The sequence below is a fragment of the Hordeum vulgare genome, chromosome 6H, assembly GCF_904849725.1.
Source record: "Hordeum vulgare subsp. vulgare chromosome 6H, MorexV3_pseudomolecules_assembly, whole genome shotgun sequence".
Classification (NCBI taxonomy): domain Eukaryota; kingdom Viridiplantae; phylum Streptophyta; class Magnoliopsida; order Poales; family Poaceae; genus Hordeum; species Hordeum vulgare.
The window spans coordinates 224,629,201-224,773,379 of NC_058523.1; positions in this window are offsets into that span (position 1 = coordinate 224,629,201).

Below are 144,179 nucleotides of genomic sequence, written 5' to 3' on the forward strand. Positions count from 1 at the left end.
TTAAGCCCACTGAAGACATTGTCCCCACTGAGGAAATTGACGAAGAAACGATCCCCATCACTGATGAAAGCCAAGAAGATGCTCCTGAGGAAATTGCAACAACACCACTTCCTCAGCCCAGACAAAATCCTCAACCAGCTCATCCGAGGATTGCAAATGAAGTAGAACTTGACAAAATCCTCAACGACATCAACGCGCCAGGTCCTCTCACTCGCTCAAAAGCTTCACACTTAGTTAACTTTGTGGGCATTTTTCTTTTGTATCCATCACAGAACCCTCAAAAGTAGCTGAGGCTTTTCTGGAACCAGAGTGGATCCAAGCCATGCAAGACGAACTTCTTCAATTCAAGCTGAATGACATATGGGAGCTAGTCAAATGACCAGATCCTCGCAAGCATAACATCATCGGCACCAAGTGGATTTTCCGAAACAAGCAAGATGAGGACGGTCAAGTGGTGAGGAACAAGGCACGACTTGTAGCCGAAGGCTACACCCAGGTTGAAGGAATAGATTTCGATGAAACTTTTGCACCTGTTGCTAGACTTGAAGCTATTCGAATTCTACTTGCTTATGCTAATCATCATAACATCATCTTATATCAAATGGATGTGAAAAGTGCATTCCTCAATGGTAAGCTTGAGGAAGAAGTATATGTTGCTCAACCCCCAGGTTTTGAGGATCCAAAGAATCCAGACAAAGTCTTCAGACTCAAAAAGGCTCTGTATGGCCTCAAGCAAGCCCCTCGGGCATGGTATGATACATTGAAGGAATTCCTCATGAAGAAAGGCTTCAAACCTGGTTCACTCGATCCAACTCTTTTCACAAAATCTTATGATAATGAGCTATTTCTATGTCAAATATATGTTGATGACATCATATTTGGTTGTACTAACAAAAGATACAGTGATGAATTTGGCTATATGATGAGTGAAGAATATCATATGTCCATGATGGGGGAGCTGAAATTCTTCTTAGGTCTTCAAATTCGTCAACAAAACAATGGAATCTTCATATCACAGGAGAAATACCTCAAGGATGTTCTGAGGAAATTCGACATGCATGAATGCAAAGGTGCAAAGACTCCAATGCCTACCAACGGTCACCTCGGCACTGATGAAAATGGTAAAGATTTCGATCAGCAGGTATACCGTTCTATGATTGGCTCTTTATTGTATCTATGTGCATCTAGGCCAGATATAATGCTTAGTGTTTGCATGTGTGCACGTTTTCAAGCAAAACCGAAGGAATCACACCATAAGGCTGTGAAAAATATTCTTCGATACTTAGCTCACACACCAACACTAGGATTGTGGTATCCCAAGGGTTCCAATCTTCATCTCGTAGGGTATTCTGATTCAGACTATGCTGGTGACCGTGTGGATCGCAAGTCAACATATGGCACATGCCATTTCCTCGGAAGATCACTAGTTTGCTGGTCCTCAAAGAAGCAGGACTGCGTATCACTCTCCACTGCCAAAGCTGAGTACATTGCTGCTGGTTCTTGCCGTGCTCAATTGCTATGGATGAAGCAAACCCTCAAGGACTACGGCATCAACATGAAGAATGTGCCTCTCTACTGTGACAATGAGAGTGCTATCAAGATTGCCTACAACCCAGTGCAGCACTCGAAGACCAAGCACATCCAGATTCGTCATCATTTTCTTCGGGACCATGTCCTCAAGGGCAATATCCTCATCGACCATGTGAAGACTGATGATCAACTGGCTGATATCTTCACTAAGACCTTGGATGAGAAAAGGTTTTGCAAGTTGCGATGTGAGCTAAATATCTTAGAGTCTTCAAATGTTTTGTAAAAACATGCACACATCCTAACACTTATGCAAAGTTGATGACTTAGATGTGCAACACATGATGAAACGATTTTCTTCAACCAATGAAGAAAGTCACTCTGAATGTGAAGAAATTAACGAAGAAATTGATTCTCAGGGCCCTACGACAATTGTACGCGGCATCTGTAATCAACATTCTTATATGGTGGGTAACGCCACCGCCCAATGTGAAATTCCTCAAGTTGATTTTCTTCAAATGGTCAATTTCCTCACAATGCATTTTTCTTCAAAACAGCTGTTCTTCATTGTGATGATCTATTACAAAATCTTCAAAAATACTTGATGACTTTTATTTGCATAGGTAGACTGTGATTTCGAGTCCTCAACAGCATTCACTTATTGCTATTTCTTCAAGTTGATGTTTCTGCTAAGTGAATGTGATCGGACCCTACCTTCCCTCTATGCTATACTTATCGAGTCTATTCAATTCTTCATATGCGTTCTACTTGAAACTTTGTTCAAAATCCTCACTGCATCCTTGTCAGCTGATGATTTTGTAACGAAAATCCTCAAATCTTCAAAAATTGTTTTCTTTAAAAAGAACTGTAACTGAACTCCACTTCCCACGATCGGATAACCACGATCTCCACTATCTCCACCGCATTGTACGGGAGCTACACGTGTCCTGTGGAGACGTAGAGGCAAGGGCTATTCGGTCTGAAACTTTCGTGCCAAACAGTAACTTTCGGGCTATAAATAGATCCTTATCCCCCTCGGTATCTTCTTCTTCGCCTCATCGCTCTCCTGCCATCACACTCTCCATCGAACCCTAGCGCCACCGCTGGTTGTCTTGTCGCCTGCAAGGAAGAGTTTCACTGCCTCAACCTTTTCGCCGCCAGGATCACGCTGGAGTAGGAACATCTACGTCCGCCGCCCCCGTAGACGTCCTCTGCTGCCAAGTTAGGGTGCATTGGACACTTGACCGAAGAGCCTCTCCAACACCACCTTTTGTGTTCTTCGCTCGCACCTTCTTGGGTAAATATACTCCATTTTTACAGCAGCTCGGATCTGAAATTTTACCTCTCCCATGTGAAATCTGTTTTTCCTCAAGATACGATGCGCACATGATTCCTCAAACACTATCCATCACCACAATCATTGATGAACTAGCTAAGCATCTAAGATTTTCACGAGATTCCTCAATTGTGCGAATTTTCGGATCTATACAACTCTGGAACCCAAGAACAGTATGCTTAAGAAAATTCCTCAACCACTGGTTATATTCTTCAAACTGTCAAACTTTTTCATTTTCTTCAAATCTGAGAACGCATATGACCTCTCCAAATTCCCCGCAACTATACTCTGTTCACAGGTACACACATGTCAGCTGATGAATCTCTCGGTTCTCATCACATTAACTCATTTGCAGCGTTTCTGGAAGAAACTCTTCAAGGCTCATCAGAATCTTCAAGAGTTCAAAATCATCAGCAAATTCCTCGTCTGAAGAAAATGGAGGAAGAAAGGAAACAGAAGGGAGGAAAGAAACTAGAGCAGAACACAGCTGTTGATATTCCTGATGACATATACATGGACTATTGCACGCCTGATTAAGAACCTGAGACAATGGCTAAAAGAAAGATTAGGCTGCAGAAAATTGAACGCAGATGGGCAAAGGAGTGGAAGGAGTACAGGTTTGTGACCCCAAAGTATGCGAAGAAATTCGCTTTGAAGCCTCCTGGCAGAAGGGCTCCACTTGAGGATCATCAAGTAGCTCATCCCTCAAGTCTTATGACACTTGATGACTACCCAGATGAAAAAGAAAGGCATCTGGCCAAGCTCAAGAAGCAAGCCGAAACAGCAGTGAAGAAATTTAATGAATCCTCAGCTGCTGCCTCCGGTGCTGCTCATTCCTCAGCAGCAGAAACTTCAGGCTCAGAGATTCCTCAAAAGCAGTCTGCGCCATTAAAACCAAAGGCTCCAAAACCTCAAGAGAAGTCTGGACAAGCTTCTATCACAAAACCCTCAGCTCCAAAACCCTCAGCTCCAAAACCCTCGGTTCCAAAACCGTCAACACCAAAACCATCAGCGCCAAAACCCTCAGCACCCATCTCATCTACACCAAAGTCCTCAGCTCTACCTCCAAAACCAGTACAGAAGAAAGTCGTGAAGCCTACGACTGCCAGCTCCAGCTCCTCACTCCCAGCTGCAACTAGCTCGGAGACAAAGTCTTCAACACCCCTTGTGAAGACTTTGGCAACTACTGAACCTGCACCTCTGCCCAGCCCCAGCAAAATCATCGCAGTCCCGTCTGCATCAGAGGGAAGTGATGATTATGATGATGAATCCCTGGAAGCCATCATCAGGAACAAGCAAGAACGGGTAGCACAAGCATCAGGCAGTGCTATTCCTCTGGCCATGGACCCCAAGGTTCTCCTCGACTTTATCAATGTATGGTATGAAGACCCAAACACACCCATTGATGATTTGAAACTTCCTCCTGGCGTCAGCCACATGGTGGCCACCTTCATAAACGAAGCCAAGTGGAAGGAACAGAAGGCCAAGCAGGCAAAGATTGCAAAGCCCAAAAAGGAGAAATTCCTCAGGCAAAATCTCCTCAAGCTGACCCTGAAGCATTGGTGTCAACCCAGGCAGAACTGCAGGTCTTGACTGACAAGTGTGACAAACTGTCAGACCGCAAAAGCATCAAATGCAATTTCATCAAACTAGCCACTAGTGTTGTTGATGACTACAACAAGCGACACCCACAATCAGCACCAACTCCTCAGCCCCTGGTTGAGCAGCCAGAAGATGTATCTCCTGATGAGGAGGAAATTCCTCAAGCTGAGGAACAACACAAAGAGCGCCGTGCTGATGAGCCGGCCATTGAAGAAATCATCACCGAGACCGCCACTGATGAAATTGCAACCCCTGATGCAACTGCTCCTGATCCAGCTGCTTCACCAAAGCAGGCTGATGACTCTGTTCCAGCTAGTTCCTCACTACCAGCTGAAGAATTTGTAGAGAAAACACCTTCACCAAAAGCTTCAAAGGTGAAGAAGTTAATCCCATCTGCATCAGACGCGAAAAAGACAAGAGCTTCTGAGAAGGAAGTGAAGAAGAGAAAAGCTTCCTCAGCAGAAGAAAAGATTGAGGCAAAACGCCTCAAGGAAACTGAAGTATCTGCCCCTCTGGACCCGGTGCCTCTAAATGTTGCACCTTCATATGAAATGGTCGTCATTGGTGACCAAACTACAAGGGCAGATGAGGAAATGAAGGATGCTGCCTCTGAGGAGCATACTGATGAGGAAATCCAGATTGATGAAAGTCCTCAACCTCATGTTCCTCAGACAGAGACTACTCAAGCTTCAGCTGCAGCAGCTGATGAATCTGCTTCTGCCACAAAGTCAGCTGATGAAAACCAAGCTGAAGAAAATGTCCAGTCTGAGCAGGCTCCTCCCACTTAACAGGCTGACCAAACTCCTCAAGCTGAGAAGGAAGAAGAAATTCCTCAGCCTGAAGCTCAGCCAGAGCAAGAAATACCAGCTGATGAAATTCCTCAACCTAAGGAAACTGTTGAAGAAAATGTTCCCGCCCTTGACAATGACTTCATTGTGCTCAACCCCGAGACTGCCATGGTTGTTTCCCCTCCCATTCCTCAGCACAATATCAAGCCAGTTCAGCGCCAGCCATTCTCGAAACGGCCAAAGTTTCAGAAAGAAAATTTCTTTGAGGAACGCATGTATTTCATCGGAGAGAATCCCTATGACAAGCCTCAAATGAGGCATCTGAAGTTTTGGACAAGGACTCAGATGAACTACTATGCTTCTGTGCTCTGTGGACGCAACAAGATATTCCAGCACAGGCACATTCCTCATGATGAACTTGAAGAAATTCCCTGCATGGAACCAGTCCTCAGTGTACTCCATGAGGCAGGTTTGCTCCCTATGTGCTCAGACATATCAGATTGGAATAGTGAGCTTATTCTTCAGTTCTATGCAACTCTGCACATCTCGGGCAATGCTGATGACATCAACACTTGGGTGTTCGACTGGATGACCCAAAACACTCACTACAAGGCTCCAGCGTCTGAACTCCTCAGAGAACTGCCCGTACCAATTCCTTCAGACGGGGCAGTGAAGCTTTATGGTGAGCGTGAGCTGCCAAATGGAATGATGGAAGTCCTCATGAAGCCTTTGGCTGCAGGAAAACCCTCAAGAACCACATTCCTCGTCCATGAGCTCAAGTACACACCCCGGTCTGTCTACCGCATTCTCTGCAGTGTGCTCGCGCCAATCAAAGGCCATGACGATGAAGAAGATGTGGTCGGCCTCATGAAGAATATCCTCTTCAACATCATGCACCGTATCCCCATGAATATCCATGATTTCTTCTTGAGGACTTTGGCTGACAATGCAATGTGCCCCTATGATCACAAAATTTATGCACCATGGATCATGAGATTCCTCAGGACAAGGACAGGCATCAACTTCCATGCAGATTTCCAGAACCATGTTGGTTATATGCCTCCTATCCGGGTCAACAAGAAGACTTTCGAGCCCATTGAGGGAAAAGGAAAGTCTGTGATTGATGAAGGCAGCAGGCCTCTTGATGGCCAGTTTAAAGAGCCAGACGCATATTCTTCATGGGACGATATTGAGACTCGTCCACCCAGCCCTGTTCCTCCTCGCGTGCTAAACACCAGAGAGCTTCTTCTCAGTCTTCATCAGAAGGTAGATCACAACCACAAATGGGTCAAACGCCAGTTTGGTGCCATTGTGAAAACCCTCACTGAGACCCAGAACTCTGTGAAACTTAATCATCACTATCTGCATGAGGTTTTCAATCGCACCTGGGCTACTCTTGCACATCTGAAGACCCAGACTGAGCTTGAAGAAATGAACTTTGAGCAAGACTTTGAGTGGTCGTGGCCTCCCAAGAAGAAGTCCAGGCCCATTCCAGTGCCAGATCTTGAAGACAACTCCTTCTCGTCATTCCACACTGCCGAATCTGATGAGGAACAACTCGACACCGCAACAGGCCCAAGGAAGAAGACTACACCCAAGAAGCGCCAAGGATCTTCATCAACTGCAAAGAAATGAAGTCTTCACGGGCGTTAGTCCTTAGTTTGTCCCTTTTTGTCCCTTGATGACAAAGGGGGAGAAACTTGAGAGTTAGTCTTCAAACGGGATTTATTTTTGGGGCTTATGAACTATACTTAAGTTACAAACTCTTGGCTCTTCTGAAGTTTTTATGTAATGAGTTGTAACTTAAGCCCGATGGTACTCTGACGCTTTTTGAACGTTTTTATTCGCATGCTTATTCCTCAAGTTTTAATGCACGCATGCTGGAATTCGTCAGATACCATTTGCCATCATGCATCTTCATCTTCTTCAGATGATATGTTATATGTATGCATGATTTACAAGATTCAGGGGGAGATCTCCATTATATAAATCATCAATGTGCATATGCTATAAAAGCAAAATCCTCAAGGTATGCACATCTTCAGGGGGAGTCTCTGAGAATCTTGTCTTCAAATTCCTCAATTGAGTATTTACACTTCATATTTTTGATCCATGTTGAAGACTTAACCTAATTGTCATCAACCACCAAAAAGGGGGAGATTGTAAGTGCATCTAGTGCCCCTTAAGTGATTTTGGTGGTTTGAAGACTTATAGGTTAAGTATCTAATGTGTTTATAAGTGTACACAGGATCTATAAGTCATGGAGGAGTTTGAGATATTTGAAGAATATCGACCCCTAAAAATGTATGTCTTCAGTTGAAGAAATTGGTCTGAAGCTGAAGAAATGAATCGCGAGGAATCTGCGATGAAATTGATATTCCTCATGAAGATATTGATATTGAGAAGACCGGTGGTTCCTGAAGAAAATCATTCTGAAGAAATTGAAGCGTGAAGATTTTCGCTCTTTGTTTTACTTTCTTCGCATTTGATGAATAGGAACACCGTACTGTTAAAGGGGGTCAAAGTAACACTATGGAATGGATTTCCTCATGATGCTCAACCCAAGCCAAATCCTACCAAAAGCCTCAAGTGAGGAATATGAGTGACATGAGGACTCTCACAGTTGAGGGTCCCGACCGTTTCGATAGCCACGCAAGGTCACTGGTCTTATCCCCTCCAACGGTCATATTATTTAAGGGCATTAGTGTCAAATCATGTCGGGATGCTCCCAGGCTATAAATAGCCGCCCCCCACAACCACTAGCTAGTTGGCTGCTCTGTTAGAAACTGACACTTGTCATATGAGCAACCCAATTCCTCAGAGCCTTCGAGAGTAAATCATCAGTGAGGAAATACACCACCCACCGAAACCACAAACCAAACCTAGTGATTGAGCATCACTGAAGAAGTTGTTCCTGTGTGGGAGTGAAGCCTTTTACCTTTCAGGACTGTGCATCCTCCAGACGGTTAGGCGTCATGGTCTAGAGCAATCCAGTAGTCAATTGTGGATCGCCGGGTGACCGAGTTTGTGAGGGTTTGGAAGTCTGCCCTGAAGACTTACCACGAGTGTTGGGCGAGGACTGTGTGTCCTTAGCTCAAGGAGAATACGGTAGGGACTGTGTGTCCCGGGACTGGGTGTCCTTTGGTTTCAATACCAAGCCGCTCCAAACCAGATGTACAACTGTCACAGCAGTTGGAACTGGGTCATCAACAACAGTCTTCACCAAGAATCGGGTTCTAATTCCTCAACTCTTTACTTTCTCTGTATTATGTGTTGATGACTTTCACTGTGACTGTTTGAAGAATTTGCTGAAGACTTTCTCCGAATTTCTTCAACCCCAAATTTTTCACAATAGTTAATCATCATCTGTATTCTGCGTGCCTGCTTACTGTGCAATCTGTTTTCATAATCTTCACTCTGTAATACTGCTGCTGTGAACGATTGCACAACTGATCCTTAACTGTTTCCGCTGTAAGTTAGTCATCAGTGAGGAATTTCCTCAAAAGGAATTTCCTAAGTGAGGAAATTCTAAAAATCTCCTATTCACCCCCCTCTAGTCGATATAACGCACTTTCAGTAGGCAAAAGAGGATGCACTCACTTTGGTTCCGTTGGGCACCAGCTTCTGTAAAACCCGAAGCTTGTCGTTGATCTTCTCCCTTCTTCTCTGCATTGGACAAAACAAAAGTCTGAACCAGTCCACTGAAACGGTCACATTGAATTGACCTGCGGGGCTGCACATGCATTCAGCTCACCTTTGCATACAAGTTCTGGGGGTTGCTCGCCGGTCCGCGGCCGGCCCGAGCTTTCATGATGCAGACGACTCCGACGTTGGCCTCCTCGCCGCGGTTTCCTTGGGAGCAATCAGACTCCTTGTCCGAGCAGTATGTGTTGCTAGATCTCTGCATTTGACACCAACAGAGTAGTGGAAAATAAGCCTGCATTTGACTGAATGAATGACTGACAGACATTTCCTACCGACACATCACACACAGAAATACAATACGTACTGTAGTACTCAGCTAGCATTTCATTCATTCATTCATTCATTCATTCATCCAGCTCGATCTCGATTCATCCAAGACTGTTGGTGTTGTTGGAGCCACTAATGGGTTCAGAACTAAAGCTCTGACTCATATTAGAGCGTGACCTAGTGCGTAAGGTTGTCAGTAGAATACGGAATGCAATTCAGCACCAAATAACTCATATATTATCATAATAAGTGAGAAGTACCTACAACGAGGAGTTTACTGAGAGAGGCGACGAGCAGCGCGATGGTGGTGAAGACCAGCTTCCCGGCGTCATGCTTTGCTTGCAAAACATTTAGCAAAGTGAATACACCACTTGAGTTTCCCCTGAAATATAACATGATGCTCACCAATTTGATGACCCGGCAGAACCCGACGTTGGCTGCCTGATTAGACGAGGAGAAAAGGAAAGAGGAATTGATAGTTATTATGGTTGTAGTTGAAGCTCTGGTCCATGGAGAAACCGAACCAAACGAAACCATGGAGGCGCTACTGAAGGATAGAAGGGGGGGGGGTGAGTGAGCGAGTCGGTCAGGTGGCGATCCTGAACGTTGTTGCCCTCCTCGAGGTCGGAGAGGATCCTAGACGTCTCCTGCAAAGCCGCTGGCATGGGCACGGGGGGATCGGTTAGCCCCCCAAAATTCCAAACACAGACGGATAAACAGAGACACGGGAGTGAGAGCGCGTGCGTGCGTCCGTACCCCGTTGTTGAGGAGCGGGACGCGGTAGCCGCGGGGTGTGGTGTTGATGCGCAACTCCCTCACCACCGCCGCCCCTGGGCTAGGGGGTTCGTCGGGAGAAGGTGGAATCAGGAGGTGGATCTCCGGCCAGGGAGGAGAGGGATGTGGTGGTAGCAGCCGCCACCGGTGTTGGGGTCGCTCGCCAGCGGGGCTTGTTCCATCCATGAGAGGTGGGTGGAGTGGCGGCGGTGGGTGGGAGACGGAGGCGGGGTGGATCGGATGTGGAGAGACGAGACGAGGGGAGGGGTGGATCGGTCTTGGTGGGACGAGGGTAGGGTTTGCGGGGTTTTTTGCGTGCAGCGTTTGGATTCATTGAGAGATGTTCGATCTGTTGGCTTTAACGACTCAGATCAGCTAAAGTTGGGCTGACTACCCTGCCACGTCATCGATCCGGGGGAAGGAGGTTTTAGCCAATAGGGAATCGGCAAACAAAATTGTGTTTGTTTACCTATTACTTTTGATAAAATAAACACGTTAATATTTAGCAAATTTTCTCATATATTTTTTCAGACCTTCTAAAAATGATGAACCAATACCATGTCAAATTTCATATTCTTTAGACCATAGCAGATTCCACCTATAAGAATTAAGCTTATATAAACTTTTTGTTGTTTGTTTGTTTGTTTCTCTTATATTTTATCCTCTTATAGTTTGTTACAATGACCCAATATTGTCCACATGTGTGTATGTTGGTATGAAAAACAACGTTGTCAAAGAGATTTTACATTTTGTTTGCACAAAAAATCATTTTCTACTTTCGAAGTGCGAGAAAATAGGTTTTTTGTAAAGAACCTACCAAATCTTTCTTGTTAAAATGTAGCAACTCATTTAAAAAATATTAGACAATATATTATGTATAATATAAAATATGATGACATACCACAAACCAACCCATTAGCAAGCATGGAGGATAAAATACCAGCCCAATATAAAAGTAAGATGAAAAAATAGCCCAACAGAAAAGTGGTATGAAAAACATTTTAATACATGCATGAGGTGGGATATAATGGACCCACGAGTGACATGTCAACATAGTTAGAACATGTTACGACATTTTTATAATTGTCGTAGAAGTTATGACGATCTCATCTTATGTGGTTACGACGTGTTTGACTCACATCGTCGTAATTTATATGTAGATTTGATCCCCTCAAATGGCTTACGACAATCTCAGATGAAATCGTCATAGATTTATGACGAATTCATCAACGACATCTTAAAGAACGTCATGTATGAGCATATTTCTTGAAGTGATATATATTGATGATGGAGTATCAAATATACAGTTGATCTACCTCGAGATCGTATATCGTGGTCTAAACCCTATGAGTGATGAACTTGAAACTCATAATCCTCTATTGAGTAGCCTGGCCTCGGCTTATATATTACACGAGAGGCCTAGGATAACAAGAGTCCTAGTCGGCTACCTCGGTGTAGAGGAGTCATTATCTTGATTACCAAGTCTCATGGAATCTTCCTCGTATGTGTCATCGTCTATCCAAAGTGGCCTATGAGTCCGACCCGTAGAGATAGCCAGCGGCCCGATGACCCCTTAGTCCAGGACTCCCTTAACTTCCATGAAGGTACCACCTGCAGCAGAGTCTAGAAGATTTCTAGAAATAAAGTATAGCACAACATAGAAATTTTGAATAATCATCCATATTTTAAAACATGAGTAGGGCAATTTCTAATCATTTATTTCATCCTCTCCCAAGCTTGTGCAACATGTTCTTGGTCATGTTATTTAGAATTCATAATTTGATTTCTAAGGGAGATGATCTTAGTAGGAAGAAATTTATTGGTAGTAAATAGATCTTTACATTTATCCCATGTTCCAATACTATTACGTGGTAAATATGAGAACCAAGATTTAGCTTTATCTCGTAAAGAAATAGGAAATAACTTTAATTTCACAATATTATTATCCATGTCCTTTTTCCTTTGCATATCACATAGTTTAACAAAAGATCCATGAAGGTATCACTTGTAGCAGAGTCTAGAAAATTTCTAGAAATGAAGTTTAGCACAACATAGAAATTTTGAATAATCATCCATAAGTTTAAATAATGAGTAGGGAAATTTCTAGTCATTTATTTCATCCTCTCCCAAGCTTGTGTAACATGCTCTTGGTCATGTTGTTTAAAATTCATAATTTGATTTCTAAGGGAATTGATCTTTGCAGGAAGAAAGTTATTGGTAATAAAAGGATCTTTACATTTATCCCATGTTCCAATACTATTACGTGGTAAAGATGAGAACCGAGATTTAGCTTTATCTCACAAAGAAATAGGAAATAACGTTAATTTCACAATATTATTATTCATGTCCTTTTTATTTTGCATATCACATAGTTCAATAAAAGTATTAAGATGAGCAGCGGGATCCTCATTAGGACTTTCCGAAAATTGTTCTTTCATTACGAGATCCAGTAATGCATCATTTATATCATAAGACCCCGCACTAGTGGCGTGTAACGCCCCGGACACACCCGCCGGTGGTCGTTACTCCTGGCGGGATCTAGATTGTCCGCAAATATCAATACTAGTCTTTTCTGTGCACTTTGTCCTCACTCATGCGCACCCGGGATCAACTTCTGGTTCGGTCACCCATCCTAGAACTACTCCAAGCCAAGCACGCTTAACGTGGGAGTTTTGTTCGAATGGGCTCCCGGAAAAGAAGGAATTCCTTACAGATATGAGTAGTCTGTCATCCCTAATAAGCCAGGCTATCACATACACCACCACTCACAAGAATCGATGTCCTCGTCAGGCCACATGAGCGTTCCCTCTTGGCACAAACGTTTGTGCATCCAGTACAGTACATGTGCCATGTCGTGTGCCACCACGGGTCACAAACGTCATGAACAACATGACCGCACACATTTCCGCAAACAACTTGTAATGCCCTGGACACACCCGCCGACGGTCGTTACTCCTGGCGGGATCTAGACTGGCCCCACATATCAGTACTAGTCTTTTTTGTGGACTTTCTCCTCACTCATGCACACCCGAGATCAACTTTCCGGTCGGTCACCCGTCCTAGAACTACACCAAGACGAGCACACTTAACCTGGGACTTCTGTTCAAATGGGCTCCCAGATAAGAAGGAATTCCTTATTGATATGAGTAGTCTATCATCCCTAATAAGCCATACTATCACATGGCGGGTGATATAGGTGTACTAATAAAATCATTGTTATTAGTATTTCATAAGTCACACAACTTAGTATTATGTTGAGATATGGTGACTGAGCAAACAAAGTAACAAGCATGAGAAGTAAATTAGCGAGCAAAGAAGTAAACTAGTAACAAGCCAAAATAAATAGTTTTGTATTTTTGATTCTTTGTGTAAAGTTACTTGATAGTTGGTTGGTAAAACAACAAATAAAAAAAGAACAGGTGAATGATACCTTGTGTGAAGTTACTTGATAGTATCTTGGTGACACCCCCCGGCAAGATCGCCAGCAATCCTTCATGATGCTTGTGATCTGCGTTGGGTTTTCCGTGAAGAGGAACGGGTGATGCAGCACAATATAGGTAAGTATTTCCCTTAATAGAGAATCAAGGTTTATCAAATAATTAGGACTAACAACCAGCCCCCTTCTTGAGTGACTGCACACAAAAGAAACAAACACTTGCACCCAATGCGAGCAAGAGGGTTGTCAATCCCCTTGGACTCGTTATTTGCAAGCAACTAAAGTGTGTAGACATAAGTTACAAAGTGAAAAGTAAAAAAAGGTAAATTAAGGAAGCAAGGTATTGTAGCGTTTGTAAACTTATATGTGAATATACCTGGGGGGCATAGTTTTCCTTAATGGCATCTCTCATGTAGTAGGCATACGATGAATAAACAAATTACTATTGGGAAATTCATAGAAACACGCATAGTTATGTGATATTCACGTCAATAATAATATGTATATAGGCATCACGTCCATAAGCAAATAGGCTGACTCCTTCATGCACCTATTACTCTTACTCCACTTCAAGAGCGCTTCTATGCTTGCCTCCCTATGTATTAAGTTCATGACAAACACAGTAATGCTTGGAGAATGATGACATAATATAGACAAAGAGAACTCAAGCAATATGAATTAACCCAAGTGTTTTATCCTTAGTGGAAACAGTACAAAGACATATCTTGTCCCCTTCTGTCACCGGGATATAGAAACCCATCAAAATGAACCCGCTACAACGGTCCCCAAACATTGAAGAACTATCAATCTAGTTGGCCAAACTATTTCAATAGATCGAATAGATTTACAAAGATATGATAATCATGCAAATAAGAATTATAATTAAAATTCAGAGAAGACTCATGTATTTATCATGAATAATCTGAACATAAACCCACAATTCATCGTATCCCAACAAACGCACCGCACAATAGGATTACATCGGATCGATCAAAGCGAAGATGCGAGGATCATTGTATTGAAGATCAAGAGAGAGATAGAGAGATAGCCATCTAGGTACTAGCTATGGACCCATAGGACTGTGGTAAAGTACTCACACATCACCATGGGAGCAACAAGGTTGATGTAGAGGTCCTTCGTGATTGACCCCCCTCCGGCAGGGCACTCCAAAAGGGCTCGAAATGGCCTCACGGCGGAACAGAGACTTGCAGCGTTAGAAAAAGTGTTTTAGGCGGCTCCCTAATGTGGTTTGGGTATTTGAGAATTTATAGGACGAAGAGGTGTGCTAGGGGCCAGACATAGGGGCCAGCACACTGATATGTCTTCATCCTATCTACTTTTCCTAACACTTTTGCTCTTGTTTTGGACTCCAATTTCCATGATTTGAATGGAACTAACCCAGACTAACGATGTTTTCAGTAGAACTACCATGGTGTTGTTTTGTGCAGAAATAAAATATCTTGGAATGGAACGAATCTTTTTGGAGATTTTTATGGCATAAAAGATAATTTGTGGAACGGAGATCCACTAGAGGGGATGCCACAACAACCCACTAGACACGAGGGCACGCTAAACCCCCTAACAAAGACTAGTGTCTAGTGGAGCCTTCATACGTCTCAAACGTATCTATAATTTTTGATGGTTTCACGCTGTTATCTTGTAAACTTTGGATGTTTTGTTTACCTTTTATATCTTTTTGGGACTAACTTATTAACTCAGTGCCAAGTGTCAGTTCCTGTTTTTTCTGTGTTTTTGACTCTTTTCAGATCTGATTTTGGAACGGAGTCCAAACGGAATAAAATCCCCGAAATGAATTTTTGCAGAACAGAAGAAGATCGGGAGGCTTGAGGGCCAAGCAAGTGGGCCCACAGGGGGCCCACAATCCATGTTGCCGCGGCTAGGGGTGAGGCCGTGGGAACCAAGCTTGTGGCCCCCCTGGAGCTCCCTAGCCTTAGGTCTTTGGCCTATAAATTCTCTAAAAACCCAGAAAAAATCAAGGCATCCACGAAAACACTTCTCCGCCGCCGCAAGCTTCTGTTTCCACGAGATCTCATCTGGAGACCCTTCCCAGTGCCTTGCCGGAGGGGACTTCGGAGTTGGAGGGCTTCTTCATCAACATCATCGCCCCTCCAATGACTCGTGAGTAGTTCACTTCAGACCTACGGGTCCGTAGTTAGTAGCTAGATGGCTTCTTCTCTCTCTTGGATCTTCAATACAAAGTTCTCCAGGATCTTCATGGAGATATATCCGATGTAATCCTCTTTGGCGGTGTGTTTGTCAAGATCCGACGAATTGTGGATTTGTGATCATATTATCTATGATATATATTCGAGTCTTTGCTGATTTCTTATATGCATGATTTGATATCCTTGTAAGTCTCTCCGAGTCTTGGGTTTTGTTTGGCCAACTAGATCTATGATTCTTGCAATGGGAGAAGTGCTTGGTTTTGGGTTCATACCGTGTGGTGACCTTTCCGAGTGACAGAAAGGACAGCAAGGCACGCATCTTGTTATTTCCATCAAGGGTAACAAGATGGGATTTTATTGTAGATATGAGATTGTCCATCTACATCATGTCATCTTGCTTAAGGCGTTACTCTGTTCTCATGAACTTAATACACTAGATGCATGGTGGATAGCGGTCGACGTGTGGAGTAATAGTAGTAGATGCAGAAAGTATCGGTCTACTTGTTTTGGACGTGATGCCTATAGATATAATCATTGCCATAGATAACGTAACGACTTTGCGCGGTTCTATCAATTTCTTGACAGTAATTCGTTCACCCACTGTCTACTTGCTTTCATGAGAGAAGCCACTAGTGAACACTATAGCCTCGGGGTCTATTCACACCTATCGTTTCCACTTTCGCTTTTACTTTGCTTTGTTACTTTGTTGCTTTCAGTTCTCACTTGGCAAACAATCTATAAGGAATTGGCAACCCCTTCATAGCGTTGGGAGCAAGCTCTTTGTGTTTGTGCAGGTACTTGTGTGGTATTCCTTCACTGGATCGATACCTTGGTTCTCAAAACTGCAGGAAATACTTACCACCGCTGTGCTACATCACCCTTTCCGCTTAGAGGGAACACCAACGCAAGGCTCCAAGGCCACGGGGGAATCCTTTGCATATTTGCCTAGGAAGTCCCTAAAGGCGTAGCCATAGCAGAAGGATTCCTAGTGCCATTGCTGAGGAGTATCAAGACAAGAATATTCTCCCGTCAGCACGCTCGTTTCTGGCGCCGTTGGAAGGTCTTTTGTTGCAGTAGCAGAAGTAATTCTGGTGCCGTTGCCGGGGAAGGAGAGATCTATCCAAGTAGGTCTCACAAATTCATCTCTTGCATTTACTTTTTTTGCCAGTTGCCTCTTGTTTTCCTCTCCCCCACTTCACATTTCCCATTTTCATTTGCCTTTCTCTTTTGCCTTTCCCCTTTGCCTTTTTCTTTTGCCTTTTTGCCGTTTTCCTTTGCCGGTTTTCTTGCTTGCTTGTGTGCTATGTGCCTTCAATGCTTGCATCTTCGCTTGCTGAAAATCTAGTGATATGGATCCTCATCCACTTGCTAATCTCTTTAAGAGATCCAATTATGTTTATCCAATTGCTAGTGAGTTGAGTGATCTTGACTTTCTCTATGGAGTTTTGCTTGAGATGCGTGAATCTAAAAACTGTGAGGAAGAAATTTATGAAGAGATTCACGAGGGATCCTTGGATGAAAAGCATGATTGCAATGGTTTCACTATAAATTCTATTAGTGACAATCGTGCTAAGAATATGCAAAACCCTAAGCTTGGGGATGCTAGTTTTGCTATGACCACTACTTATTGCAATAATCATGATTGGTGATGATCTTTCTTATGATCTTGAAAATTTGTTTAAACCTCATGATGAATATGATATTTGCAATAATATTGAAAGTGGGTTTGGAGAAGTCATGACTTTAGTTGATGATAATCCCACTATTTTTGAAGAGCGTCAACTTTGCATGCATGTGGATCATGAAAAGAATATCCTATGTGATAGTTACATCGTTGAATTCGAATATGATCCCACATGTAATTGATATGAGAGAAGAAAATATTTTGGTAGAAACTTTCATGTTACCAAATTACCTCTCGTTATGTGGAGATTGCTATTGTCTCTATCTTCTTCCTTGCATATGGCAACTATTGGTTGTATTGACAATCTGTTTTCCTATAAAATGCCTATGCATAGGAAGTATGTTAGACTTAGATGTGATTTTCACATGCTTTATGATGCTCTCGTTGTGCTTCAATTCTTGTCTTCTGTGTGAGCATCATTGAATTATCAATGCCTAGCTAAGGGCGTTAAACAATAGCGCTTGTTGGGAGGCAACCCAATGAATCTATCCTTTTTCTTTCTGTTTTGTGTTTTCCACACTTTCATAATTCTGTTATGATTGTGTTTTTTGTGTTTCTTTTTGCGTTTGTGCCAAGCAAAACCGTTATGATTAGTCTTGGGGATGATCGTTTGGTCATGCCGGAAAAGACAAAAACTTTCTGCTCACGAAAAGAATTTTTTTCTTCTTCTCTAAGAGCTTTTGAGTTGATTCTTATTGCTGCTGATTGCTACGCAAAGTCTTGAGACTGTCGTAATTTGTCAGAATTTTTGAAGTACCAGAAGTATACAAAGTATACAGATTGCTACAGACTGGTCTGCTGTTAACAAATTCTGTTTTTGTTGAGTTGGTTGCTTATTTTGATGAAACTATGGATAGTATCGGGGGATACTAGCCATGGAAGATTGAAAATACAGTAACCCAACATCAACATAAGTAGAATTTAGGTTTGCTATAGTACCTAAGGAAGTGGTGGTTTGCTTTCTTATACTAATGTTATCACGAGTTTCTGTTTAAGTTTCGTGTTGTGAAGTTTTCAAGTTTTGGGTGAAGTTCTTATGGAAAAAGAGATAAAGAGTGGAAAGAGCTCAAGCTTGGGGATGCTCAAGGCACCCCAAGTTGATTCAAGGATGTTGTAAAAGCCTAAGCTTGGGGATGCCCCGGGAAGGCATCCGCTCTTTTTCGTCTTCAATCCATCGGTAACGTTACTTGGGGCTATATTTTTATTCACCACATGTTATGTGTTTTGCTTCGAGCGTCTTGTATATTAGGAGTCTTTTATTTTTGTTGTGTCACAATTATCCTTGCTGCACACCTACAGAGAGAGAGACATGCACTCACCGTGATTTTGTCGAGTTTCACTTATATCCTTTGGTTAGACAATTCAGCTCACATGGGCTTCACTTATATCTTTTGAGCTAGTTGCTTTTGCTCTATGTGCTTCACTTATATCTTTTAGAGCACGGCGGTGCGTGGCTTGGTAGTTGATCTATTCTATGAAAGTAGTCTCAGAAGGGGTAGTTATCCAAAGGGATATGAAAACTTCCACCTTCATGTGCATTGAATAGTTGGAGAAGTTTGATTCATCTCAACTAGTTTTGAGTTGTGGTTATGGTAATATTGAAGTTATCTTAGTAAGGTGTTGTGGATCTAGAAATACTTGTGTTGAAGTTAGTGATTCCCGTAGCATGCACGTATGGTGAACTGCTATGTGATGAAGTCTGAGCATGATTAGTCTTTTGATTGTCATCCTTTGTGTGGCGGTCTGGATCGCGGGATGGTTTATACCTACCAACCCTTCCCCTAGGATTATGCGATGAATGCTTTGTTTCGATTACTAATAAAACTTTTGCAACAAGTATATGAGTTCTTAATGACTAATGTTGAGTCCATGGTTTAGATGCACTTTCACCTTCCACCATCACTATCTTCTTTAGTGCCGTGCAACTTTTGCCGGTGCACAAAACCCACCATTAGCCTGCCTCAAAACAGCCACCATACCTACCTACTATGGCTTTTTCAAAGTCATTCTGAGATATATTGCCATGCAACTACCACCATGACATGAGCCACCACATCTACATTGCCATTGCATGATCGTAAGATAGCTAGCATGATGTTTCCATTAATGTCCATGCCATGCTAGATCATTGTCACGGTACACTACCGAAGGCATTCCATATAGAGTCATCGTTGCTCTAAGTTTTGAGTTGTAAGTGTGATGATCATCATTGATGGAGCATTGTCCCATGTGACGAGATAAAAGAGGCCAAAGATGCCCACCAAAATATATAAAAAAATAGAGGCCAAAGAGCCCATCCAAAAAAATGAGAGAAAAAGAGAGAAGGGACAATGCTACCACCTATCCACACTTGTGCATATTAAGCACCATTATCTTCATGATTGAGAGTCTCTCGTTTTGTCACCACCATATAGCTAGTGGGAAATTTTCGTTATATAACTTGGCTTGTATATTCCAATGATAGGCTTTCTCAAATTTGCCTTAGGTCTTTGTGAGCAAGCAAGTTGGATGCACACCCACTAGTTTTCTTTAAGAGCTTTCACATACTCTTAACTCTAGTGCATCATTTGTATGGCAATCCCTACTCACTCACATTGATATCTATTGATGAGCATCTCCACAGCTCATTGATATGTCTTGTTAATGTGACCATCTTCTCCTTGTTTTTCTTGCAACCTCCACCACACTCCACACCACTTATAGTGCTAAAACCATGGCTCACGCTCATGTATTGCGTGAGAGTTGAAAAAGTTTGAGAAATTTAAGGTGTGAGAACAATTACTTGGCCAATACCGGGGTTGTGCATGATTTAAATTCGTTGTGCAATGATAATAGAGCATAGCCAGACTATATGATTTTGTAGGGATAACTTTCTTTTGGCCTTGTTATTTCAAAAGTTCATGATTACCTTGCTAGTTTGCTTGAATTATTATTGTCTCCACGTCAATAGCAAACTATTGTTTTGAATTTAATGGATCTGAACATTCATGTCACATAAGAGGAGTTACAAAGGACATCTATGCTAGGTAGCATGAAAGCATCAAAAATTCATTCTTTATCACTTCCCTACTCGAGGACGAGCAGGAGTTAAGCTTGGGGATTCTATAATTTTTGATGGTTTCACGCTGTTATCTTGTCAACTTTGGATGTTTTGTTTACCTTTTATATCTTTTTGGGACAAACTTATTAACTCAGTGCCAAGTGCCAGTTCCTGTTTTTTCTGTGTTTTTGACTCTTTTCATATCTGATTTTGGAACGGAGTCCAAACGGAATAAAATCCCTGAAATGATTTTTTCCAGAATGGAAGAAGATCGGGAGGCTTGAGGGCCAAGCAAGTGGGCCCACAGGGGGCCCACAAGCCATGTTGTCGCGGCTAGGGGGGAGGCCGTGGCAACCAAGCTTGTGGCCCCCCTGGCGCTCCCCTGCCCTAGGTCTTTGGCCTATAAATTCCCTAAAAATCCAGAAAAAATCAGGGCATCCACGAAAACACTTTTCCGCCGCCGCAAGCTTCTGTTTCCGCGAGATCTCATCTGGAGACCCTTCCCGGTGCCCTGCCGGAGGGGACTTTGGAGTTGGAGGGCTTCTTCATCAACATCATCGCCCCTCCAATGACTCGTGAGTAGTTTACTTCAGACCTACGGGTCTGTAGTTAGTAGCTAGATGGCTTCTTCTCTCTCTTGGATCTTCAATACAAAGTTCTCCATGATCTTCATGGAGATCTATTCGATGTAATCCTCTTTGGCAGTGTGTTTGTCGAGATCCGATGAATTGTGTTTTTGTGATCAGATTATCTATGATATATATTTGAGTCTTTGCTGATTTCTTATATGCATGATTTGATATCCTTGTAAGTCTCTCCAAGTCTTGGGTTTTGTTTGGCCAACTAGATCTATGATTCTTGCAATGGGAGCAGTGCTTGGTTTTTGGTTCATACCGTGTGCTGACCTTTCCAAGTGATAGAAAGTGCAGCAAGGCACGCATCGTGTTGTTGCCATCAAGGGTAACAAGATGGGCTTTTATTGTAGATATGAGATTGTCCATCTACATCATGTCATCTTGCTTAAGGCGTTACTCTGTTCTCATGAACTTAATACACTAGATGCATGCTGGATAGCGGTCGACGTGTGGAGTAATAGTAGTAGATGCAGAAAGTATCGGTCTACTTGTTTTGGACGTGATGCCTATAGATATAATCATTGCCATAGATAACGTCATGACTTTGCGTGGTTCTATCAATTGCTCGACAGTAATTCGTTCACCCACCGTCTACTTGCTTCCATGAGAGAAGCCACTAGTGAACACTACGGCCCCCGGGTCTATTCACACCTATCGTTTCCACTTTCGCTTTTACTTTGTTTTGTTACTTTGTTGCTTTCAGTTCTCATTTGGCAAACAATCTATAAGGGATTGACAACCCCTTCATAGCGTTGGGAGCAAGCTCTTTGTGTTTGTGCATGTACTTGTGATATTCCTTCACTTGATCGATACCTTGGTTATCAAAACTTAGGGAAATACTTACCACCGCTGTGCTACATCACCCTTTCCGCTTCGAGGGAACACCAACGCAAGGCTCCAAGGCCACGAGGGAATCCTTTGCATATTTGCTAGGAAGTCCCTAAAGGCGTAGCCGTAGCAGAAGGATTCCTGGTGTCGTTGCTGAGGAGTATCAAGACAAGAATATTCTCCCGTCAGCACGCTCGTTTCTCCCGTCGTTGGAAGGTCTTTTGTTGCAGTAGCAAGCCCACGTGGCTCCATTGACCATAATTCTAGCGCTATAAAATCCTATTTTCCAAGAAATTTTTTGGAGAGGAAGTTTCATCGCTTTTCACGATATGGAGCCGCCGCCACCTCATCTTCTTCATCGACAAGCCTAGTGTGGAGTCCGTTTGGGGCTCCGGAGAGGGGAATCTTTGGTCTTCGTCATCATCAACCCTCCTCTATCGCCAATTCCATGATGCTCTCCACCGGCAGTGAGTAATCCGTTCGTAGGCTTTCTGGTCGGTGAAGATCTGGATGAGATTTATCATGTAGTCGAGTTAGTTTTGTTAGGGCTTGATCCCTAGTATCCACTATGTTCGAAGATACATGTTGGTATGACTTTCCTATGCTTAATGCTTGTCACTAGGGCCTGAGTGCCATGATTTAAGATCTGAACCATTTACATTTTCACCATTAGATCCATGTTCCCGATCTGATCTTGCAAGTTATATGCAGCTACTACGTGTTAGGATCCACATACCCCAAAGTGAAAATAATTGGCTTTCTTTCGAGTGATTACCGTAGTTCGAGGAGTTCTAGTTTTCACTATGTGTTAATGCTTTGCTCCGGTTCTCTATTAAAAATAGGCCCTAATATCCCTTAGTTTCCTTATGGCCCCCGCTACCACAGGAGTGTAGGACAAAATATGCCATGCAAGTTCTTTTCCATAAGAACGTATGACTATTTACGGAATACATGCCTACATTATATCGATGAACGGGAGCTAGTTCTTTGTCCCCTATGTTGTAACTGTTATATGATGAATATTGTCCAGCAATATCACCAATCCAGTGCCTACGAGTTTTCCATAGATTGTGCTTGCTAAGTTACTACTGTTGCAACTACTGTTACAACTACTACAAAACTGCTATCATTGTTACCGTTTCTGCTACTATTGTTACCACTGCTATCAAAACTATCATATTACCATGCTACTGATCAGTGAGGTGCAGATGCAAAATCTCAAAGTGTGGATGAATTGACAACTCAGCAGCTAATACCTGCAAATATTCTTTGGATCCCCTTGTGTCGATTCTATAAATTTGGGTTGAATACTCTACCCTCGGAAACTATCATGATCCCATATACCTGTGGGTTATCAAGAATGTTTTATGGCGTCGTTGCCGGGGAACATAGCTATATTTGCTGAGTCACTTGGGATATCTATTTGGTGATCACTATGAACAATTTGAAAGATCCAAGAACCAAGATTGTTCCCTCTAAGATGAGGGAAGGTAAGGAACTGCCGTATAGCACTACACTTGATTCACCCTCTGTTTTGAATAGACTTACAACACCACCACCACACGAAATTAATCCTCACATGTCGTAAGTAATTGATGATGCTACCTCTGCTATGTATGATTCTTATGTTGATGATACTGTGCCACAAGGTGAATTTCTTGATGAAAAACTTGCTAGAGCTAAAGTAATTGAGCATGCTAAAATTGATGATACTATTGAAACTGATGAAGTCCTTGCTACTGAAAATATTGAATCCCACTTCGCACTCACCTCCAAAAATTTCTATGTACCTCTCTCGCGTGTTCTTGCTCTCAAACCCGTGGATTTCGATCTCTTTGCTCGAAACTCCATTTGTGAAACTGTTTTGGGGGATTGCTCCTTGGTATGTAACTCCCCCACTCCTCCAATTAGTTTTTGCTCTAGTGGTTTGTCTTAGAAGTAATTATCTACTCTAGGTTCTGCTGTAGATGATCTTGAATGTTGAAATATTTAATTTCCAAGTAGTTTGATGCTTGTTTTAGGCTCTAGGCATCCCTATGTGTGGTGGCTATCATTTTTGTGAAGTTTCGTTAACTTCAGTTTGTGACCCAAAAAAATTCAAAAATTTACTTGGAAAAATGAACCTCTTCAAGTTCATCCAATAAGAATGCCTAGTGGGTTCTTAGTGAATTGCCTATTGATGGACTCACCACCCCGCGATTGAGGGAGGTCCGGTCATGCGAATGGCCACACACTCCTTTCATGGAACAAGTCAGATTTCACCATGAGTTTGCACAATTCATGGAAAATGTTGGGTTGACCAACTTCCATAGATGAGTGTGACCAATAGCATACCTTCACCAATTCCTTCGTTAAAAAGTTCTTTTTCCTAAATAAGAATGATCCACATTTAGTGGAGTTTAAACTTTATGCTGAGACCCGCCAAATACTACTTACTGAATTTTGTGAGATATGTTTATTTCCCTCTCACGGGGAGTTAAGAGAACCCAAACCAGTTGATTTGAGGATTTCCTTCTCACCTTAATAGTCGGTGAGATGAGAGGCGTGTCGAAAGCCACAATCCCGAGCCTGCAGTTTCCTTCAGTGCAGTACTTTGCTTTATTTATCATGAAATGTTTAACTGCTAGGGGAAGAGTAGTATCCTTAGCGCTCCTAGCCTTGGCATTTTACACCGAGCACTCCATAATGATCACACCTATTCTTGCTCGACGTATACATAATAACAGCTCCAAGGGTAAAATACACAGTGGTATTTATGCCACTCGGTTAGCGAAACACTTTAACATCCCTTTTTGTCATGATGACTATCTTTTACCACAAGATTATCTAGATCGCTAGTCTATGGTTGATCATCAATTTATTGACAATGCTAATTCCTGGGGTAACCTCCCATATAAATTATTCTTTAGTGAGGTTACCCGAGATATTATCCCGTTGCTTGCACCTACTTTGTTTGATTCTATTTCGAGGAACGGATATATGATCATGCATGAGGACATTATTGCCTACCGGAACACCGAGGCAGCGGCCGAGTAGGAGCCCCAGGAGTGGGACTCTTTAGTGCCGCCACCCAAACACTTCGAAATGAGGCCAAATGGCTATTACACATGGTGATTACCAAGCTAGGCCAAACGCCTAAGCTTGGGGGAGTACGTGTTTCAACCGACTCTACATTCATGCTTATATATTCTTGTTGTCGGTGTTCACACTCTTGCATGTTTCTATCCTTATTAGATTTGTTTTCTTCTCTTCTTCTTATGTGTTTGGAAATCTTGTAGAAAACCCAAAAATATTTCTCTTTTCTTCTTTTACTTGCTAGGAGCTTTCCCATGTAAATAGTTTTTCTAGTTTTACCTTTTCCTTCTTTAATTTGTTTTCCTCTTGAAAAACTAAAAATTCCAAAAATATTTTAGTGTGTTTGTCTGAATTGGTTTTCCCTTATTTTAGTTATACCCAAGGGGAAGAGCATGATGAGAATATTAAGTGGGTCTCATATGCATTGTTATTGATCTAATAAAGAGACATATTACTTTGTCTTCTTTTCTTGAATAAAATGTTGCAGATTCCACCTTAGTCCATGGCACTCTTGCACTATTATTATTTTCATATCGTTCGGTCATGCAAGTGAAAGGCAATGATGACGACACTTGATGAAGTGACTGTGGCAAAGAGAAGAGGGTATGAACTCAATTTTTTTTTCTTTTGTAAATATGTTTAGACCACTATCCATGATTCAGTGTATTATGATCAAACATGTTTGCAATGGCAATTAGAGATTTTAGTTGTTCATGCCATGCTTAAGTAGCTAGGAGTGGATAATGATTTATCTTGGTGGTCAACATGCATTAAAATGGTTGTGATGTAGTATGATGATATGGTATCATCCTCTGAATGTTCGAGTGGCTTGACTTGGCACATGTTCATGCATGTAGTTGAATCAAAACAAACATAGACTCCTTGATATTTATGTTCATGGTGTTTATATCCTACTCATGCTAGTATGCAACGATGATTATTCATAAAGCATGTTCATGACTGTGTTTGCTCTCTAGCTGGTCCCTTCCCAACCTATTTCCTAGCCTTTGCCTATACTAAGAGGGAATACTACTTGTGCATCAAAATCCTTGAAACAAAGTTATTTCAGATGAGTCCACCATACCTACCTATATGCGGTATTACCCTGCTGTTCCAAGTAAATTTGCATGTGCCAGCTCGAATATTTCAAATGAACTTCTGTGTTGTGTGCATGGACCGCTCATGGAGCGACACAGGGCTATTCCCATGATGAGAGTTTATTCACTCGTCCTTGCATGAGAGGGTCTATTAAAAAGGGACTCCCAATCTCGAATCATAAATCACAAATAATTAAACAAAACTCCCCGTGGATTGTTGTTGGTATGGACGACACCCATGGATTTGGATAGCCGTGGAGTGTGTTTGATTGGTGGAGGGGAAACAAACCTTTACTTTTACCGCTTGGAAACCGCTTCTAAATTTTTTATCATGGAAGATATCAATAACTCTTGGTCGTAACATTGACAGGAAGGGTTCACTTCCCAAAATAAGTTATCTCTTATTTTCACTATGAGCTCTGGCACCTCTGCAAATCCCAGCTTCCCTGTGCGAAGGAAATTTCTATTTACTTATATGTTATTTTGTTTTTACTTTGAGTCATCACTTTCTCAAATAAGCACTAGACCTGAGAGCACTGTTGTCATCCTCATGCTTTGTGTCTAGTTAGTCGTTGTTTGCACCATGACTGGATCACTTTTACCATGAATTACAATGTCTAGTCACTGATTGAACTTTCGAGGAGCTCTGCATTTATGTTTTGCGGTCTCAGAAAGGGCTAGCGAGATACCATTACTATCATGATTGTTTTGACTAAGTGTTGATGTCTGAGTTATCTTATTATTTCTCTGTAGTTGATTATGCCATTGATATGAGCTAACATAGTTTCTAAAGGATCTTGTTGATATGATTAGTCATGATTTATGCTGAAAACATGGGTGCCCTCTAAGCATGTATATGTAAACAAGTGTGGGGACCCCGACTTACTAGTCGAGAATCGTCGTGCTCAGTGATCCCAGAGATCAATGCTCACCGAACACAGATGCTGAATAAAGAGTCTTACATCCAAGTACCGATTATTACAACATGTGACCGAAGGGTCAAGTTCACAAGACAGGGCCTAAGGCCAAATCACAGGAGTACACTAATAGCGGAAAACAAAGGGGCTAAGCGGGTGCCCATGCCATCAAGCCTACACCGACATGCATTCTGACTCGGAAGCGTCCTAGTTCGCAGGGGTGTCACCGAAGACCTACTCATCTCCAAACTCTGGTCCTTCCATGTCTGGTCAATAACATAACCACTGGCAAACCAATGAGTACTTTGAATGTACTCGCAAACAGCCCATGATATGAACAATGAAAGTGAAGGATAACAATATCATGCATATCTACCATAACTCATCGGGGTGGAATGATCATGCATATGCATCAAGTTAAAGAATTACTCTTGAAGAACAGGTTACGGAAACCAATATATCCGTTGAGGGTTGAACCATCCGGGTTCACCCTATGTGCCAAGTCACCAAACTTGGTCATAACATTTCTACCATAGCAACACTTCTCTTATCATCACACACACACTCACACTTACGCACACTTGGTTTATACGGAAATATCAGGACATAGTTTAAGCAGGACTACCCAACTGTCCTTGACTGTGGACACGGCTATTCGAATAGTTTACACTCTGCTGAGGTAGTACGCTGGACCCACGAGATCCGGGAAACTTCCGTGTCATCCACGACTGGCGGTATATAACATACCCGAGGTAAGTACCCGTTCAATGCCTTTCCCATGACGATACTAGACGAAGTGGTCCACTCGATTGGTACCCAGCCCACATGTTGTACGTCTTACAAGCACCAACTCTGGACACTACCGACTATGTGGGGACCAACGGTGTGACTGGAACTCATAAAAATGGCATAGTTGTCCTACCCGGCACGACCCCATCACGAGAGTGACCACAAATCACTCCCGCCACTAGTAATGTGGCTCTTTGCTAGCATCGACCAGAGTAATTTACATAGCCCCGTCCCATAAGGGGTAACGTGATCGTACTGGTAAGGTTGGGACGGTCGACATATCATGAATCTAATCACATTTCCGAAACCTTACTCACACAAATACCGTGTGCATCACTTCACCAAAAGTGACCACCTAACTCATCATCACCCTCAGGTATTAGTGGCACCCGACGGGGTTTTAATAAAATCTTACTTTGTGACAAGATCATGCTTATGATATAACTACTGCTACTTTTACTTGTCAACATGGTATTAGCATGACTCTCAAGGGGTAGGGTCAAGCTCAATGCAAAATACTCCGGAGGAGCCTTCGGTAAAATCATATCAAATGATTACCGGCACTTATGATCATATGCAACAGAAATACTTGCTATTATAACATGCAAAGTAACATATGCTCAGTCATGGTCAAAGGGCTGCTTGCCTTGGTCAGCTAAGTATCCGGGGTCTTTGAGGTCTTCCGCTCCGATTCTCTCGTCACACGGGTTTTCTATCGTCGATAATACAACAAATAAGAAATAGCTCACACAGAAACAGTCCACAAAGTCATTTTAAAAATGTTCCCTATTTCTCATAAATCTAAGATGTCATTTAAAAAATACTTGCCTAAATTATCCTTAAAGGACTATTTTTGAAAACAACCAAGCAGAAGAAAAACTATTCCATTTTAGCCCTTTTTAATATTGTAAAATAGATTAGTTGCTGGAAAAATTCATCTAAGCATATTATTAAATACTACACATTTTTAGAAAAATAACAGTGGAAGAATTATATTTTTTACACTGTTTAAATGTTTTTATAAAAATCGTAGAAATCCAGGTTTAAAAATAAAAGAAAAACAGGCCAGCTCCTGGCCTGGCTCGGCCCAGAGCTGGGCTGGCCCATGGTCAGCCGACGGCCTGCCCAGGCGCGCGCGTCGTCAGGTTTGAACCTGACGCGCGGGGCCCTGCGGTTAGTGGCCGAGGCCAGTGCGGGGGAGGAGGCTGGGCCACCGACAGGTGGGGTACACCTGTCGGGGTCGTCTCCTACCTCCAGCCAGAGAGGAGGAGGAGGAGGCCGACGTGGTTGCCGACGTGCTCAAGCTCCAATGAGCACGGGAATGGGTTCGCCTGACCGTCGCCTACCTTCTGGTGGTCGAAACAACGACGGGGAGGCAGGGGTTCGCCGGCGACGAGGAGGCCGTGGGGTCGGCTATAGACACGGAAAAGCTCGATCGAGTTGGGGGAAAGCTTCCTGGGGTCAAGGGGGTTAGTTTGGTGGGTCGAGGGGCGCACGAGCCGTCGTGTAGCCGGAGATCGACCGGAGCTCCGAGGAGGAAGGGCCTCGGTCGATCTCGAGCACCGGGGCTCTGCTGGCTTGCTGGAGTGGCTAAGGAGGTGCTAGTGGATGCGACAAAGCTATCTGAGGGGTGCTGGAGCGAGGGGGAGGGCTATTTATAGGCCCGCGACGGTGAGTAGACTCGGGAGTGCCGGTGACTCACCATGGCGCGCATGGGGGTGCAGAGAGACATTGGGGTTGAAACCACGGTCTCAGGACGTGGTATTGGACTACCCGAACTGTCTGCTGCAGAGAGAGAGAGAGGAGAGCCGCACATTCATGGCCGCGCAAGCTTGGCCGAATCTGGAGCGCGCGGGCACGCGTCGCGTGACCTCTAGCGCGAGAGAGGAGGGGCCCGGAGGCTTTCCCGACGCAGAGGGGTTGTCGGGGAGGAGGTTGGACATCTCGGGGGAGGCTGGAACTAGCCGAGGGTGTCGCCCCCACCTCGGTGACTCCCTGTAGCACGCCCAGAGCGCAGTTTTGGCATGCCACGACATGCTGGTGCGCCCTGAGGCACTTTGGACGTGTCTAGCATGTCCTGGCACTTGCTGGGGGTGTGGCTAGCCGTTTGGTTTTAGTGGGAGCTTCGGCTGGTCAAAGGAGGCAAGAAATACTGGTGCTGTCAGTCATGAACTGAGGTCTAAATTGGGGTTTTTGGCCTTTCCACTTTGAACCAGTGAGGGGCCAGTTGACTGGGGTTAGCTACTGGTGTTGGCTACTTAATCTAAGAGTTTGAAGCAAAGTAGTTTGGTTTAGTTGTGGCTAAGGTGGCTTTTTCCTTTATGTGAGAAGGTGTTCGACAGTGGTCACAGGGGGTTGCACCCCACCACTGGTGCTGAGACTTAACAGGTTTGGTTTTGGTGATAAACCATGGAGTTCCACCAAATTTGAGCTCCAATGGACAAGTTTAGCTTTGTAAACTTGAAATCACTCCAAAGGGAGTGTGTGGAAACTAAGTCCCACAAATCCCATTTTTGGTGTAGAACCCTCATTTGAGGTATTAGGCACTCCAGCAAAGTTTTAGCCTCATTGGATAAACTTTGCTATGTAGAGTTGCTCTAACTTGATTCTGGATACACAGGGTTTTTGGGTTATTTGGGGTCCTTATCCGCCTTTGATCAAGGTGAAACTTTATGTGGACACCAAACAAGGCTTAGGGACATCACTGGAATTTTCTAGGAATTTGTTGAGAACATTTCCTTTGGAAATATCTCAAATGCCAAAATAGACAGAATTAGCTTATATAGTTTTAATAAATAATTATAATATAAAATGGGGTTTAAATTCCGATGTATGGAAAATATATGTCCTTCTGATCATCTCTAAATTTAATCAGATTTTTCCAAAGCAGAAAAGTATTTTTCCATGCTGGAATACTAATTCTGACCTTAGAAATGGCAGGTTATTTTATTAGGAAAATACTCACAAAAAAAATTATTTTTGTGGTTTTGAAATATCAAAATAGGTAAAAATCAGATTACCAAATATGAGTAGAAGCACTGCTTGCTATCAAGGACATGTAGTGCAACTTAAGGTGGTTTTACTTTGGTTATCAAAGGTTTTTGGAAATCAGTAAAATACCAAAAGGAATCTAGGGTTTTAAACCTCACATGATCAAACATACAAGCACACAATGTTAATCATGGCACTCACAACATTAGTTTTGAAAAAGTTTTAACAAGCTCAGAATTTTACAACACAGACAGGTGATAGCAAAAACAGGGTGTGACAGACCTATCCCCCTTACAAGAATCTCGTCCCTGAGATTCCTAAGCTAGGTGCTAAAAAGGTCTGGAAACTTAGATCGGAGGTAGTCTTCACGCTCCCATGTAGCTTCGGCTTCGGTGTGGTTGCTCCATTGAACCTTGAAATACTTGATGGTGCGGCTTCGAGTGCATCGCTCTGCTTCATTCAGAATGCGGATTGGCCTCTCGTGATAGGTGAGATCAGACTGGAGGTCAATGGCCCGGTGATCAACGTCCTTATAAGGATCGGAACGACTTGGCGTGTGGAGACACTTCCGAAGGTGTGACACGTGGAAAACGTTGTGCACACCTGAAAGTTCCGGAGGTAATTCCAGCTGATAAGTGACCTCCCCACGCCTTGCCGTGATCTTGAATGGCCCAGTAAACCTTGGAGCGAGTTTGCCATTAACGTGGAAACGCTTGGTTCCCTTGAGAGGTGTGACACGGAGGTACACCAGATCTCCGAGAATGAACTCCACATTCCTGCGGCGAGAGTCTGCATAACTCTTTTGTCGCGACTTCGCTGCCTTCAGATTTTCTTGGACTAGTTGCACATTCTCTTCTGCCTGGTGCAAAACTTCTGGTCCAAAAATCAGCCCATCTCCGGTTTCTGACCAATTGAGCAGGGGCGGCATTTTCGTCCGTACAACACTTCGAACTGGGCCATCTGGAGACTAGACTGGTAGTTGTTGTTGTATGAAAACTCAGCGAACGGCAAACAGTCTTCCCATTTGGCTCCATGCTCTAGGACGCATGCGCGGAGCATATCTTCGAGTATCTGATTCACCCTTTCCGTCTGTCCTCCCGTCTGCGGGTGGAAGGAGGTGCTAAAAGAGAGCTTGGTACCGAGGGCTTCCTGAAGTTTCCTCCAAAACCTTGAGGTGAACTACGTGCCTTGGTCAGATACAATCTCCTTGGGAACTCCGTGAAGGCTTACTATGCGCTCGATATAGAGACTTGCCAACTTGTTCCCGTCATAAGTGGTGTTGACAAGGATGAAATGGGCCACCTTGGTCAAATGATCGACAACAACCCATATCGAGTTATGTCCCTTGCTAGACCTTGGCAGACCGGTAATGAAATCCATCCCTACCTTGTCCCACTTCCACTCCGGCACTTGGAGAGGTTGTAGCAGTCCTGCGGGTCGTTGATGCTCAGCCTTAACTTGCTGACACACATCACACTTGGCCACATACGACGCGATTTCCCTCTACATGACGTGCCACCAGAATCTTTCTTAGAGATCTTGATACATCTTGGTACCACCGGGGTGAAAGGAGTAGGTTGTATCATGAGCTTCTCGTAGAATGAGTTCCTTGAGCTCGGCCTTGTTGGGTACGCATAAACGTTTCCCAAACCACACCACTCCTTGATCATACTCCAAGAATCCTGGGGCCTTGCCTTCTGGAATCTTCCTCTTGATACCTTCGATACTCTTGTGACCCTTCTGGGCCTCCTTGATGTCGTCTTCCAGCGTCGGTTTGACTTCGAGATTATCCAGGAATCCTGTATCCACCAGTTCCAATCCGAAGTTCTCCAATTCTTCGTATAAGGCGGGCTGCCTTTCCTTAAGCATGACGTTTAAGGTGCTGGTCTTCCGACTCAAGGCATCAGCCACTACATTTGCCTTACCGGGGTGATATTGAATGCTGAGGTCGTAGTCTTTGATTAACTCCAACCATCTCCGTTGCCTCATATTCATTTCCCTTTGGGTGAAAATATACTTCAGACTCTTGTGGTCGATGTATATTTCACATCGCTTCCCTAGAAGGTAATGTCGCCATGTCTTCAGGGCATGCACTACTACTGCCAACTCGAGATCATGGGTGGCATAATTCTCCTCATGTGGGCGCAGTTGCCACGACAAGTATGCCACAACCCTGCCATCCTGCATTAGAACCCCACCTAGCCTGGTTCTGGAGGCATCACAATATATCACGAACTCCTTGCTGATATCTGGAGTGGCCAATACCGGGGCGGTGGTTAGCCTCTTCAACTCTTGGAAGCTTGCCACACATTCTAGCGTCCATTCGAACTTCTTGCCTTTCTTCAAGAGCTGAGTCATAGGTCGCACGATGCAGGAGAATCCGTCTACGAACTTGCGGTAGTACCCTGCGAGTCCGAGAAAGCTCCTGACTTCCTTCACGTCGATTGGCGATTCCCAGTTGGTTACCGTGGTAATCTTTGAGGGATCAACTGCCAATCCACTTGCCGTCATGGTATGACCTAGGAATCCAACTTCGTTCAGCCAAAACTGGCATTTGCTGAACTTGGCGTACAGTTGGTGCTCTCGAAGCTTTTCCAATACTAACCTCAAGTGTTGCTCATGCTCTTCTTCAGACTTGGAAAAGATTAATATGTCGTCAATGAATACAACGACAAACTTGTCCAAATATTCCATGAAGACCTTATTCATGAGGTACATGAAGTAAGCTGGGGCATTTGTCAATCCGAAGGACATGACAGTACATTCGTATAGACCATACCGGGTCACAAATGCCGTCTTTGGAATGTCTTCGGGTCGAACCTTTAGTTGGTAATATCCAGATCGGAGGTCGATCTTGGAGAATACCTTTGCTCCATTAAGCTGGTCGAACAAGTCTTCAATCTTGGGGAGTGGATACTTGTTCTTGATCGTGACCTGTTTGAGTGAACGGTAATCGATGCATAGTCGGATTGTCCCATCCTTCTTGGACACGAAGAGAACAGGCGATCCCCAAGGTGATGCATTCGGATGAATAAACCCTTTCCTGAGTTGCTCACCCAGTTGCTTCTTCAACTCCGCTAGCTCTTCGGATCCCATCCTGTAAGGCTTCTTATAAATAGGCCTTGATCCGGGCATGAGTTCGATGATCAACAAGGTGTCTCGGTCAGGAGGCATCCCTGATACCTCATCAGGAAATACATCCGGGTACTCACAGACTATTGGCACTCGGTCGAGTCCTTCCTCTGATAGGCTGTTAACTCGTGGCACTCGAGTGGGTACTGGCTCAAAGACATACTTGACTTTGACCCCTTGGTCACTTGTCATGGTAATGGCCCTGTTAGCACAGTCCAAGATACTCTGGTGCTTGGCCAACCAGTCCATACCAAGGATTACTTCTAGGCCTTGCGACTTAAGCACAATGAGATCCGCTGAGAAGCTCGTCCCATTGATAACTATCCCAACCTTTCGACACCCTAGGTTGGTTCTCAAAAATTCTCCCGGGGTTTGAATTGCCATATGGCCATGAAGCAAGGTACGTTCTAGTCCACACTTTTCCGCAAACTTTTGTGTAACAAAGGAATGCGAAGCACCACAATCAAACAATATTGTTGCAGGGTAGAGTTGACGAGGAACGTACCCAGAATGCAGTCCGGGTCTTCTTGTGCCTCTTTTGCGGAAATATGATTAATCCACCCCTTGCTGTGATACTGCTGATTGCGGGGAGCCTGGTTCCTGCCTGGTGCTCCTTGGCCTGGATTTGGTGCATTGGGGCGCGGAACATCGGGTTTCTTATTGGGGCACTGCCTGGAATAGTGCCCTGATTGTCCACACCCGAAACAGGTAACTTGCACTGGAAGATTGGTCTTGCTCCCACCGTTGTTTGGCGGTGTGCTTGCTAGCTTGATGCTGACTTGCTGAGGTTGGTAATTCTGGCGAAATGTTGGGTGCTTGTACTGCTGCTGCTGATAGTTGGGTCTTGCTGGGGATGACTACCATGGTCGTGGCTACGAGTTGATCGGACCTCCACTACTTATTAGCTTGCACTTACTGAAAGTGCATGCTATGCCCCTAATCATCTTTTGGTGTTAATGACAACACATACATAGGAAACTAATCCTATTTGTTGAGTGTATCTCAGGACGGCAAGTACTTTAAGTAGATTGAGATTTATGTGCCAAAGGTTGTCTGAAAAGATTGGTGATTTATATTTCGAGAAGGCTCGGGATTAAGAAGAGATGATGAAGAGTAGTCTTTTTAGTTTACTGATATTGAGTATAGGGATCCCGCACTATTAAGAGGGGATCACAGGTTCTGCGATAAACTTGCTCATACTACATCTCTACTATCATACCAAACACCACATACTATCCACTCTGTCTTCAACTCAATGCATGTCCAATTGCCTCGGATGTCCGGCTCCCTCCGGACGTCCAAGGGCCGGACGTCCGGCTGGCTTCGGAAATCCGCAGCGAGCCACCAGAAGTTTGTGAGGGATATAACTCAGAAATCCGGCTCCCTCCGGACATCCGAGGGCCGGACTTCCTGCCAAGCTCCGGAAATTCGGAAGTCTTCACCAGTAGAATGTGTGCTCTATATCTCGGAAATCCGGCTACCTCCGGACGTCCGAGCGCCGGACGTCCGACCCCCATCGGAAATCCGGTAGCCACCACCAGTAGAAATTGTGTTGTATAATATGGATTTCCGGGCCACTCCGGACGTCCGTACGCTGATGAATTCAAATATGTTCACACGCATCTATAGGCCTCGGCCGACCGACCCCCTGCCGGACGTCCGGTCGCTGATGAATTCAGAAGAGTTCCAGTCGTGCGTACAGGTCTCGGACGACCGACCCCTGTCGCACGTCCGGCCCCTCACGGACGCCCGGACGTCCGACATGTGTCGGACGTCCGGACCCTGTGTGACTTATTGCACCTCCAACGGCTGGATATCAACCCACACTACAAATACTCTTCTCCCACCTCGTGAAAGGGCATTCAACACAGCTAGAATACACCCAAGAACACCTTTCTTCTCACTCACTCTTGTCTACACCAAATCCTAGATCCCAAGAGCATTTGTGAGCCCCTTTGAGTGTTGTTCCAATCAAAAGATAGATCGTCTCCCTCTCCTCCTTCCCACCAAAGTGATTTGTGATTTGAGCAAGTTTTGAGCAATCCCCGTGATCTTGTTACTCTTGGAGGTTGGAGACTCCTAGGCGGTAGGAGTCTTCGGAGAGGAATCAAACCATTGTGACATCCCCCGGAAAGTTTGTGAAGGTTTGGAAGCCACCTCAAGGCTTACCACTAGTGGTTGAGAAACGCCTTCGTGGAGTTATCTCAAAGGGAGAATAGGGTGAGCCTTCGTGGCATTGGTGTGCCTTCGTGGTAACATCCGCCCCTCTAACGGTGACGTAGCTTCCCTCCAAGGAAGTGAACATCGGGATACATCCTTGTCTCTCTCGGAGTTTCGGTTATTCCTAACCCTAACTCTCTACTTGTGTTAATCCTTATTACATACTTGTATTTGATTATTGTTTACCGCTTGCCTTGCCTCACTCCTAATAGCTTACTCTTTGTCTTAGCAATTATTAGTCTTACACTCATATTCCGCACTTTAGCCTAAAATTGCTAAGTAATTATTAAAATTTGGATTTGTACCTATTCACCCCCCCTCTAGGTCCATCTCGATCCTTTTCACTTACGGGTGTCGTCCATTGCACGACGCTTGTCTTCCAACATAAGAGCCTCATTAACCAGGTCACTGAAGGTCCGACATTCACAAACAACCAGTTGATACTGGAGTGACTGCTGCAGTCCTTCCATAAAGCACTCCACTTTGGCAGTCTCAGTGCTGACATCTTCAGGTGCATACCTTGATAGAAGGCTGAACTTCTGCAAATACTCCTTGACTGATCCACTGCCTTGCCTTAAGGCTCGGAATTCCCGCTTCTTAATGGTCATCATCCTGGAGGAATGTGAGCGGCGCGGAATCCATCCTTGAACACGGCCCAAGGGATGACTTGCCCGGCTCGCATGATCTGAAATCCATCCCACCAAGCTCTGGTTGTGCCTCCGAGACAGTGGGTTGCATAGAGAACTTTCTCATTGTCGTCAATGCACTTGACCAACGCGAGAAGGTCTTCTATAGTGCAGATCCAGTCCTCAACATCCAAGGGCTCAGTCGTCTCCGTGAATATGGGCGGCGTAGTCTGCATAAACTCAGAGAGAGTTGAGCGACCGTTGCCATTTCCGTTCTGCGGCGGGTGGTTCACCAAAGTTTGAGCCAGCTGCCGGTTAGCGGCATTGTTGGCTTGGTGCTCCTCCCGAAGAACTTGAAGGAACTGAGCCATGGTCAAGCTTTCAGGGGGAGGTGGTGGCGGAGGAGCATCATCTTGCTGCACAAAGTGATCTCCAGCTTGAGCTTCCCCTCCGGTTCCCTGCTGCTGTCCTAAAGAGGCAGAGCCGGGGTTGCCGAAAGTGGTGTTGCGAGTTGCATTCACCATCCTGTCAGGGGAGTAGACAGGTCAAATTCTGCTGAACCGGTTGCACTCGAAAGGGGTTACGTTCTTAGTAAAGAGGGGTCTGGTGTGTGCTAGAGTGCAAGGTTTTATGACAAAGGTTTTTGAAAAGAACTACTGCATTAATTTATAAACAAGCGGTGCAGTCGCTCACAAGCTGCTCGAGGCAGAATGCGACTTGCATCCAACAGGTTCACACAACATCCAGGTCATAAAATCCTCATACAAGAACTCCTACGTTCGGTACATCCTACGCTACTACGCGATCGACTGCGCGGTCTTATAAGCCAGCTCTGTGGGATCTTCGTCTTCATCTTCATCTCTGTCTTCGTCCTCATTAGTGCTTCCCTTCTTCGAAGGGGTAGGGGAAGGAAGTAGACCATCTCGACGTCTCTTGGTTGGTGAGGTAGCGAAAAGCTCTGTGTACTCTTCTGCGGTTAAGCGTTGACTCTAAAGAGGAACTGCCTGAAGCGGGGGTATTCCTCCTCGGAAAGCAAAACCAGGTGATATCACAGGTGCTCCTTCTTTCTTCACCTTGCTGTTCTTCATCTTCTCCATACAAAATAGGTCCTTAACTTGGTGCAGCTCTAGGCGAATCCTAGTTGACTCCTTGATCAAAAGATGCGTCAAGGTGTCTGAGGAGAGGCTGAAGTAGGTCTGAAACCTTAATGACATCCCGTCCTCAGATGAGTGGTTGAGTGTCGAGCTTCCGTCTATCTTATCCTTAACAAAAGGTAAGTAACGAGTAGCGTGTTCGTTCGCCATCTCAGGAAGGATGTCGCGGAGTCGCACGAGTGCCTCTCGTGCTGCAGTCTTCACGGCCAACATCAAATCCTCCATTTGTGGCCCTTCAAAGAACCAGCTAGTTGGGGAGTCATTAGCCTTCACTATCACGTCCATGTGATACTCCTTAGTGTCGGTGTTGACCCAGTGTTAGTGGTACAGAAAGACAGGCGTGCGGCGCACTTGACACTTCTCGAGGCTATCACTCAAAAGCAGAGGAAAGCCTGTTTCCAGAAGCGTCTCGGGTACGGCGGCCATCTACAAGGTGTAGAGGAGAGGGTTAGAAATATATAGTGGCTGCGGTTCTCGGGTCAATCTATGTGCACTAATTGTCCGGCTACCGTCCATGCTACATAAGGCTTCCTATAGTCAGGATGGCTCTGATACCAGCTCTGTGGGGACCCCGACTTACTAGTCGAGAATCGCCGTGCTCAGTGATCCCAGAGATCAATGCTCATCGAACACAGATACTGAATAAAGAGTCTTACATCCAAGTACCGATTATTACAACATGTGACCGAAGGGTCAAGTTCACAAGACAGGACCTAAGGCCAAATCACAGGAGTACACTAATAGCGGAAAAAGGGGCTAAGTGGGTGCCCATGCCATCAAGCCTACACCGACAGACATTCTGACTCGGAAGCGTCCTAGTTCACAGGGGTGTCGCCGAAGACGTACTCATCTCCAAACTCCGGTCCTTCCATGTCTGGTCAATAACATAACCAGTGGCAAGCCAATGAGTACTTTGAATGTACTCGCAAACAGCCCATGATATGAACAATGAAAGTGAAGGATAACAATATCATGCATATATACCATAACTCATCGGGGTGGAATGATCATGCATATGCATGAAGTTAAAGAATTACTCTTGAAGAACAGGTTACAGATACCAATATATCCGTTGAGGGTTGAACCATCCGGGTTCACCCTAAGTGCCAAGTCAGCAAACTTGGTCATAACATTGCTACCATAGCAACACTTCTCTTATCATCACACACACACTCACACTTACGCACACTTGGTTTATGCGGAAATATCAGGACGTAGTTTAAGCAGGATTACCCAACTATCCTTGACCATGGACACGGCTATTCGAATAGTTTACACTCTGCAGAGGTAGTACGCTGGACCCACGAGATCCGGGAAACTTCTGTGTCATCCACGACTCGCGGTATATCACATACCCGAGGTAAGTACCCGATCAATGCCTTTTCCCCGACGATACTATACAAAGAGGTCCACTCGATTGGTACCCAGCCCACATGTCGTACGTCTTACGAGCACCAACTCTGGACAGTACCGACCATGCGGGGACCAACGGTGTGACTGGAACTCATAAAAATGGCATAGTCGTACTACCCGGCATGACCCCATCACGAGTGTGACCACAAATCACTCCCACCACTAGTAATGTGGCTCTTTGCTAGCACCGACCAGAGTAATTTACATAGCCCCGTCCCATAAGTGGTAATGTGGTCGTACTGGTAAGGTTGGGACAGTCGACATATCATGAATCTAATCCCATTTCCGAAACCTTACTGACACAAATAACGGGTGCATCACTTCTCCAAAAGTGACCACCTAACTCATCATCACCCTCGGGCATTAGTGGCACCCGACGGGGTTTTCATAAACTCTTACTTTGTGACAACATCATGCTTATGATAGAACTACTGCTACTTTTACTTGTCAACATGGTATTAGCATGACTCTCAAGGGGTAGGGTCAAGCTCAATCATATCAAATGATTACCGACACTTATGATCATATGCAACGGAAATACTTGCTATTATAACATGCAAAGTAACATATGCTCAGTCATGGTCAAAGGGCTGCTTGCCTTGGTCAGCTAAGTATCCGGGGTCTTCGAGGTCTTCCGCTCCGATTCCCTCGTCACACGGGTTTTCTATCGTCGATAATACAACAAATAAAAATAGCTCACACAGAAACAATCCACAAAGTCATTTTAAAAATGCTCCCTATTTCTGATAAATCTAAGATATCATTTAAAAAATACTTGCCTAAATTTTCCTTGAAGGAATATTTTTGAAAACAACCAAGCATAAGCAAAACTATTCCATTTTAGCCCTTTTTAATATTGTAAAATAGATTAGTTGCTGGAAAAATTCATCTAAGCATATTATTAAATACTACACATTTTTAGAAAAATAACAGTGGAAGAATTATATTTTTACACTGGTTAAATGTTTTTATAAAAATCTTAGAAATCCAGGTTTAAAAATAAAAGAAAAACAGGCCAGCTCCTGGCCTGGCTCGGCCTAGAGCTGGGCTAGCCCATGGCCAGCCGACGACTTGCCCAGGCGCGCGCGCCGTCATCTTTGAACCTGACGCGCGGGGCCCCGCGGTTAGTGGCTGAGGCCAGCGCGGGGGAGGAGGCTAGGCCACCAACAGGTGGGGCACACCTGTCGGGGTCGTCTCCTACCTCCAGCCAGAGAGGAGGAGGAGGAGGCCGACGTGGTTGCCGACGTGCTCAAGCTCCAATGAGCACGTGAATGGGTTCGCCTGACCGTCGCCTACCTGCTGGTGGTCGAAACAACGACGGGGAGGCAGGGGTTCGTCGACGATGAGGAGGCCGTGGCGTAGGGGTTTCGGGAAGTGGTCGAGGGGGTGGCTAGAGACACGGAAAAAGCTCGGGCGAGTTGGGCGAAAGCTTCTTGGGGTCAAGGGGGTCATTTTGGTGGGTCGAGGGGCATAGGACCGTCGTGTAGCCGGAGATCGACCGGAGCTCCGAGGCGGAGGGGCCTCGGTCGATCTCGAGCCCCGGGGCTCTGCTGGGTTGCTGGGGTGGCCAGGGAGGTGCTAGTGGATGCGGCGAAGCTATCTGAGGTGTGCTGGAGCGAGGGGGAGGGCTATTCATAGGCCCACAACGGTGAGCAGACTCGGGAGCGCCGGTGACTCACCGTGGCACGCATGGGGGTGCAGAGAGACGTTGGGGTTGAAACCACGGTCTCAGGACGTGGTATTGGACTGCCCGAACCGTCTGCTGCAGAGAGAGAGAGGAGAGTCGCGCATTCGTGGCCGCACAAGCTCGGCTGAATCTGGAGCGCGTGGGCACGCGTCGCGCGAGCTCTAGCGCGAGAGAGGAGGGGCCCTGAGGCTTGCCCGACGCAGAGGGGTTGTCGGGGAGGAGGTTGGACATCTCGGGGGAGGCTGGAACTAGCCGAGGGCGTCGCCTCCACCTCGGTGACTCCCTGTAGCACTTTGGACGTGTCTAGCATGTCCTGGCACTTGCTGGGGGTGTGGCTAGCTGTTTGGTTTTAGTGGGAGCTTCGGCTGGTCAAAGGAGGCAAGAAATAGTGGTGCTGTCAGTCATGAACTGAGGTCTAAATTGGGGTTTTTGGCCTTTCCACTTTGAACCAGTGAGGGGCCAGTTGACTTGGGTTAGCTACTGGTATTGGCTACTTAATCTAAGAGTTTGAAGCAAAGGAGTTTGGTTTAGCTGTGGCTAAGGTGGCTTTTTCCTTTCTGTCAGAAGGTGTTCGACAGTGCTCACAGGGGGTTGCACCCCACCACTGGTGCTGAGACTTAACAGGTTTGGTTTTGGTGATAAACCATGGAGTTCCACCAAATTTGAGCTCTAATTGAATAGTTTAGCTTTGTAAACTTTAAATCACTCCAATATGACCACATATGTTCCTTCCGAAGGGAGTGTGGGCAAACTAAGTCCCACAAATCCCATTTTTGGTGTAGAACCCTCATTTGAGGTATTAGGCACTCCTGCAAAGTTTTAGCCTCATTGGATAAACTTTCCTATGTAGAGTTGCTCTAACTTGAATCTGGACAAACACGGTTTTTGGGTTATTTGGGGTCCTTATCCACCTTTGATCAAGGTTAAACTTTATGTGGACACCAAACAAGGCTTAGGGACATCACTGGAATTTTCTAGGAATTTATTGAGAATATTTCTTTTGGAAATATCTCAAATGCCAAAACAGACAGAATTAGCTTATATAGTTTTAATCAATAATTATAATATAAAATGGGGTTTAAAATCCTATGTATGGAAAATATATGCCCTTCTGATCATCTCTAAATTTAATCAGATTTTTCCAAAGCAGAAAAGTATTTTTCCATGCTGGAATACTAATTCTGACCTTAGAAATGGACAGGTTATTTAATTAGGAAAATACTCACAAAAATAATTATTTTTGTGGTTTTGAAATATCAAAATAGGTGAAAATCAGATTACCAAATATGAGTAGAAGCACTGCTTGCTATCAAGGACATGTAGTGCAACTTAAGGTGGTTTTAGTTTGGTTATCAAAGGTTTTTGGAAATCAGTAAAATACCAAAAGGAATTTAGGGTTTTAAACCTCACATGATCAAACATACAAGCATAAAATGTTAATCATGGCACTCACAACATTAGTTTTGAAAAAAAGTTAACAAGCTCAGAATTTTACAACACAGACAGGTGATAACAAAAACACGGTGTGACAACAAGAGCAAAAGAGTTCGTAATTTTTTTCTTTATCACTTTCAGTTTGTCAACTAAATTTCTTGATGACAAGCAATGGGTTAATCTTTGGGGAATTTATACATCTCCATCGTATCTACTTTTACTAACACTTTTTCTCTTCTTTTGGACTCTAATTGGCATGATTTGAATGAAACTAACTCGGACTGACGCTGTTTTCAGCACAACTACCATGATGTTGTTTTTGTGCACGAAATATAAGTTCTCAGAAGGGAACGAAACTTTTTGGAGATTTTTCACAGAATAAAAGATAATTGCTGGAACCAAGATCAATTGGAGGGGAGGCCACAACAGCCCACTAGATATCAGGGCGCGCTAGGCCCCCTCGTGCAGCTAGTGTCTAGTGGGGCCCACGTGGTTCTGCTGACCCTAATTCCAGCGCTATAAAATCCTATTTTCCAAGAAAAATACATAGGAAGTTTCATCACGCTTCATGATACGAAGTCGCCGCCACCTCGTGTAATTCATCGGGAGGCCTAATTTGGAGTCCCTTTGGGGCTCCGGAGAGGGGGAATCCTCGATCTTCTTCATCATCAACCCTCCTCGGTCACCAATTCCATGATTATCTACTGCGGGAGTGAGTAAACCCTTTGTAGGCTTACTGGTCGGTGAATAGATGGATGAGATTCATCATGTAATCGAGTTAGTTTTGTTAGGCCTTGATCCCTAGTATCCACTATGTTCGGAGATAGATGTTGATATGACTTTGCTATGATTAATGCTTGTCACTAGGGACTGACTGCAATGATTTCACATCTGAACCATTTATGTTTTGCCACATCCCTAGTTTTCACTTGCATTGTGCTAGCTTGAGTGTGCATCATGTTTTATTTTTGCTAAATTGAAATGGGGAATAATAAACCCTAGCACCCCACCCAATTAAAACAATTCAAAAAAATGCGATTCTCAATGAACTCAAAATAACCTTAAAAATGTTCATATTTTCTGATAAATATTGGCAACAATATTTCAAGGATGCATTTTATTTTAGACATCCCTTTTGTCATTTAAATTAATCCAACAAAGCTTTCGAAAATGGCAATTAATGGACTATAATTATTTAGTTGCTCCAAATTTGTTGAAACTTTTGTGAGAGTTTGAATATATTCAAACTATAATTTATAAAGTGTTTGGGTTAGTTTTGTGCTCAGTATTTTTGGCCAAATAAAATAAAAACAAATTTCAGAAATAACAAAAAAAATGAACAGAAATAAAATGAAAAGGGAAACTAACCTCGACTAGCTACGTGGTCCAGTGGTGGCCCAGCCCACCACCGAGTCCACCGTTGTCGTCTTCTTCCTTTGCCAGTAGGCAAAGGAGAAGGATGCCACGGCGGGCGGGTTGGCAGCCACACCGACAGTTACCTGACGGCCTCGTCCGTCACGTTGGCGAGGAGGAAAACCTCCACAAAGATGCCTGGATCCATCCCTCTCCCCATTCACCCCTCTTCCCTCTCCTCTCGTCACTCCTCTGCCATGGACGCCGTAGCCGAGCACTCACCGCCATAGACTCACCTACAAAGCTGCTCCCTCTGACCTCCGACTAGCCCTCGAGCTCCGCCGTGTCATGTCTCTACTCACTGCCAAGCCAATCGACGCTAGAGCCCCTGAAGCGACACCCCTGAGCTCATCTTCCTCCTCAGCTCCGATCGCCATTGTCGTTGATTTGTCTCCAGCTGACCATCCCTGAGCTCACCTCCGAGTCCATCGACACCGCAGTGAGACCCCGGACCCATTCCCATTCTTCCCTCAATGGATTGCCTGCCGTAGACCCCGATTCCGTCGAGATCAGAAAGCGTCGCCATGCAAGCTCGATGCCGACAATGCTCCGGTGTCCATGTGGTTTTCTCGAGGCCATCATCGAGCTCATGGAGTCGGGTAGATGCTGTAGGAGCCAAGCCCCAACCTTTTTGTGTGCTAGATCATCGACCTCGAGCTTGCCCGAATTTGGCAGCCGCCAAGCTTTCCGCCACCGACATTCAGGGTCACCACATCCCCTGGGCTTGCCCTATTGGACGCGCGAGTGAGTGGCCATTCTGTAGGTGCCTTCCGCCGGCCCCGTGGCGCAGCCTGGTGTCTAGTTGGGCCCACGTGGGTCCGCTCACCCTAATTCCAGCGCTACAAAATCCTATTTTCCAAGAAAAAAACAGGAGAGGAAGTTTCATCGCGTTTCATGATACATAGCTGCCGCCACCTCATGTTCTTAATTGGGAGGGCTAATTTGGAGTTCGTTTGGGGCTGCGGAGATGGGAATCTTCGGTCTTCGTCATCATCAACCCTCCTCGATCACTAATTCCATGATGATCTCCAAAGGGAGTGAGTAATCCCTTTCTAGGCTTGCTCATCGATGAAGAGCTGTATGAGATTCATCATGTAATCGAGTTAGTTTCATTAGGGCTTGATCCCAAGTATCCACTATGTTCAAAGATAGATGTTGCTACGACTTTGCTATGCTTAATGCTTGTCACTAGGGCCTGAGTGCCATGACTTTAGATCTGAACCATTTATGTTTTGTCACAGCCCTAGTTTTCACTTGCATTGTGCTAGCTAGAGTGGGCATCATGTTTTATTTTTGCTAAATTGACATGGGGAATAATAAACCCTAGCACCTCACCCAATAAAGCCAATTCAAAAAGTGCTATTTTCAATGAACCCAAAATGGCCTTAAAAATGTTCATCTTTTCTGATAAATATTGACAACAATATTTCACGGATGCATTTTATTTTAGACATGCCATTTGGCCTTTAAAATAATCCAACAAAGCTTTTGAAAATGGCAATTAATGCACTATAATTATTTAGTTGCTCCAAAATTTGTGAAACTTTTGTGAGAGTTTGTAAATATTCAAACTATATTTCATAAAATGTTTCAGTCATTTTTGTGCTAAGTATTTTTGGCCAAATAAAATAAAAACAAATGTGAGAAATAACAAAACAGAAATGAATAGAAATAAAATAAAAACGAAAACCAACCTTGGCTAGTTAACTGGTCCACTCGTGGCCTAGCCGACCATCGAGTCCACCCCTATCGTGTTATTCCTGTGCCACTAGACATAGGAGAAGGTGGCCACGGTGGGCTGGTTGGCCGCCATGCCGACAGCCGCTTGGGTGCCTCTTCCGTCGGGCTGGCGAGGAGGACAACCTCTAGAGAGACGCCTGGATCCATTCCTTTTGTCGCTGCTCTGCCATGGCCGCTGTCGCCAAGCGCTCGCCTCCCTAGCTTCTCATTCTCGCCTCCGACCAGCCCTCGAGCTCCGTCGTGTCGTGCCGCTGCTCACCGCCAAGCCAATCGACGCCGGAGCCCCTGAAGCGACACCTGTGTGCTCATCTTCCTCCTAGGCTCCGACCACTATCGTCGTTGATTCATCGCCGGATGACTGTCCCCGATCTCACTTCCAACGCCATCGACAGCGTGGTGAGATCACGGACCCATTCCCCTTCTTCCCTCAGCAGATTGCGTGCCGTAGCCCCCGATTCCCTCGAGACCCTAAAGTGCCGTCGTGCAAGCTCGATGCTGGCAACGCTCCGTTATCCATGTGGTTGTCTCGAGGCCACCATGGAGCTCATGGAGTCATGTAGATGCTGTCGGAGCCAAACCCCAGCCATTTTGCGCGCTAGATCGTCGACCTCGAGCTTGCTCTAATTCCGGCACCCGCCAAGCTCGCATCCGATGACATTCACGGCCACCTTAGCCCTTGGGGCTTGCCCCATTGGATGCCCCGATGAGTTGTCGTTCTATAGGTGCCTTCCGCCGGCCAAATGGTTGCCGTAGGAGGAGTTTCGATCCCCTCCGCCATGTCTGGTGCCACCGGAGGCTAAACGCCGGTGAGCCCGACCCCTTTGGCCACCAGTGTTGACCCCGTGGGTCACTCGCAGGTGGGGCCTAGCCCCTAACTAATTTCAGTTTAGTATTGATTTAATTAAATAAATAAATTAGCTAATTGACCCACTGACAGTGGGCCCAAACCCACTAATTTAGATTAAAGTTAACACTAAACATTGTTTAGTGCCTATGTCAGTGACCTGTGGTACCCACTAGTGAAGTTTGACCTGCAATAGTCGTTTGACCAGCTGATGTCATGCTGGCGCAGTGCTGACACAACTATTACTTTTCTGGTTTAATTTAATTCCAAAATTAGTACAAAACTTCTTAAATTCATATAAATTAATCTTTAACTCACATTGAAATAATTTGTATATGAAAAATTATGAGAAAAATCCAAGGAATCCATTGGTTCTATTACCATGCATGATAGAACCAGTTATACCTGCTAAGAAGGTCCAATCAATCAAAGGGTATTTGAAAATATCTTATTTGAAGTGGAATATGAATCTTTGATTCAAACCTGCTTGAACCAATTTGTTAATAGGTGCATTAGCTCATCCGAAATATTCTTGTCATGTCGTGATCATGCATCATATTGTTGGACTTGTCGTGTATTGATTGTTACTTGTTTGCATTGCGGTAGGCTTCGCTCCGCAGGATACCCATGAGTATCCCACTAAAGGAGTGTATCCCTCCGTTGATCCACAAGGCAAGCACCCAGTTTGAGCATTCTGAAAAAATCCCATGTTCTCGCTCCTCCTCTCATCTATTACATTAGGACACATCGTTTAAAATGCTATTTGCTTTGGTAGTTGATCCCATTCCCCTGCATGACCTGTCATTGTCATAGTAAATAACTAAACCATTCAACCTAGCATACCTGGTAGATGCTTGAGCCATGATGTGCCTTACCTTCCTATGCTTTCTATGTTTAGAGTTGTGCCAGGCCTGTTTCATCTGGATGATGAACTGGAGTGAATGCATGGATGTGTTTTGGTGACAAAAGTTAAGTGCTAAACCTGATTTGGTAAAGGTACCGATGAGAGGCTGTGTAGGAGTACATGGCGGGTTATCTCATTGGAACCGTTCTTAGGAACAGAGTTCGATGTATGTGATACAAGACTAGATGCTACCACACGTTGGGATACTTAATTGACCATCTCGACTTATTAGTTGACTAGTACTCGGTCCATGAGTTGCATGTAGTTTTTGGTGTTGTAGCTTATCCTGGGGGGCGTGCATAGCGCTGACCTTAGAGGTGGGCTGTGATGCGGTAGGAAGTGGCACCCAAATGGTGGTCTTGGGAACCCTGCGCACATTGTTTGAGGCCGTATCGGAAAATTCGGCCATACTATTGTGTGGGTTCAGTGTAAAATAGGCGATAAACCGGGACTAGGTGTTAGTGTGGTTAACGGTCGTGGCCGACTCCCTCACTGGGCTTCCGCTTGAAGGTTGTCGAGGTGCGTGAAGTGCACATGGCGATAAGTGGCTAGAGCGTGTGTGAAGAAGTACACCCCTGCAGGGTTATGATCTATTCGAATAGCCGCGTCCTCGGATATGGAGCACTTGGAAACATATGTTGTTCATAGATAACTTTAATGGCTACTCATAAAAGTATCAAGACAAGTATGATCACCATGGTTCGCATTCTCGTAGAGAGACAAGAAAGGATCCATGGTAGTGTATTGTTGTGGAGATAGTGGACTCATGTGAAACTTCTCAAACTTTTTCAAAAAGTACTTGTAGTCGTACTACAGGTTAGCCAAGAGTCAAAGCTGTCTTGCTGCATGAAACCCCACAACCCCCTTGTTGATACATGTGCATGAGTACATAGATATGATTTAAAGTCTTGCTGAGTACTTTCGTACTCATGTTTGCTTAATAACTGTTGTAGCAGACACCCATGAACCATCAGGTTGGTTCTACCTAGATGTTGACGATATCGAGTGGCTAGTGTTGTTGGGGATCGTAGTAATTTCAAAAAAAAATCCTACGCCATGCAAGGATCTATCTATGGATAAACCAACAACGAGAGAGGATGTAGAGCATCTTCATACCTTTGAAGATTGCTAACCGGAAGCATTGCTAGAACGCGGTGGATGGAGTCGTACTCGCAACGATTCAGATCGCGGTAGATTCAGATCTATGCGCCGAACGTCAGCGCCTCCGCGTTCAAGACACGTGCAGCCCGGTGACATCTCCAATGCCTTGATCCAGCATGGATGGAGGATAGGTTGAGGGAGAGCTCCGGCAGAACGACGGCGTGGTGACGGTGGAGCTATGTGGTACTCCGACACGACTTTGCTAAGCACTACGGAGGACGACGAGGAGGAGGAGTATGGCTGCGCCATGGAGAGATCAATTGTGTGTCTCCAAAAGGCCAAAACCCTCCACTATATATAGGAGGAGAGGGAGGAGGTGCCCACCCTAAGGGGTGCGGCAGCCCCATCTAGGGCAAAGGGGCGGAGGCCAAGGGGTGGAGGCACCCTAGGGTGGGCCTTTGGGCCCAAGGGTGCCCTCCCACGCCTAGGGTTTGCCCTCCCCCACCCTTGTGCGCCTTGGGCTAAGAGAGGGAGGGGCACCAGCCCACTTTGGGCTGGTTCCCTTCCACATTTTGGCCCAGGCAACCTTTTGGGGCTGGTGGCCCTTGCAGGTGGACCCCCGGAACCCTTCTGGTGGTCCCGGTACATTGCCGGTGATGCCCGAAACACTTCCGGCGTCCAAATCCTCACTTCCTATATATGAATCTTTACCTCCGAACGATTACAGAGCTCCTCGTGATGTCCGAGATCTCATCCTTTAGTCCGAACAACCTTCGGTAACCACATACACTATTTTCCTATAACCCTAGCGTCATCGAACCTTAAGTGTGTAGACCCTACGGGTTCGAGAGACATGCAGAAATGACCGAGACATCTCTCCGACCAATAACCAACAGCGGGGTCTGCATATCCATGTTGGTTCCCAAATGTTACACGATGATCTCATCGGATGAACCATGTTGTCAAGGATTCAATCAGTCCCGTATGCAATTCCCTTTGTCTACCGGTTTTATACTTGCCCCATATTCGATTGTCGGTATCCCCATACCTTGTTCAATCTTGTTACCGGCAAGTCTCTTTACTGGTTCCGTAACACGTCATCCCGTGGCTAACTCCTTAGTCACACTGAGCTCAATACGATGATGGATTACCGAGTGGGCCCAGAGATACCTCTCCGTCACACGGAGTGGCAAATCCCGGTCTCGATTCGTACAACCCAACAAACACTTTTGGAGATACCCGTAGTGCACCTTTATAATCACCCAGTTACGTTGTGACGTTTGATACACCAAAAGAACTCATACGGTATCCGGGAATTGCACAATCTCATGGTCTAAGGAAATGATACTTGACATTAGAAAAGCTTTAGCAGATGAACAACACGATCTAGTGCTATGCCTAGGACTAAGTCTTGTCCATCACATCGTTCCCCAATGATGTGATCCCGTTATCAATGACATCTAATGTCCATGATCAGGAAACCCTGATCATCTATTGATCAACGAGCTAGCCAACTAGAGGCTCACTAGGGACACATTGTGATCTATATATTCGCACATGTATTACGGTTTCCGGTTAATACAATTATAGCATGAATAATAAACAATTATCATAAACTAGGAAATATAATAATAACCATTTTATTATTGCCTCTAGGGCATATTTCCAACAGGTGTCCCAACTACGATCTGGACCCTTCGAAAGGGAACTGTAGATAGTCAGGCTTTATGCCTTTTACCTCTCATCTGTCTGTACTCAGACAACTTTAAGCTTCCGCATGGCTTGTATGACCTTGTGTGTATGACTTGAGTGCCGGGTCATGTGACCCCTACCTGTATGAACATATTATGCAAGGCTCTTCTGAGCCTTCTAAACAAATGTTTTATGTTGTATGCTTATGTTGTGATGCCATTATTGTATCTATGCATATTTAGTATGTCATGCGTACATGTGATGTGATGTGATATGTATGGGGTTCGACACCTAGTTGTGTTCCTTTAGTAGTACTCTTTACAGGGAAATGCTCCTTTGTGATTCCACTGAGCCTTGTTAGCTTGCTACTTCTCCGGACACATTGGTTGACCGACATGTATCCTTCTTTGTTGTTGTGTGTTTCCCTTCAGGGAAATGTCTCGCAATGTAATGGAGTCCCTGTAGCCTGCTATGACTCGTCTACGTGCAGTCATGACATTAATGTCCCACGGTGTAATGGAGTGTTTGTAGCTTGCTATGACTCATCTACACACGCTGATGACCGACACCTGCATTGCTGGGTTATGTATGCATGTCTCTGTATGGATGTGCCACTTGGGTTTATAACTAGTTATGTTGACCAGAGTTCTTTGACATTGGAATTCTAGTGATACATTTGCATACGTGAGTCAAAAGACGCAAACGGTCCCGGCCAAGGTTAGGTGGCAGTCGTGGGGATAACCGTGCGTGAGACCACAAATTGTTGTGATGTGTTAAAGGCTCGATTCCTATGGCTTAGGATCATGGTCCCGACGTGTTTTCACCATTAATCCATGTTCCTGATCTAGTCTTGCAAGTTATATGCACCTACTATGTATTAGGATCCGCATACCCCAAAGTGACAATAATTGGGATTCTTTCCGGTGATTACCGTAATTTTAGGAGTTGATGTATTCACTATGTGTTAATGCTTTGTTCCGGTTCTCTATTAAAAGGAGGCCTTAATATCCCTTAGTTTCCTAATGGACCCTGCTGTCAGGGGAGGGTAGGGAAGAAGATGTCATGCAAGTTCTTTTCCATAAGCGCGTATGATTATTTACGGAATACATGCCTACATTATATAAATGAACGGGAGCTAGTTCTGTGTTGCCCTATGTTGTAACTGTTATATGATGAATATTATCCAGCAATATCAGCAATCCAGTGCCTACGACTTTTCCTCATATTATGCTTGCTAAGTTACAAATGTTGCTACTGCAGTTACAACTGCTACAAAATAGTTATCACTATTAACGTTACTGGTGCTACTGTTACCACTTCTATGAAAACTATCATCTTATTGTGTGACTCATCACTAAGCTGCAGATATGAAATCTCCAAGTGTGGTTGAATTGACAACTCAACTGCTAATTCCTATAAATATTATTTGGCTCCCCCCTGTGTCAAATCTATAAATTTGGGTTGAATACTCTACCCTCGAAAACTATCCCGATCCCATATACTTGTGGGTTATCACAAACAACAGGGCATTGATACGTCTCCAAGCTATCTATAATTTTTTTACTGTTCCATGTTGTTATACTATCATTCTTGGATGTTTTATGGTCATTTTATACAAACATTCTATCATTTTTTGGGACTAACCTATTGACATAGTGCATAGTGCTCGTTGTGGTATTTTGCTATTTTTTCCTTCATAGAAAATCCATATCAGATGAGGTCCAATTGCCATGAAACTTTGGGGAGATATTTTTGGACTAGAAGGAAACTTGGGAGCCAAGAACGAGCAGCAAACAAGGCATAGGGGGGCCACTAGACATTAGGGCGTGCCAAAGGCCCCTGGCGTGTCCTGGTGTCTAGTGGGACCCTCGGGCACCTCCTCCATCGCCTTTTAGCTCTATAAATACCCCAATATTCAGAAAACCCTAGGGCAGCCGATGAAAAATTGTTTCAGCTGCCGCAAGTTCGAGAGCCACCAAATCCAATATAGAGCTCGTTCAGGAGAGGAACATGATCACAGAGGGGTTCACCATCCTCATTGGTGCTCCTCCCATGATGCGTGAGTAGTTCATATCAGACTTGTGGGTCCGTCGGTAGTAGCTATATGTCTTTCTCTCTTGTTTTGTTTCTCAATACAATGGTGTCTCGGAGATCCATATGATGTAACTCTTTCTTCCGCGGTGTGTTTGTTGGGATCCAATGAATTGTGAGTTTAAGATCAGATCTACGAAAACATATTCATGCTTGATTATTATAGCCTCGTATTTCTTCTCTGATATTTTGTTTTCGTGTGGCAAACTTGATCTTTTATCTTGCAATGAGAAGAGGTGAGCTTTGTGATGGGTTCGATCTTGTGGTCCTCAACCTCAGTGACAAAAAGAGACATGACACTCATGTATCATTGCTATCAAGGATAAAACGATGGGTTATATTCCTACATGAATAGATCTTGTCTACATCATGTCATCGTTCTTAAGGCATTACTCCATTTCTTCATGAACTAAATACGCTAAATGCATGCTGGATAGCGGTTGATGTGTGGAGTAATAGAAATACATGTAGGCAGAAGTCTGTCTACTTATGTTGGACGTGATGCCTATATACATGACCATTGTCTTGAATATCGTCATAATTATTTTCTCTTCTATCAATTGCCCAACAGTAATTTTCCTACCTACCATTTTCCATTTCTACAAAGAAGCCACTAGTGAAACCTATGGCCCACGGGTCTACTTCACATCATCAATTTACAATCTCCACTTTGCTATTTGCGTTTATATTTTATTTGCTCTTTTGTTTTCACATATATATTATCAAAAAACCCAAAAATACCTTGTTGCGTTCTATTTCTATCACTCTTATTTGCATCTATCAATCTATTCTTACTTTACCCACGAGGGATTGACAACCCCTCGACGCGTTGGTTTGCGAGGATTTGTTATTTGTGTGCAGGTGTTGCTTACATAGTCTTGTGGATCTTCCTACTTGATTGATACCTTGGTTTCTTAACTGAGGTAAATACTTGCGGTCAATGTGCTACAACACCTCCTGCTGCCTACTGGCGCGAGGGAGGGGACGAGCGGGGAGATGGGTCGGGCCAGGCTTGGGCGACAGGTAAGCTTTTTCCCATTTTCTCTGTTTTTGTTTTTCTATTTTGCTAATTATTGTATTGATAATTAATTCAGCTCCAAAACAAAAAGTAAAAACTATTTTAGACCTCCTGAAATATTTGTTATAATATCCCCACTCATTTCCAAGGTTTTCAACATTTTTGGAAAATTATAGTTTCTGATTTCAATTTTTAAATTTGAAACCAGTGGCTTTTGCATTTATTTAAAATGCTTAAAGTGTCAAGAAAATAGTTTTCTCCAATTCTCATTTACTTTCATGATTTATCAGAAAGTTTGAACATTTCTTGAGGCCATTTTGGGTTCATTGATTTTGAACTAGTTTGAAATTTCCTTTAATTGAAATGGTGGCTAGGGTTTTGAGTTTTTCCTTTGCCACTTTGTTGTTTTTGTTGAAACTTCTTAGATGCAAATGCAAAGAAGACATGAGCACAATGCTATCTTGCTTAAGGGTTAGGGATGTGACAGACGACATCTCTTAAAATCTATGCTATATGCCTAGCAAGGGACATAAAACGATAGCGCTTGTTGGGAGGCAACCCAATGAATAAAAAATATTTTTACTTTTGCTTTCTGTTCTTGAGTGTTTTCACAATTACACTACAGTTATAATTGTGTTTTTTGTGTGTTTTATTTAGTGTTTGTGCCAAGTAAAGCCTTTGGGACAATGTGGGGTGTTAGTTGCTTTCATCTTGTTCAAAAACAGAAACTTTTGCGTCCAGTAGAAAAATCCTACAAATCACATAAACATTAAAAGTGTTTACACAAGTATTATCTACAAACTCCCTACTTCATCCTAATTTTTCAAAAAAATTGGAGTTACAGAAGTATAAGTAAATTTCGAATCTTTACAAACTGTTCTGTTTTCAACAGATTCTTTTTTTGTTGCATTATGTGCTTATTTTAATGATTCTATGGTTCTGTATCGGGAGGCATAATCCATGGTAAACTTACAATATAGTGGGTATAATGCAAAATCAAAATTGTAATAGGTTTCAACAGTACCTATAGTAAAGTTTGGTTTTCTTATACTAAGGGATCTCACAAAATTTTTGGTGAGTTTTGTATGATCGAACTTTTCAAGTTTTGAATGAGATCGCGATGTATGAAGGTATAAGGAGTGATACAAGCCTAAGCTTGGGTATGCCCCATGGCACCCCAAGGCAATATCTAAGGAGTACCAAGGAGCTAAGCATGTGGATGACCAAGAAGGCATCCCCTCTTTCTTCTAAAAACCATCGGTAATTTTACTTGGAGCTATATATTTATTCGTCATATGTCATGAGTTTTGCTTGGAGTGTCTTGTATCATTTGTGTCTTTTCTTTCTTTCCTAGTTAGTTTTTCATAATAAACTTTGCTCGACACACCCAATTTTGAGAGCTAAATTATGCTCTGATTTTTTAGAAGCGCTCTTTATACTTCACCTAAATCTTTTGAGCCATGGAATTGCTAAAGTGCTTCACTTATATCTTTTTGATCACGGTGGCGCTATTATTTTGAAGAAATTTTCTCTCATGCTTCACTTAGATTATTTTGAGATTTGATAAAATTTTGAAGAAATCCTCTCTTGCTTCACTTATATAATTTTGAGAGTTAAATTTTTTAAAGAAACTTGTGCTCTCGTTCTTCACTTGTATTTGTTTGAGAGCTTGTTATTTGCATTGGCAATTTGCTTTAAATGAAAATTAGTCCCAAAGTGATGAATGTCTAGGAAAGATATAATAAAAACTTTCGTACATATCATTGGATATTGAGCTTGATTCTTTGCAATAGTTTTGCGATATGAAGATAGTAATATTTGAGTTATGTTGATGAGTAATTATGCTCTAGTAAGAATATTGGTGTTAAGTTTTGTGATTCCCTATGCATGCACATGAAGTCAATAATTATGCTAAGAATTTACAGCCTACTTGTGTTGCATTATTTGGTGTCAGTTATGTTTAATGTTCACTTATGATGATTTTTTCCTTGGTTGGGTGCTTCTCAATTAATTTGCTAGCCTTCACTTGTACTAAGCGGGAATATTGCTTGTGCATCCAAATCCTAAAACCCAAAGTTGTGCCAAAGGAGTGCACCATACCTACCTATATTTCGTATTTCAATGACATTCAAAGTAAATTTGCAAGTGCCAACTCTAATGTTCAAAATAAAATTCTGTTTTGTATGCCTGTACCGCTCATGAAGAGGAAAGGGGTGGTCGATATCTTCCATGTTAAATAGGTTATTCTCAAGATGAGTGTTTATTCAGTTATCGTTGCACAAGAGTATGACAGTAATAGGGATGCCCAGTCCCAAAAAGAAAAATAAAATATTTTTATGTTGTCAAATAGTAAATTCCTTGGGAAGTGTTGGTATGGACGGTACCCATGGATACGGCTAGCCGTGGAATGTTAAAGAATGGTGGAAAAAGGACTAAAATTTCTTTTCAGTTTGAACCGCCTATAATTTATTTAGTATGGAGCATATTGGAAACTCTTCGTCTTTCTCGTTGACAGGAAAAAGGACGCCAACTAAACAAAATTATCTCTAAGTTTTTCACTTTGAGCTCTCGCAGCTCTACAAATCCCTGCTTCCTGATACGTCTCCAACGTATCTATAATTTTTGATTGTTCCATGCTATTATATTATCTGTTTTGGATGTTTTATATGCATTAATATGCTATTTTATATTATTTTGGGGACTAACCTATTAATCTAGAGACTACTGCCAGTTTCTGTTTTTCCGTGTTTTTGAGCATTGCAGATAAGGAATCTTAAATGGAGTCCAAGCGGAAAAAGAAAAAAATCTCCGGAATGATTTTTCTTGGACTAGAAGAAACTTGCCACACTTGGAGAAGGTGGCAGGAGACCTGCTGGGAGACGACAAGCCTACAGAGCGCACTCTAGGGGCGCGCCCTCGCTTGTGGGGCCCCTGCAGGTTTCCTAACCCTAATATTCGTCCTATAAATTCCCAAATATTCCCCCAATGCGAGAAGGAGACAAAAAAAATACTTTTTCGCCGCCGAGAGCCTCTGTTCCTATGAGATCCAATCTGGGAGCCTTTTCCAGTAATCTGTCGGAGAGGGAATTGATCACGGAGGGCATCTACATACACTCCATTGCCCCTCCGATGTTGCGTGAGTAGTTCACCACAGACTTACGGGTCCATATCTAGTAGCTAGATGGCTTCTTCTATATCTTTGTTCTTCAATACCATGTTCTTCATGATCTTCATGGAGATCTATTCGATGTTATACTCTTTTGCGGTGTGATTGCCGAGATCTGAGAAATTGTGGGTTCATGTTCTCTGAATTCTTATATGCTTGATTTCATATCTTAGCAAGTCTCTTCGAGTTATTTGTGTGGTTTGGCCAACTAGATTGGTAATTCTTGCAATGGGAGAAGTGCTTAGTTTTGGGTTCAATCTTGCAGTGTCCTCACCCAGTGACAAAGTAGGGGTAGTGAGGCACGTATTGCATTGTTTCCACCAAGGATAAAAAGATGGGGTTTTCATCATATTGCTTGAGTTTACCCCTCTACATCATGTTATGTTACTTAATGTTGTTGGATTTCGGGCTCCGCAAAACCCTAAAGATTCGAACTCAGGGGCATGTACGATGATCTCTCTCGGGCTCGCCTCACCTAACTCGCTACTTGCTGGGGATGGCAGAGAACTCACTCGATGATGAGGAAGACACAGAACACGGCAGTTTACCCAAGTTTGGGTCGCTGAGAAGCGTAATACCCTTCTCCTGCTTTGGTGGATTACCTCTCGTGTAAGTTGGTGGATGAACTAGTCCAGTGTTCGAGGGACTCCGGAGGTTGGGTGGCCTTTGTGTGGTGCCAGCGGGCGAGTGAATGGATCGGATCCCCTCCTATGAAGTAACCTACCCTCTATATATAGTGCCGACCCCGGTCCTCTTCACTTATCAATTAGGCGGGAAGGGATCCCGCAATGGCCAATTTTGAAGGGGAACAGGGGAACATGCTCCACTGCCCAAAGGTGGTTGTCGCGTGCAAAGTAGCTGCGAGCGTTGCAGGGACGGGTCCAGGGATGACGTCTGTCCTGCTGGCGGGCGGCGATGGCCTTGTTGCACCAGAATGGAAACCTTTGGAAGATGCCTTGGGAACCCGCGTACGTCCTTCCCTCCTTTGCATGAAAGGGGAAACTGCACCATCCTGCAATCCGCTGCTCGCCTGTCCTTTCCCCGCATCATCCTTGACTCCTGAGGCCGACTCTTGCCTCGGAATCTCTGCCACTCTAGAGAGGTCCTGAGGAGGCCCTCGGGGGGTCTTGGTGCTGCTCCTCCTCGCGAGGCTCAGGCCCTCGCGAGGGCCTTGCCTTGAGTCGTGCCGGGCCTGTTGGTTTTTGGGCGATGAAGTGGGCCAACCCTGGGCCACACGCAGGCAGGTCTGGGTACCCCCATTCATAGAACGCCGACAAATGCATTACTCTGTTCTTCATGAACTTAATAGTCTAGATGCAAGCACGAGTCAGTCGATGTGGGGAGTAATAGTAGTAGATATAGAATTGTTTTGGTCTACTTGACACGGACGTGATGCCTATATGCATAATCATTGCCTTGGATATCTTCATAACTATTCGCTCTTCTATCTTCATAATCACCCACCGTATTATTTTCCTACATGAGAGAAGCCTCTAGGGAAACCTATGGCCCCCGGGTCTATTTTCCATATTATAGTTTCAGATCTATAAACCAAAAATATATTTCTGCTATTTATTTACTTTTGTTTTACTTTTAGATATAGCAATCTTTTATATCTATCTCTACCAGATTCATCCTTACAAATAATTGTGAAGGGATTGACAAACCCTTTTTAGCGTTGGGTGCAAGTGTTTGATTGTTTGTGTAGGTGCTAAGACTGGGGCCTTGCTTGTTCCTCCAACTGGATAGATACCTAGGTTCTCAACAAACTGTGGGAAATACTTATCTACTTCGCTGCATCACCCTTTCCTCTTCAAGAGAAAACCAACGCAAGCTCAAGAGGTAGCAAGAAGGATTTCTGGCGCCGTTACCGGGGAGGATACATATCAAGATCAAGCCTACCACGTACCCATCACTAATTCATCGCTTGCATTTACTTTATTTGCCATTTGCCTCTTGTTTTCCTCCCCCACTTCTAAAATGATTTTCATAAAAAAAATTCCCCTTTTATTCGCTTTTCTTTTCATCTGCCGCTCTCCTTATGAATCTCTTGCTTGTCTCTATGACTAGCATTACCACTTCCCCTTTGTCACGAGACTTTGAAGTTTTATACTTCAAACAAAAACAAAAGGAAAATTTGAAAGATGCCTGGTATAGGCTAATGGAATCTGATCGTATCTCCAACCTAAAAGGAGATGCAAATGTTTGCTCAGAAATTTTTACATTGGATTGGCTGTACATCATAGAGAACTCTTAGATTTTGCCTCAAAAGGGAATTTTATTGAATTAAATACAAACACTGCTTATGAAGTATTGGAGGGGATTTTGGGAGTTCCTCCACAAAAAGGGGGTTTAATTTCTCAAAAGAGCGAGTTCAAATTCTCGACAAATTGAGTGACTTCCATAAGCACTTAGTCGAGTTACAATAATATCATGAACCCCTTAAACATATTAGTGGAAACCTCAACTATTTGAATACTTTGATTACCCCTTTGAAATAAGCGTTTGGATATTTTGGAAAATAAGATGGTTTCTTCACCTACAAACCCGGGGAAGAGGAAAGAGGCCCCCGGATTTGAGAAGGCCCTCACGAAAATACCAAAAATATATTGCTACTATTTATTTAATTTTGTTTTACTTTTAAATCTAGCAATCTTTTGTATCTATCTCTATCAGATCTCATCCGTGCAAATAACTGTGAAGGGATTGACAACCCCTTTTTAGCGTTGGGTGCAAGTGTCTGATTGTTTGTGTCGGTTCTAAGATTGGGGCCTTGCTTGTTACTCCTACTAGATTGATACCTTGGTTCTTAACAAACCGAGGGAAATACTTATCTACTTTGCTGCATCACCCTTTCCTCTTCAAGGGAAAACCAACGCAAGCTCAAGAGGTAGCACTTTCCTATGCAGAGGGCCTATCTATTTACTTTATGCATTTTTTATTTTTGAATTTGATTCTCCATCTTTTTTTATAAAGGACCAACTAAGGAACACCATGATCTTACTTGATCATTGGATGTAGTTAATATTTGGGTGTGTTGCATGAATGGATCAATGATAGAGCATGATGGTCTAGTGATAATGTTCTTTTGCATTGATATTTTGAAGGACTTAGTTACTTGTTGATATGCTTGAGAATTGAGATTTTCATGTCAAATTATAGACAATTGCTTTGCATCATCTACAAGTCCATATGTCTATGTTGAAAGAAAAATAATATGATGAACATGTGAGGCAGCATTCCAGATAAAAAATTCTGTTTTTTCCATTTACCTACTCGAGGATGAGTAGGAATTAAGCTTGGGGATGTTGATACGTCTCCAACGTATCTATAATTTTTGATTGTTACATGCCGTTATATTATCAATCTTGGATGTTTTATGTTCATTTTATGGCAACTTTATATCATTTTTGGGCTAACCTATTGACATAGTGCCTAGTGTCATTTTTTGTTTTTTCCCTCACAAAAAATCCATAGGAGATGAGGTCCAATTGCCATGAAACTTTGCACAGATTTTTTTGGACCAGAAGGAAACTTGTGAGCCAAGGATGAGTAGCACACGAGGCCCATGCGACACACTAGATGTAAGGGCGCGCTAGAGTCCCCTGGCGTGGCCTGGTGTCTAGTGGGGCCCGCAGGCACCTCCTCCACCGCCTTTGAGCTCTACAAATACCCCAATATTCAGAAAAAACTAGGGTATTCGACAAAAAATCATTTCAGCCATAGCAAGTTCCACACCCAGGAAATCGAATCTAGAGCCCATTCCGCAGAGGAACACATTGGCGCTCCTCCGATGATTTGTGAGTAGTTCATATTAGACCTACGTGTTGGAAATATGCCCCAGAGGCAATAATAAAATGGTTATTATTATATTTCCTTGTTCATGATAACCGTTTATTATCCATGCTAGAATTGTATTGATTGGAAACTTGAATACATGTGTGGGTACATAGACAACATTCTGTCCCTAGTGAGCCTCTAATGGACTAGCTCGTTGATCAAGATGGTCAAGGTTTCTTGGGCATAAACATGAGTTGTCATTTGATAACGGGATCACATCATTAGGAGAATGATGTGATGGCCAAGACCCAAATTATGAACGTAGAATGTGATCGTGTCAGTTTATTGCTATTGTTTTTTGCATGTCAAGTATATGTTCCTATGAACATGAGATCATGCAACTCACTGTCATCGCAGGAGTACCTTATGTATATCAAACATTGCAATGTAACTAGGTGACTATAAAGATGCTCTACATGTATCTCTGAGGGTGTCTGTTGAGTTGGCATGGATCAAGACTGGGATTTGTTACTTCGTGTGACAGAGAGGTATCTCAGGGCCCACTTGGTAACACAACATCGCAATGAGCTTGCAAGAAATGTGACTAAATAGTTAGCCACGTGATCTTGTATTACGAAACGAGTAAAGAGACATGACGATAATGAGATTGAACAAGGTATCGACGATAAAACCGGCAGATCTCAAGTAGGGGATCCCGAACTGTGGATCTTAGATCGATGAGTTGTAGGAGAGAGGGGGAGAAAATGTTTACCCAAGCTCGGGCCCTCTTGAGGAGATAAAACCCTATGTCCTGCTCGATTATATTGATCTCGATGATGATTATAGAGTCAACCTCGATATTGTGTGTACTAAACCCTAGGTGGAATAATCTATCTACATGGACAAGGACCCCTGGTTTATATAGCACCCGGGGGCCTAGGGTTACATGAAACCGACCTAATCTATTTTACTTGGTATCCACGCCGGTCTTCGGGGTTCTCCTTCTTGAAGACGAGACGATTGCACAACCCGGCCCATCATAAGCCTAGCCCATGAGGCCGACCTCTTCTAGTGAGCCGACCATACGAGCACCCCTTAATCCCGGACTCCGTGAGTATCCCCCGAACTAGCCTTCAACACCGATGTGTAGAATCTTAGGATGATTACGCCAAAAGTGTTTGACATGCAAAGTGAATTCCTTCATATGCTCCGAACAAGAAATTATGGTCTTGGTCTTCGTCTGGCTCACAATTACCGAAGCATCGCGGGCCCATGGCTTTCAGTTCTGCATAAAGATTAACAATATTTCTCGATTCTCGCGTGCTTTTGTAAAGGAAGAGACCTCTTGGCAATCCTTAATGGAACCTCTCCTTATAGAAAGCGGGGGTAGCGCCATTTATAAATAGATCAAAGTCTGTCTCGAGGCCCCATCGCATCTCAGCCTTGCCAAGAAATCATAGAGCTCTTAACACTCCTCGGATCATGGCTCATTCCTCGCCTCGCCCCTCGGTCCCCTTCCAAAGGACTGGGCCAGTTGCTCTGTCTCCATCCTCCGCGTGCGTGATCTTAAAACGGATGGATATCTCCCGCAATCAGATCTGCACCTACTCGCGCTGGTCCAACCTCCATTCATGGGAAGGGCTTTGTGGAGAATTTCCCTTCCCTGCATGGGGGAGAGAGCGTCTCCGTCGTCCCCTTCCTTCTATGAGGGGTGGGATTCCCCATTCACCCCTTCTTAAGGGGTTTATTGGAATTTTGCGGGCTGCGGCTCCGCAATCTCACCCCTGGTTCCATCCTCCATATCTCAGGTTTCGTGGCTTTATGCGAGATGTTCTTGGGTTACGAACCCCACTTTGATCTCTCGAGAAGGTATTTCTGTGTCGTTCCTCGGACCAGAGGAACAACAATTCGAGAAGTGGGAGGAGCTGAAGTGTGGCGCATAGCCGCCACATGATACCCAATTGGGACACCAAAGAATGAATTCGACGAGTGGCTCTCGGAGTGGTTTTACATCGAAGAGAGGGGCCTTCCTGAATACTTTGTGGATCTTCTAAAGAAGCATTACAGCTAGAGTCCGAAGAGTCTCTCCCAAGAGGAGAGTTCCGAAGTAAAACAACTATCCGCTAAGGTCAAGGTGCTTGCTCATTGCGGATTAACCATCATTGATGTAATGGCCGCGGTGATTACCCGGTGCATCCAGCCGCTCCAACAACGTACACATCCCTTGTGGTGTTACAGCGGAAAAGGTGATTCCACTAGATCCAGAAGGTTAGGACCAAAATACCAGAAAGCCTTAACGACCATCCTAGCTGATCTCTTCAAAGGGGAAAAGGAAATTTTGACCGCCCCTTCACCATGGAAGGTTGCTCGGCATACAACCCCGTCGAATACGTAAGTGTGCTTAATGTTCAAAGTTTCAGGTGTTCACGCCCTTAATTGCTTCATTTAGAATTTCTACCCCTTCCTAGTAGCCCCGGAAGCGCTGGATCAATATTGTTAAATGCCCCGCGCCTCAGCCCGAGGACTATGCCCATGACGAGGATCCTCGATTTCATGAAGACTGGGAGATTTTGATCATTTCTGAGGACAGTGTGTTTTACGAAGATGTAGTTGATGAACACAGGGTATCCCTTGTAGCCGACAACCCTAGCCCCCTTCCCTCTTCTGGGAGTAAGAGAAAAACGACACCCCAACGAGGGGCTATGACTAGGGGTCGTCGGAGCGCTCCCCGGACCACTCCCCGAACAAGATCGTCCGCGGTTGTGTCAAATGATGACAGAATTCCCGAACAAAAGGTGGTGGGAGAAAACCCATCTACTGCTCCACCGACAAAAAGGTATGTGGACCGACTTATATTCTTTACGATGATATTTGTCTTTCCATAATTTCATGACCCTTGACTGACCAATGTAGGATACGTGCTCCCCCCCCCCTGCCCGAGGACGGTGTCGAGGTATTGGGTAGTCAACCAAACCCCAAAGCATCGGCGGACGCCGGAGTACCGAACACGGCTCCACTCCTAGAGTGTTCAGACGGCTGTCAGTTACGAACTCTGAATACGAGAGTGCCATGAATCATCGGCAGTGGAAGGAGGCTCTACATAATGTTTTATTTTCCGAGCAAGAGTTTAATGCTCTTAATTCGGCCGATACGTACCTCGAAGCCGCGCGAGCCGGCCTTAAAGAAGTTGTCGGGCAAGTGTCTGCCCACTTGCGGGTAAGTTGTTGACTTTATAATATCCAAACACAAGTTCGAACCCAGTACCCCCCAAGCCTTAATTTGGTCAGGACGACTGAATTAAGGGTCGACAACAAGTACTTTTCAATCTGCTGGCTTTGAAGGAGGAAAATGAGAGTTTATCCAAAGATCTCCATCAAAGCCAGGCAAATTTAAAGGCCAGTAGGGCCGGGCTGGAAGATGTGAAGAAATTTACGAGAGAAGCCCATGGTAAGGGAGTTGATTTGTAGTATGCTAAATTTACTTAGTTTATATATTAATAGCCAAAAAATTGCTATAGCACATGAATCAATAGGTGAAATGCAGAAAGATCTGGATCGAGAAGCTCAGCGATATGCCAAATCACAGCTTGATGCCGGTCAGCATGTACCGATGCGATGTCGTGAAGAAAACAACAATCTTGAGGAAGAGAACAAAAAACAAGCTCAAGAAGTTGAGAGTTTGAAAACTTAGTTGGCGCGAACTCGAGAAGAGAACCAGAAATTGAAAGGCGGCATGTACTGTAAGTAAATCTCTAACCTGGAACTGATTCAACTTTTATTGTGTGGATGATGAAAATTTGTTCTTTCTTTGGATTAGATTTTTTTACTGGGCGTCCTGAGGCAGAGGCCACATCCTTTGGGGGGGCCTGTTGAAGGAACTGTCTATTGTGCACGAGCATGCGCGAAAGGCTATGTGGAGTATGGTCCGAGCTCTATGACCAAACAAAAACCCTCGACAAGGGATGGCATATCTTGCCGAGCAATTTACAAGAGCCTGCAGTCGCTTTGAATTTTGGAAGGCCTTGTTCTGCCGAGAAGGAGCTTGGGAGGCGTCGTCTATGGTGAAGACCCGCTTTACCCGCCTACATCCCGAGCACTTGGCCATAGTTGGACCAGTGGGACCAGATGGGAAGGAGATTCCTCCACATGTCGCGTATGATCAAGTGATGCCCGTCGCACACTTGTTGCGGGAGGACTGCATGTTAGATGCAATAATAGATCAACTAGATCAATCACCAAGCATGTAATCGACTGTAATGATATTCGTGTGTTAAGGCACTTCCATCCATATTTTGGAAGTTCTATCTTTAACCGTCCATCGGCTTCTACCTCCCCTATTATAAACTCGTAGTGTTTCGTACTTTGTATTCTACAAAGGTAAGAATCAAATTTCCAATAACTAGGCAATCCGTCCAGGTGGTACTAACAAACAAAAGTTATATGGGTGGATTATGTTATATTACGACTAGGCGTAAGAAACATCTTCCTGGAAAAAATAGTTTCTTAATGGGTTCCTTTTTCCCGGGCTGCTACATAGGTTGTAGTAAGTATGGTTGTTTATCTCCTCAACACGGCCATCGGTTTGATGATAAAAAAATTGCCGAATAGGTGGACATCGTCCTAGCCGATCAAGTTGTGTCTCAAGAAGTGCTAGCTTTTGGCTTTACCCGTCTGAGGTACGTTTCCTGGTGAACCGGTCAGAACAATCGCCGCGGTGGTCCCTTTACCCTCTAGCCGAATACATCCGGAATGTACAGAGTAATCACAGGAACGAGGCAACCCAGCATTGCTAAAATCTTAAGTCCAGTTGATGCAAACAATGGCAGGAATCGATTTTTTTATTTTAAGATGTATACATCAACGAGTAGGTATGACAAATATACTGAACATCCCTTCTTTAGGAAGCCCCCACGTGCTACTTGGTCATTCCGTTTAACACGGATGATTTGCCTAATGTCCGAGGGTTTTCGGTTAAGACGAACAGGCCACGAGAACAGCTAATTGTCCCTGTAGGAAAAAAAATAAAAAATGTGGGTAATACAAAAAAAATAAAGTAACGAAAAAGGGGGATGATAATGGTCTAGCCGTAAAAACGCCGAAGGCAAGCTGCATTCCATGGGTTCGGCTCGAGGCATTTTTTTCAGATTTGCGCACGCGATAAGCTCCTCGTGTTAAGACTTCATCAATTATGAAAGGTCCCTCCCACTTAGGGTGAAGTTTATGCTTCTGCTTCTTGGGGAGGCGTAGGACGAGTTCGCCCACGTTATATGCCTTTGACCGTACTTCCCTGCTCTGATACCACCGAGCTTGTTGTTGATAGAAATCTGATCGGGCTAGACCTATGTCGCGCTCACCTTCCAATGCATCTAGGTCGTCTTGCCGATCTAGCCCGACTTGTTTTTCCTCGTACATACGCATGCAAGGTGCGTCATGTATAATGTCACAGGGGAGGACTGCTTCAGCCCCGTACGCCATAAAGAAGGGGGCGTACCTCGTGGATCGATTCAGGGTGGTGCGGAAGCCCCATAGCACGAAGTCGAGCTCCTCCACTCATTGGCAATCGGAATCTTGAAGGGAGTGGACCAACCTGGGTTTAATATCGCTCATAATGTGCCCCTTGGCTCTTTCGACTTGTTCGTTGGTCTGCGGGTGGTATACAGAAGCATAGTCGAGCATTATGCCCAAGTTTGCACAACAATCTTTTACCTCCTCGGCGGTGAAATTGGATCTGTTGTCTGTTATAATGTTGTGCGGAACACCATAACGGTGTACGACACTACAGATGAATTTGATTGCTGGCTTAGCCTTGGCCAAAGTGACCGGCGTTGCTTCGATCCATTTGGTAAATTTGTCAAGCATAACCATGAGGTATTTCTTTTTCTTGGCCCCCCTTGAAGTGGGTCGACCATATCCAAACCCCATACCGCTAAGGTCCAAGTGATCGGAATTGTTTGAGAGCTGTTGGGAGCATGTGGCTTTGGTTTACACCTCGTACACTGCTGAACGAGTGTATCGGCGTCCTCTAACGCCGTCGACCAGAAGAAACCAGCTTGAAAAGCTTTATTAACCAGGGCTCGTGCTACTGCATGGTGACCGCCCATACCGGTGTGTACCTCGGCCAAAATCTACGTGTCTTCCTCCTCGGATATGCACCGTTGGAGTACTCCTGTAGTCCTCTTCTTATATAGCTCGCCTTCGTGGACCTTATAAGCCTTTGATCAGCGGATGATACGTCGTGCCTCGGTTTGGTCGTCAGGTAGCTCCTTGCGTAATAGATAGGCAAGGAAGGGTTCAGTCCATGGTGCAATTACGGCCACGACCTCATGTACCGAGGGTGTTTCTTCGATTGAAGACCCGCCGATGACTTGATCGTCATGCTTGGCTACTGGGGTACCACCCGCTCTTTGTCGTCAGTCCATGTGCGGACCGTCTCATCTTGCCATACTACGGATGGCTTGAACAACTACTCTAGAAAGATGTTGCTAGGGACAGGGTCACGCTTTGCACCTAAGCGGGCGAGAACATCCGCTGCTTGGTTGTTGTCTCTTGAGACATGGTCGAACACTAATCCCTCAAATTGTGACAATATTTTGAGGACATCGTTCCTATTAGCTGCCATTTTTGGATTCTTGGCATCGAATTCGCCGTTGATTTGTGAAATGCAATACTAGAGTCTCCTCATATTTCGAGCCGCTGAATTCCCACTCATTGCATTGTTTGAATCGACGTACATGATCCGTAGCACATACCGAACATTATCCTCGGTGGGGGATGTGAGAATCACTCCAGCCCCAATCCGACGAGAGTTTTGGACCCGTCGAAATACATGGTCCAATGAGCATAGGTGCTATACTCTCTGGGGAGTTCGACCTTGGTCCATTCAGCCACGAAGTCGGCCAGGATCTGAGATTTAATGGCCTGTCGTGGTTTGTAGGTGATCTCGAAAGGCAGGAGCTTGATGGTCCATTTTTCTATTCGACCGGTGGCATCCTTATTGTTGATAATATCGTTTAGCGGAACTTCCCAAGTCATAGTGACCGCACACTCCTAGAAATAGTGTCGAAGCTTCTGCGATGCCATGAACACTGTATAGGTGAACTTTTCATAATGTGGGTATCTGGTTTTGCATGGGGTGAGAACTTCGGATACGTAGTAGATCGGCCTTTTAGTTCGTAGTTGTTGGCCCTCGGCTTCTCGTTCTATGACGAGTATCGCACTGACGACTTGATTGGTGGCCGAGATGTATAGCAACATCAACTCCCCTATGAAGGGTGCTGCTAGTATGTTGTTGCTGGCCATTATCGCCTTGATGTCCTCTAGAGCCGCCGTGGCCTCATTGGTCCACTTGAAGTCTTTGGTTTTCTATAGCAACCGATACAGTGGCAGTGCCTTCTCACCTAGGCGAGATATAAATCGGCTTAGGGCCGCCATGCAGCCTGCCATCTTTTGGACGTGATGTAGCTCTTTTGGTATCGCGAGTTATGACAATGCTCGTATTTTGGTCGAATTGGCTTTGATTCCTCTTTGCGGTACGATAAATTCGAGGACTTAGCTGACGGGGATGCCGAAGACGCATTTATCCGGATTAAGCCGAATGTTGTATTCCCGTAAGTTGGCAAAGGTCTCCCTGAGGTCGTCCATGATCCGGTTGATGTGTGTGGTCTTGACGACGACATTGTCTACATATGCCTATACTATTTTTGAAATTTGTTTCCCCAAGCAAGTCTGAATCATGCATTGATAAGTGGCTCCCGCGTTTTTTAGCCTGAACGGCATTGTGTTGAAACAGAATGGCCCGTAGGGTGTTATAAATGCGGTTGTTACATGATCGGATTCCTTCACTTTGATCTAACGGTAACCAGAGTAGGCGTCTAGGAGCATAGGGAATCATGGCCGGCTGTGGCGTCAATAATTTGATCTATTCGGGCAACGGAAAGGGATCCTTGGGGCAGGCTTTTTTAGGTCTTTAAAATCAGCACAGAGCCGCCAGGATTTATCCTTCTTTGGTACCATGACCAGGTTTGCCAACCAGTTGGGGTGTTTAATGTCCTTGATGAAACCGTCTTCTAGTAACTTGGCAAGCTCTTCGCCCGTAGCTTGGCATTTAGGTTCGGAAAATCGGCGCAAGGCCTCTTTGACAGGTTTGAAACCGGTGATTTTGTTCAAGCTGCGCTCCGCCAGCCCCCGAGGTATTCCTGGCATGTGTGATGGGTGCCAGGCAAATATGTCCCAATTCTCACGTAGAAAAGCACGTAGTGCTTTGTCGATTTTGGGCTCCAGTCATACCCCGATTGACGCTGTAATATTGGGATCCGTCGGGTGTACCTGGAATTTGATGATTTCCTCGGCCAGTTTGAAGGATGTGGACTTGGGCCACTTGCCGAGGATCGCGTTGTTTTTGTCTACCATGACGCATAGTGTCGTGAGTTCCTCTGTGAGAAGGGTCTCTACCAGCACTTCCAGGGCGAGGGACGCCATTTTGTTTTTGGCCCGGAGGGCCCTTTTGGGGTCATTATTTACCGTGATCACTCCGCTTGGCCCTAGTATTTTGAGTTTCATGTACCCATAATGCGATATGGCCTGGAACCGTGTGAAGGCTTCGCGTCCCAAGAGTGTTTGATAACCGTTGTGCAATGGGATGATATGAAAAAGTAGTCTTTAAATCGGTAATTATCACGCGTACCGAATACCACGTCGAGTGCTACTCGTCCTATGCAACGGGCCTCTCGCCCGGGAACAATACCCCAGAAGGTGGTTGTGCTCGGTTCGATTCTAGATCGGTCGAACTACAATTTTTTCAAGCGTGTCCTCGTAAATGAGGTTCAGGCTGCTGCCTCCATCCATCAGTACTTTGTTGAGTCTGAAGCCGTTGACTATGGAGTTTAGGACTAGGGCGGCAAGTACCCGGCCTATACTGGCCATCGGCTCATCGCCCTGGTCGAACGTGATAGGTGTGTTTGACCAAGGGCTTGCGGCTGCTACATGATGGATTTGACTGAGCTCCCGAAAGGCTCTCTTTCTCTGAATTTTTGAGGTGAACGTCTCATAGATCGTTAAGATCTCTTTGATTGTATGTGACGGTGCCTTTAGCTTGTTCTCCGAGGGTGTCGCTATGAGAATAGTCTCTCACTTCTTGCGTCCTTCCTGAGGACCCAACATGCTCTAAGGCTATGAGTGGAGCTTGAGTCACACGGGGGAGAATGTATGGAGCATGTCTCATCGAGTAGTACGTCGAGGACCGCTTTAGCCCGCATCCGAGTAATTTTTGCCAAGTTTCCAGTTCTGGCCGGCCCCGTAACTAAGGGTCTGCGTCTTGTCCGGATTGGTTTGGCGAGGCTAGGGTCATTGCACATTTGCTGAATTTGCAAAGTACTTTCCCTAGCGCAGTATTCAAGCACTATGCTTGACAACTCGGTGAAGGATTGAATCCAGTGATGGGAGAGGGCGTTGAGGATGCACTCATCGTGGCAATGCTGCTGGAAAGCATGAATAAGCTCCCTCTCATCATGGCCTCCGGTCTTGTTGCCGAGGAGGAATCTGGCCCAAAAGTGGTGTACTGATTCTCCTGGCTTCTGCGTGACTTCGTACGTGCCTGAAGAGCCATACTCTTCTGGCTGCTCGGTATGGGTGGTGGGTGGGGTAAGATTTTGGATTCCCATGATTTGCAGACAGGGAACCTTGGTGGTTGCGTTCCCGACTAGGTCGTGTGCTGGGCCTGCTGCCGGCCCCGACGCGTTGTCAGGGCGAGGTAAATTTTACGGATTGTTGGATATGTTTGGAAGATCGCTGATCGGGACGTAGACCGTCCTCAGCTCAGGCATTTGCTACGGGGAGCTCGTGCCCAGGCACTCTGCGATCTTTCTCACGTGCGTGATGGGCAGGATATAGATTTCCCTACCGTCGGGTCTAAGCCCGATGTGGTCATAGACCATGACTTGGTCATTCGTCATCCCCGTGACTTGCATGTGATCGAGTAGCTTGTGTAACATGGGGACTTATTGAGGCTCGCACCACTTGATTGTTCGGGTTCAACCCATGTCGCCGATCCCCTGGTGGTGCTCGAGGTTGCTTCTAGAGTGTTCTCGGTCAAGCTGTTCATTGTGCCGAGCTCTAAGTCCGTGGTGGGGACGAAGGTCGTCCCGGTGGTGAGGTCTGTGGCTCCCTGCGCTGAAGTGTTGGGGGCGGCGAGTTCCTCAAGAGGAGCTACGAGTCTTGTTAACCCAAAATCTCCCCCGGGGTTAGTGGTGAACTCTAGGTTCCCGAACCTGACCTCCTGACTGGGGGCAAAGTTCTCTTCCAGGCCGAGGTGGCCAGTCGGATTGGCGTGGAGAATCACGCTTCCGAAGGCGAATAATTGTCCGGCGAGAATACATCTCTGTTAACGATCTCTTCGCTGGTGACTAGGTGCGCCATCGATCTTTCGGCAATACAATATGTGTAACTCTCAATGAAAGAACCAATGTCGGCATCAAAACCGGCAGATCTCGAGTAGTGGGTCCCGAACTACGGACCTTAGATCGATGGGTTGCAGGAGAGAGGGGGAGACAATGTTTACCTAGGTTCGGGCCCTCTTAAGGAGGTAAAACCCTATGTCTTGCTCGATTATATTGATGTGGATGATGATTACAGAGTCTACCTCGAGATCGTGCGTACTAAATCCTAGGTGGAATAATCCGTCTACATAGACAAGGACCCCTGGTTTATATAGTCACCGGGGGCCAAGGGTTACATGCAACCGACCTAATCTAGTTTAATTGGTTGCCACATGAGTCTTTGGGGATCTCCTTCTTGAATACGAGACAATTGCATAGCCCGGCCCATCATAAGCATAGCCCATGAGGTCGACCTCTTCGTAGTGAGCCGACCATCCAAGGACCCCTTAATCCCGGACTCCCTCACTAGATATGGAGTTACCGACGATCATATCTCAGGCAAGTAACATACTGATGGACAAAGGGAACTGTATACGGGATGGATTGAATCCTTCACATCGTGGTTCTACCGATAAAGATCTTTGTAGAATATGTAGGAGTAAATATGATCATCTAGGTCCCCATATTGGTTATTGACCGAAGAGTGTCTCGGTCATGTGTGCATACTTCTCGAACCCGCAGGGTCTGCATACTAAAGGTTTGGTGACAATATGCTAATAATGAGTTATGTATGATGGTAATTGAAAGTTGTTAGGAGTCCTAAATGAGATTGTGATTGTCATGAGGAGCTCCGAAATGGTCCAGAGGTAAAGATAGATATATGGGAAGTTGGTATTCGAGGTTCGAAAAAGTTTTGGAACATACTGGTTTTGTGACACGAGTGCCGGAAGTGTTCCTTGGGTCCACCAGGAGGGTCCACCTGCACCTGAAGGCCCCATGGGCTGTGAGAGGGGGTGCACCAGGCCCTCGTGGGCTGGTCTCCCCTCCCACCTAGGTCCATGCGGCAGGAGGTGGAGGGCTAAGCCCACAAGGGGCCGACCACCCTTGCCTTGGGTGGAAAGGCACCCTCTAGGGACACCGCCCTTCCCCTTCGCCGCACCCTAGGGGGGGCATAGGCCAACTGGCTGCCTCCTCTCCTCCTATATATATGTGATGGGAGGGTGGTCTGCAGCACGAAAAGCCATGACGCAGCCTCTCCCTCTCCCTCTAGATCCATTCCTCCTCTAGATTGTTTCGGTAGTGCTTGGCGAAGCCCTGCAGGGACAGCTCCACCACCACCACCACCATCACGCCATCGCGCTGTCGGGGAACTCATCTACCACTCCACCCTCGCTTGCTGGATCAAGGAGGCAGAGACATCATCGAGTTGTATGTGTGCTGAACGCGGAGGTGTTGTCCATTCGGCACTTGATCGGGAGTTCGATGGACGGATCATGATAGGATCGTGAAGATGTTTGACTACATCAATCGCGTTTCTTAAAGCTTCTGCAAAGTGATCTACAAGGGTATGTAGATATAATCTTTCCTCTCGTAAATGTGCATCTCCTAGATTAATCTTGGTGAGCGTAGGAAATTTTTTGTTTCCCATGCAACATTCCCCAACAGTGGCATCATGAGCTAGGTCTATGCGTAGATGACATCACAAGTAGAAGACAAAGGAGTTTGTGGGCGTTGATATTCAGATTGCTTCCTTCCTTAGCCTTTTCTTTATTCAGTGCTATTGTGGGATGAAGCGTCCCGAACCAACTTTACTCGTCCAGGTACGAGAGACCGGTTCCATTGACTAACATGTAGCTTTGCTGCATAAGATGGCTGGCGGGTGTGTCTCTCTCCTGCCTTAGTTGAATCGGATTCAAGTAAGGCGGTCCTTGTAGAAGGTTAAATAGAAACTTCTATATCACTATTGTTGTTTTGCTTAGGTAAGAACAGTTCTTGCTAGATACCCATAGCAATCACGTAAAATATGCAACAACAAATTAGAGGATGTCTAACTTGTTTTTCCAGGGTATGTCGTGATATGATATGGCCAAATACATGATGAAATATATTTGATGTATGAGATGATCATGTGTTGTAATAGTTATTATCGACTTGCATGTCGATGCATACGGCAACCGGTAGGAGCCATAGGGTTGTCTTTAAATATTGTATGACCTGTGTGTGATTAAGTGTTATGTAATGCTTTATTTTATGAATAAATGGTAGCAATAGTAGTAGAATCAAGGTTGGTGCAAAAAATTTAACGACAACATGATGATGGAAATCATGGTGTCATGCTGGTGCCGATGGAGATCATGTCGGTGCTTTGGAGATGGAGATCAGAAGCACAAGTTCATGGCCATATCATGTCACTTACGATTTGCATGTCATGTTAATCCTTTTATGCACCTTATTTTTCTTAGCACATTATAAGGTGATCCCTCACTAAAATTTCAAGATAAAATTGTGTTCTCCCCAAGTGCGCACCATTGCCAAAGTTTGTCGTTTCGAAGCACCACATGATGATCGGGTGTGATAGACTGTACGTTCGCATACAGCAGATGCAAGCCAGTTTTGCACATGCAAAACACTTGGGTTAAACTTGTTGAGCCTAGCATGTACTCACATGGCCTCGGAAAGATCGAACATGCGTCATATAGTAGATATGATAAAGATGGGGATGTTCACCATTGAAACCACCTCATCTCACGTGATGATCGGACTTGGGTTGGTGAATTTGGATCATGTAACACTCGAATGACTAGAGTGATGTCAATTTGAGTGGGAGTTTTTAGTGATATGATTAAGTAAACTAGTTATCTTGAACAATAGTCAAAGTAATCTTTAAAAAATTATGTTGTAGATCAATGGCTCGCATAGTAGTGATGACACACAAGTATAGGGGATCAATCATAGTCCTTTCAATAAGTAAGAGCGTCGAACCCAATGAGGAGCAGAAGGATCTGACAAGTGGTTTTCAGCAAGGTAAAATCTGGAGGCACTGAAATTGTCGGTAACAAGTGATTGTGTGGTGAGATGATTCTTAGCAAGCAACAAGTAACAAAAGTAGCAACGATGCAGCAAAGTGGCCCAATCCCTTTTGTAGCAAGGGACAAGCCTAGACAAAGTCTTATATGAGGAAAAATGCTCCCGAGGACACGAGAATTTCTGTCATGCTAGTTTTCATCATGTTCATATGATTCGTGTTCGTTACTTTGATAGTTTGATATATGGGTGGACCGACACTTGGGTACTGCCCTTACTTGGACAAGCATCCCACATACGATTAACCCCTCTCGCAACCATCCGCAACTACAAAAGAAGAATTAAGACAAAGTCTAACCATAGCATTAAACGAGTGGATCCAAATGAGCCCCTTACGAAGCGACGCATAAACTAGGGTTTAAGATTCTGTCACTCTAGCAACCCATCATCTACTTACTACTTCCAATGCCTTCCTCTAGGCCCAAAAAATGGTGAAGTGTTATGTAGTCGATGTTCACATAACACCATTAGAGGAAAAACAACATACAACATATCAAATTACCGAACAAATACCAAATTCACATGACTACTATTAGCATGAGTTATTCCATGTCCTCAGGAACAAAAGTAACTACTCACAAAGCATAATCATATTCATGGCCAGAGAGGTAATGTGTAGCATCAAGGATCTGAACATAAACTCTTCCACCAAGTAATCCAACTAGCATCAACTACAAAGAGTAATTAACACTACTAGCAACCTTACAAGTACCAATTGGAATCGCGAGACGGAGTTTGGTAACAAGTGATGAACTAGGGTTTGGAGATGAGATGGTGCTGATGAAGATGTTGATGGTGACGAGTCCCCTCCGATGAGAGGAGTGTTGGTGATGACGATGGCGACGATTTCCCCCTCCGGGAGGGAAGTTTCCCCGGAACGATCGTCCTGTCGGAGCTCTAGATTGGTTCTGCTCAAGTTCCGCCTCGTGGCGGCGGCGAATCCACGAAAAAGCTCCTCGATTTTTTTTCTGGACGAAACCCTTCATATAGCAGAAGAGGGGGCCAGTGGGCCAGCAGGCTGCCCACAAGCCCTCATGGCGCGACCTGGCGGGGTGGCCGCACCGTGCAGGCTTGGCCACCTGCTCACGCCCCTCTCACGCTACTTCGGCCCAGTATTTTTTATAAATCCAGAAAAAAATTCTCGTTGATTTTTACGACGTTTGGAGTTGCGAAGAATAGGTATCTTAACTTTGCTCCACTTTCAGGCCAGAATTCCAGTTGCCGACATTCTCCCTCTTCATGTAAACCTTGCAAAATAAGAGAGAAAAGGCATAAGTATTGTACCGTGAAGTGAAATAACAGCCCGAGAAGCGATAAATATCAACATGAAAACATGATGCAAAATGGACGTATCAACTGCCCCAAGCTTAGATCTCGCTTGTCCTCAAGCGAAAGCCTAGCTGAATAAATATGTCCACATGTTTAGGGAGAGAGGTGTCGACAAAACAAGATACGAACATGCATGCATCATGATCATGATCATACCATATGATAATTCCTTCACAAGGTAAAGCATGGATCAAGAAACTTACCGAGAAGTAACAACCGATAGCCTTTAGTCATTGAAGCAATTGCAATTTATCACAACATCACAAAGAGTCAAATAAGAGCTTGTAAAGCAAATCCACATACTCAATCATTCTTTCGTTCTCTATAATTGCTACAACTCACGTGGTAGTCATGAGATCAAAGTTTCAGCTGGAGACAGAGAAAGATAGGGGCTTACAGTTTTGCCTCCCAACTGCTTACCTCAAGGGTAATGTCAACAATAATAATTCATGAATGCTTACCTCCAAGTTGACATATGAATATAGATCTTTCCCAATCATATGACGTTAGCCAAGACAAAGGCGAAATAGGGAATTGGTGAAGATCATCATGGCTCTTTCAAGGGAAAAAAGTAAAGGTGCAAGATAGGCCCTTCGTAGGTATGGTGGACACTCATGGCAAAACTGGGTTGAAAGTTTATGGATGCACAAGTAGTATCTCTACTTGGTGTGTGAGTTTTGCCTAATATGAGGTGGAAGAAATCGTCACATGCTAAGGGATCTCTAATCATATAATATTGTTCGGAACCAAGCAAACACAATTCATTATGTTGTCTTCCTTTTCCAACATATACTTCTAGGCATGCAATAGTTTAGTGAGTGTTCACAATCATAGTTGGTGTCAGAGATAATATATTTATATGTGAGCCTCTCCTTCTTTATCACTTCCTATTAATTGCAACCATGACCAAGGTCTAAGTTTGCCTACCCTCAACAAGTTTCAATACTCATTCTTTTTATATGTGAAGCCATCACTTCCCATAAGATCATTACATGATCTTTCATGCTTTTGTTCTATTCTCACTCGTTTGATCATGGCAAGAGGCAAAGCCCTTCAACTAAGACACTCTTTATTATATGGCTCACGAGCTCGAATACATCGGGGGTGACACAAAGCAAAACTCAAGACTAAAACACTAAGACTTTTAGTCTACTAGAGAAAGAGAAAACTGAAAAGGAAAACTAAAACAAAGGTAAAGGCAAAAGATGTGATGGTGATACGATATCGGGGAAACTCCCCCAAGCTTGGCACAACCCAAGGGGATTGCCCATACCAATGCTCAGTTGTCTTCCTTTGGTGGTGATGGTGGAGTTGTTGCAACATGAGTTTGATCCTCCATCTTCCAAGGCATAGGTGCTCCAACATGGAAAGATGAACGAGTCTCCAGAGTCCTCAAATCTGCAGCCAACCGTATTGATTTAAATATATACTCATACTCATAGTTTTGGTTCTGCAGGTCATAGATCTGGGCCTGGAGTTGATCAATCCTGTCATAGAGCCTGGAGAGATGCTTCCCAATGTCATTGGCATCAATCCTGTGCTTGTTGGTGAACTCCGTGATCATCATGTGGTTGGCATTGAGTCCACGCTCCACCATCCCTTGGCACTTGAAGACTTGTTGCTCCATTGCTTCGAGCCTCGTCTCCATGCTTCCGGTCTTCTTAGGCCCCTCAATATCACGGATGTGCAACATCCCCTCACGCATCTCGATAGATTGAGGGTGTTGCAGCACTCCCTTGAGGTAGGGATTGATGACCTTCTCGAAGATCTTGTCCTTCGGAGCTTTTGGGGAAGTCATAGCGATCTAGATCTGCAACAGAAACAGGCTCGGAATGGAAAATAAAGGTAATCTGCGTGATGCAGGGGTTAGACCAAATGGGGGTATATATAATGATTTTTTTCAGACCAAAAGGGGTACCCCGCACGAAAACGGAGTCCGGGAGGCGCACGAGGTGGCCACAAGCCCTCACGGCACGGCCAGGGGGTGGGTCCGCGTCGTGCATGCTTGTCGCCTCCTCGCGCACTTTCCGGACTACTTCCAATTTTTGTATTTTTTAAAATATTCCAAAATGGAGAAAATTTCCTACTAGAAAAGTTTTGGACTCTGTTTTCTTACCGAATCACATACCTCTTCGTTTTTGGAGTCTGAAACAGACTGATAAATATCCCTTAGGTATTCTTCCGGAGTTATGGTATTGATAATATTGCTTTCAACATTTATGGGAGTACCTGAGATATAATGCTTGATTCTCTGCCCATTTACCACTCTCGGACAATTACCTTCCGTGTTGTTGATCTTGATAGCACTGGAACGATATACTTCCTCAACAACATAGGGACCTTTCCATTAAGAGAGAAGCTTGCGTGCAAAGAATCTTAAATGAGAGTTATATAACAAGACATAATAACCTACATTGAACTCACGCTTTTGTATCCTCTTATCATGCCACCTCCTATCCTTCTCTTTGAACAGCTTGGCATTCTCATATTCTTGAGTTCTCCACTCATCAAGCGAGCTAATTTCAAATAACCTCTTCTCACCGGCAAGTTTCAAATCAAAGTTGAGCTCTTTGATTGCCCAATAAGCTTTATGCTCTAGCTCAAGAGGTAAATGACATGCTTTACCGTACACCATTTTGTACGGATACATGCCCATGGGATTCTTATAGGTAGTTCTATAAGCCCACAGTGCATCATCGAGCTTCTTAGACCAATTCTTTCTAGACCCGTTGACAGTCTTTTGCAGAATCATTTTAATCTCTCTATTACTTAGCTCTACTTGACCACTGGACTGAGGGTGATAGGGAGACGCAATTCTATGGTTGACATCGTACTTAGCAAGCGTTTTACGAAAATCACCATGAATGAAGTATGAACCACCGTCGGTCATTAGATATCTAGGGACTCCAAATCTAGGGAAGATAACTTCTTTCAGCATCCTGATAGAGGTGTTGTGATCAGCACTACTAGTGGGGATAGCTTCTACCCACTTAGTGATGTAATCAACAACAACTAGGATATGAGTATACCCGTTGGATTTTGGAAAAGGTCCCATAATCAAAGCCCCGGACATCAAATGGTTCAATGACAAGTGAATAGTTCATAGGCATTTCCTGACGTTTACTAATATTACCTATTCTTTGACATTTCTGACAAGACAAGACAAACTTACGGGCATCCTTGAAGAGAGTGGGCCAATAGAAACCTGATTGCAATACCTTGTGTGCAGTTCTATCTCCCGCATGGTGTCCTCCGTAGGCCTCAGAGTGACACTTCTGTAGGATTTGTCCCTATTCATGTTCAGTTACACAACGTCTAATAACACCATCTACTCCTTCCTTATAAAGGTGAGGATCATCCCAAAAGTAATGTCTCAAGTCAAAGAAGAATTTCTTCTTTTGCTGGTACGTGAAACTAGGTGGTATGTATTTGGCAACAATATAGTTTGCCTAATCAGCATACCACGGTGCACTACGTGAAGCATTGATGACATTCAATTACTCATCGGGAAAGCTATCATCAATAGGTTGTGGGTCATCAAGAATGTTCTCCAACCTAGACAAGTTATCTGCTACTGGGTGATCAGCACACTTTCTGTCGACAACGTGCAAATCAAATTCTTGTAGCAATAGAACCCATCTGATAAGTCTAGGTTTAGCGTCTTTCTTCTCCATAAGGTACTTAATAGCAGCATGATCAGTGTGAATAGTGACTTTGGAATCTACTATGTAAGACCTGAACTTTTCGCATGCAAACACGACTGCTAAAAACTCCTTCTCCGTAGTAGCATAGTTTCTCTGGGCACTGTCTAGAGTTTTACTAGCATAGTGAATAACATTCAACTTCTTATCGACTCTTTGCCCTAGAACAACACCAACAACATAATCACTAGCGTCACACATGATCTCAAAAGGTAAGTTCCAATCAGGTGGTTGAACAATAGGTGCAGTTATCAAAGCCCTCTTAAGTATTTCGAAGGCTTCCTCACAATCATCGTCAAAAACAAAAGGAATATCCTTTTGTAAGAGATTGGTAAGAGGCCTAGAAATCTTAGAGAAGTCTTTGATGAACATTCTATAGAAACCAACATGGCCAAGGAAACTTCTTATACCTTTGATACCTGTGGGGTATGGCATTTTATCGATTGCATCAACCTTAGCCTTTCGACTTCAATACCTCTTTCAGAAATTTATGTCCTAAGACGATGCCTTCATTAACCATAGAGTGGCATTTCTCTCAATTCAAGACAAGATTGGTGTCTTTACATCTCTGTAAGACTCAATCAAGGTTGCTGAGGCAATCATCAAAGGAATACCCGTAAACAGAAAAGTCATGCATGGAAACCTCGACAATCTTTTCACAAAAGTCAGAGAATATAGCCATCATACATCTTTGAAAGGTGGCAGGTGCATTACATAAGCCAAAAGGTATACGTCTATAAGCAAAGGTGCCGAAAGGAGAGGTGAAAGTGGTTTTCTCCTGATCAGATTGTGCAACTGGTATTTGGGAGAAGCCAGAATAACCGTCTAGAAAGCAGAAGTGTGTGTGTTTGGACAGCCTTTCTAGCATTTGGTCGATAAAAGGAAAAGGGTAATGATCTTTCCTAGTGGCTTTATTCAGTTTCCTAAAATCGATCACCATACTATAGCCAGTAATAATCCTTTGTGGGATCAATTCATCCTTATCATTAGGGACAACGGTAATGCCTCCCTTCTTAGGAACGCAATGCACCGGACTCACCCAATCGCTATGAGCAACAGGATAGATAATACCCACTTCTAGGAGCTTTAGTATTTCTTTCCTTACTATCTCTTTCATATTAGGATTTAATCTCTTTTGATGATTAGCAACTGGTTTGAAATCAGGATCGGTTTTAATCTTGTGTTGGCATAGAGTGGGACTAATGCCCTTAAGATCATCAAGAGTATATCCAATAGCAGCACGGTGCTTTCTGAGAGTTTTTAGTAACTTCTTTTCTTCATGCTCTGAGAGGCTAGCACTAATAATAACAAGATATATCTCTTTTTCATCAAGATAAGCATACTTAATAGTATCAGGCAACTGTTTAAGCTCGAACACAGGATCACCCTTTGGTGGGGGTGGATCCCCAAGCAGTTCAACATGCAAGTTATTCTTAAGGATAGGATATTGTTCTAAGACAACTCTATCTATCTCATCCCTTTCATCCATATGCATATCATTTTCGTGCTCAAGAAAGTATTGCTCTAAGGGATCAGTAGGATGCACGGCAATAGAAGCTAAGGCAATAGTTTCATCCTTACTAGGCGACTCTTTTTCATGAGGTTGTCTACCAAACTTGGAGAAATTGAACTCATGTGACACACCTTCAAAGCCAACAGTGACATTTGCTTCTCACAATCATTATGAGCATTGACAGTATTGAGAAAAGGTCTACCAAATATGATGGGACAAAAGCTATCTTGTGCGGTAGCAAGAACGAGGAAATCAGCAGGATACTTCGTTTTACCACATAAGGCTTCAAAATCCCTAACAATTCCCACAGGGAAGATAATATCCCTATTGGCAAGCTGAATAGTGACATCTATAGGTTCTATCTCAACAGGTGCAATCTCGTCTTTAATTTCATTGTATAAGGATTGAGGTATTGCACTAACACTAACACCCACATCACATAAACCATGATAACAATGATCTCCTATCTTAACAGAAACCACAGACATGCCAACAACAAGCCTATGTTTGTCTCTAACGTGAGGTTTAGCAATTCTAGCAGCATCTTCAGAGAAGTGAATATTATGTCCCTCAACATCGTCAGACAGAAGATCTTTGATAATAGCAATGCTAGGTTCAACTCTAATTTTCTCATGGGGTGTAGGTGTTCTAATATAGCCTCTATGTATCACAGTTGAAGCTTTAGAATGATCCTTTATCCTAACAGGGAAAGGTGGTTTCTCAATATAAGCACTGGGAACCACAGGATCATTATAGGCAATGACTTTCTCTTCAACTAGAGTGGGTTTAACTACATTGACTTCGAAAGAGGATGATATTTAAACCACTTCTCTTTGGGGAGATCAATATGAGCAGAAAATGATTCACACAATGAAGCTTCTATCTCAGAGTCAAGTCCATACTTAGCGCTTGAAAAGGATCGAGATGGACCTAGAGGGGGGGTGAATAGGTACAATACCAAATTTTAATAATTACTTAGCAATTTTAGGCAAAAGTGCGGAATATGAGTGTAGGCCTAATAATTGCTATGACAAAGAGTAAGCTATTTAGAGTGAAGTAAGACAAGCTGTAAACAATAATCAAGTACAAGTGTGTAATAAGGATTAACAGAAGTAGAGAGTTAGGGTTAGGAATAACCGAAACTCCAAGAGAGACAAGGATGTATCCCGATGTTCACTTACTTGGAGGGAAGCTACGTCACCATTAGAGGGGCGGATGTTACCACGAAGGCACACCAACGCCACGAAGGCTCACCCTATTCTCCCTTTGAGATAACTCCACAAAGGCGTTTCTCAACCACTAGTGGTAAGCCTTGAGGTGGCTTCCAAACCTTCAAAAACTTTCCGGGGGAAGTCACAACGGTTTGATTCCTCTCCGAAGACTCCTACCGCCTAGGAGTCTCCAACCTCCAAGAGTAACAAGATCACGGGGATTGCTCAAAACTTGCTCAAATCACAAATCACTTTGGTGCGAAGGAGGAGAGGGAGACGATCTATCTTTTGATTGGAACAACACTCCAAGGGACTCACAAATGCTCTTGGGATCTAGGATTTGGTGTAGACAAGAGTGAGTGAGAAGAAAGGTGTTCTTGGATGTATTCTAGCTGTGTTGAACACCCTCTCACGAGGTGGGGGAAGAGTATATATAGTGGGGAGTGAAAAACAGCCGTTGGGGACACTTTAAGTCACACAGGGTCCGGACGTCCGACAGTTTCCGGAAGTCCGGGCGTCCGCGAGGGGTCGAACGTCCGACAGGGGTCGGTCGACCGAGGCTTGTAGATATGACTGAAAATACTGTGAATTGAACAACGACCGGACGTCGGGAGAGGACCGGAAATCCGAGTTATTCGACTCAACTTCTTCTAGTGGGAGGTTCCGGATTTCCGAAGGGGGGCGGACGTCCGGCCCTCGGACGTCCGGAGGGAGCCGGAAATCCGAGTTATAGAGCTCATGTTCTTCTGGTGCAGGGCTCCGGATTTCCGAGGCTGGTCGGACATCCGGCCCTCGGATGTCCGGATGGAGCCGGAAATCCGAGTTATATCACTCAAATACTTCTGGTGGAGGGCTCCGGATTTCCGAAGCCTGCCGGTCGTCCGGCCCTCGGACGTCCGGAGGGAGCCGAAGTCCGAGGCAATAGACCTGTTTTGAGATAGGAATAGAGTGGAGAATATGTGGTATTGGGTATCACAGTGAAGATGTGGTATGAGCAAGTTCATCGCAAAACCTATGATCCCCTCTTAATAGTGCGGGATCCCTATACTCAATATCAGTAAACTCAAAAGAATAGTCTACATCATCTTTTCTTAATCCCGAGCCTTCTCGAAATATAAATCCCGATCTTCTCAGACCACCTTTGACACATAATTCTCAATCTACTAAAGTACTTTCCATCCTGAGATACACTCAACAAATAGGATTAGTTTCCTATGTATCTGTTGTCATTAACACCAAAAGTCGATTAGGGGCATAGCATGAACTTTCAATCTCCCCCTTTTTGGTAGTTGATGACAACATATACATAGGTCTCAAAAAGATTTAACATACATTATAGCTTAGGAGATATTTAGTACGGAGCTCCCCCTTAGTATGTGCATGATAAAATATCGGAGCTCCCATTTAATGTAGTGTACCGAACATATAATGGATCAACATGTAAGGATAATAAATCATCATAGAAAGACAATAGATCATCATAGAAGTAATGGAGCAAAAACATAATAGTCTATGATGATATCATAGCAATCCATAGAAATCACAATCATTCATAAATAGCCATACATGAGTTTATCCATTACATTAAATCTCCAAAGACTAAAAGCTACGATACATTACTCCCCCTTTGGCACCAAGTACCAAAAAGGGAGGCACCAACAGAATCAACCATGCTCAGAGCTCATCAGCATCACCATCAGCATCATCCTCATCATCAAGCAAGCCACTGCCACCAGCTTCGTCAAGGAAATCAGCCCACTCAGGACCAGATGGGAAGCCAAAATCACAAGGAGGAGCAGCAGGAGGAGCCTCATCATCACTCACATCAAGAGTGTTCGAGCCTCTTAGATGAGCCTTGAGGGCATTCTTGGAGGAGACTAAGCGAGAAACCACATCATGGGTTTGACCACACTGGAAAGAGACGGCCTTCATCATAGCAGAATGTGCCTTGCCAAGGAACTTGGCAATGTGACCGAGAGGAGCAGAGCTAGATGAGGGGGTGGCTAACCGGGCAGCAGTGCGGCGAGTGGATGTGGAGGATGGGGCTTTCTTGGGAGCATAGTTATCCGCCATGTGAGCGGGAATGACCCACTTGCGATGTGTGTGAGTGACAACAATAGAGAAATCAGCAACATGATTAATAAGAGCCTGGATGAAGGGGGCATGAGGAAAGGTTCGCTTGTATTGAAAGCTAGCAAGCCGAATCTCATGCCATAGAAAGTGAGGCACATTAATTTTCCTCCTGGGGTGCTCGTATAAGTGAGACAATGCAGTAGCCACTGCAAGAGCCCTTATCACCCATCTTGGGATAGAGGGTGCGGATAAGACACTGAAAGATGATGAACTAAGGTGAGCGCCAGATGGATACCTGATTAAGATCCTTCATGCATTCATCCGCATCAAGCTCACTTAGTGGTTTGAGAAGATACCCACACGCGTCAATGGACTTAGGCGCATGGTTAGGATCATCCCTATGTATTTGGAAGCCGGAGTTGGGGAAACCAAGTGCGGCAACAAATGTATCATAAGAAGCTGTGAAGCGAACGTCAGAGGTGATCCAGCTGACAGTCTGATTTGGAGCAAAGTAGCATGTGGCATAGAACTGGTGAATGCCAGTAGCATTGAAGTCGCGATGAAAGGCAAATGGGGCGGCAAGCCCCGATGCCTCAATAAGCTCAACGGCACCCGGGTATTTCGCCGGGTGCATGCGAATATGCTCAAGATCTATATAGAGATGAACAGATAAACCCTTAGGAACTATGACTGTGGTAAAAATGTCCGCCTGGACGTTTGTGTGGAAACGTGAGTCCGTAGAGTCACGTACGACAACGTATGGATCAATGTCGCGGCGGAAAGTGAGGTATGAAGCCGCGCCAAGTGTGGTGAAGTTCATGATTGCACGACCTAAAGTAGCAGGGGGTTCTAGTGAGATGCGACGAGCTTCACATGCGGGCTGAGCAGGAGGAGGTGGTGGCATGTAGGACGCCCTGCGAGTCCCGGGCTTTGGCTTGGACCTCCGATCGACGGGCTGGTCAGGAAGATTCTCGGCGGCAAGCTCATCCTCGAAGTCGGGGTCATCACCATCAGACGACGAGGGGAGCTCTGGAGACGGAGAACGCCAGGACAGAGAACGCCGGGCAGTCCGTTTGAAGGGACGACGTGGCCCATCCGAGTCCGACCTCGTACTAGGAGGGGCGCGAGAGGATGAGCTAGCAACGTTCTTCCGTGCGGGGAGCTTGGTCTTGGGCATGGTGCACAATGTCCTACACGGATGGAAATCCCAAATAAGGAACGAACATGGTCAAACCATAGGAACGAAGATGTACACTTGGGAGAGAGGGAACCTTTGAGAGGGAACCTCGCGAGGGGAACGGAGGAGTACCTGTAGACGGATCAAGCGGGGGAAGAAGAGGAAGAGGAGAAGGATCCGCGGAGGAGATCGGGCCGATCTCGGGTGTGGCGGCGCTGGGGAGAGCTCCTGCAGCTGGCGGCGGCGGCTGTAGGGGAAAAATGGGGCGCGTGAAGGCTAGGGCAAAGCCCAGCCCCGCGCCCAGCTACTTATAGGCCCCGATGCGTCGGACGTCCGACAGGTGTCGGACGTCCGGAGAGGATTGTGGCGTCGGACGACCGACACTGGTCGGACGACCGGAAGGAAATTTGTCACCGGACGTCCGAGAAATGTCGGACGTCCGAGAAAGAGGAGGAGGCAGGGGCTGATTCTGGATTATTTTTTATGATGAGATGATGATTTGCATGGTCTCTCACAAAAAGTACGAACATAGTTGCCTACAAGCATTTCATATACTACTTGTGGACAGAAAGTGATTTATGCGTACTTTGTAAGCTAAAAAAAACAGAAAAATAAGACACACTCCCCCTAAATGCATGCCCACATCAAGACACAAACATAATGTGAGTGTGTGTATGTGTGCAAGGTTTCAAGATATGTTGTCAAGCTCCAAGATACCAAGTTCATGCCTAAGTTGACAGAACCTAGCTACGCTAAGTGGCTTGGTGAAAATGTCAGCTAGCTGCATGTCGGTACCCACATGGGTAATATCAATGTCACCCTTTTGCACATGGTCTCTCAAGAAATGATACCTAATATCAATATGTTTTGTGTGAGGGTGATCAATGGGGTTCTCGGAGATCTTTATGGCACTTTCATTATCACAGAGAAGAGGAACGTGTCAATACGTGATACCATAATCCTTTAGTGTTTGCCTCATCCATAACAGTTGGGTTGCACAGCTTGCGGCTGCAATATATTCGGCCTCGATCGTGGAGAGAGAAACACAATTATGCTTTTTCGAGGACCAACTTACCAAGGAGCGTCCAAGAAACTGACATGCACCGGAAGTGGATTTCCATCCCACTTTGTCACCGACCCAATCCGCATCGGAGTACCCAATAAGATCGAACTTTGCATCCCTAGGGTACCATAAGCCTAACTTTGGGGTGTGAACAAGGTATCTAAGAATATGCTTAACCGCCGTATGCCTACACTTAACATGATGTCCGGTCTAGATGCGCAAAGATAAAGTAGCAAACCAATCATGGAGCGGTAAGTAGATGGGTCAAAAGGAATACCGTTTGTGTCTTCAATTAGAACTACTTCTGTGGCCATGGGTGTCTTCATTGGTTTAGCATTTGTCATATCAAAATTTTCAACAATGTCCTTGAGGTACTTAGTTTGAGACAAGAAAATCCCTTCTTGAAATTGTTGTATTTGAAACCCAAGAAAGAACTTCAAGTCCGTGTTGAGTGACATCTCAAAGGTCTTGGTCATGGAAGCCGCAAACTTCTTGCATAAATGGATGTTAGGAGAACCAAAAATGATGTCATCTACATAGATTTGGCATAAGATCAAATCACCATTTTCCCTCTTAGTAAAAAGAGTGGGATCGATCACCCCCACCACAAAGCCGTCATCGAGTAGGAACTTCTTAAGATGATCGTACAAAGCACGGGGTGCTTGTTTGAGGCCATACAGAGCCTTGTGAAGTTTATATACATGGTCTTTGTGGTGAGGGTCAACAAACCCAGGTGGTTGTGATACATATACCTCTTCTTGTAGAGGACCGTTAAGAAAAGCACTTTTCACATCCATTTGATGCAAGTAAAACCATTGAAAGCAGCATAGGCCAATAAAATGCGAATGGACTCAAGACGAGCAACTGGGGCGAAAGTTTCACCAAAGTCTAAACCTTCAACTTGGGAGTACCCCTGTGCTGCTAACCTTGCCTTGTTGCGTAGGACAGTCCCATTCTCATCTTCCTTGTTCTTGAAATCCATTTAGTTCCAATGACATTATGTTCCTCAGTTGGTCGTTCTACCAATGTCCATACTCCGTTACGTGTAAAACTGTTTAGCTCCTCTTGCATAGCAAGGAGCCAATCATTGTCACACAATGCATCTTGAACCCTGTGTGGCACGGTACTAGAGACAAACGAAAAGTGAGCACAAAAGTTTGTTAATTGTTTACGAGTCACTCTACCTTTCGACACGCTAGTGAGGATTTGATCAATATCAACACGACCGGCCACACGTGGCATGACAGAGGTCAAGGTTTCACGAGGTTCGACTTCATTTCCATCATCAACGTCCTCAACATATGGATCATTTATGTGCGGAGGAAGATATTCCTCTTCGCGTTGCACCTGTTGAGATTCATCATCAAACATACCCATACTTTGGTCTACCTCTTGAAGATCAACTTGTTCTTGAGTGTGATCAGGGTGAGAGACATGTTCTCCCACTTGATCCTCAACAACTGGCATGATGTGTGTGCTAGTATCTTGTGGAGGTACGGGCAGTGAACTGTCTTGAGGATGAGAAATACTCTCATCATCTTCATCATCATCATGGGGTTTTTGTTCCATGGGAAGAAGTGCACCGACACCCATGTTTAAGATATCTTGTGGGGAGTCTTCTTCACCTGCATCATTTACATCAACTTGCTCCCCATGGGAGCGCTTAAATTCATCAAACGTCACGTCACATGTTTCTATAACACATCCAGTGGATTTGTTGTAGACTCTGTAGGCGTGAGAGTTTGAACCATAGCCTACAAAAATCCCTTCAGTTGTTTTGTATTGAAATTTTCCTAACCATTCCCGTTTGTTGAGGATGAAACACTTGCATCCAAACACACGAAAGTACTTAACATTGGGCTTGTTCCCAGTTAGGAGCTCATATGGAGTCTTCTCAAATATTGATCGAAGGAAGATACGGTTTGATGCATGACATGCTGTGTTGACGGCCTCAGCCCAAAAACTATGTGGTGACTTGTATTCGTCTAACATGGACCATGCCATTTCCACAAGTGTCCGGTTCTTCCTCTCTGCCACACCATTTTGCTGAGGGGTGTAAGGTGCGGAGTACTGATGTTCAATTCCCTCATCACTAAGAAATTCTTCTAGGGTGTAGTTCTTGAACTCGAAGCCATTATCACTTCTTATTGCCTTGATGACCTTGTCAAACTTCCGCTAGGCTTGTTTGGCAAAATAAATGAAGGTGATCTTCGTCTCGTCCTTGGACTTGAGAAAGAACACCCATGTATATCTTGAGTAATCATCAACAATGACTAGGCCATACTTTTTCCCTCCAAGACTTGCCCATGAAGGAGGCCCAAACAGATCCACATGAAGGAGCTCTAACGGCCTCAAAGTGGATACAATGTTCTTGGGTGGATGTTTTGATTGATGTTGTTTCCTAGTTATGCATGCACTGACACACGATCTTTCTTAAAATATACATTTGTTAGTCCAAGAATGTGATTGTCGTTTAAGAGATTTTGAAGATTTTTCATGCCAACATGGGCGAGCCGGCGATGCCACAGCCATCCCATGTCGGCCTTGGCCATTAGACAAGTTGTATGGAAGGTGCTCTCTTTCGAGAAATCAACCGTGTAAAGGTTGCCATCCAACTCTCCAACAAAGGCCACTTCGAGAGTGTCTCTCTTAAAGACTTTCACATCTGTTAGTCCAAATAATGTGTCATAACCGACGGAAGCCAATTGGCGAACTGAAAGTAAATGATATTGAAGAGATTCGATAAGCATGACATTTGCAATAGACATGTCATTAGTGATTGCCACCTTGCCCAACCCAATTACCTGCCCTTTCGACCCTCCACCAAATACAATGCTCATGTATGGTCGAATGGCTTGCATGAAGTCATAGAGCAAGTTACTATCTCCGGTCATATGTTTGGTGCATCCACTGTCGATCACCCATTTGGCTCCTCTGGAGAAAACAACATGTAACGAATTAAGACTTGGTTTGAGGTACCCATTTTGTCATGGGGCCTTTCACATTAGTTACAAGAGTCTTAGGGGCCCAAATAGCATAGAATCGGAATGCATTACGGGGACCAACAAATTTAGCATAAACCTCTCCTTCCTTTGATTTGCGTAGTACATAGGATGGAGGCATGAATTCGGTTGTCTTGTTGTGAGTAGGCGAACCCCTAGTGGCCGATCCACTCACAACCTTACCTTTCTCCTTGTGTCCCTCTCGTACAAATATTTCTTTAAGCGGAGTGGTACACTTGAGAGGAGATGCACTTTTCTTGGCGGTGCTTGGGTTGAACCCAAGCCCTTCCTTGGCGAAGCCTCCATTGTGTCGACTTAAGATCTCATTGAGAGTCTTTTGTCCTTGTGCACATGTCATGAGACCTCTGTCTAACTGTGCCTTTAGCGAACAATTTTCCTCAAGGATAGATGTCAGTTCACTACTAGAGTTAGTAGTGCCGGTATCAACACTAATGATAGGTGAGGAGTAGGCTTTAGCTAAAGTGTCAAGATAAGTAACCTTAAGTGCCTCAAAGCTCTTTGTAAGAACAGTGAGTTTCTCTTCCTTGTCTTTGAGAGACAAGGATAGACGCTCACGGTCCTTAGAAAGGGAAGCATGAGACTTCACAAGTCGGTTTTTATCATTTAGTACATCTTTGCACACAGATTCAGCCTTTTTCAAGGAGGCAAGATCATTAGCATGTTTATCAAGGTTTTCACCTACTTTTGAGCATAATGCATTATTTTGTGCTTCCTCATAAAGGACTTTCTGCTCAAGGATTTCATTTCTTTCCTTCTCCTCAGTGACGAGGGTTTCGAGTTCCTTGATGGTATTGGTGTGCTTACTCACCATTTCCATAAGTATGCGAAACATAGTGAGCTTCTTTCCTTTAAGAGAGCACATAAATTTGTTTATTTTAGCAAACATGGGATGATCTAAGTCATTCTCCTCATAGTGATCTTCCGCATCAAGGTACTCATCAGATGGAGTAGAAGCTAGACTGAAAGAGTTTAACCGTGGAGTTACCTTAACCTTATCATGGGAGCTTTGGTCTTCCTCATCTCCCATGGCAGTCTTTGCCATCAAACACTTGTGAGCGTTGCCCTTGTAGTCCTTCATATAGTTGTAGTGAACAACATCACCACTTTTGTTGACTAGCCTCAAGGTGTTTTGTGTATCCTGAGCTACTTCGGCAACTCCACCAACATCTTCTGGATCTGATTCTTCTTGTGCAACCATTGCTCTTCCATTTGTCCTCTTGAGCTTGGAGTTCATAGGGTTTGGCAACTTCTTCTTTACAAAGGTCTTTGGAAACCTTGGTTTGTCTTCTCTCTTCTCATAAGGACAGTCATTGGAGAAGTGGTTTGTTTCCTCACAGTTATAGCATTTCCTTACCTTCTTCTTTGGGAATCTTCCCTTGAACTTTCTTGCACTGAACTTCTTTACAAAGAGAGCAATGTCCTCATAAGATGGGCTTTCATCAGAGTCAACATCATCACCATCTTCGTAGTCATCATCACCTTCTTCTTCTTCACTTTCTTCTTCGTCACATTCATGCTTGGCTTTCAAAGCAAGATTGATCTTTGATGTTGAAGTGCCATGCATGGCAAGGTGCTTTGTTGCATTTGCCTTTGACTCTTCAAATAATTGGAAAGTGGATATGATGTCATATGCAGTCATTTCTTTGAACCCATGGTGCTGCCCCATGTCCCATACCATTTGATGGTGATACGGAGCAAGAGCGTGAAGTAACTTGTCCACTAGAAATCTCTTGGTCCGATTGAAACCATCTTGCGTCTTGTCACAGTCACATGACTCAATGTCTGCGGCGAGAGTCATGAGCCGTTCTAGTAGTTGCTTGGGAGATTCACCCTTTTCCATACAAAAATTCTATAATTGCCCCTTGGCAATTTCATATTGAGCAAGCCGAAGAGTGGAGGTACCAGTCTTGGTCCTTATAATGCTATCCCACAGTTCCTTGGCACTTGTGATGTGAATGTAAGGTCTCTGTTGCTTGTCATTCATTCCTTTTCTTATGCACATGATCGCAGTGTCATTGAGATGCTTGTCATAAGTTTCTCTGGGAGTGAGGCACCTTGGATCTGCAGGATTGTACCCATGCTCGAGGATGTCCAACATCTCATCGTTGGCGTACCTAAGATGATCCTGCATACCAACTCTCCACAAAGCAGAATCAGAATTGTCATCAAGCAAGGGAGGTTTTCCTCCAGGATTGTAGTTAGGTTTCTCAATTTGAGATCTAGCATAAAGCCATGGAACACTGGTTTGGTTCCTTTCTGGAGGTTGTTGGCCAAATGAAGTACCATGCACATGTGGCCCTGAGGCCCTCAGGGACGTGGTTGTCCCCGTGGTTAGTGATGCCAGTCTCATTTGGACCATGGCCTCAAGAGAAGCATCATGCTCCTCTTTTTGCTTGGCAAGGGCCCGTTCCAGGTCCTCAGAGGTGAAAGACTTGACTTCCGTGGAAGTCCCGTCCCTCTGCACTGGAGCTACCGTAGCTGGAACCTCATCCATCTCGCTCTAGGGTGGTTAAGCCACAAGAATAGAGCACGAGGCTCTGATACCAATTGAAAAGGATCGAGATGGACCTAGAGGGGGGTGAATAGGTACAATACCAAATTTTAATAATTACTTAGCAATTTTAGGCAAAAGTGCGGACTATGAGTGTAGGCCTAATAATTGCTATGACAAAGAGTAAGCTATTTAGAGTGAAGTAAGACAAGCGGTAAACAATAATCAAGTACATGTGCGTAATAAGGATTAACACAAGTAGAGAGTTAGGGTTAGGAATAACCGAAACTCCAAGAGAGACAAGGATGTATCCCGATGTTCACTTCCTTGGAGGGAAGCTACGTCACCGTTAGAGGGGCGGAAGTTACCACGAAGGCACACCAACGCCACGAAGGCTCACCCTATTCTCCCTTTGAGATAACTCCACGAAGGCGTTTCTCAACCACTAGTGGTAAGCCTTGAGGTGGCTTCCAAACCTTCACAAACTTTCCGGGGGAAATCACAATGGTTTGATTCCTCTCCGAAGACTCCTACCGCCTAGGAGTCTCCAACCTCCAAGAGTAACAAGATCACGGGGATTCCTCAAAACTTGCTCAAATCACAAATCACTTTGGTGGGAAGGAGGAGAGGGAGACGATCTATCTTTTGATTGGAACAACACTCAAAGGGACTCGCAAATGCTCTTGGGATCTAGGATTTGGTGTAGACAAGAGTGAGTGAGAAGAAAGGTGTTCTTGGATGTATTCTAGCTGTGTTGAACACCCTCTCATGAGGTGGGAGAAGAGTATATATAGTGCGGAGTGAAAAATAGCTGTTGGGGACACTTTAAGTCACACAGGGTCCGGACGTCCGACAGTTTTCGGAAGTCCGGGCGTCCGCGAGGGGTCGGACGTCCGACAGGGGTCGGTTGACCGAGGCCTGTAGATATGACTGAAAATATTGTGAATTGAACAGCGACCGGACGTCCGGAGAGGACCGGAAATCCGAGTTATTTGACTCAACTTCTTCTGGTGGGAGGTTCCGGATTTCCGAAGGGGGCGGACGTCCGGCCCTCGGACGTCCGGAGGGAGCCGGAAATCCGAGTTATAGAGCTCATGTTCTTCTGGTGCAGGGCTCCGGATTTCCGAGGCTGGTCGGACGTCCAGCCCTCGGATGGCCTGAGGGAGCCGGAAATCTGAGTTATATGACTCAAATACTTCTGGTGGAGGGATCCGGATATCCGAAGCCTGTCGGTCGTCCGGCCCTCGGACGTCCAGAGGGAGCCGGAAGTCCGAGGCAATAGACTTGTTTTGAGATAGGAACAGAGTGGAGAATATGTGGTATTGGGTATGACAGTGAAGATGTGGTATGAGCAAGTTCATCGCAAAACCTGTGATCCCCTCTTAATAGTGCGGGATCCCTATACTCAATATCAGTAAACTCAAAAGAATAGTCTACATCATCTTTTCTTAATCCCGAGCCTTCTCGAAATATAAATCCCGATCTTCTCAGACAACCTTTGACACATAATTCTCAATCTACTAAAGTACTTGCCATCCTGAGATACACTCAACAAATAGGATTAGTTTCCTATGTATGTGTTGTCATTAACACCAAAAGTCGATTAGGGGCATAGCATGCACTTTAAGCGCTAAAGTCACAAAAAGTATTTGTCTCAACAAAGGATTTAACGCAATCAAACTGGAAATTCATACCTGACTCCTTATCTTCTTCAAGCTCCCAATCTTCAGAGTTGTGTTTAATTCTCTCCAATAAATTCCATTTGAAGTCAATATCTCTCTTCATAGAAGAACCGGTACAAGAAGTGTCAAGCATGGTGCGATCATCATGAGAAAGCCGAGCATAGAAGTTCTGAATGATAATTTCTCTCGAGAGCTCATGATTGGGGCATGAATATAGCATTGATTTAAGCCTCCCCAAGATTGAGCGATGCTTTCTCTTTCACGAGGCCAAAAAAATTAAATATAATTCCGATCACGATGTACTAAATGCATAGGATAAAACTTTTGATGAAATTCCAATTTCAACCGATTGTAGTCCCATGATCTAGTATCATCACATAGCCTATACCATGTCAACGCCTTATCCTTCAAAGATAAAGGAAAGACCTTCTTCTTGACCTCATCCTCGGGCAAACCTGCAAGCTTAAATAAACCACAAACTTCATCGACATAGATTAGATGCAAGTCTGGATGTGATGTTCCATCTCCTGTAAAAGGATTAGCCAGCAGTTTCTCAAGCATACCCGAAGGAAATTCAAAGCAAATATTTTCAGTAGGTGCAATAGGTTGAGGAGAAACTATTTGTGCTTCCATTCGAGGTGAAGATACCCCGAACAGGCCCCTCAAAGGATTAGTATCCATAGTGACAAGTGACAATAAATTTCAGCACACTATATGAATGTTTCCTTACCCAGTTCTACTTACCAAAGGCGCTTCACTCCCCGGAAACGGCGCCAGAAACGAGTCTTGATGACCCACAAGTATAGGAGATCAATCATCCTTTCGGTAAGTAAGAGTGTTGAACCCAACGAGGAGCAGAAGCATCTGACAAGTGGTTTTCATCAAGGTAAAATCTGCAGGCCCTGAAATTGTCGGTAACAAGTGATTGTGTGGTGAGATGATTCGTAGCAAGCAACAAGTAACCAAAGTAGCAAAGGTGCAGCAAAGTGTCCCAATCCCTTATGTAGCAAGGGACAAGCCTGGACAAAGTCTTATAGGAGGAAAACGCACCCGAGGACACACAGGAATTTCTGTCATGCTAGTTTTCATCATGTTCATATGATTCGCGTTCGTTACTTTGATAGTTTGATATGTGGGTCGACCGGCGCTTGGGTGCTTCCCTTACTTGGACAAGCATCCCACTTATGATTAAACCCTCTCACAAGCAACCGCAACTACAAAAGAAGAATTAAGACAAAGTCTAACCATAGCATTAAACTAGTGGATCCAAATCAGCCACTTACGAAGCAACGCATAAACTAGGGTTTAAGCTTCTGTCACTCTAGCAACCCATCATCTACTTACTACTTCCCAATGCCTTCCTCTAGGCCCAAATAATGGTGAAGTGTTATGTAGTCGACGTTCACATAACACCACTAGAGGAAAAACAATATACAACACATCAAATTACCGAACGAATACCAAATTCACATGACTACTATTAGCATGACTTATCCCATGTCCTCAGGAACAAATGTAACTACTCACAAAGCATAATCATATTCATGACCAGAGAGGTAATGAGTAGCATCAAGGATCTGAACATAAACTCTTCCACCAAGTAATCCAACTAGCATCAACTACAGAGAGTAATTAACACTACTAGCAACCTTACAAGTACCAACCGGAGTCGCTAGACGGAGATTGGTTACAAGTGATGAACTAGGGATTGGAGATGAGATGGTGCTGATGAAGATGTTGATGGTGACGAGTCCCCTCTGATGAGAGGAGTGTTGGTGATGACGATGGCGATGATTTCCCCGTCCGGGAGGGAAGTTTCCCCGGCAAGATCGATCTGCCGGAGCTCTAGATTGGTTCTGCTCAATTTCCGCCTCGTGGCGGCGACGAATCCACGAAAAAGCGCCTCCTTGATATTTTTTTCTGGACGAAACCCTTCATATAGCAGAAGAGGGGGGCCGGTGGGCCAGCAGGTTCCCCACAAGCCCTCATGGCGTGACCTGGGGGGTGGCCGCGCCGTGCAGACTTGTGGCCACCTGCTGGCACCCCTCTAGCGCTTCTTCAGCCCAGTATCTCAACTTTGCTCCACTTTCAGTCCAGAATTCCAGTTGCCGGAATTCTCCCTCTTCATGTAAACCTTGCAAATTAAGAGAGAAAAGGCATAAGTATTGTACCATGAAGTGAAATAACAGCCCAAGAAGTGATAAATATCAACATGATGCAAAATGGACGTATCAAGTAGCACCCCTGAATTTCGATGCGTTCCTAGAGAAAGCCAAGCTAAAAGATGATGGAAGTAACTTTGTAGACTGGGCTCGTAATTTGAGGATTGTCCACACAGTTTCCCAAAAGTCTTATGTCCTTGATGCACCTCTTGGTGCGGACACCCCCTGTACAGTCGCATGAAGAAGTTGTAAACGTGTGGCAGGTGCATTCTGATGACTACTCAATAGTTCAGTGTGCTATCTTGTATGGCTTAGAACCGGAACTTAAAAAACGTTTCGAACGTCATGGAGCATATGAGGTGTTCCAGGAGTTGAAGTTTATTTTCGAAAAGAATGACTAGATGGAGAGGTATGAGACCTCCAATAAGTTATATGCTTGCAAGATGCTGGAGAATGGGTCTGTCAATGAACACATACTGAAAATGTCTAGGTATTCCAACCGTCTGGCTGAGTTGGGAATTGTTCTTCGGCCAGAGGCGATCACTAACAGAGTTCTTCAATCACTGCTTGCTAGCTACAAAATCTCTGTGATGAACTATAACATGCAAGTGATGAACAAATGAGTCGTCGAGTTGTTTGCGATGCTGAAAGTCGTTGAGTCAGAAATTCAGAAAGAGCATCAAGTGTTGATGGTCAATAAAACCACTAGTTTCAAGTAGAATGGCAAGGGCAAGAAGGGTAGCTCTAAGAAGAGTGGATAACTAGTTTCTCCTCTCGTGAACAAACCCAAGGATGGACCCAAGCCAAAAACTGAGTGCTTTAATTGCATGGGGACTAGCCACTGGAAGCAGAACTGTCCCAAGTATCTGGCGCCAAGAAGGCGGTGAACACCAAACAAGGTATATATGATATAAATGTTATTGATATATACCTTACCAAGTCTTGTTGTAGTGCCTGGGTATTTGATACCAGTTTGGTTGCTGACATTTGCAACTCAAAGCAGGAACTACGGAATAGATGGAGGTTGGCGAAGAACGAAGTGACGATGCGCCTTGGAAATGGTTCCAAGGTTGATGTGATCGTCGTCGGCACGCTTGCTCTTCGATTACCATCGGGATTAGTGATGAACCTGAATAATTGTTATTTAGTGCCTGCTTTGAGCGTGAACATTATATCTGGATCTTGTTTTATGCAAGACGGTTACTCATTTAAATCAGAGAATAATAGTTGTTCTATTTATATGAGTAATATCTTTAATGGTCGTGCACCCAATGTGAGGGGTTTATTCTTATTGAATCTCGGTAGTGATGAGACACATGTTCATAACAATGATGCCAAAAGATGTAGAGTTTATAATGATAGTACCACTTTCTTGTGGCACTGCTGGTTAGGTCATATTGGCGTAAAACACATGAAGAAAATCCATGCTGATGGACTTTTGGAGTCACTCGATTTTGAATCACTTGACACATGTGAACCATGCCTCATGGGCAAGATTACTAAGACTCCGTTCTCTGAAACAATGGAGTGCACAAGTGACTTATTGGAAATGATACATACTGATGTGTGTGGTTCGATGAGCATTGAGGTGTGTGGTGGATATCGTTATTTTCTCACCTTGACCAATGACTTAAGTAGATATGGGTATATTTACTTAATGAAATACAAGTATGAATCATTTGAGAAGTTCAAGCAAGTTCACAGCGAAGTTCAGAATCATCATAACAAGAAGACTAAATTCCTACGATCTGGTCGAGGAGGAGAATATATGAGTTATGAGTTTGGCACTCACCTAAGATAATGTGGAATTGTTTCACTGTTGACGCCACCGGGCACCACAACGTAATGGTGTGTCCGAACATCATAATCAAACCTTATTAGACATGGTGAGTTCTATGATGACTCTTGTCGATTTTCCATTATTGTCATGGGGTTATGCGTTAGAGACAGCTGCATTCACTTTAAATAGGGCACCATCTAAATCCATTGAGACGACACCATATGAACTGTGGTTGGCAAGAAACCAAATTTGTCGTTTCATAAAGTTTGGGGATGCGATGCTTATGTCAAAAAGCTTCATCCAGAAAAGCTCAAACCCAAGGCGGAAAATGGGTCTCCATAGAATACCCAAGAGAGACAGTTGGGTATACCTTCTATCTCAGACCCGAAGGCAAATTGTTTGTCGCTAAGAATGGAACATTTCTCAAGAAAGAGTTTCTCTCAAAATAATTGAAAGGGAGGAAGATAGAACTTGATCAGGTTGTTGAACCTTTATTTCAACCAGAGAGTAGCGCAACATTGAAAGATGTTTGTGTGGAGGCTACATCAGTTGAAGAGGAGGCTAATGATGATGATCATGGAGCTTAGGATCAAGTTACCATCGAACCTCATAGGTTGACAAGGCCAAGCACTGCTCCTGAGTGGTACGGTAACCCTGTCTTAACAATCATGTTGTTGGACAACAATGAACCTACAAGCTATGGAGAAGAGATGGTGGGCCCGGATTCCAACAAATGGTTAGAGGCCATGAAATCCGAGATAGGATTCATGTATGAAAACAAAGGATGGACTTTGGAAGTATAAAGCTTGACTTGTTGTAAAAGGTTTTTCACAAGTTCAAGGAGTTGACTATGATGAGACATTCTCACCCGTACGGATGCTTAAGTCCGTCAGAATGATGTTAGCAATAGCTACACTTTTCGATTATGAAATTTGGCAGATGGATGTCAAAAACAGTGTTCCTTAATGGTTTCCTTAAGGAAGAGTTGTATATGATGCAACCGGAAGGTTTTGTCGATCCACAGAATGCTAACAAAGTATGAAAGATCCAACAATCCATTTATGGTCTGGTGCAGGCATCTCGGAGTTGGAATCAACCCTTTGATGAGGTGATCAAAGCATTTGGGTTTATATAAGTTTATGGAGAAGCTTGTATTTGCAAGAAAGTGAGTGAGAGCTCTATAGCGTTTCTAATATTACATGTGGATGGCATATGGCTGATTGGAAACAATATATAATTTTTTGGAAGCACAAAGGAATATTTGAACAAGAGTTTTTCAATGAAGGACCTAGGAGAAGCTGCTTTCATATTAGGCATCAAGATCTATAGATAAAGGTCAAGACGCTTAACGGGACTTTCACAGAGCACATACCTTGACAAAGTTTTGAAGAAGTTCAAAATGGATCAGTCCAAGAGAGGGTTCTTGCATGTATTGCAAGGTGTGAAGTTGAGTAAGACTCAATGCCCAGTGACTGCAGAAGATAGAGAAAAGATGAGTGTCATCCCCTATGCTTCTGGCATAGGCTCTATCACATTTGAAATGTTGTGCACAAGACCTGATGTCAGCCTTGCCATAAGTATGGCCGGAAGGTTTCAAATTGATCCAGGAATGGAACACTGGACAACAGTCAAGAATATCCTTAAGTACCGGAAAACGACTAAGAAAATGTTTCTCGTTTATGGAGGTGCTCAAGAACTCGTCGTAAAGGGTTACGTTGATGCAAGCTTTGACACTGATCCGTCTGACTCTAAGTATCAAATCGAATACATATATATTCTCAATGGGGGAGCAGTAAGCAGGTGCAGTTCCAAGCAAAGTGTGGTAGATGATTCTACATGCAAAGCGGAGTACATACCTGCCTCGGAGGCAGCTAAGGAAGGTGTTTCGATGAAGGTGTTCATGACAGATCTTGGAGTTGTGCCCAGTGCAATGGATCCAATGACGTTGTTCTGTGACAATAGTCGTGCCATAGCTTTGTCCTAGGAACCAAGGTTTCACAAGAGGAGCAGACACATAAAGCGACACTTCAATTCCATTTGTGATTACATCAAGGAGGAGGAAATAAATATTTGCAAAGTGCACACGGATCTGAATGTCAGAGACCCATTGACTAAGACTCTTCCATGAGCGAAACATGACCAACACCAGAACTATATGGGTGTTAGATACATTACAATATAAACCACGTAGTGCCGTGAGCTAGATTATTGACTCCAGTGCAAGTGGGAGACTGTTGGAAATATGCCCTAGAGGCAATAATAAAATGGTTATTATTATATTTCCTTGTTCATGATAATCGTTTATTATCCATGCTAGAAATGGATTGATTGGAAACTCGAATACATGTGTGGGTACATATACAACAATGTGTCCCTAATGAGCCCCAAATGGACTAGCTCGTTGATCAAAGATGGTCAAGGTTTCCTGGCCATAGACATGAGTTCTCACTTGATAATGGGATCACATCATTAGGACAATGATGTGACGGACAGGACCCAAACTATGAACGTAGCATGTGATCATGTCAGTTTATTGTTATTGTTTTCTACATGTCAAGTATCTGTTCCTATGACCATGAGATCATGCAAGTGACTGACACCGAAGGAGTACCTTGTGTGTATCAAATGTTGCAACGTACGTGGGTGACTATAAAGACGCTCTACAAGTATCTTCAAGGGTGTCTGTTGAGTTGGCATGGATCAAGACTGGGATTTGTTACTTCGTGTGACGGAGAGGTATCTCAGGGCCTACTAGGTAACACAATGTTATAGTGAGCATGAAAGCAATGTGACTAAAGAGTTAGTCATAGGATCTTATATTACGAAACAAGTAAAGAGACTTTACGGTAACGAGATTGAACTAGGTATGGAGATACCGACGATCAAATCTCACGCAAGTGACATACTGATGGACAAAAGGAACTATTTGTCAGCGTTCTGGGAACGGGGGTACCCAGACCTGCCAGCCTGGGGCCCAGGGCTAGCCCATTTCGTCAATGCAAGATCGGCAAGGAGCAGCACCACCTTGAACAAAGCCTTCATGAGGGGCCACGCATAACGATAGGGAGTAGCGTCAAGACCCGCAGGGGGCCTCCTAAGGACCCCTCCGGAGCGGCGGATATTCCGAGGCCAGGCCGGGCCTCAAGGGTCAAGGGTGACGCCAGGAAAGGACAGGTGAGCAGCATATGGTAGGGCTGGACAGTTTCCCCATTGGTACAAAGGAGGTGGGGGCGTACAGGTTTCCCAAGGGCGCCTCCCAAAGGTTTTCCTTCCGGTGCAACAAAGCCATAGTCTCCCGCCAGTAGGGCAAACTTCATCCATGGTCCTGTCTCTGCGGGGCGGAGAGTTACTTTGCAGGCGAAGACCATCTTTGGACAGGGGAGCATGTTCCCCTGTTCCCCTTCAAAATTGGCCGCTGTGGGGTCCCTTCCCGCCGAAGCTATGAGGGAAGAGGACTCGGGCCTCCGCTATAAATAGATAAGGTAGGATACCCAGCGGCCCGAACCTGGGTAAATTTTTGTGTCATGTGTTCCCCTCGCCATCGAGTGAGTCCTTCATCGTTTCCATCGAGTAGTGAGTTAGGCGAGGCGAAGCAGGGGAGATCTTCGTACATGCCCCAGTGTTCGAATCATTAGGGTTTTGTGGAGCCCGAAATCGGACATTTGGCACGCTAGGTAGGTGCGTATCGAGGTCCCTCCCCAAAGTTCGTCTCGCTGCGGCTGACCGCGTCCATGGTGAGGGAACGGCGAGTCTGCACGGAGAGACGTGCCGCCCACGTGGCGTGGACGACGTGGGCAGGCCACGGCGCCCAGCTGCCCCCGTCCGCCCGGGTGCTCGACGGCCATGCTGGACAGACTTTGAACGAGCGCTGGGGTCTGTCGGCTTCGCCAGTTGTGCGACATCCCCACGTCGCACAGGCTCCTCCGCGCGTTCCGCTGGCACCTACCCTCGTTCGAGCTTGCCAACACCCGACGCACCGGCATGTTGCTCTGTTGGTCGCATACAAGCTCAGGCGCCAGCGCTCCGTGTGTGACTGCCACATCAGAGGTCACGCGCGCCACCTTGGGCTCTCCACCGCCGGAGAAGTCCGACGTCGTCCCCACGGAAGCCGTGCCAACCAGCCTGCACCGCCTGGACCTGCAATAGAAGGACCACACAAGCGCGCCCACGAGCGCGCCTCAAACCTCCATCGGGTCCCTCCCCTGTGGTGGATCCGGCGAGAGCAGATGGGAGTGCAAGACTCGGTTCCGCTTGGTGGCATCATCCAACATTCCTCGACATGCTTCCCAGAGCAGGGAGAGAGCATCAAAGGCCTGATTACATCAACCCACGAGGGCTCACGCGAGCCAGTGACAACCACACCGGCCCGTCTACGCGCCCCGGGGGAGACCCCACGGGCCATCACTACAATAGGAGGCACGAGCGCGACCCTACGGACCGCCCCCACACGAACAGGTATGAACAACGTTGTGGGGGTGATCCAAGGGGTGGCTCCGCGAGGATGCCCAGCGCGGCTACGCTCGTGGGGCACACCTGCTGGCAGGGGACTACTTCACGCACGCGTCCTGGTCTATGGACCCGGGACCTCTCGCCTTGGACAGGGTGGACGCACTCTCATGTCCAGGTCGAGGGGCCCCATCTAGGGGACGGAGGGTGGAGCATACGCCCATGTTCCCGGGCCGGACGAACCCAACCTGGGGGTCGGGGCGGTATACCCACTCCCGCCCCTAGGGCCCGTGGCGCTCACTTGGCGACGGAGGGTGGAGGACGCGCCCATGTCACCGGTGCAGGCTTCGTTCAATTGCCAGCAAGTGTTTGGGTACCCGTCGCTGCCCTTAGGCTGGGTCAGAACGGCCCGGGGGCGCGGCCTAGGGTATCGTCCAAGGAACCCTCGGGGCTCCAGCGAGGCGCGTTGGGGCACTGCCCCGGGGATCCCGCACCCGCCGCCAGGGCGAGTGTTCTGGACGGAGGGAGGGGGGGCTCCCCCCATGCTCGGGGGCTCTCTGAGGGTCGGTCACGCCACCAGCTTGGGGATCGCAACCGGGGCGCACGCTCATGAGGCTGGTGCCCCCAAAGCATCTCAGGGTCCCGCATCAACCCGTAGCACCTCGGCGCTGCTCCGCAATGCCCAGCGCCACCACTGCATCGACTCTGCATCGTCCTTCAATCCTTCTGGAACCTACTTAATCCCGTGACACTCTCACATAATAACGAGCCAAGGCGGTACACGCCTAGGGCCCCCTGAGGACGTGGAAGGGGCCCGTCCCACGGAGGTGGGGAAGACGAAGGAAATCAACACAGTCCGACAATGACTTCCAGAATCAGGCGCCTAATGCCTCGGGGGAAGGGACACTCGCGAGGCCAAAGCGTCCTCGCGACCTCCCAGATACACACCCACCATGACACTTTCACGTAATAACAGGACGAGGTTGTATACGCCCAGGCCCCCCCGAGGACGCGGAAGGTGTCCACCCCATGCCTAGTGGAAGACCTTAGTTATGCGCTGGGTGGAGACGGATGCGGTGAATAGCTAGGATGCCGGACGCGGCTTATTTTCGTTCCTTCATTTGTGTTTTAAATTGAGGCTCTCTAAAGGTCTTTCCTTTCCGTTGTATCCTGAGGTTTCAAGGGCTCGCAAGTTTCCCACTTTGACTTCTTGAAAAAAGGGAGGGTGGGGATTTTGTTTTTGTGTTCTCGCGTCTTGTCGGACTCGTGTTCCCTTTTCCCATTTGGTCTGATTGATGTTTTGTGAGAACCTCGGGGGTCTTCGGTCCTCCCGGGGCAATCGCAAAAGGGATGGAATGCGGAATCGCTCGAGCACCTGAAAGGAGGATCCTGGGTCCCACCTCAGGAGCTTTACCGGTCATAATGCCACTCGCTGCTATCGGCGAAGACTCTGTCAACGCCGGGAGCGACGAGGCCCCGCCCAGCGAAGTGCGAGGTTCGCGGTGGCAGGGATATGTGCAGGACTGGGACCTGACGACGCAGAGCGGCTTGGGTGTTAAAGGGGGCTCCTCAGCAGCCCGCCTCGGGGGCCTCACCGGTCACAATGCCCCCTGGCCCCCCAGGGCGTTGGGGCTTGGCCCCGTGAGGAGTAACCTTGGTAACGGGTTGCACCACACGGCCGTGGAGAGATGTGCGGAACCGGGACTTGCAGACACAGAGTGTTGAAAGGGTCTTCAAACTATCCCAAAAGCAGGAAGGAGACATGCGAACGAGCCCACGCTCGCAAGACGAAATATTAGCATTTCAACATCTCAGGTTGGCGACGACCGCGTCCAGAAAAGAAGCGCCACGCGTACATCGACACTAGGAAACATGTCAAAAGGTACCCACCAAACACGACCTAGCTCATGTTAAACTTAATACAGGAACCCATCAGGAGGACATGGTTGAGGATCATGAGGGCACGTTTTCATCGGGGTCCATGTCGCGGCCCTCCGGAGCAAGCCTTGCCACCAGGTCTTCTACATGAACCTAGACCCACTCAGCTAGGGCGGCGCGGATCGTCTCCAGCACCGGATCCATCACTGAAGCAAAGTTGAAATCAGGGTCAAGGCGAAGAAGGGGACTAAAGACGTCTGAGGCAGCCTGACCTAAAAGTTCTCGGCTCTTCTCCTTCGTAAGCGCAAGGGACTTCCCGGCGCTCGCCTCAAGACGCTCCACGACGCGGCAGAAAAATTCCAAGTACCCGGAGTCATCACGAATCAGGGAACCAGAAATGCCTTCCCCGCAGATGTCGCCCAGGGAGCTGGAAGCCCTCCGCTCAAGGGACTGGAACATCTTGGAGCGCTCAAGTAGGAAGCTGCGAGCGCAGGCGGTCTCTTCGGAAGAATCTTCAACCAGCGAAGACGCGCCTTTCACCTGTTTGCAGATGTTCGACGGCTTACCTTTGGCAATGTCCTGCGCATCTAGCGCGGCCTGTCTGCTTTCCATTTCCTGATCTAGCCTCCTCCGGAGGGCGTTGACCTCATTTTGCAGACACTCACGTCGCCTAAGGAAGCGGGATTCCTGGAGGTTCAACTTCACGCAATAATCAAGGAGAAGGGAACGTCTGGCCTCTGCCACCCTCCTATCTACCTCCTCCTAAGCTTTGCCTCGCAAGAGGCAAGGGACTCCTCGGCAAGCGACAACAGGTGCTCCCGCGTCTCTAACCGCTCCTGCTCCAAGCACTGCTCCACCCCCTTCAAGCACGAGCGACTCTGCGGACGCTCCAGGACCGACAAGCAAGGATTCCGCCGGTGGTCCCCTCGGGAGCCATCGGTGGAGCTTGCGCCTCAAGACGGGCGACGATTGCATATAGCTCCTTGTGGCGTCCTCGGAGGCCCTGCTACGACAATCAGCCTCGTGAGCCTCAGCAAGGGCGCGATCGCAGGTTTTTACCGCAACAGCAAGGGATGCTTCTGCCTCTGCGCGGGCACGCTCCCACTGCAGACGGCCGAGGTTCACGGCGACTTCAAGTTGGCGCCACCCCGCCGCAAGGTACTGGCGTTCACTTTCCCGGCGGGCCTCGTCACTGGAAAGCCCCGCCCCAGACGTTGAAGCGCATCTGGAGCGGTGCGAAGTAGGCCCCATGGTGAGGCGGGCGAATCCGCGACAGTCAACAGAGGCAGGCGGGGGTCCTCATTCCCCGAACGGCGGATAGAACAAGCGCACAAGGGGGCTGGGGGCTCCTATGGGCCTGTTCCTTCGACGGCAGGGGCCCCATGAGGCCCCTCATCACCATGCCGGTGGGGCCCATGGTAAGGGAGCGGCAAGGCCCGGGAGGTGCCACAGGCAAAGGGAAAGGCACCTCCTCGAAGAACCGAAGGGCTCCGACGAAGAAGGCCGCACGAGGAGGCTTTGGAGACCAGGCTTTGTGGAGTGTGAGGGGAGAAGCCGTGGGACCCCCAGCAGCCTCCGGAGTAGGCGGTGTTGATCCGACCCCCTGGCCATTGAAAGGATACCTGAGGAATAGAGGTTTAGAAGGCCAAGGCATTAAGAAGGACAGAAAAGGAGACGGGCGCTTACAAGTCAGTGGCCATTGATACGTCTCCAACGTATCTATAATTTTTTATGGTTTCATGCTATTATCTTGTCAAACTTTGGATGTTTTGCATGCCTCTTATATATTTTTTGGGACTAACCTATTAACTCAGTACCAAGTGGCAGTTCCTGTTTTTTTCCATATTTTTGACCCCTTTCAGAGGAAAATTTGAAACGGAGTCCAAACGGAATAAAATCCCCGAAAAGATTTTTTTCGTAACGGAAGAAGATCATGACACTTGACAGCCAAGGCAGGGGGTCCCCAGGGGCCCCACAAGCCCCCACCCCGCGGCCAGGGGAGACCGCGACCCCCAGGCTTGTGGGCCCCCTGGACCTCCTTTACCCTAGGATTTGCACCTATATATCCCCAAAAATTCCACAAAAAATCAAGAGATCATCGAAAGTACGTTTCCGCCGCCGCAAGCTTCTGTCTCCGCAAGATCCCATCTGGGGCACGTTCTGGTGCCCTGTCGGAGGGGGGATTCGGATACAGAGGGCTTCTTCATCAACACCATGACCTCTCCGATGATGCGTGAGTAGTTCACCATAGACCTACGGGTCCATAGCTAGTAACTAGATGGCTTCTTGTCTCTCTTGGATCTTCAATACAAAGTTCTCCATGATCTTAATGGAGATCTATCCGATGTAATCTTCTTTTGCGGTGTGTTTGTTCGAGATCCGGTGAATTGTGGATTTATGATCAGATTATCTATGGATCTTATTTGAGTTTCTTCAGATCTCTCTTATGCATGATTTCATATCCTTGTAATTCTCTTCGAGTTGTGGGTTTTGTTTGGCCAACTAGATCTATGATTCTTGCAATGGGAGAAGTGCTTGGTTTTGGGTTCATACCGTGTGGTGACCTCACCCAGTGACAGAAGGGGTAGCGAGGCACGCATCATGTTGTTGCCATCAAGGGTAAAATGATGGGGTTTTCATCATTGGTTTGATATTATCCCTCTACATCATGTTGTCTTGCTTAAGGCGTTACTCTGTTCGTCATGAACTCAATACACTAGATGCATGCTGGATAGCGGTCGATGTGTGGAGTAATAGTAGTAGATGCAGAAAGTATCGGTCTACTTGTCTCGGACGTGATGCCTATATGTATGATCATTGCCTTAGATACCGTCATGACTTTGCGCGGTTCTATCAATTGCTCGACAGTAATTTGTTCACCCACCGTGATATTTGCTTTTTTGAGAGAAGCCTCTAGTGAACATATGGCCCCCGGGTTAACTCCACACCATATTTTCAGCCTTACACTTTTTACTTCGTTGCACTTTCCGCCTTGAGATCTCACTTTGCAAACAATCTTGAAGGGATTGACAACCCCTTTGAAGCATTGGGTGCAAGCTCGTTTGTGTTTGTGCAGGTACTCTGGAGTTGACGAGACGCTTCTACTGGATCGATACCTTGGTTCTCAAAATGAGGGAAATACTTACTGCTCCTGTGCTGCATCACCCTTTCCTCTTCAAGGGAAAAACCGACGCAAACAAGAGAAGTAGCAAGAAGAATTCCTCGCGTTGCCGGGGAAGGACTTTTGTTGCCGTAGCAGAAGAATTTCTGGCGCCGTTGACGGGGAACTACTTTTGTTGCCGTAGCAAAAGAATTTATGGTGCCGTTGCCGGGGAGGAAGATCAAGTCAAGAACTCATCAAAGTAGGTGTTGCAAACTCATCTCTTCCATTTACTTTGTTTTCCAGTTACCTCTCGTTTTCCTCTCCCCCACTTCACCAATTTGCCTTTTTCGTTTGCCTTTTTCGTTTGCCTTTTTCTCGCTTGCTCTTTGTTCACTTGTGTGCTTGCTTGCTTGCCGAAGTCACCATGAATGAAAACACCAAACTTTGTGACTTCTCGAATAGTAATAATAATGATTTTATTAGTACTTCGATTGCTCCCGCCACTAGTGCGAAGTCATACGAAATCAATGCCGCCTTGCTGACTATTGTTATGAAAGAGCAATTCTCCGGGCTTCCTAGTGAAGATGCCGCATCCCATCTCAATACCTTCATTGAGCTTTGCGATATGCAAAATAAGAGAGATGTGAATAATGACATGATTAAATTGAAGCTTTTTTCCTTTCTCGTTGCGAGATCGCGCAAAAACTTGGTTTTCTTCTTTGCCCAAAAATAGTATCGATTCTTGGGATAAGTGCAAAGATGCTTATATATCCAAGTATTTTCCGCCAGCTAAGATCATCTCTCTCTGTAATGATATCATGAATTTCAAGCAACTTGATCATGAACATGTTGCACAATCTTGGGAGAGAATGAAATTAATGATTATAAATTGTCCCGCTCATGGCTTGAGTCTTTGGATGATTATTCAAATCTTTTATGCTGACTTGAATTTCGCTTCTAGAAATATCTTGGACTCCGCCTCAGGTGGAACGTTCATGGAAATCACGTTAGGGGAAGCCACAGAGCTCCTAGACAACATCATGACGAACTACTCTCGGTGGCACACTGAAAGGTCACCTACTAGTAAGAAGGTACACTCTATAGAAGAAATTAACTCGTTGAGTGCTAAGATGGATGAGTTAATGAATTTGGTTGCTAGTAGAAGTGCTCTTTTAGATCCTATTGATATGCCATTGTCTTCTTTGATTGAGAGTAGCAACACTACCTTGGACGTTAATTTTGTTGGCAGGAATAACTTTGGTAACAACAATGCTTTTAGAGGAAACTATGTTCCTAGGCCTTTTCCTAGTAACTCCTCTAATAATTTTTGCAACTCCTACAACAATACTCATGGAAATTACAATAGATTACCCTCTGATCTAGAGAGTAATATCAAAGAGTTCATCAACTCTCAAAAGACTTTCGATGAGTCCATAGAGGAAAAGCTACTCAAAATTGACGATTCGGCTAAGAGCGTTGATAGAATGTCTAGTGATCTTGATGCTTTGAAAGTTAGATGTGCTCCTCCCAAAATCAACATGGATGAAACTTTGAAAGTTATGTGTGTTTCCATGATTGCGAGCCAAGAAAGAACCGCCCAAATTAGTGCTAGACATGAATGGTTTAAAAAGGCATGTTCTCGTGATGAGAATCACGAAGATCTTAAAGTGCTTGGTGTGACTCCCATTGAATATGTTTTCTTGTGTCAAACCTAATGATTATGGGGCTGGATATGAATCCACTTTGGTTGAAAAGTGCCTCAATGATTCGGAGTCCATCTATCTTGATGCTAAAAGCATTGAAAGTGGAGTAGAAGATGTTAAAACTTTGAGTAGTAATGAAATTACTACCGTGGATTTCAAGGAATTCAATTATGATAGTTGCTCCTTGATTGAATGCATTTCTTTGATGCAATCCATGTTGAACTCTCCACACGCTTATAGCCAAAACAAGGCCTTTACCGATCATATCGTCGAAGCTATGATAAAATCTCTTGAAGAGAAACTTGAATTGGAAGTCTCTATCGCTAGAAAGCTTCATGATGAGTGGGAACCTACCATCAAAATCAAAATCAAAAACTATGAATACAATGCTTTGTGTGATTTGGGTGCTAGTGTTTCTGCGATTCCAAAGTCTTTATGTGATGTTCTGGGTTTTAGTGAGATTGAAGAGTGTTCTCTTAATTTGCATCTTGCTGATTCTACTATCAAGAAACCCATGGGAAGGATCAATGATGTTCTTATTATTGCAAATAGGAACTATGTACCCGTGGATTTCATTGTGCTTGACATTGATTGCAATCCTACATGCCCTATTATTCTTGGTAGACCTTTCCTAAAGACTATCGGTGTTATCATCGATATGAAGGAAGGGAATATTAGATTTCAATTTCCTTTAAGGAAGGGCATGGAACACTTTCTTAGAAAGAAAATAAGATTGCCTTATGAATCCATGATGAGGGCCACTTATGGTTTGAGCACCAAAGACGACGATACGTGATTCTATCACTTTTATGCCTAGCTAAGGGCGTTAAACAATAGCGCTTGTTGGGAGGAAACCAATGAATTTATCTTTTTCTTTCTGTTTTGTTGCGTCCACACCATCATAATTTTGTTGTGATTGTGTTTTTTGTGTTTCCTTTTGTGTTTGAGCCAAGCAAAACCTTTATGACTAGTCTTGGTAATGGTTGTTTGATCCTGCTAGAAAAAGACAGAAACTTTTCGCTCACGAGAAGATTTTTCATTTTTATTCAGAGAGAGATTTTGAGTTGATTCCTTTTTCTGCTGGTTGATATGCATTTTTCCCAGGAAGTCGTAATTTTGCAGATTTTCTGAGGTACCATAAGTATACGAAGTATACAGATTCCTACAAACTGGTCTGTTTTTGACAGATTCTGTTTTTGTTGAGTTGGTTGCTTGTTTTGATGAAACTATGGTTAGTATCGAGGGGTACTAGCCATGTAAAAGTGAGAATACAGTAGCCCAACACCAATATAGATGGAATTCAAGTTTGCTACAGTACCAAAAGAGGTGGTAGTTTGTTTTCTTGTGTTAATGTTATCACGAGTTTCTGTTTAAGTTTTGTGTTGTGAAGTTTTCAAGTTTTGGGTGATGTTCTCATGGACGATGAGATAAGGAGTGGAAAGATCTCAAGCTTGGGGATGCCCAGGGCATCCCAAGCCAAATTGAAGGACACCAAAAACCTAAGCTTGGGGATGCCCCGGGAAGGCATCCCCTCTTTCATCTTCAATCCATGGGTAACCTTACTTGGAGCTATATTTTTATTCACCACATGATATGTGTTTTGCTTGGAGTGTCTTGTATCTTAGGAGTCTTTTCTTTTTGCTGTGTCACAATCATCCTTGATGCACACCTTTTTGAGAGAGAGATACATGCACTCATCGTGATTTTGCTAGAATGCTCATAGTGCTTCACTTATATCTTTTGAGCTAAATAATTTTGCTCTATGTGTTTCACTCATATATTTTAGAGCACGGCGGTGCGTGACATGGTATTTGGCTTATGCTATGAAAGTAGTCCCAAAGGTGATAGGTACCCAAAGAGGATGCAAAAACCTCCATCTTCATGTGCATTGAGTAGAAAGAGAAGTCTTGATTCCTCTCAATTAGTTTTGAGACGTGGATTTGGTAATATTAAGAGCTATGTTAGTAGGGTGTTGTGAATCTAGAGATACTTGTGTTGAAGTTAGTGATTCCCGTAGCATGCACGTATGGTGAACTGCTATGTTAGGAAGTCGGAGTATAATTGATCTATTGATTGTCATCCTTTGTGTTGAGGTCGGGATCGCACGATGGTTAAACACCTACCAACCCTTCCCCTAGGAGTATGCGTTTAGCACTTTGTTCCGGTTACTATTAAAAACTTTCACAACAAGTATGTGAGTTCTTCATGACTAACGTGAGTCCATGGTATAGATGCACCTTCACCTTCCACCATTGCTAGCCTCTCTAGTGCCGCGCAATTCTCGCCGGTACACAAACCCACCATATGCCTTCCTCAAAACAGCCACCATACCTACCTACTATGGCATTTTCATAGCCATTCCGAGATATATTGCCATGCAACTCCCGCCGTTCCGTCTCATGACTTGTGCCGTCACTCTCATATTGCCATTGCATGATCGTAAGATAGCTAGCGAGATGTTTCAAACGTCATACGCCATGCTAGATCGTTGCACATCCCGGTACACTGCCGGAGGCATTTCCTATAGAGTCATCCTCATTTTGAGCTTTGAGCTGTGAGTAAATAAAAGTGTGATGATCATCATTATTAGAGCATTGTCCCATATGAGGAAAAAAAAGAGGCCAAAGAGCCCCAAAAAAGAGAAAAAAAAGAAGAGGCCTAAGAGCCCAAATGAAAAAAAAGAGAGAAAAAGAGAGAAGGGACAATGCTGCTATCCTTTTCCACACTTGTGCTTCATAGTAGCACCATGTTCTTCATGATTGAGAGCTTCTTGCTTTGTCACTACCATATGCTAGTGGGAATCTGCATTATATAACTTGGCTTGTATATTCCAATGATGGGCTTCCTCAAAATTCCCCTTGGTCTTCGTGAGCAAGCAAGTTCGATGCACACCCACTAGTTTTCCTTTTGACCTTTCACATACTTATAGCTCTAGTGCATCTCTTGTATGGCAATCCCTACTCATTCACATTGATATCTGTAAATGGGCATCTCCATAGCCTTTTGATACGCCGAGTCAATGTGACCATCTCCTCCTTTTTGTCTCACAACCACCACCACACTCTATTCCACCTATAGTGCTATATCCAAGGCTCACGCTCATGTATTGCGTGATAGTTATAAAAAGTTTGAGAAAGTAAGAGTGCGAAAGCAATTACTTGGCCAATACCGGGGTTGTGCATGATTTACAATTGTTGTGTGAGGATGATGGAGCATAGCCAGACTATATGATGTTGTAGAGATAACTTTCCTTGGCCTTGTTATTTTGAAAGTGCATGATTACCTTGCTAGCTTGCTTGAAGTATTATTGTTTTCATGTCAATAGCAAACTATTGTTTCGAATCTTACGAATCTGAACATTCATGTCACGTGAAAGAAGTTGCAAATGACAACTATGCTAGGTAGCATTCCACATCAAAAATTCATTCTTTATCACTTCCCTACTCAAGGACGAGCAGGAGTTAAGCTTGGGGATGCTTGATACGTCTCCAACGTATCTATAATTTTTGATGGTTTCATGCTATTATCCTGGCAAACTTTGGATGTTTTGCATGCCTTTTGTCTTATTTTTCGGGACTAACCTATTAACTCAGTTCCAAGTATCAGTTCCTGTTTTTTCCATGTTTTTGACTCCTTTCAAAGGAGAATTTGAAATAGAGTCCAAACAAAATAAAATCCCCGAAAAGATTTTTTTTCTGTAACAGAAGAAGATCAGGAGACTTGAGAGCCAAGGCAGGGGGTCCCCAGGGGCCCCACAAGCCCCCACCCCGCGACCAGGGGGAGGCCGCGGCCGCCAGGCTTGTAGGCCCTCTGAACCTCCTTTGCCCTAGGTTTTGCGCCTATATATCCCCAAAAATTCCACAAAAAATCAAGAGATCATCGAAAGTATTTTTCCGCCGCCGCACGCTTCTATCTCCTCAAGATCCCATCTGGGGCACGTTCTGGTGCCCTGCCGGAGGGGGGATTCGGATACGGAGGGCTTCTTCATCAACACCATGACCTCTTCGATGATGCGTGAGTAGTTCACCATAGACCTACGGGTCCATAGCTAGTAACTAGATGGCTTCTTCTCTCTTTTGGATCTTCAATACAAAGTTCTCCATGATCTTCATGGAGATCTATCATATGTAATCTTGTTCTGCGGTGTGTGTGTCGAGATCCAATGAACTGTGGATTTATGATCAGATTATCTATGAATCTTATTTGAGTTTCTTATGATCTCTCTTATGCATGATTTCATATCCTTGCAATTCTCTTCGAGTTGTGGGTTTTGTTTGGCCAACTAGATCTATGATTCTTGCAATGGGAGAAGTGCTTGGTTTTGGGTTCATACCGTGCGGTGACCTCATCCAGTGACAGAAGGGGTAGCGAGGCACGCATCGTGTTGTTGCCATCAAGGGTAAAAAGATGGGTTTTTCATCATTGGTTTGAGATTATCCCTCTACATCATGTCATCTTGCTTAAGGCGTTACTCTGTTCGTCATGAACTCAATACACTAGATGCATGCTGGATAGCGGTCGATGTGTGGAGTAATAGTAGTAGATGCAGAAAGTATCGGTCTACTTGTCTCGGACGTCATGCCTATATGTATGATCATTGCCTTAGATATCGTCATGACTTTGCGCGGTTCTATCAATTGCTCGACAGTAATTTGTTCACCCACCGTGATATTTGCTATTTTGAGAGAAGCCTCTAGTGAACACTATGGCCCTCGGTTCTACTCCACACCATATTTTCAGCCTTACACTTTTTACTTCGTTGCACTTTCCGCCTTCAGATCTCACTTTGCAAATAATGTTCAAGGGATTAACAACCCCTTTGAAGCGTTGGGTGCAAGCTCGTTTGTGTTTGCGCAGGTACTCTGGACTTGACGAGACCCTCCTACTGGATCGATATCTTGGTTCTCAAACTGAGGGAAATACTTACTGCTCCTGTGCTGCATCACCCTTTCCTCTTCAAGGGAAAAACCAACGCAAACAAGAGAAGTACCAAGAAAAATTCACGGCGTTGCCGAGGAAGGACTTTTGTTGCCGTAGCAGCCATCCACTTCTTCCTCGCCGGAGCCCCACGCGCCAGGACCCGGCAGCCCATGGACGACTTCCACTTCTGGCTGGCAGGGGCGCCCCGACAGAGGGGCTCGGCAGCCCTCGAGCGAGGCATGATAGCGGAAGCGGCATGTTCCATTGTCGGTCGATCATCACCACCAACCCCGGACCGACGTGGAGCCAGGGCTGGGGGGCAGGCGCCGGTGCGTCGCCCACCATGATCCCGGAGGTAGCTGCGCAATCAGGGTCCTTCCGAGGCTGAACCCCAGGAGGCATGGCCCCCTGGGAATGTCCCCTCCCCTCAGGAAGGAGCCCCCATCCGTCGAAGAGCGGCATCTCCACGGTGAGACCCTTCATAGATTTGAGGCGGTACAGTGGTTGGCCGTCCGGGGGAAGCTCGTTAGGATTGTCGTCGGTTAATCGACGAAGCAGCTCATGCAGAACATCAGAGGAAAAGGTGGCAGCTTGAGTCCTCATCGAGTCGCCAGGCCCTGTATAAGACCACATTGGGCGGGAGTGGCGTTAAAGGGGAGCAACCCGCCGACTGATGAACTCGCGCACCACCATCACCACTGACACCCTCGTGCGCCTCAGCTGTTCCAGCCGGGTCAAGACCGACGCAAGCCGGGGGTCGCTGAGCTCCTCACGCTCCCACCCCTTGTTTCGGCGTCGCCGGGGACGAAGGAGGTTGGAACAGAGCTCCTGCCCTAGCAGCTTCAACAAACACCCACTGCCGCCGGAACCCTTTCGCCTCGGGGAGGAGCTCGACGCCCGGGATCCCGGGGGCTGACACATTACCAATTTTCAAGAACACACACCCAGAGCACTGCACCTTGGAGGCCAACTCAAGGGAGAATAAGTGGCGGAGTAATGCCACGTAGGGAGTGACGCCAAGAAAGGCCTCGCACAAGAACGCGGAGGCAGAGAGGAGGATCAAAGAGCAGGGGTCCAGATGAAGCGCGTGGATCTGGTAATGCAAAAGCACCGCGTCAAGGAAGCCCGAGAATGGCGGCAGCACACCCGAAAGGAGGGCATGGAAATGGAGAGGAATCACAACAGACGCCTCCTCACCCCGAGGTCATGAGCCCAGCCGAATCTTAGTGGCCCCCCACTCATTGGAGTTGGCGGCAACCACTACCCGGACCTTCTCCAACCTCTCGAGGTTTACTACCGCAGATCGCTCCAACGCGGGCCGGGGCGTCATCGGGACAAGTAAGCCCCATGGGCCCCCGCCAGCTCCTCCATTCTGAGGCATGGCGGGGAAGATAAGGCAAAGACAGCGCGGCGCATGCGGAACAGGAGGAAGAACCAGCGGAGGAATGGATAGAGGGCGGAGACGGGCAACAGATTCAGATCAGGAGATACACTGCACATGGACTCGGCTCTCCGTTTTGAAGGCCTGGTCCGCAGGCGAATGTGGCCCTCGGCGTTTCGGGCCGCCTCCAAGGCTTCGCCGAGAAGCCAACCCAAGACCGCCTCAGGCCCGGGGGCTACTGTCGGCATTCTGGGAACGGGGGTACCCACACCTGCCTACCTGCGGCCCAGGGCTGGCACATTTCATCATCGCAAGATCGGCAAGGAGCAGCACCACCTTGAACAAAGCCCTCGTGAGGGGCCAAGCCTCATGAGAGGGAGCAGAGTCAAGACCCGCAGGGGGGCTCCTCGGGACCCCTCCGGAGTGGTCGGTATTCCGTGGCGAGGCCGGGCCTCAGGGGTCAAGGGTGACGCTAGGAAAGGACAAGTGAGTAGCAGATGGCACGGCTGGACGGTTTCCCCATTGGTACATAGGAGGTGGGGGCGTACAGGTTTCCCAAGGGTGCCTCCCAAAGGCTTCCCTTCTGGTGCAACAAAGCCAGAGTCTCCCGCTAGTAGGGAAAGCGTCATCCACGGGCCCGTCTTTGCGGTGCGGACAGTTACTTTGCAGGCGAAGACCATCTTTGGACAGGGGAGCATGTTCCCCTATTCCCCTTCAAAATTGGTCGTTGTGGGATCCCTTCCCGCCGAAGCTATGAGGGAAGAGGACCCGGGCCTCCGCTATAAATAGATAGGGTACGATACTGGAGAAGGGAGGTTTGTGATTTGGCAAATAGAGCATCACACTAGGTCACTCAGCCTCCGGAGGCTCAAGAACACTGTACTAACTCGCCCATCACCTCCGTGAGAGGCAATCCACCAAAAGCAGGAGTAGGGTTTTACGCTTCGCAGCGGCCCGAACCTGGGTAAATTGTTGTTTCCTGTGCTCACCTCACCATCGAGTGAGTCCTTCATCGTTTCCATCGAGTAGTGAGTTAGGCGAGGCGAAGCAGGGGAGACCTTCGTACACGCCCCAATGTTCGAATCCTTAGAGTTTTGCGGAGCCCGAAATCTGACACTATCTATGGGATTAATTGAATCCTTGACATCATGGTTCGATTGATAAAGAACATTGTAGAATATGTAGGAGCCAATTTGGGCATCCAGATCCCACTATTGGTTATTGATCGGAGAGTGTCTCAGTCATGTCTGCATAGTTCTTGAACCCGCAGGGTCTGCGCACTTAAGGTTCGATGACGATTGGTATTAATGAGTTATGTATGATGGTAACCAAAAGTTGGTCGGAGTCCCGTTTGATATCCCGTACATCATGAGGAGTTCCGAAATGGTCCAGAGGTAAATATTGATATACGGGAAGTTGGTATTCGAGGTCCGAAAAAAGTTCTGAAACATACTGGTTTTGTGACTAGAGTGTTGGAAATGTTCCGGTGGTCCACCGGGAGGGTCCACCTGCCCCGGAGGGCCCCATGGGCTTTGAGAGGGGGCGCACCATCCCCTGGTGGGCTGGCCGCCACTCCCATCTAGGCCCATGCAATAGGAGGTGGAGGGCTAAGCCCACAAGGGGCCATCCACCCTTGCCTTGGGTGGGAAGGCACCCTCTAGGGCCACTGCCGCCCCTTAGGGGGGAACCCTAGGCCGACCAGCCCCCTCCTCTCCACCTATATATATGTGAGAGGAGGGAGGTCTGTAGCACAACAATCCATGGTGCAGCTTCTCCCTATCCCTCTAGATTAGTTTCTCCTCTAGATTGTTTCGATAGTGCTTGGCGCAGCTCCAGCACCACCACTATCACGTCGTCATGCTGCCATGGAAATCATCTACCACTCTGCCCTCGCTTGCTGGATCAAGGAGGCGGAGACATCATTGAGCTCTACGTGTGCTGAACACGAAGGTGATGTTTGTTCAACACTTGATCAAGTGTTCGCGGGATGAAACGTGATAGGATCACGAATACGTTCGACTACATCAACCGCATTTCTTAACGCTTCTCCTAAGCCATCTACAAGGGTATGTAGATACAATCTCTGCTCTCGTAGATGTGCATCTCCTAGATTGATCTTGGTGAGCGTAGGAATTTTTTTTGTTTCTCAAACAACATTCCCCAACACTACGGGTCTGTAGGCAGTAGCTAGATGGCTTTCTCTCACATTTTGTTTCTCAATGCAATGGTCTCTTGGAGATCCATATGATGTAACTCTTTCTTTTGCGGTGTGTTTGTTGGGATCCGATGAATTGTGAGTTTATGATCAGATCTATGAAAACATATGCATGCTTCATTATTATAGCCTCGTATTTCTTCTCTGATATTTGGTTTTTGTCTAGCCAACTTGATCTTTTATCTTGCAATGTGAAGAGGTGCTTTGTGATGGGTTCAATCTGTTGGGGAACGTCGCATGGGAAACAAAAATTTTCCTACGCGCACGAAGACCTATCATGGTGATGTCCATCTACGAGAGGGGATGAGTGATCTACGTACCCTTGTAGATCGTACAGCAGAAGCGTTTAGAGAACGCGGTTGATGTAGTGGAACGTCCTCACGTCCCTCGATCCGCCCCGCGAACAATCCCGCGATCAGTCCCAAGATCTAGTACCGAACGGACGGCACCTCCGCGTTCAGCACACGTACAGCTCGACGATGATCTCGGCCTTCTTGATCCAGCAAGAGAGACGGAGAGGTAGAAGAGTTCTCCAGCAGCGTGACGGCGCTCCGGAGGTTGGTGATGATCTTGTCTCAGCAGGGCTCCGCCCGAGCTCCGCAGAAACACGATCTAGAGGAAAAACTATGGAGGTATATGGTCGGGCAGCCGTGAGAAAGTCGTCTCAAATCTGACCTAAAAGCCCCATATATATAGGAGGAGGGAGGGGGACCTTGCCTTGGGGTCCAAGGGATCCCCAAGGGGTCGGCCGAGCCAGGGGGGAGGACTCTCCCCCCCAAACCGAGTCCTACTTGGTTTGGTGGGAGGGAGTCCTTCCCCCTTCCCACTTCTTCCTCCTTTTTTTTTCTTCCTTTGATTTTTCTTCCTTGGCGCATAGGAATTGGTGGGCTGTCCCACCAGCCCACTAAGGGCTGGTGTGACCCCCCCAAACACCTATGGACTTCCCCGGAGTGGGTTGCCCCCCTCCGGTGAACTCCCGGAACCCATTCGTCATTCCCGGTACATTCCCGGTAACTCCGAAAAACCTTCCGGTAATCAAATGAGGTCATCCTATATATCAATCTTCGTTTCCGGACCATTCCGGAAACCCTCGTGACGTCCGTGATCTCATCCGGGACTCCGAACAACATTCGGTAACCAACCATATAACTCAAATACGCATAAAACAACGTCGAACCTTAAGTGTGCAGACCCTGCGGGTTCGAGAACTATGTAGACATGACCCGAGAGACTCCTCGGTCAATATCCAACAGCGGGACCTGGATGCCCATATTGGATCCTACATATTCTACGAAGATCTTATCGTTTGAACCTCAGTGCCAAGGATTCGTATAATCCCGTATGTCATTCCCTTTGTCCTTCGGTATGTTACTTGCCCGAGATTCGATCGTCAGTATCCGTATACCTATTTCAACCTCGTTTACCGGCAAGTCTCTTTACTCGTTCCGTAATACAAGATCTCGTAACTTACACTAAGTTACATTGCTTGCAAGGCTTGTGTGTGATGTTGTATTACTGAGTGGGCCCCGAGATACCTCTCCGTCACACGGAGTGACAAATCCCAGTCTTGATCCATACTAACTCAACTAACACCTTCGGAGATACCTGTAGAGCATCTTTATAGTCACCCAGTTACGTTGCGACGTTTGATACACACAAAGCATTCCTCCGGTGTCAGTGAGTTATATGATCTCATGGTCATAGGAATAAATACTTGACACGCAGAAAACAGTAGCAACAAAATGACACGATCAACATGCTACGTCTATTTAGTTTGGGTCTAGTCCATCACGTGATTCTCCCAATGACGTGATCCAGTTATCAAGCAACAACACCTTGTTCATAATCAGAAGACACTGACTATCATCGATCAACTGGCTAGCCAACTAGAGGCATGCTAGGGACGGTGTTTTGTCTATGTATCCACACATGTAAATGAGTCTTCATTCAATACAATTATAGCATGGATAATAAACTATTATATTGATACAGGAATTATAATAATAACTATACATTTATTATTGCCTCTAGGGCATAATTCCAATAGTCTCCCACTTGCACTAGAGTCAATAATCTAGCCCTCACATCACCATGTGAATTACATTGTAATAAATCTAACACCCATACAGTTCTGGTGTCGATCATGTTTTGGCCGTGGAAGAGGTTTAGTCAGCGGGTCTGCTACATTCAGATCCGTGTGCACTTTGCATATATTTACGTCCTCCTCCTCGACGTAGTCGCGGATGAGGTTGAAGCGTCGTTTGATGTGTCTGGTCTTCTTGTGAAACCTTGGTTCCTTTGCTAAGGCAATGGCACCAGTGTTGTCACAGAACAAGGTTATTGGATCCAGTGCACTCGGCACCACTCCAAGATCTGTCATGAACTGCTTCATCCAGACACCCTCCTTAGCCGCCTCCGAGGCAGCCATGTACTCTGCTTCACATGTAGAATCTGCTACGACGCTTTGCTTGGAACTGCACCAGCTTACTGCACCCCCATTAAGAATAAATACGTATCCGGTTTGCGACTTAGAGTCGTCCGGATCTGTGTCAAAGCTTGCATCGACGTAACCTTTTACGGCGAGCTCTTCGTCACCTCCATACACGAGAAACATCTCCTTAGTCCTTTTCAGGTACTTCAGGATATTCTTGACCGCCGTCCAGTGATCCACTCCTGGATTACTCTGGAACCTACCTGCCATACTTATGGCCAGGCTAACATCCGGTCTAGTGCACAGCATCGCATACATGATAGAGCCTATGGCTGAAGCATAGGGGACGGAGCGCATATGCTCTCTATCTTCATTAGTTGCTGGGCACTGAGTCTTACTCAATCTCGTACCTTGTAACATTGGCAAGAACCCTTTCTTGGACTGTTCCATTTTGAACCTCTTCAAAACTTTATCAAGGTATATGCTTTGTGAAAGTCCTATCAGGCGTTTTGATCTATCCCTATAGATCTTAATGCCTAGAATGTAAGCAGCTTCTCCTAGGTCCTTCATAGAGAAACTTTTATTCAAGTAACCTTTTATGCTCTCCAAAAGCTCTACGTTGTTTCCAATCAGTAATATGTCATCCACATATAGTATTAGAAACGCCACAGAGCTCCCACTCACTTTCTTGTAAATACAAGATTCTCCAACCACTTGTATAAACCCAAATGCTTTGATCACCTCATTTGTTCCAACTCCGAGATGCTTGCACCAGTCCATAAATGGATCGCTGGAGCTTGCACACCTTGTCAGCATTTTTAGGATCGATAAAACCTTCGGGTTGCATCAGATACAACTCTTCCTTAAGGAAACCGTTAAGGAACGCCGTTTTGACATCCATCTGCCAAATTTCATAATCGAAAAATGCAGCTATTGCTAACATGATTCTGACGGACTTAAGCATCGCTACGGGAGAGAAAGTCTCATCGTAGTCAATTCCTGGAACTTGTGAAAAACCCTTTGCCACAAGTCGAGCTTTATAAACGGTCACATTACCGTCAGCGTCCGTCTTCTTCTTAAAGATCCATTTGTTCTGAATAGCCTTGCGGCCCTCAGGTAGTATCTCCAAAGTCCACACTTTGTTCTCATACATGGATCCTATCTCGGATTTCATGGCCTCTAGCCATTTGTTGGAATCTGGGCCCACTATTGCTTCTTCATAATTTGCAGGTTCATTGTTGTCTAACAACATGATTGATAAGACGGGATTACCGTACCACTCTGGAGCAGCACGTGATCTCGTCGACCTGCGTGGTTCAACAGAAACTTGAACTGGAGTTTCATGATCATCATCATTAACTTCCTCCTCAACCGGTGTCGCAATGACAGAGGTTTCCCCTTGCCCTGCGCCACCATCCAGAGGGATGAGAGGTTCGACAACCTCGTCAAGTTCTATCTTCCTCCCACTCAATTCTCTCGAGAGAAACTCCTTCTCGAGAAAAGTTCCGTTCTTAGCAACAAACACTTTGCCCTCGGATTTGAGATAGAAGGTGTACCCAACTGTCTCTTTTGGGTAACCTATGAAGACGCACTTTTCCGCTTTGGGTTCCAGCTTTTCAGGCTGAAGCTTTTTGACATAAGCATCACATCCCCAAACTTTAAGAAACGACAACTTTGGTCTTTTGCCATACCACAGTTCGTATGGTGTCGTCTCAACGGATTTCGATGGTGCCCTATATAAAGTGAATGCAGCTGTTTCTAATGCATGACCCCAAAATGATAACGGCAAATCAGTAAGAGACATCATAGATCGCACCATTTCTAACAAAGTACGATTACGACGTTCGGACACACCATTACGCTGTGGTGTTCCAGGCGGTGTTAACTGCGAAACAATTCCACATTGTCTTAAGTGAGTACCAAACTCGAAACTCAGATATTCACCCCCACGATCAGACCGTAGGAACTTGATCTTCTTGTTACGATGATTTTCCACTTCACTCTGAAATTTCTTGAACTTTTCAAATGTTTCAGACTTGTGCTTCATCAAGTAGACATAACCATATCTACTTAAATCGTTAGTGAAGGTGAGAAAGTAACGATATCCGCCGCGTGCCTCCACGCTCATTGGACCACACACATCGGTATGTATGATTTCCAACAAGTCAAGTCACTTGCACGCTCCATTGTTCCGGAGAACGGAGTCTTAGTCATCTTGCCCATGAGGCATGGTTCGCACGTGTCAAGTGAATCAAAGTCAAGTGACTCCAAAAGTCCATCAGCATGGAGTTTCTTCATGCACTTTACACCAATATGACCCAAGCGGCAGTGCCACAAAAATATGGCGCTATCATTGTTTACTCTAACTCTTTTGGTCTCAATGTTATGTATATGCGTATCTCTATCAAGATTCAATATGAACAATCCTCTCACATTCGGTGCATGACCATAAAAGATGTTACTCATAGAAATAGAACAACCATTATTCTCAGACTTAAAAGAGTAACCGTCTCGCAATAAACAAGATCCAGATATAATGTTCATGCTCAACGCAGGCACTAAATAACAATGATTTAAGTTCATCACTAATCCCGATGGTAGTTGAAGTGACACTGTGCCGACGGCGATTGCATCAACCTTGGAACCGTTTCCTACGCGCATCGTCACTTCGTCTTTCGCCAGCCTTCGTGTATTCCGCAGTTCCTGCTTCGAGTTGCAAATGTGAGCAACAGAACCGGTATCGAATACCCAGGCACTACTACGAGAGCTGGTTAAGTACACATAAATAACATGTATATCACATATACCTGATTTTTCTTTGCCCGCCTTCTTATCTGCCAGATACTTGGGGCAATTGCGCTTCCAGTGACCCATACCCTTGCAATAGAAGCACTCTGTTTCAGGCTTAGGTCCAGCCTTGGGTTTCTTCGGCGGATTGGCAACAGGCTTGCCGCTCTTCTTCGAATTGCCCTTCTTGCCTTTGCCGTTTCTCTTGAAACTAGTGGTCTTGCTCACCATCAACACTTGATGTTTTTTACGGAGTTCAGACTCTGCGACTTTCAGCATCGCAAACAACTCGCCGGGAGACTTGTTCATCCCTTGCATGTTGTAGTTCAACACAAAGCCTTTATAGCTTGGCGGCAGTGATTGAAGGATTCTGTCAGTGATAGCTTCTTGCGGGAGTTCAATCCCCAGTTCAGCTAGACGGTTTGAGTACCCAGACATTTTGAGCACATGTTCACTGACAGACGAGTTTTCCTCCATCTTGCAAGCATAGAATTTATCGGAGGTCTCATACCTCTCGATCCGGGCGTTCTTCTGAAAGATGAACTTCAACTCCTGGAACATCTCAAATGCTCCATGACGCTCAAAGCGACGTTGAAGTCCCGGTTATGAGCCATACAAGACTGCACATTGAACTATTGAGTAGTCCTCCTTACGCGCTAACCAAGCGTTCCTAACATCCTGATCAGCCGTAGCGGGTGGTTCATCTCCTAGCGCAGCATTAAGGACATAATCCTTCTTTCCAGCTTGTAAGATTAGCTTAAGATTACGAGCCCAGTCTACAAAGTTGCTTCCATCATCTTTCAACTTAGCTTTCTCTAGGAACGTATTAAAATTGAGGATGACACTTGCGTGAGCCATGATCTACAACACAAATATATTCAAAGTGGACTTAGACTATGTTCAAGATAATTAGAGTTCAACTTAATCAAATTACATGCTAAACTCCCACTCAAAAAGTACATCTCTCTAGTCATTTGAGTGGTTCATGATCCACCTACACTATCCCAAGTCCGATCATCACGTGAGTCGGGAGTAGTTTCAGTGGTAAGCATCCCTATGCTAATCATATCATCTATATGATTCATGATCGACCTTTTGGTCTCATGTGTTCCGAGGCCATGTCTGCACATGCTAGGCTCGTCAAGCTTAACCCGAGTGTTCCGCGTGCGCAACTGTTTTGCACCCGTTGTATGTGAACGTTGAGTCTATCACACCCGATCATCACGTGGTGTCTCGAAACGACGAACTGTAGCAACGGTGCACAGTCGGGGAGAACACAATTTCGTCTTGAAATTTTAGTGAGATATCACCTCATAATGCTACCGTCGTTCTAAGCAAAATAAGGTGCATAAAAGGATTAACATCACATGCAATTCATAAGTGACATGATATGGCCATCATCACGTGCTTCTTGATCTCCATCACCAAAGCACCGGCATGATCTTCTTGTCACCGGCGCCACACCATGATCATCCATCAACGTGTCGCCATCGGGGTTGTCATGCTACTTATGCTATTACTACTAAAGCTACATCCTAGCAAAATAGTAAACGCATCTGCAAGCACATATGTTAGTATAAAGACAACCCTATGGCTCCTGCCGGTTGCCGTACCATCGACGTGCAAGTCGATATTTCTATTACAACATGATCATCTCATACATCCAATATATCACATCACATCATTGGCCATATCACATCACAATCATACCCTGCAAAAACAAGTTAGACGTCCTCTAATTTTGTTGTTGCAAGTTTTACGTGGTGACCCCGGGTATCTAGTAGGATCGCATCTTACTTACGCAAACACCACAACGGAGATATATGAGTTGCTATTTAACCTCATCCAAGGACCTCCTCGGTCAAATCCGATTCAACTAAAGTTGGAGAAACCGTCACTTGCCAGTCATCTTTGAGCAAAGGGGGTTACTCGTAACGATGAAACCAGTCTCTCGTAAGCGTACGAGTAATGTCGGTCCAAGCCGCTTCAATCCAACAATACCGCGGAATCAAGAAAAGACTAAGGAGGGCAGCAAAACGCACATCACCGCCCACAAAACCTTTTGTGTTCTACTCGAGAAGACATCTACGCATGAACCTAGCTCATGATGCCCCTGTTGGGGAACGTCGCATGGGAAACAAAAATTTTCCTACGCGCACGAAGACCTATCATGGTGATGTCCATCTACGAGAGGGGATGAGTGATCTACGTACCCTTGTAGATCGTACAGCAGAAGCGTTTAGAGAACGCGGTTGATGTAGTGGAACGTCCTCACGTCCCTCGATCCGCCCCGCGAACAATCCCGTGATCAGTCCCACGATCTAGTACCGAACGGACGGCACCTCCGCGTTCAGCACACGTACAGCTCGACGATGATCTCGGCCTTCTTGATCCAGCAAGAGAGACAGAGAGGTAGAAGAGTTCTCCGGCAGCGTGACGGCGCTCCGGAGGTTGGTGATGATCTTGTCTCAGCAGGGCTCCGCCCGAGCTCCGCAGAAACACGATCTAGAGGAAAAACTATGGAGGTATGTGGTCAGGCAGCCGTGAGAAAGTCGTCTCAAATCTGCCCTAAAAGCCCCATATATATAGGAGGAGGGAGGGGGACCTTGCCTTGGGGTCCAAGGGATCCCCAAGGGGTCGGCCGAGCCAGGGGGAAGGACTCTCCCCCCCAAACCGAGTCCTACTTGGTTTGGTGGGAGGGAGTCCTTCCCCCTTCCCACTTCTTCCTCCTTTTTTTTCTTCCTTTGACTTTTCTTCCTTGGCGCATAGGAATTGGTGGGCTGTCCCACCAGCCCACTAAGGGCTGGTGTGACCCCCCCAAACACCTATGGACTTCCCCGGAGTGGGTTGCCCCCCTCCGGTGAACTCCCGGAACCCATTCGTCATTCCCGGTACATTCCCGGTAACTCCGAAAAACCTTCCGGTAATCAAATGAGGTCATCCTATATATCAATCTTCGTTTCCGGACCATTCCGGAAACCCTCGTGACGTCCGTGATCTCATCCGGGACTCCGAACAACATTCGGTAACCAACCATATAACTCAAATACGCATAAAACAACGTCGAACCTTAAGTGTGCAGACCCTGCGGGTTCGAGAACTATGTAGACATGACCCGAGAGACTCCTCGGTCAATATCCAACAGCGGGACCTGGATGCCCATATTGGATCCTACATATTCTACGAAGATCTTATCGTTTGAACCTCAGTGCCAAGGATTCGTATAATCCCGTATGTCATTCCCTTTGTCCTTCTGTATGTTACTTGCCCGAGATTCGATCGTCAGTATCCGTATACCTATTTCAACCTCGTTTACCGGCAAGTCTCTTTACTCGTTCCGTAATACAAGATCCCGTAACTTACACTAAGTTACATTGCTTGCAAGGCTTGTGTGTGATGTTGTATTACTGAGTGGGCCCCGAGATACCTCTCCGTCACACGGAGTGACAAATCCCAGTCTTGATCCATACTAACTCAACTAACACCTTCGGAGATACCTGTAGAGCATCTTTATAGTCACCCAGTTACGTTGTGACATTTGATACACACAAAGCATTCCTCCGGTGTCAGTGAGTTATATGATCTCATGGTCATAGGAATAAATACTTGACACGCAGAAAACAGTAGCAACAAAATGACACGATCAACATGCTACGTCTATTTAGTTTGGGTCTAGTCCATCACGTGATTCTCCCAATGACGTGATCCAGTTATCAAGCAACAACACCTTGTTCATAATCAGAAGACACTGACTATCATCGATCAACTGGCTAGCCAACTAGAGGCATGCTAGGGACGGTGTTTTGTCTATGTATCCACACATGTAAATGAGTCTTCATTCAATACAATTATAGCATGGATAATAAACTATTATCTTGATACAGGAATTATAATAATAACTATACATTTCTTATTGCCTCTAGGGCATAATTCCAACACAATCTTGCGGTGCTCAATCTCAGTGACAAAAAGGGACTTGACATGCATGTACCGTTGTTATCAAGGATAAAATGATGGGGTCTATTCTTACATGAATAGATCTTGTCTATATCGTGTCATCATTCTTAAGGCATTACTCCGTTTCTCCATGAACTCAATACACTGAATGCATGCTAGACAGCGGTCGATGTGTGTAGTAATAGAAGTAGATGCATGCAGAAGTCGGTCTACTTATCTTGGACGTGATGCCTATATACATGATCATTGTCTTGAATATTTTCATAATTATTTGCTCTTCTATCAATTGCCCAACAGTAATTTGTCTACCCACGGTTTGCTATTTCTCGAGAGAATCCACTAGTGAAACCTACGGTCCCCGGATCTACTTCACATCATCAATTTGAAATCTCTACTTTGCTATTTGAGTGTCTTATTTATTTTCTCTTTTATTTTCACATCTATATTATCAAAAAACCAAAAAAAAAACTTGTTGTGTTCTATTTTCTGTAACTCTTATTTGCGTCTATCAATCTATCATTACTTTACCCATGAGGGATTGGCAACCCCTCCACGCGTAGGGTTGCGAGGATTTGGCATTTGTGTGTAGGTGTTGCTTACATAGTCTGGTGGATCTTCCTACTGGATTGATACACTGGTTTCCTAACTAAGGTAAATACTTGTCGTCACTGTGCTTCATCACCCTTTAAGCTTGGAGGAAACCAACGCACAAGCGAGACTAAGCAGTCGCAACCACTCCCCTAGGCGCGCACTCAAGTGTGTTGCTCCTTCGTGTAGCCTTCGGTCTCCTTTCGAAGCTTCGAGGTATTCGTTTGGTCTAGAAAAATTATAAAAAAGTTTCACGACAATTGTACTTCATTTGGTACTATCAACCTGTAAAGCTAAAGACATGCAGAAAAAAGCAAGTGACACTAGGCACTGGGTTAATAATTTAGTACTAAAATATAAAATTGGTATATAAACACCCAAAAAGTATCCTAGGATGATAATACTCCCTTTGTTCCTAAATAGTTGTTGTTGGGGAGAACTAGATTAGTTTTCCCCAACAACAAATATTATGGTACACACGGAGTATATAACATGGAACAATAAAAAATTATGGATACATTGGAGACGTATCACGATAAAAAGGAAATTAAGAGGATTTAGAAGAAATAAACTTTATATTGTTGAATTTTATCAAAAATAAATACACCTTATATAAAGAAATGGAGGAATTATTTTTATAGGGTATATACACACCCATAGACCAAAGGTTCATGTCCCCTAATCCCTAGGTTTCACATTACTCATTTCTTTTGGAATTAGTAATACTTTGAGGTTAAAATAGTCCAACTAACAGCATCTTACAATCGGATTGGTTGAATTTGACCTCATTTACCTCCGTAGACGACAACCGATCACCCCTCATTTAACTGACTATACAATCACAATCCTCAAATTCAAACCTCTATTTTCATACAACAAATGCAACATAAAATCATTTACGTACTATATCATACAATAGCAAACGAGCTACATTGAAAATAAACTACAATATTTCTACTCTACTCATCATCAAGGATGTCGATGCCCCCACCTCTAACAGACCAGCCTCATTTTCGCTGGTGGTGGGATGCATCTTCGGCTTCTTCTCGTCGTCGTCATCTGAGAGGCACCAAGAACTTATGCCAAGCAAGATAAACAGCTAAGTGATAGCAGGGTATATAACATGAAATAATATGGCTATCACAAAGTAAAGGTATTGGATAAGAGATAACAGAGGCACACAGAGATGACGATGTATCCCGAAGTTCATACCCTTGTAGATGATAATCTCCATTTGGAGCAGTGTGTAGGCACAATGCTCCCCAAGAAGCCAGTAGGGCCACTTTATTCTCCTCACTCCCTTCACAATGCAAGATGTTGCGATTTCAATAAGGGGCCCTTGAGGACGGTCACCGAACCCGTACAAATGGCAACTCTTGGGGTGGTCACCGAACCTGTACAATTGGCAACCCTTGGGGGCTTTCACTCGAACCCGTACAAATTTCTCGGACAATCTCTACAACTTAATTGGAGACCCTGATGCTTGCCAGGAGCTTTACACCTTAATGATTGAACTCCATGACACCACAATTTGTCTAGGGCACCCAAGCACCCAAGAGGCACAAACTCTAAGGGTCCAAAACACCCAAGAGTAATAAACTTCATAACTTTTCACTTCCACGTATCATCATGGAGAACTCAAACCGATGCAACTAATGCAATGGCAACAACACATGAAGTGGTCAAGTCCCTCACTCCCAAATCCCACCACAACAAGAAAAGCTATGGAGGAATACGAGAGGAAGAACAAGGAGAACACACAGAACTCCAAGGTCTAGATCCAAGGGGTTCTGCTAACATAGAGGAGAAAGTGATTGTGGAAATGTGGATCTAGATATCCTCTCTCTTTACCCTCAAAAATGAGGAAGAATCATTGTAAGGATTGTGAGTTGCTAAACTCTAAGAAGGTCAACAATGGGGTAAGAACACAAGTGTCGTTCTTAAAACCGTCGTGTCTCGGGTAGGGGATCCAAACTGTGGATCTTGGATCAATGGGTAAAAGCAAACAAAGAGACGGTGTTTACCCAGGTTCGGGTCCTCTTGATGGAGTAAAACCCTACGTCATGCACTTGTTTATAATGATGGTGGAGTATCGAGTATAGAGTTGATCTACCTCGAGATCGTATATTGTGGTCTAAACCCTAGGAGCAATGACCTTAATGCGTCCTATGAACTAAAGCCCTCTAGTTTATATAGATACCAGGGGTGCTAGCATTACACAACGTGAGCTATATCAAGGAGGAAACATGCCGATCATAACGTGTCCATGGAGTACACGTCAAGTCTTCAGAAGAGTCTGTCTTGAATACAACATCACTTTATTTATCCGGAGTCCAATAATGATAATAGAACAGCCCACGAGTCCGGCCCATAGAAATAAGCAATCGCCCCGGGGACCCCTTAGTCCCGTACTACCTCATAGTCTTGATCTCCAGCTGCTTCATGTGTCCAAAGTCCTCGGCTTGCGGGGAAAGTTCTCCCCTTCTTACATTTAGACTATAATAGTTCGGTTATCGATGACCTCCCTTTTTCCAAAACTATATATATATATATAGGGATTGAATATTCGTCACCTTGGGTGAAGAATAGTTATTCTTCACCCCCCCCTCTGTTTTCACATCAATACATCGTAATTTTATGTTTCAATTTTTATTCTTATTTCATACATAAAAAGAGACCGTAAGAAAATATATAGTCATCATAAAAAATATTTTATGTCACGTAAAATTACAAACATAAGAACATAGTGTAAAATATACATGAAATACAATTTTTCTGTTCTTATGGCCTATATTTTTAAATTTTTACATCAAATTTTACGTAATAAATCAATATAAATGTAACTATTGGTATTCCAAATATAATTTATTTATGAAACGGTCGTAAGATTATTTGGGTGAAGAAGTACTTATTTTGCACCATGGGTGACAATACACTTTCTATATATATAGGGTGGGTCTATTCTACTAACACTCCTGAAGACCCTTATTCTGCTAACACCTCCAGCATCCCGACCCGCGCAGGAATGCACCAAACTACGAAAACAAAAAACCACCCCATCCCTACGCACCCCACACCACCCACTCCACCTTCTTCCTCATGCCCTCACCTCCCGTGCCAGATCCCCATGCCGCCTCACCTCCCCTGCCAGATCCCCACGTCGTCCCACCTCCATGTTCTTCCCCAGTCCCGTCCGTCGCCCCCACGCCCCTTCGGCCAGATCTAGGACATGAGTGCCGCTTCCCCTATCCTTCCCCCCACTTCCTACGGGAGGCGCCACCACCGTCGTGTTCGGCCTACCACGAATCCACCTCCCATGCTACCCTCGACCACGACTGATGGTGGATCCAAGCACCACTGCAATTTCGCGCTCGAACGATGATGAATCGGACCTCAACCGCCAGGCGGTCCACCCGTGTCCACCTCCAACCCCGCGGCGTCGCAGCTCCCTCTCTCCCACCGCTCACCTCGCGCATTATTCCCCTCCCCCTCCCGACCTACTTCTTCATGCCCCCCAACCACCCACCAACCTCCAATTACAGAGGAGCCACCTCCTATATGCTCCCTTGGTGATTTGGATAATTCATGGCAACATACATTGTCACTTGGACTAACACTTTTTCCTAGATATTTTTGAACACTCCATGGAGATGCTATGGCTAAAGGTTTATGTGGAGATGTCCCTTGATGCAAGAAAGGAATAATATTGGATCAAGCTTCAAGCTAGAGGACTCTTCATTTTATATTTGTGGGAAATCAATTTTGAGTCTAGAGGAAAGCCAATACTATTAAAAGGGGGCAAGGTAGTTAAATGAACTGATTGCTCAAGTTTTCTAAGTTAGCCACCAAAATACCCAGTCATTTTTCCCACATAATCATTCTGTCAAAATCCACAAACACAAATTCGGTGTCACCAACTTTCATATTTCTGACCCGCCGAGTTTGACTTCAGACAAAAACCCTAGGCACTGCCACCAAATCGGTGAACCGAATCCTTATTGGTGCAACCGATTTGGGTAACCAACTTTCGGGTGCCTCGGTACACAAAATCAGAAGCTCCGACTTTGAGTATCGGTGCCATCGAGTTTGGTCATCTGACTGTTAGGTACCTTTTCAGTGACACCGAGTTTCAAATATCGTTCTCATCGAGATTCAAAAGTTCACACCTTTGTGCTAATCGATACCACCGAGTTTTCAACTTCGGCATCATCGAGTTTGCCACTTTGTTGTAACGGTTGGATTTTGGATGCTGCCTATCTATACCCCTTCACCCACCTCTCATTCATGGGAGAAGCACTCAGAACAAACACTTCATATCCAGATCCATTTTATGAAAGAGAACCACCTACTCATGTGTTGAGACCAAGATATTCCACTCAATTCATTTGAATCTTGATCTATAGCCTCCCCATTCCACCATCAACCTCTCCTACCCATGCATATTCTATGAGAGAGTGATTTTGTGTTGAGGAGACTATGTTTAGAAGCACAAGATCAAGGAGTTCATTTATCTACCACATCTATTACCTTTTGGAGGGTGGTCCCTCCTAGATTGGTTAGGCGTCGCTTGGGAGCCTCCTACTTCATGTTGTGGAGTTGAACCAAGATGTTTGTAAGGGCGAGGAGATCGCCTACTTCATGAAGATCTACCATGAGTAAGGATAGTCCTCCGTGGACGGAAGCCATGGTGGAATAGACAAGGTCGCTTCTTTGTGGACCCTCCATGGGTGGAGCCCTCCGTGGACTCTCGCAGCCGTTACCCTCCATGGGTTGAAGTCTCCACTAACACGGACGTATGTTAGCGCCACCTATCGGAACCATGGCAAAAATCTCTGTGCGAACTTCTTCGCGTTTGATCTTCCTAACCTCTACTCCTTTACATGTGCAAAGTATTTACTTTTCCACTTCCATATATGTTGACTAGCATGTGTAGGGACCACTAGACTTTTTAGTATTGCTGAAATCCTGCCCTCTACCAGAATTGGTAATGCTAGGATTTTTATTGTGACAAGTAGTCTATTCACGCCCCCTCTAGACACGTCTTCTATCGATCCCTCAATTGGTATCAGAGAAAGGTCTCCAAAACCTTGGTTTAACCACCATTGGAGGAAGATGAATGTGACTAGTTCAGGGATTTTTAGTTGTAGAGTGCCCATTCTCAATGGTGAGTGTTTTATAAAATGGAAAGATGAAATGCTTGATATACTTGATGGGTTCCATTTGCGCAAGTATGTTGAATATCCCTATGTGCCTCCCATTGATCCTATACATCCTTCTCATGATGATGAAATTGATATGCTTGGTAATCTTAACTCTGTCATTCTAATCATTAGAGGACTACCAAGAAATGTGCTTAATAAGTTGCAAAACTTTGAGTGTGCTCATACCTTGTGGAAACACTTAGAGAAAACATATCCAGATTATTCCTTCAAAAATCTTGATATCATTGTCCACAAATGCATTGCTTTTCACAAAATGAAGTCAACCGATCCTAATTTTTATAAATGCTTATTTGAGCTTTGATACGTATCCAATGTATCTATAATTTTTTATTGTTCCATGCTACTTTATTATCAGTTGTGGATGTTTTATACGCATTAATATGCTATTTTATATTATTTTTGGGACTAACCTATTAATCTAGAGCCTAGTGCCAGTTTGTGTTTTTTTCCACATTTTTGAGTATTGCACATAAAGAATATTAAACGGAGTCCAAAGAGAATAAAATCTCCGGAATGATTTTTCTTGGACCAGGAGAAACGTTCCACACTTGGAGTATGGGGCAGGACACCTACCGGGAGGCGACAAGCATGCAGGGCGTGCCCTAGGAGGTCACGCCCCTGGCTTGTGGGCCCTCTACAAGTCTCCTAACCCTAATCCTTACCCTATAAATTCTGAAATATTCCCCCACACTACTGAAATTCAGAAATTTGCCGTCTGCCATGGCAGACGGCAAAGGGGGCAACCACTGATGGCAAAGGCTTTGTCGTCGGTCAGGAGACGGCAAAAAAAATACGGTGAAGAGGTTCTTTGCCGCCTGCTTTTTTAAAGCGAACGGCAAAGAATCTTTGCCATGAGGGGGCAGACGGCAAATTAAATGGGACGGCACATACTGCAATGGCCCCGTTAAGTGTTAATGGTAGGCCTCCTCTCTTTGTCGTCTGCCATCGCCCCTTTGCCATGTGGGGGCAGACGGCAAAGAGGGGAACAAGCCCCCTCTCTCTCCCCTCTTTGTCGTCTGCCGTCCCCCTTTGCCATGTGGGGGCAGACGACAAAGAGGGGAGAGAGAGGGGGTTGATTCCCCCCATTGCCATGTGGGGGCAGACGGCAAAGGGGGGAACCAGCCCCCTCTCTCTCCCCTCTTTGTCGTCTGCCATCCCCCCTTGGCCATGTGGGGGCAGACGGCGAAGAGGGGAGAGAGAGGGGGCTGATTTCCCCCTTTGCCATCTGGGGGCAGACGGCAAAGGGGGGAACCAGCCCCTTTTTAATTTATTTTTTATTATATCCAGCATTTTTAACAATAATCAAGATATATATATATATTTGACATAAATAAATTTCTTTCCGTACTCATAACCATATTAAAACAACTCTCATCCATAGTGCATACATATTATGCACGTTGCATCCGTACCAAACCATATATTACACCAGTTTCATCCACATGCATACAAAGTTTCATATATATCCATATACTACAATAGTTTCAATACAAGCCATGGTACAAGAAATCAGCTTCAAGCATTCCATCAATATAATCCAAGCTTCCCGTGAAGTGAATGTAATCTGCAAAATGACAAATAAGAAAGTTAGAAGAATAATACTAGATGAAGAAGTGTATATAGGTTATTTCGGAGAGAAATTAGCTAAGTATAGGCCATTTAGGAGCTAACTAAGCTAATTATGTCATTTACGTGGAACCCTAGCTAACTATAGGTCGTTTCGGAGCTAACTTGGGTAAAATGGGTCATTCCAGAGCAAACTATGCTTCTTAAGCCATTTTGGATCTAGCTAGCCTAATTATAGGCCATTTAATACCTAAGTTAGGGGGAATAGGTCATCTTGCAGCTACGTAAGCCTTATTATATCATTTAGGAGAGAAATTAGCTAACTATAGGTCATTTTTTATTAAATAGATCATTTTGGAGCTAACTAAGCTAACTATGTCATTTTGTAGGATAATTAGCCAATTTAGCCTTTCTTGGATGAGTCTAAGCTACGTAGAAGAAGAGAAAGAGAAGAAGAAGTAAAAGAAGGAGGAGGAGGAGGAGGAGAAGGAGAAGGAAGAGGAGAACAAGAAGAAAAGAAGAAGGAGAAGGAGAAGGAGGAAGAAGAAGGAGAAGGAGGAGCTCCTTCTCCTTCTTCTCCTTCTTATCCTCCTCCTTCTCTTCTTCTTATTCCCTTCTTCTTCTTCTTCCTTCCTTTCATTTTTCCTCTTTCTTCTCCTCTTTTCCCCTTCTTCGGGCTAAATTAGCTAAGAATGCCTTTTTGGAGCTAACTATGTCATTTCGAGTATAATTAGCTAAGTATAGGTCATGTTTTATTAAATAGACCATTTAGGAGCTAACTAAGCTAATTATGTCATTTAGGTGGATCCCTAGCTAACTATAGGTCGTTTCGGAGCTATCTTGGGTAAAATAGGTCATTCCGGAGCAAACTATGCTTATTAAGCCATTTTGGATCTAGCTAGGCTAATTATAGGCCATTTAATACATAAGTTAGGGGGAATAGGTCATCTTGCAGCTACGTAAGCCTTATTATGTCATTTAGGAGAGAACTTAGCTTACTATAAGTAATTTTTTATTCAATAGGTCATTTTGGAGCTAACTAAGCTAATTATGTCATTTCGTAGGATAATTAGCCAATTTAGCCTTTCTTGGATGAGTCTAAGCTACATAGAAGAAGAGAAAGAGAAGAAGAAGTAAAAGAAGGAGGAGGAGGAGGAGGAGGAGGAGAAGGAGAAGGAAGAGGAGAAGAAGAAGAAAAGAAGAAGGAGAAGGAGAAGGAGGAAGAAAGAGGAGGAGGAGCTCCTTCTCCTTATTCTCCTTCTTCTTATCCTCCTCCTTCTCCTTCTTCTTCTTCTCTTCTTCTTCTTCTTCCTTCCTTTCGTTTTTCCTCTTTCTTCTCCGCTTGTCCCCTTCTTCGGGCTAAATTGGCTAGGAATGCCTTTTTGGAGCTAATTATGTCATTTCGAGGATAATTATCTAAGTAAAGGTCATGTTTTATTAAATAGACCATTTTGGATCTAACTAAGCTAATTATGTCATTTAGGTGGAACCCTAGCTAACTATAGGTCGTTTCGGAGCTAACTTGGGTAAAATAGGTCATTCCGGAGCAAACTATGCTTATTAAGCCATTTTGGATCTAGCTAGGCTAATTATAGGCCATTTAAAACCTAAGTTAGGGGGAATAGGTCATCTTGCAGCTACGTAAGCCTTATTATGTCATTTAGGAGAGAACTTAGCTAACTATAGGTCATTTTTTTATTAAATAGGTCCTTTTGGAGCTAACTAAGCTAATTATGTCATTTCGTAGGATAATTAGCCAATTTAGCCTTTCTTGGATGAGTCTAAGCTACGTAGAAGAGAAAGAGAAGAAGAAGTAAAAGAAGGAGGAGGAGGAGGAGAAGGAGAAGGAAGAGGAGAAGCAGAAGAAAAGAAGAAGGAGAAGGAGAAGGAGGAAGAAGAAGGAGAAGGAGGAGCTCCTTCTCCTTCTTCTCCTCCTTCTCCTTCTTCTTATCCTCCTCCTTCTCTTCTTCATCTTTTCTTCTTCTTCTTCTTCCTTCCTTTCATTTTTCCTCTTTCTTGTCCTCTTGTCCCCTTCTTCGGGCTAAATTAGCTAAGAATTCCTTTTTGGAGCTAATTATGTCATTTCGAGGATAATTAGCTAAGTATAGGTGATGTTTTATTAAATAAACCATTTAGGAGCTAACTAAGCTAATTATGTTATTTAGGTGGAACCCTAGCTAACTATAGGTCGTTTCGGAGCTAACTTGAGTAAAATAGGTCATTCCGGAGCAAACTATGCTTATTAAGCCATTTTGGATCTAGCTAGGGTAATTATAGGCTATTTAATACCTAACTTAGGGGGAATAGGTCATCTTGCAGCTACGTAAGCTTTATTATGATATTTAGGAGAGAACTTAGCTAACTATCGGTCATTTTTTATTAAATAGGTCATTTTGGAGCTAACTAAGCTAATTATGTCATTTCGGAGGATAATTAGCCAATTTAGCCTTTCTTGGATGAGTCTAAGCTACGTATAAGATGAGAAAGAGAAGAAGAAGTAAAAGAATGAGGAGGAGGAGGAGGATGAGGAGAAAAAGAAGGAAGAGGAGAAGAAGAAGAAAAGAAGGAGGAGGAGGAGAAGGAGGAAGAAGGAGGAAGAAGAAGGAGAAGGAGGAGGTCCTTCTCCTTCTTCCCCTCCTTCTTCTCCTTCTTATTATCCTCCTCCTTCTCTTCTTCATCTTCTCTTCTTATTCTTCTTCCTTCCTTTCATTTTTCCTCTTTCTTCTCCTCTTGTCCCCTTCTCCGGGCTAAATTAGCTAAGAATGCCTTTTGGCTAATTATGTCATTTCAAGTATAATTAGCTAAGTATAGGTCATGTTTTATTAAATAGACCATTTAGGAGCTAACTAAGCTAATTATGTCATTTAGGTGGAACCCTAGCTAACTATAGGTCGTTTCGGAGCTAACTTGGATAAAATAGGTCATTCCGGAGCAAACTGTGCTTATTAAGCCATTTTGGATCTAGCTAGGCTAATTATAGGCCATTTAATACCTAAGTTAGGGGAATAGGTCATCTTGCAGCTACGTAAGCCTTATTATGTCATTTAGGAGAGAACTTAGCTAACTATAGGTTGTTTTTTATTAAATAGGACATTTTGGAGCTAACTAAGCTAATTATGTCATTTCCTAGGATAATTAGCCAATTTAGCCTTTCTTGGATGAGTCTAAGCTACGTAGAAGAAGAGAAAAAAGAAGAAGAAGTAAAAGAAGGAGGAGGAGGAGGAGGAGAAGGAGAAGGAAGAGGAGAAGAAGAAGAAAAGAAGAAAGAGAAGGAGAAGGAGGAAGAAGGAGGAGCTCCTTCTCCTTCTTCTCCTCCTCCTCCTTCTTCTTATCCTCCTCCTTCTCTTCTTCTTCTCTTCTTCTTCTTCTTCATTCCTTTCATTTTTCCTCTTTCTTCTCCACTTGTCCCCTTATTCGGGCTAAATTAGCTAAGAATGCCTTTTTGGAACTAATTATGTCATTTCAAGGATAATTAGCTAAGTATAGGTCATGTTTTATTAAATAGACCATTTTGGAGCTAACTCAGCTAATTATGTCATTTAGGTGGAACCCTAGCTAACTATAGGTCGTTTCGGAGCTAACTTGGGTAAAATAGGTCATTCCGGAGCAAACTATGCTTATTAAGCCATTTTGGATCTAGCTAGGCTAATTATAGGCCATTTAATACCTAAGGTAGGGGGAATAGGTCATCTTGCAGCTACGTAAGCCTTATTATGTCAGTTAGGTGAGAACTTAGCTAACTATAGGTCATTTTTTATTAAATAGGTCAATTTGGAGCTAACTAAGCTAATTATGTCATTTCGTAGGATAATTAGCCAATTTAGCCTTTCTTGGATCAGTCTAAGCTACGTAGAAGAAGAGAAAGAGAAGAAGAAGTAAAACAAGGAGGAGGAGGAGAAGGAGAAGGAAGAGGAGAATAAGAAAAGAAGAAGGAGAAGGAGAAGGAGGACGAAGGAGGAATAAGAAGGAGAAGGAGCTCCTCCTTCTCCTTCTTCTCCTCCTTCTTCTCCTTCTTATTATCCTCCTCCTTCTCTTCTTCATCTTCTCTTCTTATTCTTCTTCCTTCCTTTCATTTTTCCTCTTTCTTCTCATCTTGTCCCCTTCTTCGGGCTAAATTAGCTAAGAATGCCTTTTTGGAGCTAATTATGTCATTTCGAGTATAATTAGCTAAGTATAGGTCTTTTTTTATTAAATAGACCATTTAGGAGCTAACTAAGCTAATTATGTCATTTAGGTGGAACCCTAGCTAACTATAGGTCGTTCCGGAGCTAACTTGGGTAAAATAGGTCATTCCAGAGCAAACTATGCTTATTAAGCCATTTTGGATCTAGCTAAGCTAATTATAGGCCATTTAATACCTAAGTTAGGGGGAATAGGTCATCTTGCAGCTACGTAAGCCTTATTATGTCATTTAGGAGAGAACTTAGCTAACTATAGGTCATTTTTTATTAAATAGGTCATTTTGGAGCTAACTAAGCTAATTATGTCATTTCGGAGGATAATTAGCCAATTTAGCCTTTCTTGGATGAGTCTAAGCTACATAGAAGAAGATAAAGATAAGAAGAAGGAAAAGAAGGAGGAGGAGGAGGGGAGGAGAAGGAGAAGGAAGAGGAGAAGAAGAAGAAAAGAAGAAGGAGAAGGAGAAGGAGGAAGAAGGAGGAAGAAGAAGGAGAAGGAGGAGCTCCTTCTCCTTCTTCTCCTCCTTCTTCTCCTTCTTCTTCTCCTCCTCCTTCTCTTCTTCTTCTTCTTCCTTCGTTTCATTTTTCCTCTTTCTACTCCTCTTGTCCCCTTCTTCGGGCTAAATTGGCTAAGAATGTCTTTGTGGAGCTAATTATGTCATTTCGAGGATAATTAGCTAAGTATAGGTCATTTTTATTAAATAGACCATTTTGGAGCTAACTAAGATAATTATGTTATTTAGGTGGAACATCTAAGTGGGTGTTTTGGTTGATTTCGACTAGTCCTATATGTTCATGAGTCCTTCTAGTCTCCCTCGGCTCAAACCAATAACATTTGAAGACTACGACGGTCGGTGGGTTTTCACCATAGAATAGAAGTTCATAAATTGCTTCAACTCTTCCATAATACTCGGTGTCTCCTTCGCCGATAGCAGAGACAGAACAATTTGTAGTCTTTAGGTCGGGCATAGATAGCTCTTTGCCAAAGGTACGAAAGTTATACCCGTTGATGTTGTATTTGTCAAATGAACGGACCTTATAGTCAAAACCATTAGAGACTTGTCTCAACTCGGCGTCCATAGACTCTGCATCAGCCTACAAGTTTAATACGAAAGAATGGATGCATTAGCCGCAAATTAGACCAAGAAATCAAATGGGCCCTTAATGGTAATTACTTACCCTTTGTTTGAACCAAGAGATGAAACTAGGATAGTCGCCTCCATGCTTTGCGAGAAGCTCATACTCTTCGGCGGAATCCTTTTCGATGACCGCTCCATCCGAGAATTCGGCGACGTATCGACTATATCAAATATCCGGGAATAAGAGTAGTTCATAGCAATTAGAAGTTGCGGAACAATAAATTACCGAGAAATTACTCGATGTATGGCCGCACTTCTGTTAGGTTGGTGAAGATATACAAGGAAATGGTCCGCCATTCTTCGACATCCAACGATTCCCTTTCGAAGCACCGGATGGTGCGAGCTTACCTTTGAATAGGCTGAGGTTGGATCGAACTTTTTTTGGATCGTCATCATTGTACCGAGGCTTCGGGTTATGCAAATGATGATTTTTGGCTTCATAGTGTGCTGTCACGAAGTTTGCCGCCTCCTCAGTAATGAATGCCTCGGCCATCGATGCTTCAATTCTACGTTTATTTTTACACTTAGATCGAAGCGTCTTCTGCATCCTCTCAGTTGAGTAGCACCATCGATTTTGAACGCCCCCCCCCCCATTCTTGCCTCGGTCGGGAGATGCAAAATCAAATGTTGCATTGGATTAAAGAAGCCCGGTGGAAAGATCTTTTCTAATTTGCAGATCAACTCCGGCGCCAACACTTCCATTTCATCTAGCACGCTAGGCGATAGTTATTTCGCACAAAGAGAACGGAAGAAATAGCTCAGCTCTACCAGTACTAGCCATTCATCCTCAGGGATAAAGCCACGCAACATCACCGGCGTTACCCGCTCAATCCATATGTGCCAATCATGACTCTTGAGCCCAAATATTTTCAATTTCTCAAGACTCGCTCCCCTCTTTAGATTTGCAGCATACCCATCGGGGAACATCAACCGCATTTTCACCCACAATAGCATTTCCCTCATAGCTGGCCTTTCAAGATTGAACCATGCCTTTGGCTTCGCTATGCTTTGCTTTCCTTTCCGTTGTCGCGAGTTTTGCAACGGTCTATCACATAGAGCCTCTTTGTCGATTCTAGCCTTAGGATTATCTTTTGACTTCCCCTCTATGCCGAACAATGTACCAAAAATGGCCTCCGCAATATTCTTTTCAGTGTGCATCACGTCAATGTTGTGTGGGCAAAGGAGGTCTTTGAAGTAAGGCAGATCCCATAAGCATGACTTGTGAGTCCATGCGTGTTCCGTATTATACCCTTTGAAGTATCCTGGACGCAAAGGATCAGGCTTGAGAGTGTTTAAGTGGTCAAGGGCCTGTTGGCCTGTCAACGCAGCTGGTGCTGTGTTTTTGACAACTCTACCTTCGATGAAATTCTTCTTGTCTTTTCTGAACTTATGGTCAGGATCCAGGAATTGTCTATGCATGTTGAAGCAAGAATACTTCCGACCAACCTGCAGCCAACGGAACCGAATAGCTGCCTTGCATGTGGTGCACGGGAACCTTCCATGCACACACCAGCCAGCGAATAGCGCAAACGTCGGATAATCATGCGTCGAGTACATGTACCACACATGCATTTTGAAATTTGTTTTGGTAGCCGCGTCGTAGGTCCTGATCCCATTATCCCAGGCTTCTTGCATTTCATCCTTAAGCGGCTGCATGTACACATTCATATTCTTCCCCGGATAGTTGGGCCCTGGAATTATCAACGTCAGGAAAATGTTCTTTCTTTTCATAATCTCTCCGGGTGGCAAATTTAGTAGAATGACAAATACAGGCCAACAAATGTATCGTGCTGTCGTCATACCATACACATTGAACCCATCCGTGCTGATGGCAACTCTAGGTTGCCTTGGATCTTCCGATTTATCCTTATGTAATGCATCGAAGTGCCTCCATGCAAAACCATCTGAAGTGTGTACCAGCATCTTGTTCCCATCCGCATCTAGTTCGGTTCTTTTGCCCAATTTGTGCCATGTCATCTGTGTGGCCGTCTCTTCGACCATGAAAAGACGTTGAAGTCTTGGTACGATTGGCAGATACCGAAGAATACTAATGGGGATTTTGGTCTGATTCTTCTCACCCATGCCGTTGTCTACCACAATATACCTGGAAGAATTGCAAATGGGGCAATAGTTCAAGGCCGCATACTCAAGCCTAAATAAGGCACATCCATTCTCACAGGCATGTATCTTCTCATAGGGCATCTTAAGTACACGAAGGATTTTCTCTGACTGGTACAGGTTTGCAGGCAGTACATGGCCTTTGGGTAGAAAGTGTCCAAATATCGTCATCATCGCATCGTAGCATTCTTTGCCTAGGTTGAATTGAGCCTTCAGAGCCATTACTTGCGCGATGGCATCCAGCTGACAAAGCTCAGTCTACTCGTGGAGAGGACGTTTTGAAGACTCCAACATTTCATAGAAGGCCTTTGCAGATTCCTCCATCTCATTTCCAATCCCGAGCATTGCACCATGTCTTCAATCCCGGTACCATGCTCGTCGGTGCGACGACGAATCACCTCAGCTATGGCACGTTGGTCAGACTCACCATGAAAAGTCCACACCGTATAATTAGGCGTAAAACCCCACTTCTGCAGGTGTTTACCCATTTCAAACTATGTCTGCTTTTTCTAGTTGTCGCAATTGGGATAGGGGCACCATGTTTTTTGCTAGCCATTTGCAAATGCGGCTCTCACAAACCCCCTGGTTTTTGTTAACCATTCATGGGTCATGTCTTTCTGACTAGGGTGACCAGTGTACATCCAAGCACAATCACTCATGTTGCCTAGCTACCTATGGGGGCACAAGAAATAAATATATAATTCATCATCTATATTCATACGCTAATCAAGTTTGTCAGTTTTATTACGTCCCTGCAACCTACACGCTAATAGGTAAAGATAGGTCCTAATCCCACCCGAGTATGTGTAGATTGGGTTCGTTTTCCCATGCTCTGCTCCAAATGCGACGCAGAATTTCGGCAGGACCTCCTCGCTGTTCTCCTGATACACGTCTCAGCAATAAGCAGAGAGGATGTGTACCCGGAGAACAACAGGGGAGGCACTGACGAAATTCCGCATGGGATCCGGAGCAAAGCATACGGGAAAACAAACCCAATCTACAAATACTCGGGTTGTCCATGGATAATGTTGGACAATTCGAAAGGATGGCGGTTATAAATATGCAAAGAAATGCATATTTATGGATGTCTCCCTTTTGAACGGGAGACGCATACTGGTCACGCATACTCATGATTAAAGAAACCTATAGCTGGCAAGTTTCATCGGCATGAAGACCGGGATGGAGCAAATTAAGGGGGTAGGAGGAGAAGTCATTTGTGCTCACCAACAAACGCAAGGGCGGAGCTCGTCCAACGCACGTGGAGGTCGTCGAACAACTGCACATTGAAATTCACACGATCAACACAAATACGATGTTTTTATAATTAACATAATCAGAAAATATGTGACCTAACTCGTAATTTACAAAACTATGACATCGTGGGCCTCTGGAAGGCCGAAAAGCACCTTCTCGTTCAACAGAAGGCAGAAGAGGTGTCGGGGGTCGGGGCTTAGTGGCGTCGGGAGTCAGTGCCCTCGAGGGTGGGTGTTGTCGGGTGTCGGTGGCATCGGGGGTCGGGGGGTTAGTGGCGTCGGTTGTGGGGGGGCAGTGGCGTTGGGGGTCGAGGGTCAGTGACGTTGGGGTCGAGGGTCGGTGATGTCGGGTGTCAGTGGTATCAGGGGTCGGGGGTTGGTGGCGTCGAGCGTCGGGAGTCGGGAGTCGTGGGCCGAGGGTCTGGGTCGGGGGTTAGTGGCGTCGGGGGTCGAGGGTTAGTGGCGTCGGGGGTCGGGGGTCGGGGGTCAGTGGAGTCGGGGGTCGATGGTCGGGGGTCAGTGGCGTCGGGCGTCACAGGTCGGGGGTCGAGGGTCAGTTTCGGGGTGCCGGGGTTCCCTTTTCCTCTTCTTTCTTCTTCTCCTCTCTCCTCTTTTTCTTCTTCTTCTTATTCTTCTTCTTTTCTTCTTCTTCTTCTTCTTCTTCTTCTTCTTCTTCTTCTTCTTTTTTCTCCTCCTCCTCCCCTCCTCTTTTTCTCCTCCTATTCTTCTTCTTCTTCTTCTTCTTCTTCTTCTTCTTCTTCTTCTTCTTCTTCTTCTTCTTCTTTTTCTTCTTCTTCTTCTTCTTTCTCCTCCTCCTCCTCCTCCTCCTCTTCTTCTTCTTCTTCTTATTCTTCTTCTTTTTTTCTCCTCCTCCTCCTCTTCTTCTTCTTCTTCTTCTTCTTCTTCTCCTTCTTCATTTCGTTCTTCTCCTAATTATTTTCTTCTTTTCCTTTTTTATTTTTCATTTTTTTCCTTCTTCTTTTCCTCTTTTTTTCTTCTAACCTAACTAGCCTAATAATCTAACCAAATAAACTAACTAAATTACCCTATATATAATAAAAAACTAACCTAATAAACTAACTAAAGTAATTAACTTTTTTAAAAAGAAAAAGAGGAAGAACTCACCGGCGGGGTGGTGTGGGCGGCGGTGGACGACGGCAGGGGCGGCGGCGGCAGCGGTGGATGACGGCAGGGGGCGCGCGGCAGGGGGCGCGCTGCAGGGGGCGCGCGATAAGGGGCTCACCGCGGGGGTGGGTCGCCGCGGGGAGGGGCTCTCGTGGGGAGGGGCTCGCCGCGGGGAGGGGGGCTCGCCGCGGGGAGGGGTTCTCGTGGGGAGGGGTCACCGTGGGGTGAGGGGAGAGAGAGTGGCCGGGGGGAGAGAGAGACAGTGAGCGAGGAGGGGCTTAACGGCCGTTATAGGGCGGCCCCTTTGCCGTCCGCCCCCCGACGGCAAAGGGCCCCATGGCAGACGACAAAGGCCCCTGGATGTCGGACACGGCACGCATGGGACCCACCCGTCCTCTTTGCGGTCTGCCCTCGGTCTCTTTGTCGTCCGCTGGCAGACGGCAAAGGGCCGACAAATGGCAAATAGTATTTTTGCCATGTGTCAGCCCTTTGCCGTCTGCCTTGTGTCAACTGATGGCAAAGAGGTTCTTTGCCATCAGCCAGCAGATGGCAAAGAACTAGCTGACGGCAAAGAACTGGATTCCAGTAGTGCCATTACCGAAGGGAGACACAAAAATACTTTTTCGCCGTCGAGAGCCTATGTTCCCGTGAGATCCAATCTGGGAGCCTTTTCCGATAATCTACCGGAGAGGGAATTGATCATGGAGGGCATCTACATCAACTCCATTGACCCTCCGATGATGCGTGAGTAGTTCACCACAGACTTACGGGTCCATAGCTAGTAGCTAGATGGCTTCTTCTCTCTCTTTGTTCTTCAATACCATGTTCTTCATGATCTTCATGGAGATCTATCCGATGTAATACTCTTTTGCGGTGTGATTGTCAAGATTTGATGAATTGTTGGTTTATGTTCAGATTATCAATGGATATCATTTGAGTCTTTTCTGAATTCTTATATGCATGATTTCATATCTTTGCAAGTCTCTTTGAATTATTGGTTTCGTTTGGCCAACTAGATTAATAATTCTTGTAATCGGAGAAGTGCTTAGTTTTAGGTTCAATCTTGCGGTGTCCTCACCCAGTGACAAAGTAGGGGTAGCGAGGCACGTATTACATTGTTGCCATCGAGGATAAAAAGATGGGGTTTTCATCATATTTCTTGAGTTTATCCCTCTGCATCATGTCATCTTACTTAATGTGTTACTCTATTCTTCATGAACTTATTAGTCTAGATGGAGGCAGGAGTCAGTCGATGTGTGGAGTAATAGTAGTAGATGCAGAATCGTTTCGGTCTACTTGACACGGATGTGATGCCTATATGCATAATCATTGCCTTGGATATCTTCATAATTATTCGCTTTTCTATCAATTGCTCGACAATAATTTGTTCACCCACCGTATTATTTTCCTTTATGA